The sequence below is a fragment of the Malus domestica genome, chromosome 15 (assembly GCF_042453785.1).
Source record: "Malus domestica chromosome 15, GDT2T_hap1".
NCBI classification, from domain to species: Eukaryota; Viridiplantae; Streptophyta; class Magnoliopsida; order Rosales; family Rosaceae; genus Malus; species Malus domestica.
Window position 1 is genome coordinate 20351900 of NC_091675.1, and position 131473 is coordinate 20483372.

General features: G+C 37.6%; 11 protein-coding genes and 5 long non-coding RNA genes across 17 annotated transcripts in view; 10 read left to right on the forward strand and 6 right to left on the reverse strand.

Annotated features, from left to right (window-relative positions):
• Positions 1 to 140, forward strand: part of LOC139191753 (uncharacterized) — an 868-nt gene extending 728 nt beyond the window's left edge. Inside the window, exon 3 of the mRNA XM_070812764.1 lies at positions 1 to 140. This exon is cut by the window's left edge and continues 259 nt beyond it. Within this exon, the coding sequence (XP_070668865.1) occupies positions 1 to 140 (140 nt within the window).
• Positions 141 to 1244: 1104 nt separating this feature from the next.
• Positions 1245 to 1868, reverse strand: LOC139191754 (uncharacterized). Its single transcript, XM_070812765.1, has one exon. The coding sequence runs from the start codon at positions 1866 to 1868 to the stop codon at positions 1245 to 1247; it is 624 nt and encodes a 207-aa protein (XP_070668866.1).
• A 13723-nt stretch (positions 1869 to 15591) lies between these two features.
• On the forward strand, positions 15592 to 17810 carry LOC103436127 (V-type proton ATPase 16 kDa proteolipid subunit). The gene is made up of 3 exons (XM_008374546.4): positions 15592 to 15830; positions 15931 to 16216; positions 17360 to 17810. Exons 1-3 carry the CDS (start codon positions 15749 to 15751, stop codon positions 17490 to 17492), a joined length of 501 nt encoding a protein of 166 aa, XP_008372768.1. The 5' UTR covers positions 15592 to 15748; the 3' UTR covers positions 17493 to 17810.
• A 3306-nt stretch (positions 17811 to 21116) lies between these two features.
• LOC108173421 (uncharacterized) lies at positions 21117 to 22346 on the reverse strand. Its single transcript, XR_001790054.3, has 3 exons — positions 22039 to 22346; positions 21731 to 21863; positions 21117 to 21380 (listed from the first exon to the last, which is right to left on the reverse strand). It is a non-coding gene; the product is annotated as an uncharacterized lncRNA (long non-coding RNA).
• A 7875-nt stretch (positions 22347 to 30221) lies between these two features.
• On the reverse strand, positions 30222 to 36931 carry LOC103436126 (kinesin-like protein KIN-7F). Of its 2 annotated transcripts, none has more exons than XM_008374544.4 (15): positions 36579 to 36931; positions 36393 to 36458; positions 35134 to 35572; positions 34681 to 34770; positions 34459 to 34559; positions 34240 to 34353; positions 34085 to 34166; positions 33930 to 33997; positions 33761 to 33826; positions 33539 to 33663; positions 33017 to 33353; positions 32424 to 32522; positions 31384 to 32334; positions 30978 to 31297; positions 30222 to 30855 (listed from the first exon to the last, which is right to left on the reverse strand). In XM_008374544.4, exons 3-15 carry the CDS (start codon positions 35342 to 35344, stop codon positions 30528 to 30530), a joined length of 2892 nt encoding a protein of 963 aa, XP_008372766.3. In that variant the 5' UTR covers positions 35345 to 35572; positions 36393 to 36458; positions 36579 to 36931; the 3' UTR covers positions 30222 to 30527. The 2 variants fall into 2 exon arrangements, with proteins under 2 accessions (XP_008372766.3, XP_070670237.1); XM_070814136.1 differs by having other exon boundaries at positions 36393 to 36445; positions 36579 to 36731.
• Positions 36932 to 37334: 403 nt separating this feature from the next.
• Positions 37335 to 38036, forward strand: LOC139191755 (uncharacterized). Its single transcript, XM_070812766.1, has one exon. It carries the CDS (start codon positions 37335 to 37337, stop codon positions 38034 to 38036), a length of 702 nt encoding a protein of 233 aa, XP_070668867.1.
• A 2403-nt stretch (positions 38037 to 40439) lies between these two features.
• LOC139191757 (uncharacterized mitochondrial protein AtMg00810-like) lies at positions 40440 to 41027 on the forward strand. Its single transcript, XM_070812768.1, has 2 exons — positions 40440 to 40792; positions 40898 to 41027. The coding sequence occupies exons 1-2, from the start codon at positions 40440 to 40442 to the stop codon at positions 41025 to 41027; spliced, it is 483 nt and encodes a 160-aa protein (XP_070668869.1).
• Positions 41028 to 61208: 20181 nt separating this feature from the next.
• LOC139191758 (uncharacterized mitochondrial protein AtMg00810-like) lies at positions 61209 to 61772 on the reverse strand. Its single transcript, XM_070812769.1, has one exon. It carries the CDS (start codon positions 61770 to 61772, stop codon positions 61209 to 61211), a length of 564 nt encoding a protein of 187 aa, XP_070668870.1.
• A 7562-nt stretch (positions 61773 to 69334) lies between these two features.
• On the forward strand, positions 69335 to 70950 carry LOC103436125 (glyoxylase I 4-like). The gene is made up of 3 exons (XM_008374542.4): positions 69335 to 70021; positions 70218 to 70320; positions 70405 to 70950. Exons 1-3 carry the CDS (start codon positions 69858 to 69860, stop codon positions 70690 to 70692), a joined length of 555 nt encoding a protein of 184 aa, XP_008372764.2. The 5' UTR covers positions 69335 to 69857; the 3' UTR covers positions 70693 to 70950.
• A 4106-nt stretch (positions 70951 to 75056) lies between these two features.
• Positions 75057 to 77364, forward strand: LOC139192575 (uncharacterized). The gene is made up of 5 exons (XR_011576778.1): positions 75057 to 75229; positions 75312 to 75471; positions 75577 to 75645; positions 76344 to 76402; positions 77299 to 77364. It is a non-coding gene; the product is annotated as an uncharacterized lncRNA (long non-coding RNA).
• A 4123-nt stretch (positions 77365 to 81487) lies between these two features.
• On the forward strand, positions 81488 to 84046 carry LOC139192574 (uncharacterized). The gene is made up of 5 exons (XR_011576777.1): positions 81488 to 81660; positions 81743 to 81902; positions 82008 to 82076; positions 82775 to 82833; positions 83732 to 84046. It is a non-coding gene; the product is annotated as an uncharacterized lncRNA (long non-coding RNA).
• A 3036-nt stretch (positions 84047 to 87082) lies between these two features.
• LOC114821541 (B-box zinc finger protein 19-like) lies at positions 87083 to 89345 on the forward strand. Its single transcript, XM_070814225.1, has 5 exons — positions 87083 to 87408; positions 87751 to 87847; positions 87967 to 88082; positions 88183 to 88428; positions 89040 to 89345. The coding sequence occupies exons 1-5, from the start codon at positions 87316 to 87318 to the stop codon at positions 89043 to 89045; spliced, it is 558 nt and encodes a 185-aa protein (XP_070670326.1). The 5' UTR covers positions 87083 to 87315; the 3' UTR covers positions 89046 to 89345.
• A 3054-nt stretch (positions 89346 to 92399) lies between these two features.
• LOC114821543 (uncharacterized) lies at positions 92400 to 93150 on the reverse strand. Its single transcript, XR_003768974.2, has 2 exons — positions 92979 to 93150; positions 92400 to 92746 (listed from the first exon to the last, which is right to left on the reverse strand). It is a non-coding gene; the product is annotated as an uncharacterized lncRNA (long non-coding RNA).
• A 1424-nt stretch (positions 93151 to 94574) lies between these two features.
• LOC114821539 (probable serine protease EDA2) lies at positions 94575 to 95915 on the forward strand (the record flags this gene model as incomplete). Its single annotated transcript, XM_029094087.2, has 5 exons — positions 94575 to 94958; positions 95060 to 95215; positions 95323 to 95505; positions 95593 to 95709; positions 95847 to 95915. Coding segments are annotated over exons 1-5 (909 nt in total), but the record flags the coding sequence as incomplete, so codon positions are not given.
• Positions 95916 to 95982: 67 nt separating this feature from the next.
• On the forward strand, positions 95983 to 97220 carry LOC139192577 (uncharacterized). Its single transcript, XR_011576779.1, has 2 exons — positions 95983 to 96055; positions 96495 to 97220. It is a non-coding gene; the product is annotated as an uncharacterized lncRNA (long non-coding RNA).
• A 9934-nt stretch (positions 97221 to 107154) lies between these two features.
• Positions 107155 to 108284, reverse strand: LOC139192576 (uncharacterized). Its single transcript, XM_070814819.1, has one exon. The coding sequence runs from the start codon at positions 107593 to 107595 to the stop codon at positions 107155 to 107157; it is 441 nt and encodes a 146-aa protein (XP_070670920.1). The 5' UTR covers positions 107596 to 108284.
• Positions 108285 to 131473: the final 23189 nt, after the last annotated feature.

Here is a 131473-nt window from a genome sequence, read left to right on the forward strand (position 1 = left end):
TAACTAGACATAGAGAAAGTAGTACTGAGCGTGCATTTACTAGTTTGAATATCTCACCTAAAAATGGTAAATTTGGTAATCAAAATGTCAATGCTGGTGGAACAAAATTTCAAAAGAATTTCAAGTTCAAAGGGAAGTAGTGGAATAATAAGTTCACCCCAGGTGTAAGAAATGAAACTAGCAACACTGATGGTGCTTGCAAATACTATGATAGACTCTACTATGGAAAGTGTTGGATGAAAGAGAATATCAAATGTCATAAGTGTGGCAAGCTTGGCCATATGGCCAGGGTCTGTAATCTCAATAAGAATGTTCAGCAAGGGAATTTTTGCAAACAAAGTGGAGGAACCTGGAAATCTTTTTCTTGTTAAACAAACAAGTGAAGTGAAAACTGTAAGTGACATCTGGTATATAGATAGTGGATGTAGCAATCATATAACCTCCAGAGAATATCTGTTTGTGGATATTGATAGAAGTATTAAAGCAAAAGTACAAGTTGGCACATGAGTTCTAGTTGATGTGAAAGGCAAATGAACTCTTGTTATTGACACTGAGAAGGGAAAGAGGTATATAAGAGAAGTCATGCTAGTACCTGGACTTGTAGAGAATTTACTCAGTATTGGACAGATGACTGAACATAGGTATCTTCTTGTGTTTGGTGATTACAAGGTGGATATCTTTGATGACAAAACACTGACAAACTTAGTGGTTAGTGTGAAGCAAAAGAGGAACATGTGGTTTCCATTATTGTTCAAATCCAATTAAAAACTAATATGCATCAGTGTGCTACAATGTGGCATACAAGGCCGGTCTTGAGTTTTTGGATGCCCAGTGCGAAAGCTCAAAATGTGCCCTTTTTTAATACTGAAATATATGTTTAAAAAATATTTAAAGAGAGCTGGAACCCAATCGAAGCTGGGGGGCTAGGCCCTCATGCCTAAATTATATTACTTGAGAAAATATACAACGGGGTGGACATAGTACCTAAACCCCGACAATAAAAAATACAATCATATACAACCATTCCTAGCAAAGCTCCTTGAAATTTCAACCTTTAAGAAATTGTCTTCTAGCATTTTTTGAAGCAAAATCATCAATTATATCATCATACTCCAAGTCTTCAATCTCATCATTTTCAATGCATAAGATTGCTAATCCATTTAGCCTATCTTGAGTCATAGTGGTCCGAAGGTAAGATTTTAATAATTTCAATTTTGAAAAACTTCTTTCTGCAGATGCCACAGTCACATGTATATACTTAACAGTACATGATAAGCAATCAAGACATTAGGACACATGTCAGTTTCTTTTACAAAGTTTGCTATTTCCATGGATGTCCAAGGGTTATTAGAGAGAAATTCTTGTTCAAGTAACATCATTTGCAACACCTGTAATTCAAAACATAAGTCAGCTCCATCTACATCCATGGTATTTCCATGTTTCAAATTTGCTTCAAGATTCATACAATTTTCTATTAGTTGTTGATCATCCAATGAAATTAACTTCAGTGCATCAAACAAGAAGCCAAAAATAGATTCAAAAGTCTTTAACTGTTCAAACCTGTTTTTCAGTTGAGAAAGAGGAATATACACAATAATAAGAAAATAATTTGTTCTAAATGATTCTTCAGTAGATTGTTGTTCCCTCTCATTACCATCAACTTCATCATGATGTCTTTTTCTAGGTCTATGACGTTTAGTTTGAAAAATAGGGTCAATTTCCGAATCAAGTGCAATGTCTTTAGCATCACGCATAGCAGAAGCGAAACCAGTTTCTCTATAATTTTCAAAAAAGGTAACAAGTGCTTCCAATGCCTTTATAGCAACATCAAGACGCATGTCTTCAGATTGTAATTTTGTGCTCACCATGTTAATCTTCAACAAAATGTCATACCAAATAACCAAACTTAATACAAAATCAAAACTGGAAAGTTCTCCTGATGCTAAACATCCTGCATCCCTACTCAATTGGGGATTCTCAGTAATTTCCACCAACGTAAACAATGCATTTCTAACTTGGGCTACTAGGGATTTAATTGCTTTAACAATTTCAATGTGACTTTCCCATCAAGTAGTTGACAATGATTTCAAAGTTAAACCATCAACATGTTCAAACAAAATATTCCAACGCTTTGTAGAGTTGGAAAACACCGTATATATGCATTGAAATGATCCAAAAAAAGATTTTGCTTTAAGACATGAACTTGCCATATCACAAACTATTAAATTAAGACAATGAGAACCACATGGCATGTAAAAGGCTCTGGGATTTATGTCTAGCAATCTTTTCTGGACACCTTGGTGTTTCCCTTTCATGTTAGATCCATTATCATAACCTTGTCCCCTCACATTATCAATATCAAGATCAAATATCATGTCTAGCAATCTTTTCTGGACACCTTGGCTTCTTTTATTGTTTTTAATGATTGCGGTTTTGACTTTTGAAGCTAAAGTAATTATCCACTCATTTTGGATTTTATGGCTCAAATACTGATTCTTGGATAGAAGGTTTGGACACCTAAATTATAGGAGTCTGAAGCAATTACGGGAACATGATATGGTTCTTGGATTACTTGTGATGCATGATAGTGAAGGTGTGTGTCAAGGATGAGCATTGGGAAAGAATTACATAGAGTATTTTCCAAAAGAATCAACTTGGAGAGCAAAGATGTCACTGAAACTAATACACCCAGATGTGTGTGGCCCAATGCAAACATCAACAATGAGCAGAAATAGGTACTTCATTACATGCATTGATGACTACTCAAGTATGTGATGGATCTATTTCTTGAGACACAATTCAAAAGTCTTCCATGTGTTCAAGAAGTTTAAGGCTATGGTAGAGTTTCAAAGTGGTTATTCTGTGAAGAAATTGAGAACTGATAGAGGAGGAGAATTCATTTCAAATGAGTTTGAAAAGTTTTGTGAATCTTTGGGGTTAGAGAGCAGCTCACTGTTGCATATTCTCCACAATAGAATGGAGTTGCAGAAAGGAAAAACAGAACTATAGTGGAGATGGCTAAATGCATTCTTCATGAGAAAGACCTTTCATATAATTTCTGGGGTGAAGCAATGAACACATATGTGTATTTGCTAAACAAGTGTCCCACAAAAGCATTGGAGAATATTACACCCTTTGAGAAGTTCAGTGGAAGAAAACCTAGAATTAAACACCTGAGAGTGTTTGGCTCAGTGTGTTATTTTCTCATTCCAGAAAATTTGAGGCATAAACTAGAAGAAACTAGTGTCACTGGTATCTTCATTGGATATGGTACTTGTGAGAAAGGCTATAGAGTGCTTAATCCTGAAACACATAAGGTGATACTCTTAAGGGATATGATCTTTGGTGAAAATGGCAAATGGCACTGGGAGAAACATAAAGTCAAGGAAGTGTGCATTCCATTTTCTGCAAATGAATCTCTGGAGATGAGTGAAGTTGATGAAGGTTCAGATTCCATAGAACATGTTGTATCTAAAGGTTCTCAAATCCAAATTGATGGTTCTCCAGCTATTGTCTCTGGTGAATCAATCAGTTATGTCTCTATACCTCAGTATGATGATACTTCACTAAGATATAGAAACTTAAGTGAGATTTATGGAAGATGCCATTTGTGTATCATTGAACCAGAATGCTATAATGAGGCTGCACAGGATGAAGCATGGAAGAAGGTAATTGAGGATGAAATATGTATGATTGAGAAGAATTAGACATGGGAATTGGTAAGGATACCATCTGATAAACCTGTGATTGGGGTAAAATGGGTGTATAAAACAAAGTTGAACTTAGATGGCTTAGTTCAAAAGAATAAAGCTAGGCTTGTTGCAAAAGGCTATGCACAAAAGCCTGGGATAGATTATAATGAAACCTTTGTACCTGTTGTAAGGTTAGACACAATAAAGACTTTGATTGCACGGGCTGCAAAGAACAAGTTGAAGCTATTTCAGCTGGATGTGAAATCAGCTTTCTTAAATGGTGTACTTGAAGAAGAGGTGTATGTAGATCAGCTAGATGGGTTCATTGTGCAATGAGATGAGGATAAGGTTTACAAACTGCACAAAGCTTTGTATGGTTTGAAACAGACACCTAGGGCGTGGTATGGAGAGATTAATTCATACTTTGCACAGTGTGGTTTCAAAAAGAGTACCAATGAGGCAACATTGTATACCAAGTGTAGAAAAGACTCAGAGATGATTATAGTGTCCATTTATGTTGGATATATAATCTATACTGGAAGCTGTCAAGATTTAATGGATGAATTCAAAGTTGATATGATGCATAAATATGAGATGATTGATCTGGGACTCCTACATCATTTTCTTGGTATGAGAGTAATGTAAACTGAAGAATGTATTTTCATACACCAAAGAAAGTATGATTCATCTCTGTTGAAGAAATTTGGACTCCAAGTGATAAATTGTAAACTTGTGAGCACACCACTGGTACCAAGTGATAAATTGAGAAATGAAGATGAAAGTGGAGCTGCAGATGAAGTTAAGTATAGAAAACTTGTAGGTAGTTTGTTGTATCTCATAGCAACTAGACCTGACATAATGTATGATGCATGTTTGTTAGTAAGGTTCATGCATTGTCCTACTAACAAACATTATGGGATAGCAAAGAGGGTTCTAAGATATGTTCAGAGGACTCTTGACTTTGGCTTGGAGTACAAGAAAGGAAAAATAGCAATTCTAATATGATTCTATGACAATGATTAGAGTGGTTCAAAAGAAGACATGAAAAACACATCTGGGTATGCTTTTACCTTTGGCAGTGGAGTTTTCTCTTGGGCTTCAATCAAGCAATAATGTGTTGCTTTATCCATAGCTGAAGCAAAATATATTAGTGCATCTGAGGCAACAACAAAGATTACTTGGCTAAGGTTTGTTCGGAAGACTTTGGTGAAGTGCAATATGTTGCAACACCAATGAACTGTGACAATACTTCAGCCATAGCTATCACTAAGAATCCTATTTTTCATCATAAAACCAAGCATATAAACAGAAGGTATCATTTCATAAAGGAGGCATTGTAGCAAGTAGTGATTGATTTGGTTCACTATCCTATAAAGGAGCAAGTTGCTGATATCTTTACAAAGGCATTAGCAAGAAAGCAATTCACCAATCTTAGAGAACTTCTTGGAGTGAAATCAGTTCACAATTCAAAAGGGGCTATTAGTGTGTAAATTGTGATATGATGTATCTTTCTTATTTGAGTCTCATAGGTCTTAAGTAATTCTAGCTCATATTGCTAGAATAATTAGCTAAATGCTGATTTGGTTGTATCTTTCTGATTTAAGTCTCATAGGTCTTAAGTAAGTAAGGTGCCATGTTTCTACATCTCATAGGGTGTAAAATGGAAGGCTGAGATTGCCTTGATGTATTTTGAATACTGCCAAAAGTGTATAACCGTTAGAAGTAGAGTGATTCCTTCACTCTCACTCTTTCTAGCGCATGTCATGGTGAATGTGTGAAAATCTCAGAGTCATATTCTCTATTGCTCTCTCTTTCTCTTCTCTCTATCATCATCCTTCATTTTGTATTGAGAATTCATCTAAATTCTCTGTGAATCTGTGAAGTCATAGCTCATAGTGTACCATTTTCAGCTTACTCTAATAGTAAATGCAAATAAAATAACAATAACAAAAAGAAAATTTAATTTCCTGAAATCATAGCAAAGTTTAGAGGGTTTTCAAATGCTGCAGGAAGTGGACTTGTCACTAAGGGGTATGGAACATCATATAAATGATTACACTTGACTCACTGCCTTACTGGGAAATAAATGTGATTGAGATTTCAAATACCACTTTATAAATTTTTTTCCTTTTTCCAGTGATGTTTTTATGGCCTTAATTCCTTCATCTAATCTGCAGGCCACACTGGCCCCATTAGGGTTTCTGAAATCCTAGACCTGTAAACATCTTGTCTAAGTTATAAAATGATCGATTTAATCAATTATCATAAAGAGTTCATAATGCTGTTTGGAAAAAAAAACAGATAATAGTCAGCTTTATTTCAGGGTTGGGAATGAATGTATTTTTCTACACTACAACAAATTGTTTTAGGCAAAAATATGATGAAAGAGGAAGAGCTTTTTAATGCATGTAATCACAATGCATTCAATTTTAAGCATTGCACAGTTGTTTAATCCATCAAACCAGTCATAATTATTTTACTTTAAACTGACTCTTTGAAGAAGCAAGAAGATGAAAATAAAAGGTAATGGTACTTGTGTGCATGAACATATTGGTGGTTTTACTCACTCTTTTTATAATAAACACTAGCATATGGGCACACACAAAGTGTGTGAGAAATTTTTTTAGTTTTGTTTTTGAAATAGAAGGAGAAAGGAAGAGAGTGAAAGAGAATGTAGAAGTGGGAAGTTTTTATTGTTATTATTTTTAATTAGAGATATATTAGGATTACATGTAGGTGAGGCTTTGGAAGAAAAAAAACAGCAAAATTTGGTTGTGTGAAATTATATTTCTACCCCATATTTCTTATTCATGTTATGTTTTAATTAGAGGGTTAAACTGGTAATTTCATAGGGTTTTGGTTGACAATGAGTATTTTATTAATTAGTAGAGATGAACTTAAGCAACAAACACTAAATACAATTCCCAATTTTTCTTTCAGGGAAACCACAACGGTAAAAAAATTATAATACATGTGAGTCTCATAATGAGTATCTCATTATATATTAGCAACTAAGATCTCACATATGCACAACTACCTAGCATTCTCTGAAATTTAAAAGTAATGCCACTTTTGTTGCAAAACTAACTATTGAGAGAGAGAATAGTGAATGTAGAGAAAAATAAAAGGGCTTGAGGAATCCTCATGCCTAGTGCCTTTATTTATACTAATTGTGATGAATTTTTTTGCCTACAAGTAATACAAAGCCTATTAAGATTTGATCTCCAAATCACATTGTGATTCCTACTTTAAGTTTACACAATCACGCCACTTAGTTCTACGGTCTAGTGGTATTTCTTTTTCACTTGTAAATGAGAGGTCTTAGGTTCAATTCTCGCCAAAGGTGAATTTGAATCACATCAGTACTAGCTTAAGACCTAGTAAGTGAGAGGTCTTAGGTTCAATTCCCCCAGAGTGTAGATATATCATTTGTTCGGAAAAAAAAATTGTACACAATCACATTCCAAAAGAAACACACCATCGACAATAACTTTTTTTCTTTCTTTTCTTTTTTCACTTAGTCTCTTACATGATTAAAGATAGGATTAAGTACCCAAAACTCCCAAACTTTTTAGTGTCATTCTATTGGTCTCAACTTTTTAAACAATCCAAACAAGTACCCAATTTATTGAAAAGTAAGCCCTAGTTAATTTGACAAAAATTTAATTGGAGCTTAACGGATGTGACATTTTCAATAGGTCGGGTACTTGTTTGGAATATATAAAAAGATTGAGACCAATTTAGAATGACACTAAAATGTTGGGGGTTTTAGGTACTTCATCCTTAAAGATATAATTGCATATTTTTGTCATAGAGTTAATTTCACTTTACCCTCAAGTTCGCCACTAATTGTATATTTAGGACTCATTTGGTAATATCAGCCTGAATTAGATAACTTCCTAATCTATATTTAGTAATTATAGAATGAAGAAATAGGTGTCATATTGCATATTTTGTACAAGTTGCTTACAAAACAAAAATTAGTAATAAAGAACTAATTGTTGCAGTTCTATTAGATTAGGAATGTGATTGTGTAAATCCTAGTATATCTTGGAATATCTTTTATATTCCTATTAGGAGTTGATTACCTATTAAATGTTGTAATCCTAAAGGGAAAGGTTTTTACATATCCTACTACTATAAATAAAGGCACAATGGGGTGGAATAGAATACACCCACAATTACACATCTCTCTCATTCGCTCTGCCTATTGTCGCACCCCTCTTTCTATGACCTCTATATTTGTTCAGTAAATTATGCCTACAACACGTTATCAGCATGCTCTTGACGCTACGATACCAAGAGAGTTTTATCTTCCATCAGGGGAGTATTACGTTTTAATCATTCTTTTTATGATTAGTTCTTATTTTATTGAATTGATCTACATGCTATTGATTCAATTTAATTTTTTTCTATGTTGACCGTGATACAACGCATTGGAGATGCAATTCCGGCTTTATGAAAAGGATCTTTTACAAGTTCAAAGGTTTTTGTTGTTTTTTGCCAATTAGGTACGCTTAAAATAAAGTACGATATTTGAAACGACCTTTGAAGCTTGAAAACATTCCCCATGATGCATGAACCTCCTATGTTTATATTTTCCTTCCGATATATATATATATATAGATATATATATATATATTGTATATGTTCATATATTTGTTTTTTGCATCTCACAATTAAATTGTTATGTGGAATATGTGAGTCAAAGTATCAAATTAAATTAGAAGCAAATATGGGTTTCCTAAACCCTAAGGGATTTTCGAAAAAAAAGGGAATTGGGCATGGTGCGGCACACCCATTGCACAATCACTGTGTAAACAGAAACCAAGCTTCGGCCTGAGGTCAATTTGATAGGCCTGAAGCCCTCAGCATGTTTGTACCTTGACCCATGGCCTGCTACTTTTTCTCAAACCGAACCAAGCCTTGACTTGGGTTCCAGGCAGCCCAGGCCTACAACCTTCATCCAATCCAGCCCAGTTGGCTAAGTTTTCTACCACGGCCCGTGTACTTCACACAGCCCACATGGTTAGGCTTGGTCCCTGCAGCCAACCTATGAGGCTGGGATTAACTCCTGTGTGCCCAGAACCCACAGCCAGCTTGCGCTGGACCTCACCCGTGCCCCCCTTCAGCCTAGATTTGAAACCCAGCTACTGCTGGGATTTCACAATACCCCCGTGACTTGAAGTTCACACCCGAGGCCCTTTTTGGGCCCTGCCTTTTCTACTTAAGGCACCCAACCTATGCCCCTTACTTATGACACCTAGCCCAAATTATTTTGGAGCTATACTTTCGATCCAATAATATTATTTTGCTTTTACAATCGACCTTGTATGGCCCAATTTATTGAATTAATTAAAAGTAACCTGCAGTCCATTAATCTGATAATGAATCCAAAATTATTGACCTGAAAATCATTTTTGGACATTAATGATTCAATAATTTATTTTTATACTTTGAACCGTTGACATACTTTCGTAGTTCCGAAGCACTCACACTTGATTTCTTGAAGCAACCCAAAACCACTACACTTAGTTATATATTGCATTTTATGTTCTTGCAGGAACCTCTCTTTTATGAATTAAACGTTCATAAACTAAATTGAACCTGTAGTTTCAAATTTAGTGCCTTTGAAACCCGAAGTTTTCATAAAACAATACACCCATGAAAACCCGACGTTTTTCATGAAAACCATGTCTTAGAACTCGAATGTTCTAACTTTGATGCATATGGATGATTCATTCCCATAGCACCAATCACAATCTTGTTCCCTCCAAATCCAATGGATTGTTGAATCGTCACAAGTTTGATTTTCTTGATTTGAATGTTTCTAAGATAAACCACTTTAGGTGGGGTACAACACGTGAATCTCCATTTGACTATTAAGAAGCTGAGAAACCATTGAAGCCAACAACAGCAAGGAAGAGCTGAATAAGCTTCCGCCATGATATTCATTTGAAGACTTATGCCCGAAGCATTACCAACGGAAGTACCTCTTGAACGACGATTCCATGGCTCTTTGGCTCGCTTCTATGGACTTCATGAAAGACATTGCCTGAAGCACACCATGATTACGTCCATGAATGAGTACAATTCTGAAGTTTATAAATCTAATCGAATTTTGACTGGAGAATACTTTTCTCGTCCTTCCTTGTTTCTAACTCGCCCCTGAAGCAGCAATGTAGATAGTGGAAGTTTACCAAATTCTCAGATCTGATTACTACCACAAACGTGAGAGAAAGGTATGGACCCAGTTTGGCTGGAGTCTATCAAATTGCTCAACCTAGTTCGGTCAAAACCTACCGAATGGTGATGCACTACTTCAACAAGGATACACCGAATGGCATATTCTCTCACAATCCAATTTCGAGTTTGTTTTTACAACATATGGTATAATCAGGCCTGCCAAGGTGTGGCATTATGCCCGAAACATGATCATTGGTACCTAAGACCTAAAACTTCAAGAATAAGGGAAAATATTCCCAAGCCTTAACCCTGCAGAATCTATTTCTGTCTCGATGAAATAGACCATTGGTTATGCACCTGTTCATGCCCTAACCAATGTTGTTAAGGAGTACCATTCTAGTAGTCAATACGTGAGACTAATTTTGCTCCACCAAACATCGTTGAAAGAGCAGAATTTTGACATGGATGGCCTTGTTGGCCGAATCCCCTTAAGTAAACCATTTACTTTGTGAACTTTCCATGTTCTTGGATTCACGTTTGGTGTATGTTTTACTTATATAGTCCTCGAATATAAGTTAATTGAATCATGTTTCTTAATACATGTGACCAATTCAATTAAACACGTAATTAGGTAGGAATGTGGGAAAGTTAGTTGTCTGGATGAATATGTACTACGCATACTAACTTTACACCTAAATCACATCTCTAACAACGACTTCAGGTCTATCCAACCTGATTAAGAGCATTGGCACACTCCTCGTTGTATGAATGGTACTGTATCACCATTTAAGGGACCTTTAATTATCCCTGTCGTTGAGTTTTTAAGGATATTCAAGATGACAATGATCATAAATGAAACCACTGAAGAAAATAAAGTGAAATATCCTTGAACCACCTCCAAAAATGAGCCTGAAGCTTTGATTTGGGGCTAATAAATTGTCTCCTAACTGGAAACACGTCACGTGTGGCCAGCCTGAAGCTTGGTGATTGAGCAGTTTACTTGTTTTGGTACGACCTTTTGGGACACTTAGGTCGCACAATGATGCTACGATGCATCTCTTTAACCGAAGTAAGGATCTTGTGCCTACAAGCACACTTTGCCAAAACCCACTTATTTTAGGAAATTTGATTTCTAAATCATCCCTAGCAAAGATACGAAATCACCCATTTGTTCACAGTAGATTCAAGGGAATATATGTGGACTAATCCAACCAAAATGCGGACCATATAAATACTTATGGTTTTGGTTGATGAATCAACAAACTGGTCACATGTTTGTCCACACACATAGTTGCTAAACCTCTTGGCCGATTAAAGGTTCACCACCCTACTTATCCCTTAAAGTCCGGGAGACTGGATAATGTTAGAGAGTTTACATCGACGGTTTTTGATAAAGTATTGCATGTATTTTGGGTTTATAATTCAACATCGAATTTCCATGTTCATCCCTAATAGCCTCGCCTAGTGATCATAAAGCACAATTTAAATGATCGCTCGAATTTTGGTAAACGTACCAAGTTTTTGGTTTCTGCATAGGGCTATGTAATCTTGTACGCAGCTATGTTGGTCCACATTGAGGCCTACTGCCACCCAACCTATATGATGTTATAGTTGGTTACTAGGTACGAACCTGATGATTTTCGTATTTACGCATTTGGGTGAGCATTCCATGTGCCAAGTTATGCCGCCACAACGTACCACCATGAGTCCTCAAAGAATGATGTGTATCTTTTGTCGATCATGATTCTCTTTCACACTAGCTCTCTTCAAGCCCTTGCATGCGATCTCTTTGCCGCTTATTTACGGGTTATCACTTTAATGAGACAGTCTTCTCGTCGTTAAGAGGAGATGAGAACGTCAACGTTCCTGTAGAACAACGCGAATTTACGTGGACGTTGCCCATTATGTCTCATCTCGATCCCCATACCGCACAAGTGTGATAAGCAAGTGCAAAGAATTCTAGTTTTTAGAATGTTGCTCCAAACGTATTCATCTGATCTAGCTAAAGCGACGAGATCATATACCAGCTGCAAACATGCATGCAAAGATAGACGTTCTTAATGGACGTCAAGTCAACATCCCTGGAAGGTGTGCCGCCCTTGTTGGACGGTCCGGTACACTGACAGATAGCCAATCAATCTGTCTTGGCTTGGAGCACGACAAATCATTCAGTTCGTATGATTCACTTCCCTAAAAGAAGAAGACACAACACAACAATGAATCCATACTTGATCGTTGTCTCAAATCATTTCCATCTCATGAGATTAATCCGAATTTCTCCCGAAACTTAAAGTTCTTAGTCCAGTATATTAGTTTGAATAATCTAAATGGAATTGAAATGAGATTATCATCGATGATGTTTTCACTTATATGGTAGCTATCAACATAAATGAAAAGCGACGATATCGAACCGTATTCCATTTGATTAAGTGATAATGTAGAACTGATTGGACAACTGAAAATACAATCTAGGTCAAATTCCTTACCAAAGTGTGTATTGGACCTGTTGTCCCTACACTGCCTAAGATAACCCTGTTGTGTTACAAGTGGGAAATGAAGCGTTATGAGATGAATGAAATAGTACAATATGATGCACGCTTTACGGTGCAAGGTTTCTCTCAAACGTCATGTGATTGATAGCAGTATTATGAAATGTGGTTAGTGTTTTCTCCATGGGGATATAGATACGGAGATTTACATGTAAGTTCCCAAAGAATTACATGGACTGGTTTAAATAGTTCCAAAACCACGGAACACCCTCTTAACTTGTTTGAGGCGTTCACTTACAATCTGACGGATGTGATATACCCGTCTAAGTGATTATTTGATCAGTCAGGGATGAATTATGCCCTTACATGTTAAACTATGAAGTCTTATTCCAAATTGCTAGAGTTACAGTTTAAGTCATTGACACAAATTTCACTAAGACTCCAGAAGAGCTTGAGAAAACTGATTCGCACCTGAAGATGGAATTTGAGATGAAAGATCATGGGAAAACTTGTTTATGCCTTGACCTGAAGTTGAAGCATTGTTCTGACAATATTTTGGTCTACTAGTCGAACTACACCCCGAATGTGTTACCCTTGAGTATACCTATGATCGTCCATACGTTATATGCAAATGGGACCCTTGAAGAGGTTATGGAATCCAAAATTCCATATCTAAGTTCAACTTTGCACTTCGTTGTACTTAGCTCATTGTATTTAGACAAGATATCTCCTTCACTGTTGATCTTGGTAAAGATGCAGCATCGCGCCTACACGCAACCACTGAATTGGTATTAAAGACGTACCATGAAGGTACTACGAAGGAAAATCCCAATGCATCTCGAGTGGATCCAACCCCCCTGATCCTCAGAATGATGTTTGCCTTGTTTGTTATGCTGACGCTGGTTACTTATCAAACCCGCACAAGGTAAAATCCCCAAATGGTTATATCTTTACCGTTAGGGATATCGCAATATCTTGGAGGTCCACAATATGACCTTAGTTGCGAAATCTTCGAATCATTCCAAGACTCAACTCACTTCATTACGCCACAAGTGAGACATGGTTAGGAGTTCTTGTTGAGCATATTCGAAGAACTTGTTGTGTTTTCATCCATCGTTGAGTCCTGATGATGATCCATGAAGACTATACCGCATATATCCACCCGACCAAGCCATGATATATCAACAAAGTCAACACCAAGACATATTACATCTACATCAGCAAAGCATTAGGAGATTGAAGGCATGCAAGCCGATCTCAGACAACTTTGTCAACCTCTACACGACGTCACTGCCGAAGTCAACCTTCCAGAAGCTTGTCCGAGGAACTGGTATGCCTAACTATCTTATGCAATGCTTGTAGTTCTCATTTGGAAGTTATGTCAAACTCAGGGGGAGTATCTAGAAATATACTCACTTGATCTTAAAGTACTCTTTTTCCCTACGATTAGGAGCATTTTCCCCACTGGGGTTTTGCTACCTAACTTGGTTTTAACGAAGCATCCATCCTGGACTGATCATACCCTTATGAGTTCTTCTACTTGCATCCAAAAGATGTGTAGTATTGACTTAATGCAACTTCTCACTTTTCTCCTTAGTCTTTGGGTTTTCTCCCACCTTGGGTTTTACCATAGGAAGATTTTGTGAGTTGTACCTTTTTATGCATTCTTCCGTTGATCTGAGACTCGCATTCGCTCATTGTGCCGACGACTTCATCAACTATACTTGCTTTATCACTAAAGACCTGATGCGCCATTTACTTAAGTATTTACACACTCAACGGGGGTGTTGCAGTCCTATTAGATTAGGAATGTGATTGTGTAAATCCTAGTATATCTTGGAATATCTCTTATATTCCTGTTAGGAGTTGATTACCTATTAAATGTTGTAACCTAAAGGGAAGGTTTTTACTTATCCTACTACTATAAATAAAGGCACAATGGGGTGGAATAGAATACACCCACAATTACACATCTCTCTCATTCTCTCTACCTATTGCCGCACCCCTCTCTCTACCTATTGTCGCACCTCCTTCCCCCTGAGTGTAGATATATCATTTGTTCGGAAAAAAAAAAAAAGTGTTCACAATCATATTCCAAAAGAAACACACCATCGACAATAACTTTTTTTCATTTTTCTTTTTTCACTTAGTCTCTTAAATGATTAAAGATAGGATTAAGTACCCAAAACTCCCAAAATTTTTAGTGTCATTCTAAATTGGTCTCAACTTTTTAAACAATCCAAACAAGTACCCAACTTATTGAAAAGTAAGCCCTAGTTAATTTGACAAAAATTTAATTGGATCCTAATGGATGTGACATTTTCAATAGGTTGGGTACTTGTTTGGAATATTTACAAAGATTGAGACCAATTTAGAATGACACTAAAATGTTGGGGGTTTTAGGTACTTCATCCTTAAAGATATAATTGCATATTTTTGTCATAGAGTTAATTTCACTTTACCCTCAAGTTCGCCACTAATTGTATAATTAGGACTCGTTTGGTAATATCAGCCTGAATTAGATAACTTCCTAATCTATATTTAGTAATTATAGAATGAAGAAATAGGTGTCATATTGCATATTTTGTACAAGTTGCTTACAAAACAAAAATTAGTAATAAAGAACAAATATTTCTTCTAATCCTACATTTTTTGTTGGAAATGGTAAGAATACATTTTCTTCATAACTAATCTATGTGTTACCTTTATTTGGATAAAATATACAAGTTAACATCCCTTTAATCATTCAACATCTATTAAACTTAGCAATTATTTAATTTCAACTGGCATGCCCTGGACCCGAGGTCGGTGAAAAAAAATCCGAATCCAGAACACGAGCTTAAGTAAATAAAAAGGAAAAAAAAAAAAACTGAAACAGATGAAAAATAAATTCATCTTATAAAAAGAAACTCAAGAATTCTTTACATGGCTACAAAGAAGATAAAAAATAAATAAACTTCTAACCTCACATCTAATTCAATTTCATCCTGCTTACTCTCTTGACCGTCTAGTTTAAAAACTTGCATAACAATATAGAGGTAACCTTTAACAGCCCGGTAGGGGTAACCCCAAGGAAAGTCTCGATTGGCCTGTAGTTTATGGGCTGTAAAAGTCAATATGGCTCAGTCCTCAGACGACTTAGAAATTTTACAAGAGCCCATTAAAAACCCAATGACCACGTTCTCCATTTTGTCGGGTTAACCCAACCCAAACTATAGTGGGCCCCACTGAAACTTCAGAGCAACTGGCACCACACCGTGGCAATTTACAAGCGACAAAAGTCGCGTGTGTGAATCCAAATCTCTGTGTCTCCATTCTCCGCGATCAGAATTTCCCAAATCTGAGAAACTTCACCCAATCGCTAATCAGAACACCCAAAAGATGGCGTCATCCACCTTCAGCGGCGATGAAACGGCACCGTTCTTCGGCTTTCTCGGCGCGGCGGCCGCCCTCGTCTTTTCCTGTAAGTTAAAAAATCTCCAACTTTCCCTCCAAATCTAACTCCGATATCGTTTCATTTCTGCTTAAAATTGATGATTGAGAGGAGATTGTGGCCAATTTAGGCATGGGAGCGGCGTACGGGACGGCGAAGAGCGGCGTGGGAGTGGCGTCGATGGGGGTGATGAGGCCGGAGCTGGTGATGAAGTCGATTGTTCCGGTTGTTATGGCGGGAGTGTTGGGTATCTACGGTTTGATCATTGCTGTGATTATCAGCACTGGGATTAACCCAAAGGCCAAATCTTACTACCTCTTCGATGGGTACGCCCACCTCTCCTCCGGTCTCGCTTGTGGACTTGCCGGACTTTCCGCCGGAATGGCCATCGGCATCGTCGGCGATGCCGGTGTTAGGTAAATTTGCTTCCATCTGTTTCAGCTGCTTTGTTCGAGTATGTTTTTGTGCGACCAAAGTTTTGATCGTTTGTGGATTTGGCAATAATTTTCGGTTTTGTTGTTATGCGTTTGGATTGTGAGGATTTTAAACTGCCAGAAATTCAAAATTCTAGCCAAAAAAATTCAAATTACTCTACTCTATTTACTGATAAAATTACTGGAAAATAGATGTTGGGTATGAGAGTTTTTCAATGGTTCTTATAGAAGAAAGACTACATTTTTACCTTGTTAGAGTGATCAAATCACATCCAACGTCTTTTCTGTTTCGGCTGTCATGTATGCCGTTCCACGTGTTGGTATATGGTCCGGCCCATGATCAATGTTCTAGGTTATTCTAGTAAGCAAGTGAGGTGGGTGGAGCATGCTAGACAATTCTAGCAGTTATTAAGTTGATGGAAGAAGCTAGAGAGTAGTAGCTTGCTTGGTTGCAAATGGAAAGATTAGAAGCTACAATTTTGTGGCTAGTCTAGAATTTTCTATGCTAGAGGTTTGAAGAATACACTAGAAACTAGTAGAATGTCAAACCCTTACTTATAAATATGTGTGTGATGTTGTAGTGAAGTAACCAATTAAGAACCAAGTGTGAGTAGCAAAGGATCAAGTTCAAAGCTAGAGTTCCACTCCAAGAGTGAGAGTGAGAGTGTTCCACTACACATTGTGAGTGAAGTTTAGAGTGATAGAAAGTGTGTGTCATACTTTCTTGTATCCATCAAGCCTTGTTTTTTGGCTTGGTAAGACTACTCTTGTTGTACTCATCTTTTTCATATAGTGAAGATTGATCCTTGTTTCATGGATGTAGGCATAAATTGCCGAACCACATAAATTCTTAGTGTCCATTTTCTACTTTAACTTGTGCATTCTCTATCTTGTGGTACCGACATTCCTAACACCACGAATTTTAGAATGGATGTTCCCTGAACTGTTTATTCGATTCATGCCTTCTGCTGCTATGTTTTTTGGTTTTGACTGCCTGCAAGCAGTTCATTTGGATTGCTCCTCGCTTTCTTCTTGTTTAATTGGTCTATTTTCTTTTCTTCGACAGAGGGTCGAGTTGATCTAGTTGCTTGAGAATGTTTCTAATGCAATTTGTTTGTTCTGCAGGGCAAACGCACAACAGCCCAAGCTTTTTGTTGGGATGATTCTCATTCTCATCTTTGCTGAAGCTTTGGCTTTGTACGGTCTTATTGTCGGTATCATCCTTTCATCCCGATCTGGACAGTCCAGAGCAGATTAGAGATAACATTTCTGTCGGCTCCCTATGTGAATGTTGTGGTTACTCACATGTTTGTGATGCTCATTCACAGTGTGCAGTGTCGCGTCGAGTTACTCGTCTTGCATAGGTGGGAAGAAAGATCCTTTTTCCGATTGTAGAATTCCGAGCGAATTGTCTCTGAATAAAGCTTTTAATTAGCTGCTTCTTCTTCTTCTACCTTTTTTCTTTCTTTTACATATTAGTTTGGTATCATGTAGAAATCGTCATTGTGGAATTGTCCACAGAAGGTCGTTTATGTTTCTGATCATCACATTCAATGGTATTACTATCATTTGATTATTTGTACTAGGAAATGCATAATACTTCAATAACCTTAAATGGGTTGAATTGTTGGTTGTAAGGGGGAGGGGATGGTTGAATCCGCACCGAGGTGCATAGACATGATTGCTTTCCGCCATTGCAGTCAAGCACCATCTGCTTATTTAGAAACATAATCTAACTTTTCCTATAAAGTCGTTGGTCACCTTGATTTTTTTTTCAGCGTTTCCGGCCAAATTTTCTTATTGCTCCAATTACAAAAGTTACTCTCCGCAACTTTATGTATGTAGTGCCCAAATTCCAAATTTTTGATATAATGGAAAACTTAAGAAGTGAATATGAACCCTAATCTATCAAAGTTGGAGATAAACACCATGATGTTTCCTCCCAACAAATTCTAAGATTATCTCCACACATCAGCCTCCTTGTTCTCAACTATGCCTCCTTTGCAGCATTTATCATGCTGGTCCGTTCCGTGATCAATGAACTCCTCCCCTATGAAGTCCGCCACTACATCTACAAAGCACTCAGGCGCCTCGTCGGTGCTCGCCCCACTTCCAACCTAACTCTCCTCATCCACGAGAAAACCAGCGGAACACCAAACCAAGTCCACGAAGCTGCTGAGCTCTAACTCCAAACCAAGGTCAGTCCCTCCACTAAATGCCTTGAACTCGGCAAAACACCACGGCAAAAGAAGGCCAGCCCTTCTATTGACAAAACAAGAGAATCGTAGACACCTTCGATGGCGTTAGACTAAATGGCATTTCGTCTGCACTGAACTGCAGTCCTGGGCGACCGCAACCTGTATGCTCCTTTTGTTGAAAAGCGTGACTTTGAGCTAGGATTCCACAAGAAACACGGAGAAAAAGTGGGCGACTCTTACGTACACCATCTTACCACTATAATATGAATGGAAACTGGGGAGCATCGACGAATCTTGGGCACCCGGCTACGTTTGAGACAATAGAGATGGAACCGGGGCTTATGAGAATGATTGTTGAGGAGCTGGATGGGATTGTGAGGAGGGAGTTATACAAGAAGGTGGTCAAGGCTTGGAAAAGAGGCTACTTGTTGTATGGTCCTCCCGGCACTGGAAAATCTAGCTTGATCGGGGCCACAGCGAATTATCTCAAGTTTGATGTGTATGATTTGGAGCTTTCTAGTATGCACATCGACCTTGAATTGAAGAATATCTTGTTGTCTACTAAACATTGTTCGATTTTGGTGGTTGAGGATATTGATTGCAGCATTGATATGCAAAATCAAGAATCGGAGGAACAAACTGAGGAGCCTACCACCAAGCTCACAGTTTCAGGCTTGCTCAATTTCATAGATGGTCACTATATTCGTGAGCAGCTTCAATCCAAGGTGATTCAAACGACGTAAACTTGTAGTCATGTCAGATTGCTGATATGTTCACCAAGTCCTTAGCTTCTACTCAGTTTCAGTCTCTACTTTCCAAGTTTGGATCAATCAATCCCCTTGATCCAGCTTGAGGGGGAGTATTGGAAGATTCTGTATGGTTGTAGTATGGTTGTAGCTGCCACCTTACCTAGTTGTTTTTAGGGTTACGATTACCACCTTGCCGAAAGCTTGTAATAGTTGTCTTTTTCCTTTCAATCATCTCATAGGGTTGTTAGGTATGGCCTAAAGCATGGAGAGGGTTGCGTAGTTGATTGATCAAAATTCATAATATCCTTGTTTCCTTGTAATCTTTCCTTACAACATCAACATACAACTTTTCATCAAAATTCATAATGATTCTGTGAGGAGGCGGGAGCTCAAGAGAGTGATTGTAGAGGATTTGGAGAGGTTTGTGAGGAGGCGGGAGTTTTATATGAAGGTAGGGAAGGCTTGGAAAAGAGGCTACTTACGGTCCTCCTGGGGTTAATCAAGGGCATAGAGGTCAATGGTGATGGATCCGGAGCTCAAGAGAAGGATTTTAGAGGATTTTGATAGGTTTTGTGAGGAGGAAGGAGTTATTTAAAAAGGTGGGGAAAGCTTGTAAAAGAGGGTACTTGTTGCATGGCCCTCCTGGCACTGAAAATCGAGCTAATTGTCTCAAGTTTGATGTGTCTGATTTGAAGCTCACTAGTAATAACTTGCATGAACATGACCACCATAACTTGCAAGAGTGAAGTCTGTTGTGTCATTTAATCACCATATGACCACCATATGGGAGTCGTGAATTCAATTCAACTGCTATTGATTTGGTTTGTAGTATGCTGAACATGGTTGAATTCCACGTTTACAGTTCTCATCCCTCATTCAGCAAAACTCTTCCTTTTTGGTGCTTTTAATCTCCTTATCACGTGGCTTTTTAGTGTTATTATCTTTTATTTATATTTTTCCCCCTTTGTTCTTTTTTCCCCTATTTTTCCTTGACTTACTTAAATACCCTTGGAGATGATGAATTGGTCTTTCACGTCAGTTGTTTTTATGTTGTATGGGCATTGTTATCCAATTACCTTGGTTAAGGGACACCAAAGTCCACAACATTTAGTAAAGACTAACCTCTCCGTACGCGTTCACGCGCATGCGAGAGACATTTTTCATCATGGGCGCTACGCACCCCTTAAAATGTGTTACTTTAGTTGTTTTCTTATTTGCCCATCCAAAGTTTTTTATTTTGAATGACTAACACTTATTTTCCACCAAATTTGTGAGAGGCCAACACTAATATTTCCTCCTATCTTTTCAATAGATAACTTGATCGCCCGTATTTTCTCTTTTGATTAGAAGTAGTAAGCACAACCCTAGAACCAAGGAATATGTTAGAAGTAGTAAGCGCAACCCTGGAACCAAGGAATATGTTAGCACAACCCTACAAGTTCGTACCTATATATTTTAATTTACTCATTTATTGTTAGATTCAAGGACAAAGAGCACTCTTTGGACCTTTTTTTCCTTAGAATGAAATAGCAAGAGGCATTTTTTTAATCACAAATGCTATGCACATCTCAAGATGACTTGCATTAGTTGTTAATCATTATAATTGTGAAGATATATATGAAAAAAGTGTGATACCAAGTACAGAGATAAAGGGTGAAATCTGCTAGATGGCTACACTTAACGGGAAGCATAAAGTCATAGCTATTGTTGTGGTCCTTGTGGATACTCTCTCACACATGGCAGTGTCTTTAACTATTTTCTCCACGTCACTTTCGCAAGCATGTACATATATTAACTTCTCTTTTTTCTTTGTATTTTAAAATCTAGTGACTTGGAAATTTTTTACCTGAGTGCTCGTGATGTTTTCATTAGTCATTTTATAAAAAAGGAACTTTTTATAGTACATACATGAAAACTAAAAAAATTATGAAATGATTGAAGATAAAATTATGGTCATCAACATTAAAAATTTCATATAAAAACCCATCCTAATTCAAAGATGAACAATATTACAAACTACAAACATAATGTCTTCTTGCAATATCAACGCCATGGTATCCATCTTTTCCTATGGGGTTGCAACTTCTAAATTGAAAGGTTATAACTTCCAACGTGCAAGTCTGCCAAGCAAGCAGACTCGGATGAACCCTTCTGCATATACGAAAGAACATTTCGCAGCACTCGGTTTGAATTGTTCTCCTAAAAAAAAAAACAGAACAATCTGCTGAAAACTTGCAACATTTATGCAATTAAGATAAGTAAGCACAAAAAATTATATATTCACCTAATCATATAAAACTCAATCTCAATAGTGAATACCGCCTATTAAAATTGTGATAGCAGTGCGGTAGTTTTATTGAATTGCCCCTTTACACTGCTTTAATTGGTTGAATTTGGGGCTTATTTGGATGGTGATTGATTAATTCCAGTGTGGTGATTTTATTTTTGGGGTCGAATTTGGTTTTAAGGAAATCAAATACCGAAAAAACCCATATGCCAAAACATAAACATAAAAATTGGGCAATAAGATAAAGAATGAAAACCGAAACCTTATTTGTACGGTCCTGCTGACTTACAAAGCTTGATGATGAATGAGTTCCTCACCCGTGCTTTTATGGAAGATTGAAAAATAGAGAAAAAAAAAACAACACATGAAATCTTCTCTAAGTAGTAGATTGAGCCCTGAATTGAAACAAAAAAATGAAACAAAAAAATTAGAGGAAAACAGAGAATAGAATGTATAAGACTATAAGCTAACAAATTAGCATCACAAAAAAAATTAAACACCCAACTAAGCATAAACAATGGTAGGATTAGCCAATAAAATCCCACGCAGATATAACATATATATACTTACAACTTGTTAAGCCAACCTGTTGAAGAATGACTTGCATCTGGTCACCAAAAGGCAAGAAAAAAACGAAGTTAGGGATTTAACAATTCAATGAAAAGATCTACAATCCATGAAATTTTAATTTAAAATATATTCTGCTGCTCTTTGAAGAGGTCGATGAGTTGGAGGGGTGGTTATGGACGTCATTCCTCCTGATAGCATATAGTGACTTTCAAGGGAGATAGAGCCATCTGCAAAGCAACTTTCAAAAAACCTCAATCTAGCAATGTGAAAATTTAGAACCCAAAAAGGTTTTGTAAATTTCTCTATATATTTTAGAACTACAAGGGAGGGCTCTATATAGAGACCGAAAAGGAAGGAGAGAAGACATACTCCTTTTGCACACTTACAATCGGAAATCAAGGAACAATTTACAAGAAAGATAGGGGCAAAGATACTAAGAGACATAAACCCTAGAATTAAGGGATATGGACCAAGGGTGACGGTAGTGGCAGTAGCCACTTTACCTGAAAACATGGGATAAAGTTGCAGCTATATGGACCAAGGGTGACGGTAGTGGCAGTAGCCACTTTACCTGAAAATATGGGATAAAGTTGCAGCTGCAACTTGACATCATAGAGCATGTTGTGTCTAGTTTCAATACTCCCCCTCAAGCTGGATCAAGTGGGTTAATTGATCCAAGCTTGCTCAGTAGCCTTTGAAGATGAGTAGAGTCCAAAGCCTTTGTGAACAAGTCTGCAAGCTGATCGTGACTGCGAGTGTAAATGGTGTTGATAACTTTGGATTGAACTTGAGCACGAATGTAGTGACAATCCACTTCGATATGTTTGGTGCGCTCGTGAAACACTGGGTTAGAAGCAATATGCATGGCAGCTTGGTTATCACAAAACAAGGACATAGGTTCATTGTCGATATAGCCAAAATCTGCTAGAAGACGCTTTAACCAGATTAATTCACATGTCGTGGCTGCCATGGCTCTGTACTCTGCCTCTGCACTTGATCGTGGAATCACAGTCTGCTTTTAACTCTTCCATGTCACGAGATTTCCACCAACAAACGTGCAGAACCTGGTGGTAGACTTTCGATCGAGTGCATTACCTGTCCAGTCAGCATCTGTGTATGCCATAATGTGATTTGAGCCATGGTTCTTTAAGAGCAAGCCTCTGCCAATTGACCCCTTCAAGTATCTGAGTATTCTTTTGATAATCTCCCTGTGGAGTAGAGTATGAGAGTGCATGAATTGACTGATAAGGCTTACGGAATAAGCAATGTTAGGCCGAGTAATTGTAAGGTAGATTAACTTCCCTACCATACGTTGATAGACACTAGGATTTGACAGAAGTTCACTAGAGTCATCAAGTTGGAGTTTGCTTACAATGGGAGTAAAAGTAGCTTTTCAATCCAACATGTGAGCTTCCTCCAATAAGTCAAGCACATATTTGCGTTGATTTAAAAACAAACCCTTGCCAGAGGTTGCCATCTCAATGCCAAGGAAGTACTTTAGGGTTCCGAAGTCCTTGATTGCAAACTGTTGATGAAGAGAGGATTTTAGAGTAGCAATCTCTTCTATGTTGTCCCCCGTTATAATGAGATCATCCACATATATAAGAACAATTAATTTTCCATTTAGACCACTGCGAACAAACAAGAAGGAATCGGCATGACTCCTCTTGAACCCCGCAACCTCCAGAACCGAGCTTAACTTCGAGTACCAGGCTCGGGGGGATTGTTTAAGACCTAGTTTGGGAATGAGGTGCTTAAAAAAAAAGCACTCATGAAAAAAAGCTGTAAGGGTTTTAGGTGTTTGGTAAACTGAAAAAAAAGGGCTTATTTTGGAAGCTGCTGTGAGAATAAGCTGAAATCAAAGGAAAAAGCTGAAGCTACTATTTGCAGCTTTGGAAAACTGGCTTTTTTTCAAAGCACACGGAGCTACAGTGCTCCTTTAATGAAAAGACCCACTATCAGACTGCTTTTTTTTCCAAAAGCACTTTTACAAAAAAGTTTACCAAACACTCTGCTGCTTTATTTCACAGCCGCTTATTCTCACAGCACAGCCGCTTATTCTCACAGCAGCTTTTTTTCAAAGCACAGCAATACCAAACCAGCCCTAAGTCCATATATGGCCTTGTGAAGCTTGCATATTTTGTTAACTTCACTTTCTTGTGGGTGTCCAGGGGGGAGCTTCATGTATACCTCCTCTTTAAGGTCACCATGGAGAAATGCATTCTTCACATCCATTTGGAATAGAGGCCAGTTATGATTAACTGCCACGGACAACAGGACTCGAATCGTGCTCATTTTAGCTATAGGAGCAAATGTCTCCTTGTAGTCGATACCATAAGTTTGAGTGAATCCTCGGGCAACCAGTCGGGCCTTGTGTCGTTCAATACTGCCGTTGGAATTGAAGTTGTTCTTATATATCCATCTATTCCGTACTGCTTTTTTCCTTTTTGGTAGATCAACTACACTCCATGTGTGATTGTCATTTAAGGCCTTGAGCTCTTCTTGCATGGCTACCTTCCATACTTGACTGTGAGCAGCTTCATAGAAGTTCCTTGGTTCAACATTCGAGGATATTTGATTTAGAAATGCAGCATGGGATTTTGACAGTTTGTGATATGTTAGGGCTTCTGAAATAGGATGTCTTGCATTGTAAGTAATGTATTCTTGAAACCTTGGAGGAGGATGTCTGTCCCGAGTTGGATTTCTTCGAGGAGCTACATATGGTTGTGAGGTGGGGGTTGTGCTTTGTTCACTTGTAAATGTTCCCTCACCCTCAAGTTGTTCCGACTCCGAGTGAGGTTCAAGAGAATCATTCTGAGAATGGGATTCAAGAAGATTTACTGGAGTAGGTAATGGAAAGATGTCCATAATATCCTTTCTCTGAGGCTCTTCACTGCAGTCTTTACGAAAAAAAGAAGCAAGCTCATCAAATCTTACATCTCTGGAGACTCCAACCTTACCATTCTGAGGATTAAAGTATTTGTATCCCTTTTGAGAGCTTGAGTATCCCATAAAAACACATTTGACAGCTCTAGGTTCGAGCTTATCTCGATGTGCTGCTTGAATATGAACATAGGAAATGCACCTAAAAGTTCTGAGATGTGAGATGTCAATGTTTCTTCCCTTCATTACTTCAACAAGAGACTTTGAGTTTAAAACTCGAGTAGGTAACCTATTGATGATGTACGCTGCAGTGAGAAGTGCTTGTGACCAAAACCTTTTAGGCACATTCATTTGAAACATAAGAGACCTTGTTTTCTCCAACAAATCACGGTTCTTTCTTTCCGCTATACCATTTTGTTGTGGAGTACCAACACAACTGGTTTGATGCAAAATTCCATGATCACTTAAGTAATTAGACATGTTATTGGATGTGTACTCAGTGCCATTGTCCGATTGCAATATGCTTAACTTAGATGAAAATAGATTTATGATGAGTTTATGAAAATCTTTAAAGGCATTAAAAAACTCACTTTTGGATTTCAAAAGGTAGACCCATGTAACCCGAGAGTAATCATCAATGAAGGTGACATAATATTTATACCCGTTAAAAGAGCTTACACGAGAGGGACCCCAGATATCTGAGTGAACGATTTCAAACAGTTTACAGGTTCTAGACTTAGAAGAAACAAAAGGAAGCCTAGTAGCTTTCGACATTTGACAGATTTCACAAGCATGTGTAGGTTTACAAAAATTGGGAAAAAGTTTGGTCATCACAGGTTCTGAGGGATGAACCAACCGAAGATGCCAAATGTGGTAATCTTGAGAGAGACTGAGGCTTGCAAGGGGGTGCTTAAGAGACTTGGAATTCTTTGAGAGGTAATAGAGTCCATTCAGGAGATACCCTTCACCAATCTTCTTCCGAGTGACCCGATCCTGAAATACAACACTGTGAGGAAAGAATATGGCAAGGCAATCTAGGGTGCGTGTGATTTTACTTATGGACAGGAGTTGGAAAGGGAAAGAATGTACATATAAAGCTGTTGACTCAATCTTATCACTTAACAGTTTAAGTTTCCCTTTTCCCAGAATAGGTTCTCCATTCCCATTTGCAACAGACACCCGTGTAGACTTAGGCATCTTTTGAAACTTATCCAAGCAAGAAGACTGATTTGTTATGTGGTTAGTAGCACCTGAGTCTATAATCCAACAATCATGACTAATTTCATTAAGTGCAGTTTTGAAAGTAGTGATGATACCTGAGACATTGTCATGAGTTGAGGTCTCAGCCAAAAAACCTGCAAATTTTCCGAGCATAGCAGTAGGAGTTGAAGTGGTCATTTCCTTAATTTGAGTGTTGCCTCCTCATCTTTGAAGAAAGTTTGCAAATTCATTTATCAGATCTATTGGATTCTCAGTGAAATTTGAGATTCCACCCGTCGAAGAACTGGATGAGTGGAGGGCCTTAGGGTTGATTTCTTTCCCTTCTTTGATCATTCTTCCTTCCTTATCAAATCTTGGTTTTAACTCTGAGTGCAAGATCCAGCATTTGTCCCTTAGGTGACCTTTCATGTTGAAGTGAGTGCATTTCCAGTCTGCTTTCTTACTGGCAAAAAATTTTTCACCAGTGTTTTTATGATAGCTCGAGAAAACCCTAGCCTCAGGATTTGATTTCAGCTCAATGTGCATAACTTTTCTTCAAGTTTCTTCCCTTTGAATAGCTTGACAGACACCATTAAATGGGGGCAGCTTAGGAGTCATCAACAAGTGGCTTCGAAGGTCTTCATATTCAACTCCTAGACTTGCTAGAAGTTGAAATACTTTATCCTCATCAGCTCTTTTAAAGAGCACAGCGGAATCGGTTGAGTGTGGACGATACATGTCAAGTTCATTCCACTTGGACTTGATGCTTCCTAGATGTTGGACGAAGGATTGATCACCTTGCCTTAGCCCAGCAATATCCTTTTTAGCTGAAAAATACGAGTTGCATTATTTTGACTGCCATACATTCCTTTAATGGATTCCCAGAAAGTGAAAGAGGACTCTGAGTAACTGAAGAGTTCAGATAACTTTGGTTTCATGGAGTTGAGTATCTAGGACATAACCAACTGGTCGTTTGCATGCCATGCACCATATGACGTGGATGATCTTTCAGGCGGTCCGATGCTTCCATTGATATACTCGAGCTTCGATCTTCCTCCTAAGGCAAGTGAAATGGCACGAGACCAAGGTAGATAGTTGAACTCGTTTAATAACACTGAGCATAGACGCAAATTTAGATTGATTTCACCTTGAATGATGCTGGGAGATAAGGAGTTTGAGGAGCTTGTAGCCTCACGATTTGAGGAACTTTCTTCTATCATTGTAGTGAATGAGGCACGACCGAAACAAGGTTTTTGAATGAATGAACAAACAGAGACATGACCCTATGGTTCCTGCTCTGATACCATGTGAAAATTTAGAACCCAAAAAGATTTTGTATATTTCTCTATATATTTTAGAACTACAAGAGAGGACTCTATATAGAGACCGAAAAAGAAGGAGAGAAGTCATACTCCTTTTGCACACTTACAATCGGAAATCAAGGAACAATTTACAAGAAAGATAAAGGGCAAAGATACTAAGAGACATAAACCCTAGAATTAAGGGATATGGACCAAGGGTGATGGTAGTGGCAGTAGCCACTTTACCTGAAAACATGGGATAAAGTTGCAGCTATATGGACCAAGGGTAACGGTAGTGGCAGTAACCACTTTACCTGAAAATATAGGATAAAGTTGCAGCTGCAACTTGACATCATAGAGCATGTTGTGTCTAGTTTCAATAAGCAATAATCAAATCACTGCAAGGAAAAAACAAAATAAAAAATCCAACTTTAACATTCTTTTTGCCTAAAGCAACAATCTTGCCGATAGAATGAAACGAAAGCAGAGAGAAACATGGAGAAGGAAAAATGAATTTGATAAATGGTAGACAAACATGGGGTGGAGAAAGAATATGCAGAGAAATGGAGAATTCGAGATTGAAAGTTACATGCGATAAGAATCATTTGATGTTGAGGAAGAATTTCGAACTTTTGTCACTGATTTGGTCGACCAATTCTTCTCCCGAATCTGGTATGTTGGTTGTTCTTCCTCCGGAGAAGCACCAAGTTTTCACTGAAAAGTAAATAATCAAAAACATAAAGGAAACTGAATTTGGTGAATAGTAGACAAACGCTGATGGAGAAGGAATGCAGAGAAAATGGAGAATCTGAGATTGAAAGCTACCTGCGATAAGGATCGATCGATATATAGATGAAGAATTTTGATCTCTTCACCGACTTTTGTCACTGATTTGGTTGATCTGTTCTCCAAAATCTAGTATTTGAAATGTTTTTGCTCCAGAGAACACAATCCCATACTGGGTTTTCGTTCTATCAGCATCAAAAGATAATGGGGTTTCAGTTTTGCACAAGGTCTAAAATATCGATAATATCGGAAATATCGGAAGTTCAAAAATACGAAAATTTCAATGGAAATATCGGAATATTAACGATATCGATAAACATTGAATAAAAACCACAGAAATTGTAAGAAAAACTTGGAAATTTTTATTGAAACTTTGCAGGATGTTTATTTAGTCAATTATCTATTAGTTTATCACAAAAAATTGGAAGGAAATGCATTGCATGATGGATTTAACTTATTTAAGTTGATTATATAGCGAGGTGGCAAATATTGTGCGTGTAGAAAATATTTAGAATTAATGAAAGAAGTTTAAACACACCATAATCATTTATATATAATGAATTAGTACAATATTTTACACTTTATACATTGCATGGTAAGATACATGAGTGACTTAGTACCACATAGAGTTCCTACGAGGTTCAAAATTTTCACTATCTTCATCATCTCTATGTGTAGAGTAAGTGTATTGTGAAGAGTAGTCATCAAATGATTAATCCCCAAAATAAGTTTGCATGTAATTGTTAACATGTCATCCATATGGATCCGAGATTGGTTGACGTTGTCTATAAGCAAAATCCTTTGAAGATTGAGTCTCGGATTCTTTCCATGAGTCGCTCGATTCCATCCCAACAGGAATGAGATATGAAGAGTAGGAAAATGGTTAATTATAAGTATAATCATAGTTACTACTTCCTACTCTAACAAAGTCCTTGGCCCTTATGTTTTACGTGCTTCCGGTATAAATAGTAGGAAGAAGAAGTGCCATCAAACATAAGGTGCATCATAATTATTTTTAGAAGGACAGATGTAAACCAGAGAGTGGAAATGAAAGGCAATCATGCCATAAATAAAAGTGAGCAGAATAAGCACGGTTCACTCATTGGAGTGATCTTTTTAGACTTGAGAGTATCACTCCAAAACTCTTCATCATTATCTAATAAAATATATGATAGTCCATCATCTCGTTTTACTCCTGCTCTATCTATATTATGATTGAGAAATATTAAGGAGACTTACTAAAAAATAGAATTTTTTATGAACGTTCTGCCACTTTATATTTAAGTAGGATCAATTGTTAAGAGTCTAGTTGCTAATCTCTTATGACTACTTTGGTAGGCTCAAATGCTTAGGGTACTCTCTCAAAAGTAGGACTTTCTATGAACTCTCTGTCAGCTCATGTTTTTAGTACAATGTTTTATAATGTTAGCACATGAATTAACGTTAAATTGTGATATGACAAAAAATTCATGGCGAGTTCCACTTTTAAGAAAGTTCTCTTAGCATTTCTGGTGGTTAGATTATCTAGGTTCCATTTTAGGGCGTAGGGTTAGGTTCCATGTAGCAAGAATAGGAGATGGGTTGGGTTGGCTAATCTTATGTTCTTGAAAGGTTATGTGAGCATGCAAAAGGGAGTTTAGGTAAAATCATTAGGCTAATTAAGAGCATTCCAATCGAGAGAAGCAATTGGAGATGTAAGTCGTATTTACGTTTCCGAAATTTTTCATTTTCTTTGAATAAGACTTGAGTCATACACAAGAACAGAAATACTCCGATGTGTGACGTCGCAGCGATGTAGGATGTGAGTGTTCGGTTGACCAGTTGTATCTAGTAATGGAGAAAACACTTAGATAAAAGCAGGTTCTTTCTTTTCTTTTGTTATACGAAATGAGACAGACCTAGAAAGAGAGCCGAGAAAGGTATAATTAGAAGAGGAAGAATTAGTAGTATCTGAGAATTGTAAAAACTGCAGCTTGGTGTTCATAATTCATGAAGTGTTCAACAGTTAACCAGTAAAAGAAAAAACACGTATATAACACTCTCATATGGTTACATCTCTCCACCTGGGTTATCAGTAAGGTATTTTACTTTACAATAAACTAGGGAAGCCTTTTGCACCATTTCTAGCCTGACCAAATTTACAGTCAATTACAATCAGAACTTTAACCCACAAACAAAAAAATTACAATCAGAAAGCAGATAAAAAATATACAATCAGAAGAGAGAATATCAAATGGGATTTTGTCGCGGAATCATAATCTACACGCGAATGGAATTGGACTTGATGAAACTTCTATACTGGGTGATCATCTCGCAAGCTTACACAAGAGACTTGAAACTTTCTGACCAAAAGTGAGATTTCCGCTTGGCGACAGTGTCTCGCGGTGCAAATCTGAGTCCAAACATCTCCTTGAATGCTTGCTCGGGCTCTACTGAACCTACCAACTTTGCAACAATTGTGGCACTATCCATGATGTGGTCCAGGTTTTGTGTGTTATTCCACAGGAGGTTTGCCAATTGCAACCGCCTATGCTTCGAATGTAGACTGATACCCCACTTTAGGTAGAGGTTATTTCTTTCATCCTCGGAGAGTCGCCTTCGCATTTGCTTGCTCAGCAAGTCTCTCTCACTCGTCAAAGCCTTCATGCTATTTACAGAATAACACATGTTTAAGTCAATCAATTCAGGCAATATGTAACAAAGTAAAAACATACCACCAGTATCTGCAACCTTCTATTCTAGATCAGTGATAAATGATAATGAACATACCTTGAAGCGGGTGTTAGAGTTTGGCCATCTTCCAAAGTCTGATTTCCACGCGAAAATGTGTCTTTGAGGAAGGACAATCTCCTGAGCTCAACCTCCATGTAAATAGAATCACTTGGGTCACCTTTAAATAGGAGGAAGAAGTAAGTCCTGTGAACCAATGACACGTTGCAGGCATCCCAAAGTTCAATGATCTCTCTTTGCAGCTTGTTGAATTCTGAAGGCCACCTTGAAGGGTTTTCGTCATCAATAGGCATTGGGTCCAAGCCAACATCTTTTACATCCCTTAAAGATGGTATGGGCTTTGAGTCCGTCTCCGGTACCTGCAACACGAGACAATCCATGTTAGAACCTTTATTAATCAGATTGCCTACCTTCTTTGTGAAGCAATAAAACCAAAATCACTCACCATAGAATCAGAAAATTGAGTATTGCATTGGGTATCGGTCGTTTCCTCTGTTCCTTCTACTAAAGTAGTGCTTTCAGTTATCTTGTCATCAGCTGTGGATTTTGTATCCTGTGCTTTACTGTCACCAATAGCAGCACTTCTTGCAGAAGCCTGAGAAGCATTTCGTGATAGACTTTCAGTCTCAGCACCATAGTTCAGTGAAGGAAGTTTCTTTTGGAAACCCTCGGGCCTTCCTATAAAACTTTTCTCAAACTCAGTAGCGGGTGTGCTCTCATTCTTCTCCACCAACTCAAACCACCATGGCGATGAATTAGTCATAAGCCTTGCTTTGCAACTTCGACTCCTCCTTAACATCAAAACCGAGGGGATAAACATTTCTTTCTCAGGAAGCCATTGAGGTGTCCTTTCAGAAGATGGAACTATAAAACCTTTTTGTTTAGGTAGGGGTGACTCCAATTCCTGATTTGTGCCATCTCCATTTCCGACCGTTGTCAGTCCTGAGGTAGCTGTGTTTGCTACAGGAGACGACATATTTGAGTTTTGGTATCTGCTAGCACTTGAATCTGATATATTTGACGCTGTATATCTGTTGGTGCCAGACTCTTCCATTTCAATACAACGAACTTCCTTGCAGAGATCCTCCGAATTTCCATCAGACTGTTCCTTGCTCTCCTCTTGATGCGGAATACCGAAAGAAAAATTAGGAATGCCATCTGATAACTGCCGGGGGGAATCAGTGTGCATGAAATTTTCTTCCATGTCGCGAAGTTGGAACATTGTCTCCTCTGAACTAGTCCTACTGTCTCCATCAGAATACTGAGAGGTGCCAAAAGATCTCACACTGTTGGCTTGTCTGCGAGAGACGGCCAGAACAGGCGCCCCTGCCTTTTGCATTTCAAAGTCCCATGAATTTCGCACACGTAGTTTGGGGTAATAACGTTCCAGATCCTCCTACGATTATATGAAAAGAAATTGAACTTAGCACAGACAGAGCACATTGCAGTGAAACAAAATTCTTCAGTTTATTTTAGTACACATACTTCTGATGGTTTATCATCTCCAAGCACTCGCACCAGATCCTTAACCTGAGATTGAGCAAGGTCTCGTTGCTGAGTGAGCTCCGATACGTCTTTCTTGAGCTTCATAATTGAATAAACAAAACCAAAAAAGTTAGACAAGAAGAAGGAACCTGAATCATGAATAGGGAAAAATGTACTATGCCTCTTAATATGAGAACCATGGAACAAAGGACAACCAAGTTGCTATGGTTTTTAACAAGGTGAGCGCAAGTGAAGATGTTCAGAGATTTCCACTTGAGAGGACCCGAGAATCATAATACATAATTACAACTAACTAACGTCGACAAACATGCTTGATCAAATTGTGGAAAGAACACTTAAGAAAATATTTGTAGGTAATTGCGTATTAAAGAGTCAAATTTCACCTCGGCTTTCCATAGTTGGAATTTATATTTGTAACGTCGCTTTTAAATTCTTTCATGAATCCGTGATCTTTTAAGAGGTCAGCATAGCCTTTGTTATGTGTTTCTTTGCCCGGTTTTAGATATTTTGGGGATAGGTCAGAAATGCATTTTTGAGGACCCGACAGATAATAATAGAAGCCTCTTCGTTACCTTTTCAATCTGAAGGTCCTTTTCTCTCAGTAATGTTGAAGAATCAGCTGAAACAATTCTGTGTCCTGAACCTCTCAACTCATTCTCTAGTCTAGTCAATTCTTTCTGCAAATGCTTCACCAATGCTTTATCCGACATGACCACGTTAACCTGTGCGCTTGTTGTCACTTCTTTAGCACAGCTCGCAAATAAGAGGGTATTTCTTGATTGCTCAACATGGCTATGTGCAGGACTCATGGTACAGATGATGGCAGTTCTAGCATTTCCTCCCAACGAGGACTGCAGGATGCGGGTTAGCTTTGAATCTCTGTAAGGAACATGCCCACTTCTTCCCTTGCTGCGTTAAACCACAGTATTGAACAATTTATTAAACATTCTTATTATGCTAGAACTTTATTTTACATGAACTTATACAAAGAATCAATAGAAATACTAAGACTCGACATTTCAATTGCACAAAGTAGAATAGGTTTTTGCAAAGACCATAACTGATAAAATGAAAAACAAGCTATGCAAGCTGACCTGAGCTTACGGATAACAGTGCCCAGAGTTAGTAAACTGCGATTTATGTGGCAACCCTCTTTCAACCTTGTTCCAGCTGATAACGTCTGGGATGCACGTTCACTTCCAGCAAGATCGACAAAGTTCTGTACAATAAAGAATTGTATCATTCTGTTGTTATCTTTTATTTCTTTAGTTGTGATTATTTGTTCATTTTTCCCTTTAAAAACTTATAGTACTTACCACAACAGCTGTAAGAGAGCTTGATTTGTCGTAGCCAAGAAACTCACGTGCTGAACTTTCAATTACCTGATAAAACCGCAACATATTAGACTCTTGTGATAATTTAACATAATTATTAACCAAACAAGTATTTCTTAGCCAACGAAAAAACAATGTGAATTAGTCATACCAATCTGAGAATCTGATGAGATCTGGAGCTTGCTTCATTTAGGGCTGTTTCCCCTATCTGTCTTTGAGCTGCAAAAATGTATCAAGACATTGTTTGAATTTTCGATCAGACATATGTTGGAAACTTGGAAGACATACTACTTAAGGCATCCTTACCTTCGCAGATAGATAGAAGTTCTTTGAAATGGTTCCAGTCCGTTAGAGTTTCCTCGGTGAGTTTCTCAACAATTGTACCTCTCTATTAAAAGGCTAACAATTAGTACAGAAACTTACGTGTAGGAGTTTTTAAGCACATGAAAAGCGACATTTACCTCTGGATCATCTAGAAGTCTCAGCGGAGTGGTATCTGCACTAAGGAGGTCCCTAACAGATTCGTTGTAGATCTCCATGGCAGAGAACTTCAAATTGAATTCTCTCTCCGTGTGCTACATATGATTCGGATTATTTCATCAAATATGGAAAACAAAGGACATTAATGAAATGCAGAAACAAAAGAATGAAAGATTATTAATAAGTATTCTATAAATTACCTTCTCTATGTAGTCATATATGTCGGCAACAGCGTAATCAGTAATGCCACTCATGGTATACGTCTTTCCACTGCTTGTTTGTCCATATGCAAAGATACTTGCTGAAAGGAGATTACCACAAAATAAAATGTTTAGGTATTATTCCGAATTTTCAGTCAAAAAAAGCTGTGAACTAAATAAGAATAATGACAAAGAAGGGAAAGTAAAACATCTTCGACTTACAGTTTATACCGCTGACAACTGAAATAGCAACTCTCTTGGCTCCTTCTTCGTACACCCGCCTTGTTGAGCAGTCAGTCGCAAATACTCTGTCTGGTACCATGAAAGGGAAAAAAAATACAGATTAGAAGAGTAAGAACATTTTGATCTAAATCCATGTGATGTGACACAATTGTAACAACATAGGCTCTGCAAAATGCTTTACCAACAAATTCCCGAAGGTATATAGATGAAACAGAAATCTTGACAGAGTCATTAGTATTAATATGACAAAACTTACGGAAAATGATCTCAGAATATGGGGGCGCATGAGAAAAAAAGACGATTGAAATCACAAACATTTCTGAATCTCCTACTGATGTAAACTAATTCTTCACAAACCGCTATGATGGCCAAAAATGGGAATGCATAACCAAAGAATATCTAATTTTGTAAATCTGCAATGTAAGCACTTACCAAATGAATAGGCAGTTGGGTACATGGAGCGTTCAGAAACTGAAAGATTGTTCCTGTATATGATAGTGGCGTCATTAATGCATTCCCAATCCGACACATCATTTCTAGCAGTCTCCTTCTCAACCAGAGGCCGCAGCCGGACTGAAACAAGTATTCTCTCCCCATGGCCAGCTGGCTCTTGCATTGGTTCCTCGCCACCAATGGCCACCATCTTTCACTCTTACCCTATCTTCTTCCAAAACCAACCTCCAAGAAAGATCGATAACAACACTATATGCCGAATATCCAACACATTCCTCTAAAAACTATTCAGATCCCAACAACATTCCTTTCAATTCAACAAAATGCTTTATGTTCCCAAATGCTCAATAAAGCAAATGTGCTGCTGGGCTTCCACAGAACACAATGGCCACCCGAGCTATACACGGACAATCATAATCTGCAATCAACAGATCAATCATTTGTCAGCGTCGATTCACCGGCATTTTGTTCGGCGTTTTGTGTCGACCATGATACAAAATCTCTTCAAAAAATCCAAATAATATTCAGAAATGTGAAAGACAAACACATACCCAACACACAAACAAACAGTGGCCTCTCTATTATAATGGAAAGCTTGGATTTTTTTAACACGGTAGCCGAACCCAGGCTGTCAAAAGTGCTTATTCTAATCCAAACCCGTTTCTAATTAAAAAAAGTGTTTTTCCAAGAATCAAGGAAAAAAGACCAGAGAAAGAAAAACAGAAACTTTTATTATTTATTTTTTAATCCTTGGGGAATTCAGTCTCTTTCAAGGAATGCTTGTGACCTCCAGAAGTTTAGAGAGAGAGAGAGAGAGAGAGAGAGAGAGAGAGTTAATGGTGGTGGTGTGAAGTGTGAGGTTTTTTCTGAGGAAACTCATGGTTTTTTTATGCTTCCATCTTTCTAAATTTGGCTCTGTACAGCGAATTCCAAACCCACATTTCCCAAAAATAGAACACTCGAAATTCAAAAACTCATATCCAAAAAAATCACTAATTTTCTCAGTAACTGCCACACAATGCCAACAAATTCGACCCAAAAATCAGTCAATTTCTGGATTATCCAAAAAACCCAAACTTAGAAATTGCCCAAAAAAAGGTAACTCAGAACGCTGTCACTACACATAGTCACCAGAAATCGAAAAAAAATCAATTAAATTACAGTAAAAACACACTCAGCATTACCAAACATAGAAATCGATCCGCATTCCGAAAACTTGGAAGCAAAACATGTCTTACCTTCTGCAATCTGAGACCACCATTGTTGAAAGCTTGAAGCTTCAAAGCGATCACTACACAGAGTCACTAGAAATTGAAAAAAAAAGCAATTCTTACAGTGAAAAAAAATACACTCATCATTACCAAACATAGAAATCGATCTGCATTCTGAAAACCCAGAAGCAAAACATGTTAAAATTCTCTTACCTTCTGCAATCTAAGACCGCCATTGTTGAAAGCTTGAAGCTTCAAGGAAATCATTTTTTCTGTAATTTTTTGTGAAGAAAAATGTCTGAGTGGTTATGGCGTCGACTTCTGTGATATTTGCTAGTTGCTTTCGGAGCTGCTGCGAGAAGTCATTTATGGCCTTTGAATAAAACTACCGCGCTAACGCAGAAACGAGTAGTTAGACGGGAGGGAGGAAGGTGTTGAAATGACTGATTTGCCCACAACATTGCACCTAATTTGCGTGGTAACCACCGGTAAAAGAGAATAGCATTGAATAATGGTCGTTGTAACAAGTTGCTCTCTACTGGAAAGAAGTATTGCTCTTTCATCGTAACATGGTTTTGAATTTCGTTGTGTTAAAGTTGTTAGGGTTTTTCGTTACTGCTAGGGTTCCTGGTACAGCTAGGGTTCCTAGTTTTATGGGTTGTTATTCAATAATCCCTATTCTTTAGGGATAAGTATGCTTTTTCTGTTTTGACGTAGTCTTTACCACGACTATAGGAACTATAAAATCGTGGGCAGTTGTTATTTCCTTTCAGTTCAAGTGTAAGGCTATTTAATAGCCGTGATGGTTGTTTTCACTAAATAAGAATTCTCTTTGATTTTTGAAAGCTTTCTAGTGTTGCATTGCAGAAACTCCTACGTTTTTCTTGGTTCTAACATCTAGTATCAGAGCCCCGCTACGGGGCCTGATCAAAAGTTTGCAACCTAGGTGCTAGAGTGAAGAAACAAGACATGGCGTCTGAGAACAGTTTCGTGCAACCAGCCATTCCAAGGTTCGATGGACACTACGACCATTGGAGTATGCTGATGGAAAACTTTCTTCGTTCCAAAGAGTATTGGAACTTGGTGGAATTTGGGATCACTGCTGCAGCAGGAGGATCGAAATCCAGTGAAGTACAAAAGAAGACTCTGGATGATTTGAAGCTGAAGGACTTGAACGCTAAGAACTATTTGTTCCAAGCCATAGATCGGTCAATATTGGAGACCATCCTGAAGAAGGAAACTACAAAGGATATATGGGACTCTTTGAAACAAAAGTATCAGGGAACTGCACGCGTAAAACGTGCTCAATTGCAGGCTCTTCGCAAGGAATTCAAGGTGCTGCACATGAAGAATGGAGAAACAGTAAAAGATTATTTTGGGAGAACACTTGCCATAGCAAACAGGATGAGAATTCATGGGGAGAAGATGGATGATGTGGTAATTATAGAGAAAATTTTGAGGTCCATGACCCCGAAATATGATTATGTAGTTTGCTCCATTGAAGAATCCAACGATCTGGACACCTTATCTATTTATAAGCTTCAAAGCAGTCTTTTGGTCCATGAGCAGAGGATAAGTCGACATGTGATGGATGAACAAGCTCTCCAAGTCACTCATGGAGTCCAACAAAGAGGACGAGGTCGAGGAACTTCTCGAGGAAGAGGAAGATGACGGGGTAGAGGGTTTGACAAGTTAACCCTAGAATGCTATAATTGCCATGAATTAGGGCATTTTCAGTGGGAGTGTCCTAAGAAACCTAAGGAAGAGAAAGCAAACTATGTGGAGATAAAGAAATAGATGCCACTAATGACACTGGTGGATATCAAGGAGGCAACAATAGAGCACATATGGTTTCTGGACTCTGGATGCAGCAACCATGTGTGTGGCAAGAATGACATGTTTTGTATGCTTGATAACAGCTTCAGGGAATTAGTCAGGCTGGGAAATGATTCGAGTTTAACTGTGCAAGGCAAGGGAAGTGTGCGAATGGAGGTGAACGGTATCATACATGTGATCACAGGTGTTTTCTACGTGCCTGATTTGAAAAAAAATTTGTTTAGCATCGGTCAGTTGCAAGAAAAAAGGCTTACAGTGCTAATTCAGGCTGGAAAATGCAAGATCTTTCATTTTGAGAGAGGACTAATTATGGAGACCACGATGAGTCATAATAGAATGTTTACAGTGTTGGCTCGTTGCTCTCCAAAGGAACAAAAGTGTTTTTCCTCTCTTATTACAGATCAAGCAAATCTATGGCACCATCACTTTGGACATCTCAGTTGGAATGGGCTTAAAGTATTTCAACAGAAGAAAATGGTGAAAGGATTGCCTCAATTCACAGCCTCTCAAATGGTGTGTGAAGATTGTTTGGTAGGAAGACAACATCGAGATCCATTTCCCAAAGAAAGCTTAGGGAGAGCCTCCGAGATTCTTCAGCTGGTGCATGCAGACATATGCGGACCAATTAATCCTAATTCGAACAGTAATAAGAGGTATCTAATTACTTTTATTGATGATTTCAGCATAAAAACATGGGTATATTTTTTGATAGAGAAGTCAGAAGCTGTTGCCGCATTCAAATCCTACAAGGCACAGGTTGAAAAAGAGACTGGGGTATTTATAAGAAGTCTGAGAACAGATCGAGGAGGAGAGTTCACCTCGCATGAGTTTGCAAATTTCTGCCTTGAGAATGGAATTCACAAGCAACTAACTGCAGCTTATACCCCTCTACAAAACGGGGTTGCAGAAAGAAAGAATCGTACCATCATGAACATGGTGCGAAGCATGCTGTCAGCAAAACAAATCCCTAAAACCTTCTAGCCTGAAGCAGTGAATTAGACCGTGCATGTGTTGAATCGATGTCCTACTCTTGTTGTGAAGAACAAAACACCAGATGAGGCTTAGAATGGACACAAACCATCTGTGGATCATTTCAAGATTTTTGGTTGCATTGCACATGTCCATGTACCTGACAACAAAAGGGTGAAGCTCGATGCCAAAAGTTGTAAGTGCATATTGCTTGGGGTAAGTGAAGAATCTAAAGCATATCGACTGTTTGAACCTGTTTCACAGAAAATAATTATTAGTCGAGATGTTGTGTTTGAAGAGGATCAACAGTGGAGTTGGGGAGACAGACACAAGGAAGTCATAGTAGCAGAACTCAAGTGGGACATTGATGAAGAGAATAACACATCAAGGGAGGAGATCGACCCCGAGTCTAATGAATATGAAGTCGAGGGAGAGACTGAATCCGAGTCAGACCCAAAGGACTCATTAATTGAAAGAGACATTCAGAGTGATGAGATGTCACCACACATGGGACGAACTCAGAGACTAACAGTGTGGATGAGAGATTATGAGACGGGTTAAGGCCTATCTGATGAGGAGGATGCAAGCATGGCTCACTTGGCATTGTGTATTAAACAGGATCCTACAACCTTTGAAGATGCCGTGAAGTTTGAAAAATGGAGGCGTGCTATGGATCAAGAAATACAGGCCATAGAGAAAAACAATACATGGGAATTGATGGAGCTACCACCAGGAGGGAAAACCATTGGGGTGAAGTGGGTGTTTAAGACAAAGCTGAATGAGAATGGTGAAGTGGATAAGTACAAAGCCCGTTTAGTTGCTAAAGGCTACTGTCAACAGTATGGAATCGACTATGCAGAGGTGTTTGCACCAGTTGCTCGCCTAGACACCGTTCGAATTGTCATCTCACTTGCTGCACAAAGGAATTGGGTGATCTATCAGCTTGATGTAAAATCTGCATTTCTGCATGGGGAGATTAATGAAGAGGTGTTTGTTGATCAGCCACCGGGATATGAACAGAAGGGCCAAGAGTCAAAGGTATATCGACTCAAGAAGGCTTTATATGGACTTAAACAGGTCCCTCGAGCCTGGTATAGTCGTATCGAGTCATATTTCATCAAGGAAGGATTCAACAAGTGCCTTTATGAGCATACCTTGTTCACAAAGTCAGCGGAATGAGGTAAGATCTTAATAGTATGTCTTTATGTTGATGATCTCATATTTATTGGCAATGATGATGCAATGTTTGAAAAAATTAAAGAATCGATGATGGTTGAATTCAACATGACTGATCTTGGAAAAATGAGATACTTTCTTGGTATTGAAGTGTTACAAAGTTCCGGTAGGATCTTTATCAGTCAACGAAAGTATGCTCAAGAGGTCTTAGAAAGATTCAACATGGATCAGTGTAACCCAGTGATAAATCCTATGGTTCCTGGTTTTAAACTCACGAAGGATGAAGGAGGTGTTGAAGTGGATAGCACTGCCTACAAGCAAATGGTGGGGAGCCTTATGTATCTGACAGCCACACGACCTGATCTGATGTTTACTGTTAGTTTAATAAGTCGATACATGGAGCATCCAACTGAGTCTCATTTGCAGGCAGTAAAAAGAGCTCTAAGGTATGTGAAATGAACTGTTGATTTGGGGATATTCTACAAAAATGGAGGAACTGAGGGGCTTACTAGATATACGGATAGCAATTATGCCGGTGATTAAAATGATAGAAAGAGCACCTTAGGTTATGTGTTTATAATAAGCTCAGGCGCTGTTTCTTGGTCCTCAAAGAAACAGCCGATTGTCACTTTATCCACCACTGAAGCGGAGTTCATAGTAGCAACTTCGAGTGCTTGTTAAGCCGTATGGTTAAAAAGGATTTTGAAGAGTCTCAATCAGGAGCAATATGCTCAAACCCTGGTGTATTGTGATAATGTTTCGACAATCAAACTTTCAAGGAATCCTGTGATGCATGGTCGCAGCAAGCATATTGATGTAAGGTTTCATTTTCTTCGAGACTTAGTCAAAGATGGAGTTCTGGAGCTAGGGCAGTGTTCAACTTAAGAAATTGCAGATATTTTCACAAAACCTTTGAAGGGTGATGTTTTCTTGAAGTTGTGAGGCTTACTAGGCGTATGCAAGTTTTCAGAAGTAAACTGAATGATTGAATATTCAGTTTATGGGAGGATGTTAAAGTTGTTAGGGTTTTTCGTTACTGCTAGGGTTCTTGGTACAGCTAGGGTTCCTAGTTTTAAGAGTTGTTATTCAATAATCCCTATTCTTTAGGGACAAGTATGCTTTTTCTGTTTTGACGTAGTCTTTATCACGATTATAGGAACTGTAAAATCGTGGGCAGTTGTTATTTCCTTTCAGTTCAAGTGTAAGGCTATTTAATAGTCGTAATGGTTGTTTTCACTAAATAAGAATTCTCTCTGATTTCTGAAAGCTTTCTAGTGTTGCATTGCAGAAACTTCTACGTTTTTCTTGGTTCTAACACGTTGACTCCCTAATCTAATAAATCTATCGTGAGAAGTTATGCTTCTTTTGTTCTAACTTTCGAAAGTAAACTCCCGAAAGGCTTTCCACCCCCGTGTTAGAATTCTCCTAAAATAAATAGAAAGAAATAAAATTTACAATCCCTAGCGGCTAAAAACAGAGGATCGGAATCTAAATAAGAATAACATTATATAAATGGACGACAATATTTCGTTAGTAAATGATAACCACTAACTTGAACGACACTCATGCTTAGACGATTTTTTTTGTTTTTGTTTTTTTTTTTTGTATTTTCTTATCATCATATTATGCCCACCCACATGTTCTTTCCACTATATTATTAATATTTTAAAAGATCATAATCCTTTTTTTTTTATTGAAGGAGATCATAATCCTCAAACTAATAGTATAAAGAACCTTAATCCTTAACTATAAAGTTTCTTCCACCCTAATACATCAATTAAAGTTCTTAATTAATAATAAATAAATAAAACAGGTTGAACTTAACAAAATATGACTAGTAATAGTTCATTCTTCACAAAGTACAAGTCAAGTAATGAACGTCTAGGGTTTTAATAAATTCCTTACAGTAAATTGATTTTGAATGTCTAAGGTTAATAAGTGGTGAATTGCATAACTATGTTTGGATGAGGAAAATAAATTAAAATTCGAATAAAAATCATAATTATAAACTGATATACACTAATTTCTTTGTTTAGATTCATAAACATAAAATTTAAAATTTTCGTGTGAAAAAAAAGGAGTTTGGGACACTAATTCCCAAATTTCCATTAGTGAAAATAAAAATAAAAAAGACAAAAAACTAAACCATGATTGACCACCCCCACCGCATGTCACCACCAATCACATACTATTGTAACTGTCACTGCCACCATCACCACTCACTTTCATCACCATTGTCACCACCCACCACCATCATCACCACAACCATAATAACCGCGCCGCCGCCGCCACCACCGCCACCACTACTATCATCACTACTATCACCACTACTATTTAGATATATATTAATAACTCTATACACACATTCGATTCCGTATTTTGTTTTAATTTTTTTGGGTTATTCAAGCAATAAAACTGAAGAAAAAAAATGAGAAGATAAAACTCCGTCTTTCAATGGTTGTCATTTTGAAATTTGTTAGTAAATTTAAATTTATTCATCCAAACGCGCACAGTGTTAATGAATAAAGTTGTTCTCTTCAACGCATTCCGTGTTCATACAAATTTCCATCTCTTTAATGTAGCTTAAAATTAAAATATCGCTTATAATAAAACAATAATCAAAATTATTTAAAACATTGACCCTACCATCACATGAGGAAGGTTTTGATGGAGGGCCATATACATGTCTAATATATATATATATAATAGGGTAAAGTACAAAAAACTACATTAACTATTGGTGTCACGACACTTTCATACTTCTTCTTTTAAAATTGACAATGTCATACCTCATCTTACAAATTTGTGCCAATGTCAGACCTCCGTCAGTTTTTATGTTACTTTTTCTGTTAAATGTTGACGTGGCTAGAGAGAGGACCCACTCACTAATCCAACTGGACTAAAAAATAATAAAAAATATTTTTTAATAATTAAATATTCAAAAATTAAAATAAAAATTAAAAATAAAAAAACTAAAAAAAATAAAAAATGGCCTAAGGGATCCGGCCTTCCCTTCCACCCGTAGCACCAACCATTTCCTCTACCCGCACCAACCTTCTTCTTCTTTTCAACAGCCACCAAAACCCAGAAACCTTCCTCTACCCGTCCCCCCAACCTTCCCCAATCCACCCCCATCCCCCACCTCTTCCCGTCCCTTGCGAACCCAAACCCTAAACTGGAGCAACAGGATCCAGAGCCTTCTTTCTGGCCCACAAAACTCAGGCGAAGACCGCCGACGTCGTGATGCGGTTGCGAAAGACGAGGAAAAGCGAGTACTTGACAAATGCTTTGTCGTCGCCGTACGGCACTCTCATGATCTTTTCCTACAAGATATCGAAGCAAAAGATTCAACATTTCTGCCGCGAAAACGAAGATCGATTCGAAGAATTAGAGAAATATAAGGGAATTAGGGACCTAGAGAACGTCGTAGGTGACGAGCTTGGTCATGATTCCGGCCACTGCAAAAACCCTTTTCCACAGCTTGCTTGGTTGCTGAGCTCCTGACAATGGCGTCGTTTCGGCCATAGCACGATCGCAAAGAGTGTAGCTGATAGAGCTCGCCTGGGAACTTGTGACAATACGGTGCTAAGGGTTAGGGTTAGGGTTCTGTGAAAGAATCAGAGCGATGGGGTCGAGGGCTTCTGTTTAAAAATGGGGAATTAGGGTTAGGTTTGGGTTCGAAATTGAAAGGAAGAGGTAAGGGAAGGGAAGAGGTGGGGGATGGGGGTGGGTTGGGGAAGGTTGGGGGGACGGGTAGAGGAAGGTTTCTGGGTTTTAGTGGCTGTCGAAGAGAAAAAGAAGGTTGGTACGGGTGGAGGAAAAGGTTGGTGCTACGGGTGGAAGGGAAGGCCGAATCCCTTAGGCCTTTTTTTTTTAGTTTTTTAATTTTTAATTTTTTTAAATTTTGAATATTTAATTATTAAAAATATATTTTATTATTTTTTAATCCAGTTGGATTAGTGAGTGGGTCCTCTCTCTGGCCACGTCAACATTTAACAAAAAAAGTAACAGAAAAGCTGACGGATATCTGACATTGGCACAAATTTGTAAGATGAGATATGACATTGTCAATTTTAAAAGATGACGTATGAAAGTGTCGTGACACTAATAGTTGAGGTAGTTTTTTGTAGTTTACCCTATAAAATATGTACAGAAAAGAAATAGGGCATGCAGCCATGCAGGCTTTAGTTATAAAATAAAAGGTCAGATGAGGAGTTTTTTATAATTTTCTCCCCATGGGAGAGGCAAAGAAAAAGCTGCAAAACGATGAGTATGGAGACAGCTTTCTCTTTGACCAGAAAAAGAAAAATAATGCATGGAGGGGAGGTTGAGACACACCATGTGAAATTGTGAATTGGAGAAAAAGAGAAGAAGAAGAAGAAAGGGCCGCTTAAGATTCGTCTTTGATTAGCAGGACCCCATCTCCCTCCCATGCATGTTGCCTAAAAACTCCACCGAAAATAAATTATTAATGGAATCCAAAAAATAATATCTAAACAGATATAAGAATAAGAGAGTAGTAGATATATAATGAGCCTGCAGATTCATTCGACTGAAAAATGCATTTGCATGTGCAACCACCAACCATTTTTCCATTTTTTAGCTTTATATTCATTGTTGCCGACAGTGATATTTTTTTTATGGTTATATTTCCTTTGTAATGAATTATATACCTCGAAGTAAATTGAGGTCATTGGAGTTTGCTCAGTGATGAATGGGTCATTAAGCAGCAGATAAAAGTAGATTAGGTTCAAAGTTCAAATCATTTTTATGTAACTAAAGAACAAAAGTAGTGATTTAAAGAGAGACGTTTATGCTATCAATGAGCATGTTCTTAGAGATCAATATTAAATTTTCAAACCTATGATTTGACTAGAATTATATAAATCATTACTAAGGTCTTGTTTGGCACACCGTATAAGATATTGGATAGTACTATATAATATGAAATAGGTGTTTGGTGAATTTTGTACTAAATAAGCATCAGATTATTAATCTGGCCCCACCATTTTTTATAGGGAACTTTAACGAAAAGCACCCGGTACTGTTCACTTTAACGAAAAACCACATTTTTACACTAAAAAGTCAATCCTGGTACTATTCACTTTACCCTTTATTTTGTCCTTATCATTAAAACTCAAAGTTTTCAAACCCTTTTCATTAGTTTTCCTTTTTTTATACCCTTTATGCATGTTTGCTTATCTCATCCAATTCCTTGGTATTATTTACTCGAGTTCACACTAAGAGCAACTCCACTGGGGTATTTGGCCCGATGAACAGGTGACAGAAATGAGGCAATAGCCCCAACGATCAGCTCCAGCCCATGTGGGCAATGGGGCTTGGGGGAGGCCCGGTGGACAGGCCAGGTGCGAATCCACAGCCCGAGAGCCTAAGGCCCAAGTGATGCATGGCTAACGTCAGGGTGACGTCAGCCACGATTTAAAAATATTTATGTCAGCGGCCACCACATGTCCGTAATGGACCACCCTCTCACCGTCCACCACATCGCAACTACCCGGCAGCGGAATCCACAGCTTCTGCCCGATGTTAATCAAACTGGGGTCAGATATCTTATTCACCGCCGTGATTTCCTAGTACATCACGAGCCTCGAGAATAAGACGATGGCTATGTGGTCAAGGTCGTCCCTAAACTTGACTATGTACTGAGGCCGCTTGTTGGAGACACCAGTGCCATTGCGGCAGAGGCAGGTGAAGAGGACGAGGACTTTTTGTCAGGCGGGGACAGGTAAGGTCGGGGCGGTGGCGAGGTGGTAGTTGTTGGTGCTGAGCAGGGTGCGGAAGTGGGTGAGGTTGAAGAGGGTTTTGATGGAGAATAAAATTATAAATAAAATTATTTTGTATTATTTTATAAAATAAAAAAAATACTAATATTTTATTGCCTATTGCCAAGGCTATTCAGTGTAAGGGTGGAGATGCAAAAGGTAGTTACTGTTCATTAAGGCAGTTATTGTTCATTGGAGGCTATTCAATAGTGACTTGCCCTAGGGAGCCTTTACAACGGTGGAGTTGCTCTAAAGAAACAACACGCTCTTCCAACCATTTCACCATCTGCTCCGGCACATCGGAAACTCCTTCTCAACTAAGGTATTCATTCTCTCCCACTTTCTCCATCCCCACTTCCGATTAGCATCAAACATATTTTGAATGGAAAACCAAAGGCGACAGATTGAATCCAAGTCACGCCGTTCCTATTGTGGAGAGACATTATCTGGGTTTTTGGCTTAATTGTTATTTGATTTTGATGATGTTCGGTGATTAAACTCAAAACTGGAAAAGATTCATCTGGGTTTTTGGTTTCAATGGATTAAAAACTCAAAACTGGGTTTTTTTTTAATTTCATCTGGGTTTTTGGTTGCACCAATTCCCTGTAAAGCATGGAACTTCTACATGCTAAGTGAGCAAGCACCGATCAATAATTTGGAGATTTGCTTTTGCAAATTTGATTGGTTGGTGAATGAAAGAAAAGGAAGACGATGACGGTAACGAAAGAATTGATGATTTTTTGTGTGATATTTGTTTTTTTTTTTGTTCGATTGTGAACTTTTATTTTTAAAAACACATTTGTAATTTTTTTTTTTTTTGAATTATGAATTCAAAAATACTATTAACAAACAAGTACCAAACACAATATAAATAATACGGTCATTCGTTTGACAGTCACCAAACGTCCAACTAATTTAGTTAGTACTATCTGATGACTATATATCTTATCCGACTAAAATAGTCAGTACAGTCCGAATTGCCAAACGAGTCATAAATGAACAAGCTATACATGTTGAGTAGGTGTTGAGGCCCAAAAATGTCACGCATAAATCCAACCAAGTCTCAAGGCCCAATTGTCATGCAAGCTTTCATTCAAGCTCAAACACATGCCGAGGTGTGGGATCGAGAAAGAAATATATTTACAAACATGCCACGCAACGGTAATTAAGCCAGATATTTATACAAATCACACCAAGCTTCTTCATGCTAGTCACTATTCATGCTAAGCCCAAGTTGAAATTGGCACTAGGTGGAATAACTTGCAATTTAAAATCTATATACATGCTTGTTTGACTAGTCAGCAACACTCATCAACTAAGATCAGATATGTTAATTTACTCATAGCGGAAGTAGTCAATTCAAGGCTCAGTTTACTAAAGTGTTCCTAGTTAACTAATATCCAATCCAGTGCACATTTTAACTCTGACAATCTTAGTTGCATGAACACATCTATTTGCCAATAATGATGAACATATATCACAAGCAAAGAGTAAGATAAGTAAACTTGAAAAGCGATCAATTGCACGGGATGTTTTTAGCCAGAAAAACCCACCTTTGGGTTAAAAAAATCGTGGACTCTCCACTGAGTCCAATCCACTAGTGTAAACAAGATTCATACAAAAACCACACAAGCTCAATTCCTAGATCCCTATCTACGGAGCAGCTTTACCTTTGTGCAACCTTACCTTACACGAGACAAACTCATTCGGTCTTCACGAAATAGCAGCTACTCCTGAGTTCATCATCTTGTGGCACCGAGATCAACACGATCAATGATATGACATGATTTATGATATGCACATGAAATCTATATTCAAACGACCAATCAGATTCTCTATTCAAATAGTTGAAGGAAAAATCTAACTTGAATCCAAAAGCTTGGTCTAAAAACAAATTTAAAGATTAAAACCACACCAATACATAAATGCAAAACTTAAAACAATGCAACCCTAATATGCAATGATTGGGTGTTTAATGCATGAGGAAGGTTTGGCAGCTAGGGTTTCATAAATGGAGAAGATGCAAGCTTAAAGCCTTTAAGACAACTCTCTCTAACAAATAAATTATGAACCCAAAAAAACAAACTGAAACCCTAGGGAACAAATATACCCAAGGAATTAGAATTTCCAACAGCCAACTTGTCCCAGGGATACTTGTCAGTTCCAAAAGAGATCTAGGCAAATCAATGGCCAGAAACTGACTACCATCAGAAAAGTGTCAGTCAGCCCGTGTGGGATGTCTTAATCTGTGTGCCTAGACAGCTGGAAGTCAGCGTGCAAAACTGACTAGACAATCAAACTAGGCAAAAGCAACACAAATAGAGATATGAAATGCACATGCATGAAAAAACCTTTAAGTTGAAATGTGCCACTTCTTGAACATTTACTCCAGCAGCAATAGCCCATAACCTGAGTATATTCTAAAGCTAGATTGAGCATGTGTGATTGTTCAATTACAATATTTGACAAGGAAAGCCAAACACTTAAAGCTAGACTTTACAATCTTCCCCTTTGGCTTTCCTTGACAAAATATCCTGAGCCTATAACTAATTTCACTTAAAACCCACACTCAAGAGAACATCAAACAACATAAGAAGACCAAGTAACAACTCCTGCAAAAGAACAACTCTTGACAAGAACAAGTTAAATTTATCATGGGTAAAGGCTTGCAAGATATGAAGTACATCAAAATTATTCTCCCCCATTTTGTCATGGTAAGACAAAGAAATGGTGGAAACCACACATAAGAGACAAATTTGCAGCACAAACACATGATAAGAACCATAAGAGTACATCGGATAAACAAATTGCAATAAATCATATGGATATGCCCAAGCATAGTGAAGCAACAAATAGACTAGCAACAAGTAAGCACAAACAGATACATGTGTTGTGACTGAACTCCCCCATAATGGAAACTTCCCCAGAATTGATGCACTTCATGAAAACACACTCCCCCATAAGTCTAAATTATAACTTCATTTATCTCGTGAGGGAGAGTGACTCAACAGAAATAAGAGATGACCATTGAAACATAAATTTGAGCATAGGCATAGACAAATGTACCCAAATAACCGAAGATAACTCATTATGATAGAGATCAAGATAACATTTAAATCTTTGCACCAATCAAATATAGCTAAAGCACAAGCCATGAAGGGGATAAAGTAGTTTGAATATCTATGCTTCCAAGAGATATTAATATGACAAGTGTTTGACAAAAACAATATGCAATTCTCAAGAGACAACTCTTCAAGGGCATACAAAGACAGTAATACAAAGATGAACACTTGTTCATGATGCAACTGTTATGTGTCAAGGTAAGGGGATAGGATTGGTGATAGCCATCTTGAAATCATAGAACCAAGCACATAATCTCAAAATCATTTCCAAAGTTAACCAAGCTTTTCATAAATAATTGACTTTAAGAAACAGCACTTCCTACATAATATGGACAATGGACAAGACTCGCAAAAGGCAAGGCATAAGCCTTGGAAGAAAAGCTAACTTTGGTGTGGAACTTTGAGTGAGGCACCAATTTGAGAAATGCCAAGGTCATTTGAATGAAGGTGAAATTTTGATGAATCACCATCGATATTTAAGAGAAATGTATACATGACCTATGGAGGGGGATCTTAAAGTACTACACATAACATTGCATGGAAGGCCAAATGAAGGGATTTTTTCATTTGATAATATATACTTTCTTTTGAAGATACCCCTTTCATAAAACACTCTCCCATTTGAATTTTTGTTTTGATTTTGGGGAGAGGACAAAAACAAAAATAAAAGAATTAACACATGGTCCAGATTATAAAGTAAGTAAGTTACTACCACTCAATTAGGACCAAAGCAACATTAAATTCAAAAACACCACTAGATTTGGATGATTGGAAAAATGATTTTTCAGAGGCCATCAAAGAGAGATGGGAGAACCTTTGACATCAATGAAAGATTATCCAAGGCTAATACATATATTACTAACAATGTATGACAGATAAGAGATGCATACAGAGAGCAAAATGAGGTTATATGATGAGATAACTGTTTATACAAAATATGCATAGAGACTAGACAAAAATATTCAACTCTTGGAAGCAAAGCTATACAACCTATTCAAATCATATCACAAAGACCAATAAACCGTCGAAGATCCTCGTACCTTCAATTATCTAGGAATTTAATGAATATGTCAGCTAGCTGTTTTTCAGTTAGCACAAAGGTTAAGGTAAGAATTTTACCTTCCACAAGATCTCTAATGAAACAATGCCTTATATCAATATGTTTGGTTCTTGAATGTTGGACAAAGTTCTTGGAAATATTAATAGCACTCATAGTGTCACAATAAACAAGGAAGGTGGATTGAGAGATACCATAGTCACTCAACATTTGCTTCATCCACATTAATTGAGTGCAACAACCCCTGGTAGCCATATACATTGCCTTGGCAGTAGACAAATAGACAATTTTGCTTTTTGTTGTGTCAAGCAACCAAATTGTTCCCAACAAAGAAAGCTCATCTTGAAGTACTCTTTCGATCATCAATGCATATAGCCCAATTGGCATCTTCAATATTCTTAGGCACAATATGGGAGACAAAGCAAACATTTGCGACTTCATTAGCTAGTTGTCTTTGAGTTCTAACGCTTTGGTTATTGGGACTACAATTTCCTCAACTTGATGACCCTGGGCCTACTTTGGCTTATCCCTAAACACGACACAAGAATCTTGATTTGAGCTAGATTAACTTTCTATGTCATTTTCTGACTGCTATCTTGACTGATCAGAAGCACCACATTATCGTTCAAGGGAGGAGAGAAGAAATCAACATTTTCAACATTAGGAACAGGAGGAATAACAGTCATCAATTTTAACATTTATGGATTCCATGATGGTTTTTGTTCATAGGTTGTAGACCCTATATACCCTGCTAGTGTTGGAGTACCCAAGAAGATTCTTTCATCACAATTAGTATTAAACTTTTCTAGGTGTTCTTGATCTCTCAAAATATAGCAAACACATCCAAACACTCTGAAGCACTTGAGCAATGACTTTTTACCTCTCCATAGTTCATATGGAGTCACATCAGTGTCAGGCTTGAGAAACACACCATTAGAGATGTAATATGCAGTATTCATAGCTTCAACCCCAAAATGTTTTGTCAGGTTCTTATTATTCAACATTACTCTAGTCATCTCAATCAGGACACGATTTTTCCTTTCAACCCCATTTTGTTGAAGAGTGATATGAGCAGAATATTCATGTTTGATGCCATTGGTTGAACATAATTCATCAAAAAGAGCATTCTCATATTTAGTTCCATGATCAGTTCTGATTCGAACAAGAAAGGGATGATCAGTCAAAGATTCATTTAGCATCACTTTGTACATAATGAGAAACTATTGAAACGTGTCAAATTTATCCCTCAAGAAACACACCCAAGTATATCTAGAGTGATCATCCATAATTACTAGAATATACCTTTTCCTTCCAATAGACAAGGTTTGGATTAGACCAACAAGATCCATATGCACTAATTGTAGAGGTTTGGAGGTAGCAATATCATTTAATCTATCTTGAGCCACTTTGGTCTGCTTTCCCAGTTAACAAGATCCAGAAACATAAGAGTCTTGAGACCGAGATATGGGGTAAGCCTCTAATAGCCTCACGATTTAACAATTTATGGAGATCTTTGAAGTTGACATGACTAAGTCTTTTGTGCCACAATACACTGACATTATCAATAGCATTGTTGCATTTTGAAGAATCACCAACCTTTGAGGCATCAAGAATGTAACAATTATCTCCAAATCTAGGAAAAACCAGAATATTCTTTCCATATTTGTCCATAATTCGATAGCCTTTCTTGGAGAATCAAACTTCATATGCCACTTCATCACATAACTGGCTAATGCTAATGAGACTTGACTTTAAACCTTCTACATAACTAACATTCTTGAGCTAAGGAAGACCATGAATATTAACAATACCCTTTCCAGTGATTTGGGACTTATCACCACTACCAAAGACAACCCCACCATCTTTGAAAGGTGAAAGAGATAGCAAAGCATCTTTGTCCCCAGACTATGACGAGATCACCCACTGTCAACATACCATACATTTGGTTTAGTGGCAAAGAGAGCATTGAGTACAACTAAGCATCTATTGGAGACTTTCTGAATCCATTTAAAGCGAGGCCTCCCTTTTTCCATATTGGATGACAGCACAAGTTGAACAATTTTGTTGACTTCATTGACCAGTCGATCCATCTAATTCTTCAACATGTTTTTCTTCCCAAAGTGAAGTTTCCTACACTTAGGACGAATGTGGCCCAATTTACAACAATGATGACATGTGGGAATAAATCTAGATTTGAGCTTGAATTGACTTTAGGTGCCACAGAAGGAGATTCTCTCACAAATCTTGATTTGGTACCTGTTGAGCTTAATCCATTTTCCACGTAGCCAATACCACTTTTGTCACCATGAGGTTTCCCAAGGCTTAGCATCTTGTCAATTTTTTCAGCCCCAATGGTAAGATGAATAACCTTGTCATTTGCCTCATTCAACTCAAGTAGTTGTTTACGATTAACATCATGCTACATAACCTACATAACATTATTTGCTTTCAACACATGAATTTGATTCATCAAGTTTTCTTAAGATTTAAGCAATTTTTGAACTTGAGCTTCAAGAGCAGTAATAACATCATCTCTTTCCACTTTGTCATTGCAAGGAGAATCCTTCTAATCATGTTGTTTGATATGTGCCTCAAGATAATCAATATTTTCATCCAGTTCAATTTTGACTAGACGGAAAGACTTGTTTTATTTTTGCAATTCAATAACCTTCTTGGACATGTCAATCTTTTCCACTTTTTTAGTACATGTCTTTTAAAAAAAAGCATCATACTTGATGCACAACTCATCATAAGTCATCTCTTCAGTGTCATTCAACGATAGATCATCATCATTTAAGGACACTTCCACCATCGGAGCAACTTTAGCAACATTTTTTTCTTCATTTTCTCACAACTCATCAGAATGCACATACCCTTCACTTTCACTTTCACTCTAAGTAGCAGTGATTGCTTTGTCTTTTTTTTTTTACTTAATTTGCTGTTATTTGCACACTCAGCAGCAAGATGTCCACTACCACCACAAGAAAGACAAAGACCAGATTCTGTTGAGGGAGATTTGTCCCTTCTACTTGTAAATTTTCCTTGTTTTCTACCAAAAGTGAATTTTCCATGTGATGGTGATTTGAGTTTCCAGAGGACTCCCCAATCTTTTGGAACTTTCTTCCTTTATTGTTGAGAATCCTTCTAAATTATTTGACAAGGCAAGATCATATTTTGAGATTTGTCCACACAAGTCACTTACACCATCATTGTTCACAACACTTTGAAGGGCCGCTTCTTTTCTCTTCTTAAAGTTGTTTTCATCCATTTCAAGCTCCATCTCATAGGTAATGAGTTTCCCAACCAATTTTCCAAGCTTGATCTCATTTAAATCCTGAAACTCTTGAATGGTAGCCTTCTTTGCTTGAAATCTCTTGGGTAAGGATCTCAAAATCTTTTGAAAAATGGTTGTTTCATCAATAGGTTTTCCTAACCCCAAGGCTTCATTTGTCAACATTTCAACTTTCTCATAGAAGGCAGAGAAGTTTTCAAACTCGAGCATTCTCAAATCCTAAAATTTTGAAAGAGTCATCTGGAGCTTTAGTTTTTTTCACTTGTTTATCAACCTCATGAAGAATTCGGAGTTTGTCCCAAGCTTGCTTGGCAGTTGTGCAATATCGAACATAAGCAAGCTGATTAGACAAAATGGCAGAAACAATAGCATTCTTTGCTTTCCTATTAGCCATAGCCGAAACAATTTCTCCTTAAGTCGATTCACCTTTTGGATTAATTATAGACTCTCTATTGACTAGCCTCGATGGAGCCTTCCACTCAAAGTTGAGATAATCAATAGCTATAAGATCTTGAGCTGTAAGAAAGATTTGAAACTTCTCAACGGAGCATCTTTGCCTTTATGCAACCTTACCTTACACGAGATGGACTCTTTCGGTCTTCACGAAGTGGTAGCTCCTATTGAGCTCATCACTTTGTGGCATCGAAATCAACACGATCAATGATATGATATGATTTTATGATATGCACATGCAATCTGGATTCAAATAACCAGTCAGATTCTCTAGTTAAACAATTGAAGGAATAATCTAACTTGAATCCAAAAGCTTGGTCTAAAAAAGAATTTAAAGCTTAAAACCAGACCATGACATAAATGCAAAACCTTACAACAATGCAACCCTAATATACAATGATTGGGAGTTTAATGCATAAGAAAGGTTTGGCAGCTAGGGTTTTATAAATGGAGAAGATGCAAGCTTAAAGCCTTTAAGACAACTTTCTCTCTAACAAATAAATTATGAACCCAAAAAACAAATTGAAACCCTAAAGAACAAATATACCCAAGGAATTAGAATTTCCATCAGCCAACTTGTACCAAGGACACTTGTCAACTCCAAAAGAGATCTAGGCAAATCAATGGCCAGAAACTGACTACCATTGGAAAGGTGTCAGTCAGCCCATGTGGGCTGTCTTAATCTGTATGCCTAAACAGCTGGAAGTCAGCGCGTAAAACTAACTAGACAATCAAATTAGGCAAAAGCAACATAAATAGAGATAGGAAATGCTTATGCATGAACAAACCTTTGAGTTGAAATGTGCCACTTCTTGAACATTTACTTTAGCAGCAACAACCTATAATTTGAGTATATTCTAAAGCTAGATTGAGCATGTGTGATGGTTCAATTACAATATTTGACAAGGAAAACCAAACACTTAAAGCTAAACTTTACACAAGTCACATGCTTAGGCTTGTCAAGTGAATTGTGGTGTAGATGGTTACGGAAAGTTATTGGGCCTACGCGAATCAGGGTTATGAAAGACTTTGGGCTGCTTGGTGGCCCAACGATCCAAGCCCATACCCTTTGCATTTCACGCAAGCAAGCATTGAGAAAGAACTAGCCTAGTTTACCTATTTTCCTAACAAGCCAACCCTCTTAGTTAGGACAACCAACACATGAAAGCCATAAGGCAAGCTACTTGAAATAGTGCATGTAGAAGATTGGCTTAGGAAAGTCGCGCCTCGAGAAAAAGCAGAATGCAGGTTTCAACAATACAGCTACCTTACATCAAAAGGGAAATAGTAGGAAAGCTAGGGAGAAATGAAGGGGAAGACCAAGCGACAAAAGGTGATTCCTTTGAAGCCTAGAGAATAACCCTTCATTTACAAAATGAGGGGGAGAAGCCATTAAGCAAGAGGATAGAGAGAACGTAGAGAGACTGAGGCAAGGAGCACCACCCAGAAAACATGCCTAGAAAACCCTATTAGCCTAGAAACATCCTTTAAACCTTAAGAATCATCATTCATGCTTGCTACCTGTAATTCCCACAACCTTCCATTAAAGATCACAGCCATCAGAAGCCTTGTTATCACCTTATGAAAGCCAAAATAATCTAGCGAAGAATGCCACGCAACCATGCAAACGCCTTCTCTCTCATGTTATACTAGTAATCTTCTAATTTTCATACCACGCTTAACTTGAGCAAGTCATTATCTTGATCAATCATGTTATCTTCGAGTCGTTGATATTACCGAGGTATTTCCTAAGACAAGCTAACTCTTTCGAGATATTCCGAGACTTGGTACAAATTTGAACCATGGGAGACAAGAGAACATTCTCAAAGCCCAAGTCCACTTGGACCTAAAAGTCCCCCAACAGTAGGTTATATAAAAGTTGAAACTAATGAAATTAATAAAGTATTTTCAATAGGTCTCTTTGGCCGAATATACATCCAAATATTCCCGTCCCTTTTTTGACCTCATCTTTTTAAGGAAAACTATTGAAAATGGCTTGAAAACTTTGAGTTTTAATCAAAATAACAAAAATGTGTTGTAAGTGAATAGTATAAGGAGTGACTTTTTAGAGTAAAATGTCATTTTTCGTTAAAGTGAACAGTACTGAAAGTGTTTCGCTATAACTCCCATCTTTTTAATACTTTATTTTCCTTGCTAAATTAGAAAATATTACATCAACATAGTCATGGAGGGCCAAGTGTATTTCATATTTTAAATAGTATTAAAATTTTGAGAGGCTTTGGATGCGGTTTTTAGCTATCATTATTAATTGTTTAACTGAAACATTATTTCTTTTCAGTTTTTTATCGAAGTCTCTGACATTAATGTAATAATGTATTTATATGTAGGTTATTATATTTTTTAAATTAAAATAGAATTTTTAGTTATTTATATTAATGGATTTTAAATACCCATAATTGGGGGGATTAAAAATATTAAAAGATAAACTATACTCAACCATATATATAACTCCTCCCCCTTGGTGTAGATAATATCTATTGTTAAAAAAAAAGGTACATTTAAGATATAAAAAAATGAAAAATTATATGAATGGGTACATTATTAAAGATTAAAAAATTGAATAAAAATTTATAAAAAAAATTAATGGGTACAAACTTATTCTAATTTTATTTTTTTTATTTTGGAAATGTTTCGAATTTTGAAAATTAATTTACAGTTTAATAAGGGTGTAAGTATTACTTACACCCTAAATCAATTATAAATTCTTATTTTAAAAATTATTGGATAACATTTTAATTCATTAATACATTGATATTAGGGACTTCGATCAAAATCTGAATATTAATAAGGTCTCAGTCAATGAACATTAGTAAATATGGACCAAATACTAATTTTTCCAATTTTTTTTTCATCTCTAGCTCTGTAAGGTTAAATCTTTTTATTTTAACTTGAAATACACATATTGGGGCTCGCCGAGGGGCTTAAGAGCTTGCTATATGTATTGTTCTTGGCTTAATGTAACCCTAATTATTCTTTTTGGCAAATTCATTTTCACCCTTGGTTGGAGACGAATTTAAATTTTACACAAATTAACGCCTTTTCTCCTTTCTAAATTATAAAATATAAGTATGCGTTTTGTTACTTGAACCTCGCTAGCAAGGACCTTCTAATAGGTTGGCTTTTACTTACATGGCACAACCTATACATTTGTCTTTGCGTTTGTTTGTCTTTCTTAAAGAATTTTTTTCAGTATATTCAAAACATGAATCAGTACTCTACATACCACAACACAAATAAAGAGGAAATATATTATTTTATATTCATTTACTTATATAATGACACATGATATATTCTGTTCTGCGAATAAAATAAGTTCACGTTTTTTGATGACAAAGAACGCCGATTCGTTTGTAATCAAAGTGTAATTGCAGGTTTTATGATTAAGCAATTGTCAAAAAAGTGGGCTAAAGAAAACTTTAATTATGCGATGGATTGTTGTCATATCCCAATTGTCCCACCTTAGTCTTGAATATCCTTTCTTTAGTTCTACCATGATCCATGATAGAATGCCACATATAATTTCACACACCTCGAAGTAGTGATAATTAAGCATAAGCAACAAGGACTAAGATCCATCGTACTTTTCCTTGCTTGTTCAAAACGAAAACCCAACTAATCAGATCGGACGCTGTTTCTTAATTGTTTTGGTAAGTCAAGAGCTTCACTTATATCTGGTGAAAAAAAAAAAGAGCTTCACTTATATATTATCATTTATTAATATTAATTGAGAGCAATAGTTAACAACTATAGGTATACATATATTATTGTTTCTCTATCTTCTCTTATTAATTTGTTTTTGTTCTCTAATTCCTCTTTGATTTATTCAATTTATGAGAAATTAGGTTCACATCCTTCTTTTTGCTACTCCATTGATTAAAATCCTATTCATTTTCAATTTTTGATCAAGTTCCTTAGGTATTAATAACATCATTAATTATTTGAATAATAAAATATTTTTATTTTTAAATATATTCCTTTAGGGTTTAAAATGTTAAAATTAGTATATTTATATTTATGGCTAAATTTTTCATTATATATTTTTATTTTTAGTTTGTACCTATTTTTCATTTGTACCAATTTTCTTTTCATTTTTAATTTGTACCCATATATTAGTTTCTTTTTGTGACCATATTTTTTAAAGTTTTATTTGTGTTTGCACTCATGTGTATACCGTCACATGACATTGTATATTTAATCAATGATAGAAAAATTACATATGGTATATTTATGTTTTATGCCTAAACTTTGTATCATATATTTATATTTTTAGTTTGTACCAAGGTCTAAAATATCGATGATATCGGAAATATCGTTAGTCCAAAAACACGGAAATTTCGATGGAAACATCGGGATATTATCGATATCGATAAAAATTGAATAAAAACCACGGAAATTGTAAGAAAAACTTGGAAATTTTTATTGAAACTTTGCAGGATGTTTATTTAGTCAATTATCTATTAGTTTATCACAAAAAATTGGAAGGAAATGCATTGCATGATGAATTTAACTAATTTACGTTGATTATATAGCCAGTTGGCAAATATTGTAAGTGTAGAAAATATGTAGTAATTAATGAAAGAAGTTTAAACACACCATAATCATTTATATATAATGAATTAGTACAATATTTTACACTTTATACATTGCATGGTAAGATACATGAATGACTTAGTACCACATAGAGTTCCTATCAAGGTCTAAAATATCGATGATATCGGAAATATCAGTAGTCCAAAAACACGAAAATTTCGATGAAAATATCGGGATAATATCGATATTTTAGGCCTTGGTTTGTACCCACTTTTAATTTGCTACATTTTTTTCAATTTGTAGTATTTTCTTTTTAGTTTTATTTTGCACCAATGTATTAATTTCTTTTAGCGCCTATATTTTTTAAAAATTCATTTGTACTCATAAATTTTTAATCTTTTATATGTACCCTAATTTATTTATAATGTACTCATTCTTCTTTATTAATGTACCACTTTGTTATATGTGAAATGTACCAATTTTTTTGTAAAATGTACCAATTTTTTTAACACTATGGACACATTCTTTTGCCATTTATTATTTCTTATTTTTACATAGTTTTTATCCATTTATTCAATCAAAATGTTTGAATTTTTTTATTGTAACAATTTCTAATAATATTATAATGAGGGATTTTAAATTTATAGGATTATAAATCTCAGAAAATATCAAACAATTAATGTCAAAACTATAAAAATATAAAATTAATTGTAATATAATGAGGTGTACAAAGTCAACGGACTTTGATCAAACTTTGAATACCATTAAGATTTTAGTCAAAGAATGTTAAGGATTAGGGACCGCATCCAAAGTATCCCTTCAATCTAACAGTTAGAAAGAGAAGGAAAAAAAAAAGACATAGAAAGAAAAAAAATTGCATAAATCATTTTCAATTCGACATACATATGTACGTAGCAACATCTTCCTTCATGGCGTGCATCTTATTAAAATCTTGACGTGTTAGGTGTTTTACCTTCTCATCAACTCAACGGTTTTGGTCCGTACCAGTCTAGGAGACTAGGAGTGATATCTTTAACCAAATAATTTAACCTCTGCTGGTGCAAAAGAACATGCAAATGCTGATTAAACTTAATACATTAACGTGAAGTAGGTAATGGGTTAATTAATAGGGTCATTAGTTTATGTCAAATATTAACTCACTCGCAAGCAGCCAATTTGTAGTGGAACAAGTAATAGATCATATTCAAATGTCCAAGAAAAGCACAGTGCTTAATTAAAAAAACATTTAAAAATTAAAAAATAATACTAAACTTGTAAGCAAATTTTTTTCTTTCTATACAAGTGATAGTTGAGAGCAGAAAATTGAACTTAATACCACGAGTGCAACCGGAGTTATGTTGAGTTTGGGCTCATACACGGACATGGCAGGTTAAGCAACTAGCCGACCCAAATACGAAGGATTTAAACTCATAAAAACCAAAGGCCAATACTCTCCTAATTCCATTGATCATATGAGCTTTTAACTGAATCAATCAACTGCATAAATTGAATACTTTCCCATGGTTTCTATAATTAAAGGATTTTCCTCCTTATTTTTTACCTTTGATCAAAGTAACAATTTCAATAGATAAACTTCAACAGTCCAACAACAATGTCTACAAGACAGCAAAAGCGCCAAGCTCTATAGGGCAACAAAAGTGATGGGATCGGATCACTGTCCACTTATTGTGAATTGTGAACCAAAGACCATTAAAGGTAAACGTCCTTTCAAGTTTGAAGCCTTTTGGACTAAAGAAGAAAAATGCAGAGAGATTATTAAAAAAAGCTGGGAGGAGTTTGAAGGTGACTGGTTGGTGAAATGGCAAATGAAACTGAATCTATGTTGAAGTAGGTTGAGGGAATGGAGCAAGAGAAAGTTTAGACAGAGAAGCATACAAATTGAAAAATTAACGCAGCATTTGAGTAATCTTTAGAACAAATGGAAGGAAAATGTTGATCAAATTCAATCCACTTCTATGCAGCTTGATAGTTCATGGAAGCAAGAAGAGAGTTATTGGCAGCAGCGCTCAAGAATTAAATGGTTGTATTGATTTTCAAGGATTGTATATTATTTCTTTCATGCAAACATTACAATTGTTCAGCCGAATATAAGGAGATGAACTCTCCTTGAGTTATGCCACAACCGGTGGACTCCTAAGAAAAGAGAACAAATGATTAACCACTTAGGAGACATACTTGAGTGCACTTGATTAACCACTTAGGAGACACACTTGAGTGCTCTTGAGTGGTTGCTTTAACCCTAACCCTACACACTTGATTAACCACTTAGGAGACACACTTGAGTGGTTGATTTAACCCTACTTCCAATACTCCCCCTCAAGCTGGATCCAGAAGATTTATGGATCCAAGCTTGGACAAAAGTCGTTGAAACTGGTGAGAAGCCAAGGGTTTGGTGAAAATGTCAGCCAGTTGATCACAGCTTCTGGTATAATGGGTCTGAATCACCTTCGACTAGACTTGTTCCCGAACATAATGACAGTCAACTTCAATATGTTTCGTCCTCTCGTGAAACACTGGGTTTGATGCTATATGCATTGCTGCCTGATTGTCACAAAATAAGGACATGGGGAGAGTTGTAAACACTCATAAGTCGCTCAAAAGGCCCTTTAGCCATATCAGCTCACATGCAGTGGAGGCCATTGCACGATACTCGGCTTCAGCACTTGAGCGTGTGATGACATTTTGTTTTTCGCTCTTCCATGTGACCAAATTTCCACCAACAAATGTACAGTAACCTGTTGTGGACTTATGGTCGATTGTGTTTCCCGCCCAATCAGCATCGCAATATCCCATGAGTTGTGTGTTTTCATTCTTCTTCATGATGATGCCACGACCCACAGACCCTTTTAAGTAGCGTAATATCCTCTTAACAAGGTTTAAATGCTTAATTGTGGGAGAGTGCATGAATTGGCTTACGACACTTACAGAATATGTGATGTCAGGTCTGGTGATTGTTAGGTAGATCAACTTACCAACAAGCCTCTGATAATGGCGTATATCAATGAGTGGCGTGCCCTCCAAGCTAGGTTTGAGTTTGCTATCCAGAGGAGTAATTGCAGGTTTGGCATCTCTCATGTTAACTTCCTTGAGCAAATCCAGGATATACTTTCTTTGATTTAGAAATAGTCCCTTGTGAGAAGTTGCCATTTCTATGCCAAGGAAATACTTCAATACCCCAAGGTCTTTAATTGCAAACCTTTATCTGAGTGACTGTTTGAGTTTGAAGATCTCTTCAGCACTATCTCCTGCAATTATTAAGTCATCGACATAGATCAACACAACCAATTTGCCCACAGCTCCAGTGCGAACAAATAATGAGGAATCGGCATTGCTTCTTTTGAAACCAACACTTATGAGAACTGAGCTTAGCTTGCCATACCAAGCTCGGGGGGATTGTTTCAGTCTATAAATTGATTTGTGCAATTTGCACACTAAATCATGCTCATTGCTTTAAGGGTGCCCTGGTGGCAATTTCATATAGACTTCTTCTTCGAGATCACCATGTAAGAATGCATTCTTCACGTCCATTTGGTACATGGACCATCCCTTATTGACAGCCACATACAATAGAACCCTAACTGAGTTCATTTTCGCAACAGGGGCAAACGTTTCTTTGTAATCTACATCGAAAGTTTGAGTGAATCCCCTAGCCACCAACCTTGCTTTATGCCTCTCAATTGAGCCATCTGAATTGAATTTGATCTTATAAATCCGTTTACAACCCACAACCCTTTTTCCTTTTGGAAGTGTGGTTATACTCCATGTTTTGTGTTGATCTAGAGGTTTAAGTTCTTCTTGCATTGCTTCTTTCCATACTTCTTTGTTGTTAGCCTCATGGAAATTCTGAGGCTCACTACAACTTGCAATGTTACTTAGGAATGCAACATGGGAGTGAGTCATCTTTTGATATGACACATAATTGGAGATTGGATGTTTGGGTTTGTAGGTGATAAAGTCTTGAAACCTTGGTAGAGGTTGTCTTTCACGCATTGGATTGCGTCGTGGGGCTGTTGTGTGAGTTGTCTCACACTCGTTCACATCTCGAGCCACACTGTGAGGATCATCTTGATTGTCACCATCTTCATGCGTTGTACCAGCAGAGTGAGGGCATTCATTGCCACTTTCAGTGAGTGCTGCCTCAGTGTTGACATGGCTGAGAACTCTATTTGTTGAAGCATCAAGGTCGATTCTTGGTAGAGGAAACACCTCCAACATACACTCTCCTTGACTTGTAGTTTCAAGTAACTTGTTGAAAAAAGGGTTAGTCTCATGGAATCGAACATCTTTAAACACAATCAATTTCCTTAATTGGGTATTATAACACTTATATCCCTTTTGTGTAGAAGAATACCCAAGGAAAATGCATTTAACAGCTCGAGGGTCCAATTTACCTCGATGGTGAAGTTGAATATGTACAAAGCAAATACAGCCAAAGACTATAATGTGTGAAAGATCGATTTTCCTACCTTTCATGACCTCAAGGGGTGATTTAAACTCCAAGACTCTACTAGGTAACCTATTTATGATATAGGTAGCTGCCATGACTCATTGGGACCAAAATTTCTTTGGTACATTCATTTGTAGCATTAGTGCTCTAGTGCTCTAGTTTTTTCAAGTAAGTCACGATTTTTCCTTTCGGCTATGCCATTTTGTTGAGGTGTGCCAACACAACTTGTTTGATGCATGATGCCATGAGTGCTCAAATATTGTGTCATGATATGAGATGTGTATTCGGTGCCATTGTCAGACTTTAAAGTTTGAATTTGAGAAGTGAAATGGTTTTTAACAAGATTATGAAAATCCTTAAAAACTTCCATAACTTCATTCTTAGATTTTAGAAGGTACAACCACGTGGCTCTAGAGAAATCATCAACAAAGATCACAAAATACTTATAACCATCAAAAGATTCTAAAGTTGGTCCCCATACATCCGAATGGACAAGTTCAAAACACTTACTAACCCTGGACAAGGAAGAGTTAAAAGGTAATCTAGTGGCCTTAGACAAGTGACAGGTTTCACATGGAATTACATCCTTCCCTAAGTTTGGAAATAAAGTTGACAAAATGGGTAGAGAAGGATGAGCTAAACGTCGATTCCACAATTGGTTATCTTGGATAGAGTAGGACTTGGCTTGAAACCCTCTGGGATTACTCTTCGATATGTAATAGAGACCATCTAGATAAAACCCTTCACCAATCGTCTTCTTAGTGGCACATTCCTGAAAAACAATATTGTGAGGGGAGAATATGGCTAAGCAATTTAAGGTATTTATGATTTTTCCCACAGATAGGAGTTGAAATGGAAAGGAAGGAACATATAAGGCCACCAACTCAATTTCATCAGATATTAAGTTGATTTTTCCCTTTCCTAAAACCTTTGCATTTTCACCATTTGCAATTGAAACTTGGGAAGGATTTAATAATTTTTCAAACTCATGAAACTTAGACACATGGTTGGTCATATGGTCTGTGGCACCCGAATCTACAACCCAAAAATCATGCAACATATTTATATTAAGAGCAGTTTTGAAAGCTTTCATGATACCTTGCATGTCTTCTTAAGGTATTTGTTTCGTGTCGGCCAAGAAACCAGCAAACTTGCCTAGCAAAGCTGTTGGGTTTCCGTCTTCAACGTTGTCTATTTGGTCACTTCCAGCCCCTCCTTTCTTTCTTTGAAGATACAATGCAAACTCATTCATAAGTGCAGCTGGATTAGTTGTGAAGTTCTTGACTGTGTCAGACACATTGGAAGAGGAGGCAGACGCATGATTTGCTCGATGTACAGTACGGTTCACTCTCTGTGAACCCTTGTTGTCCTTCATGAAATCAGGCTTTAATTCTAGATGTAAAATCCAACATGTCTCCTTAACATGGCCCGTATAGTTGCAGTGTTGGCACTTCAAGTTTAGATGCTTCACTTTGTACTTCTTCTCGTTGATTAGGTAGGCTCTTGCTTCAGATACATTGGCCTTTGTACCAATGTTCATGACATTCCTTCTTACTTCTTCACGTTGAATTGTTGCACAAATACTGGTGAAGGAAGGAAGTTCAGTGTTCATGAGTATGTGGCTTCGTAGGTCTTCATATTCTGAGTCAAGACTGGACAGAAGTTGAAATATCTTGTCTTCTTCTGCTCTCTTCCGTAGCAAAGCCGCATCAGTGGTATGAGGGCGATATATTTCCAACTCATTCCACATGCTTTTCATGCTACCTAGAAGTTGTACAAAGGGCTTACCTTTTTGTTGAGGTTGGAGATGTCCTTCTTTAATTGGAAAACCCGTGCAGCATTTTTCTGACTGCCATACATTTCCTTGACAGTCTCTCATAGCTGGAGTGAAGATTCAGAGTAACTGAATATTTCAGCTAGTTTACGTTCCATGGAATTCATGAGCCATGACATCACCAGCTGATCCTTGCTAAGCCAGGATTCATAAGTTGGTAAGGAAGCATCAGGAACTTCGATGCTTCCATTTATGAATCTTAACTTGGACCTTCCACCTAGGGTAATCGATACAGCCCTCGACCAAGGCAAATAATTAAACTCATTCAACAAGACTGAGCTTAATCTTTGATTTTGGATTGACATCCACCTCAGGCATATTCATGGAGGAAAGAACCAGTGACCTTTCAGCATCAGACCTAATTGGATTGTCTTCAGCCATTTTGAAGATTGAACACGTTCAGATGATAGTAAAGCAGAGGCAGGTTATTTTTCCTGCTCTGATACCATATTGATTTTCAAGGATTGTATATTATTTCTTTTATGCAAACATTACAATTGTTCAGCCGAATATAAGGAGATAAACTCTCCTTGAGTTATGCCACAACCGGTGGACTCCTAAGAAAAGAGAACAAATGATTAACCACTTAGGAGACATACTTGAGTGCACTTGATTAACCACTTAGGAGACACACTTGAGTGCTCTTGAGTGGTTGTTTTAACCCTAACCCTACACACTTGATTAACCACTTAGGAGACACACTTGAGTGCACTTGAGTGGTTGATTTAACCCTACTTCCAATAGGTTGCAAGACGGAGATGCTAATACTTCTTTTTTCCATCAGACCACGGTGCAACGGAGAAGGCAAAACAAGATTGTGAAGATTAAGGATGGTAAAGGGCAATGGGTTGAAAATCCTAAACAAATAAGAAGAGTTGTTGAGGATCAACAAGACTTTATTTGCATCTGACGGGCCAAGAGATTGGGGCACAATTTTGGAATGTATTGAGCCGAACGTAACCGCGAAGATGAACCTTACTCTCACTTGACCGTTAAGAGATGATGAGATTGAAGAAGCAGTGTTTCAAATGAGGGGCTTGAAGGCGCAAGGTCCTGATGGATTTCAAGGAATCTTCTATCAATGTTATTGGGATGTAATTTCCCATGAAATGAAAGGAATTTCCAACAATTTTATGAATGGGGAGGCTAGCCCTTAAAAATTAAACTCCACGCAGATTGTTCTAATCCCCAAAGTCTCGAATCCGGAGACTGTAGCTTAATTCAGACTCATAAGCTTATGCAATTTCTCTTATAAGGTACTTTCTAAAGTTCTTGCTAATCGTCTCAAATCCTTTTTACTAAAATTAATTTCTCCAATGCAGAATGCTTTTGTTGCTGGTCGGTAAATTCAAGATAATATCATGATAGCCCATGAGATATTTCATTTTATGAAACTAAGAAAAACGAAAAACAAGTTTGAGTTAGGAATAAAGTTGGATATGAATAAGGCTTATGATTGAGTGGATTGGGACTTCTTGAAGGAGGTCATGATCAAAATGGGATTGGATATGAGGTGGATTGATTTATTAATGGAATGAGTGGTCTCGATTGATTTTTCCATCAAAATCAATGGCCAGCCAGGCCAGAAATTTCTCCCTTCCCACAAACTTCAACAAAGGGATCCTCTCTCACCCTACCTATTTCTATTTGTAAGTGATGTTCTCTCTTTGCTCATTCAAAAAGCTATGGATTTGAATTATATTAAAGGAGTAAAAATTAGCTCAAATAGTCTGAGCATTTCACATATGTTCTTTGCAGATGATACTTTAATTTTCCTCCAGGCCACAAAATAAAATTGCAGGAATATTGTTTAGATTTTAAATGCATATTGTGCAGCATCCGGCCAGCAGGTTAGCCTCAATAAATCAAGTGTTTATTTCATCAGTAATACCCTAAAAAATTTAATGGAGGACTTGGGTGGAATTTTGGGAATGTCAGTAGTTGAGAATACTGGAACTTACCTCAGTCTCCTAACAATCTGGGGTAAATCAAAAAGGCAAGCTTTGGGATATATTAAAGAACATTTGATGAGGAAAATTCAAGGCTGGAAACAAATGCTATTGTCACAGGCGGGGAAGGAAGTGCTTATCCAAGCTGTAGCACAAGCTATACCAGTCTACCCAGTGAATATCTTTAAATTTCCTGCGACTATTTGTAAAGAATTTTATTCTCTTCTAGTAGGATTTTGGTAGGGTTAGAATAATGAAGAAAAAAAGATCCATTGGGTCAGTTGGGAAGTGTTAGGCCTGCTGAAACAAGATGAAGGATTAGTGTTCATAAATTTTCAAGAATTTAATGTTGCCATGTTGGCTAAACAATGTTGGAGAATGATGAATGAACTAGATTTGTTATGGGTCAGATTTATGAAAGCAAGATATTTCCAGAATTCCTCATTTCTAGATGCTAAAAAAAGGAAGTAGAGCTTCGTGGGCATGGGCAAGCTTACCAGAAGGGATGGAGGTTCTCTTGAAAGGTGCACAATGGCAGGTAATGAGTGGGAATAACATAATGCTTTGGGTTGACAGATGGGTTCCATCATTCCCAAATGGGCATCCTAATCCATGCGAGGCTACTATTATAAATAGGAATGGGATCTTCAGCCTATTAGTTCTATTATATCGCAAAGGGAGATCAATGAAATAAAAGAAGTACAAATAGGGGATCCTAGTTGCAATGGTAGGCTAATCTGGCCTATGAAAAAAATTAATTGTTAAATCAGGTTACCATTGGATTCATAGCAATGATCATCTTAATAGACTTCAGAGGGCTTCTCACTGCCACAAATTAGTAATCGAGTGTGGAAAAGTGTCTAGAAGTTAGAAGCCCTTCCAAAAATTCAGACTTTCATGTGGAGAGTACTTCATAGAGCTCTTGCCAAGAGGTTGGATTTATTCAAGAGACATGTTGTTGCCTCACCAATATGCCCCATTTAAAAAGAGTAGGAGGAATCTGTGGAACATTTGCTCTTGCGATGTCCGTGGGTTGAACCAGTTTGGTTTGGTGGTCAACTCTATTACAAGGTGAATAAGAATGAAATTACTACTTTTAGTAATTGGTTAAATTCTTTAATTGAAACCAATATGGGGGAGCAAGCAAGAAAAAACTGTACTGATGTCACAAGTTGCATTTACTTGTTGGAACATTTGGAAAGAAAGATGCAATGCTATTTTCAATCAAAAAATTGTGTCACCTTTGAAGGTTATTCATAAGATTAATTGCACTTACTAGAAGAAATCAAAAGGTTGCAACTCAAATGCAATCAAATTCACGCAACCGGCGAAATCTAATTGGTAATCCTCAACTTGGTACTAGGTTTCCACCTGAGATTTCTTTTTTCAAAATAAATGTGGATGCTAGTTGGAACACAACCTCTAAATCAGGAAATGTGGGAATGGTGATCAAAGATTCAAATTGCAAGTTTGTTGCAGCTAGGAAATCATGCATCAAAGCTTCAAGGATTCAAGTGGCAGAATCATGGATGGTTGTACTTTGGCTAAACAATTGGGATTAGATAAAATTATTATAGAATCAGACTCAATGGAGATCATTCTATGCTTAAAAAACTCCATATGTAATGGTAGATGGGAGGCTTTCCCAATTTTATGGAAAATTATGCAGATGAAGGATTCATTATGATCATGCCGATGGTCTTGGGTCCCTAGATCAGCAAATATGGTGGCTGATTGGACTGCATCTTTTAAGAACCCAGAGATGAGCGAAGCTATTTGGGTCAATAGACCTCCATCTTCGATTGTGCATATTTTGAACAAAGATTGACTACCTTGCCCACATCAAGTTTAGTTTTGTAGGAGTGTCTAGGGTGATGCTGTGAAGCTGTTTCAGTGTCAACTCTTTTGCTGTATCCCTCTTACACTCCTTTGTTGTATTCTTGTTAGTCCTTTGTTGGGCTTTCCTTGTACTTTGGCTTTGCCTTGGAAATAAATGTCCAGTTTACCAAAAAAATAAAAAAATAAAAAACTAGCCCAAAAGCAAAAAATTACTGAAGACATACGCCTAAACACAAGATATAGAATCACCCAAAAATATAGAAAAAGCTACAAAACATATGACGGATTAAAATGGTCATGCCAGTACTTTTTGTCACTTTCATATATTAAACAGGGCACATCATATGAACAAAACCCCAAATTCAAGCTACATGTGCTGGAAAGAATTAGAAACACATTCAAAACATTTTGATTATTACCGTCCGAAATTTACTCAAGGAGGCGTCAATCTCTTGGTGATGATATCTCGCCCTAACTTTCGATTTTGGATCTGTTGAGTTTGGAAGATCAGAGGACAAAGAATGTGATGTGGGAGAGGAAACATCAAAGAAATTTCTCAAGATTTGGCACCTTGTTGTTCCCTCTTTTCAAAAGCTTCAAAGTACTATTGAAAGGGCCTCGATTCCAATGAGGTTGAGTCAAATTCAAATCACCACAATTGTCTTGTTTTTGCTTTAGGCTAGCAAACTCTGTAAGCATTTGAACTTGTTTTGGGTTCAAGCCTCGAAAAAATAAATTGCACAGTGTCTAAAATAAGTACTTATCTTTTAATGTACCAACTAATTCTTGGTATAATATTATTTCTCTTCCCAACGATGGAAGAGATCCAAATTCGATTTTTCCTCTCCGCCCTGAGTGGAAAAAATACCCTCTACTGTGACACAGTCGATGTGGCATTCAAAGATATTACAACCCTCCCAATATATCAACGTGGACATTAGCTAAGAGGATGACTAGATTTAACTTGTCAGATATGACTTGTGAGAATCTGCTAGGAAAGTTCCTCACAAGAGTAAGGATGCTGTGCAAAATTTTGAATAGAACTTGAAAGATACTCCAAAGTGTGGCTTTATAAAAGGCACTCCCTCTAGTTTTGTGATGCAGGGCATACGAAAAATCATAGAGAGACTAAGTGCAAGTGAGAGTTATCGTAAGAGTGTGATATGGAGATTGAGGAAGCCAGCAACTGCGAGGCACTGCCTTTGCTTTCTTTAAATCATGTGTCTTTGTTGTGCAGATCAGTGTGGACTTCTATGAGGTTCTATGAAGAAGTGTTGGGCTTTGTTCTCATCAAACGCCCCTCGTCCTTCAACTTCAATGGAGCCTGGTTAGCTTTCTCTCTCTTATCATGCTTTTTAGAGTGCCAAAAATAAAATTCAATAAACATAAGGCCTAATAGTATAGACTTGTTTTTCACATGCAGCAAAGTTGAATATTACGGTTGTATCTTGTAAACAAATACATGCATATCCACGGCTTTGTGTAAAAGAAAATAACAAGTTAATCTGTCTGACCTTGCGTAGGTTGTATAACTATGGAATTGGGATACACTTGATTGAAAGTCCGGCAATGGAAGACTATGAATTGCGACCGATCAATCCCAAGGACAACCACATCTCCTTCCAAGTAAGAGCTGCACTGCTACTTATAGAACCTGTAATATTAATTATGGTCAAATATAACAGATATTTTTCGGTGATGAACATGCAGTGCACTGATGTTGGACTTGTTAAGAGGAGGCTGCAAGATATGGGGATGAGGTACGTGACAGCCGTGGTGGAGGATGATGGGGTCAAGGTCGACCAGGTGTTCTTCCATGACCCGGATGGGTATATGATCGAGCTCTGCAACTGTGAGAACATCCCCATCATTCCAATCTCTGCTTGTTACTTCAAGCCCCGAGGCAGTAGTTTCAAGAAGGCATCGACTAGTTGTGGATTCATGGAAACTGTGATGATGGAGAGCTTGAGCCTGGACATGATGAACTTCTCATTTTGAGTTTCGGAAAGAGAGAAATGGTCCACCGCTTCTTGTCTACTGGGGAAAAATGTTACAAGTGTACTGCAGGTGTCTGTATATCTATCATGTCTTGATCTGAAGACAAGTTGTATTGGTTTTCTGCTATGTAATAAAAAAAATGCGAGGAAGATTGCGTTGTACTGTGTGTGAATATACTTAAATCTCTTGAAGCCAATATGTGGCATGTGATTAAGCTCATATTAATGAAAAAAGAAGCTCCCGAATACGTTCTAGTTATTTTGGCCCCATAGAGTTGGATACATATCTTACTGAAGTTTCTCTTTCTTCACTTGTTCTAATTTGAGGTTAAATGAAGCACATAAATTGAATGCATACAGGAAGGTCGGATGGCCAGATAAAAGATAGGTTTCGAACATAATAAAACGCATAAATTTTAACTTAATTAACGATAGTTGTGGATCTGCACTAGGACGAGGGAATGTTGTTCCCCATACATTCCTACTCGCATGTTTCACCACCCTTAAATTATGTCATGGAAGCAACATGTTGGACAAATGTCTCCAAAAACAAGTCAGGCGTGGCAACTTGGCAAGGGAGCAAATTCTTAAGACACTTGTCTCCAAAATTATTAGAGGAATTCCACTGTTGGGGGAGTGCAAGTCTAAGGGCAATGGCAAGTAATTGTTACTCTAAAAAGTAATTGCCAATGCCATTGTGCAACTCCACCCGTTGCGTATTTTTTATGTATTGTGTGTTTGAGTGTGAACTTTATAATTTTGTTCTCTGAAAACAAAACTCATGTTTAACTCCAATAATTTAATTTCGAATACAAAGCAAAGCACATCATTACAACAAGGCAACAAGTGGTTGGGTATTTATGGAATATTGAGTTGTGGTGTGGAGAATGAAGAAAATGGTTGGGTATTTATAGAATAAAAAAAAGTAAACTTTTCCTTTTTTCCTCTATTTTTTCATTTTTAACGATTGGATTAATCCTGATCATTTGTTTTTTTCTTACTGTTGAATCTGATGCACCAGAATGTACCACATGGCATAACGGTAATTTTTCAATTTTTTTCCTTCGAAAATCCAACAGTCCAAGTCATCAGGCCGTTGGAAATCGAACACCTCGCATTGCGCCACGTCATAGTCGTTGTGCTCTTCTGTTGGAACTATTGCAGGAGGCCTCACTGTTGTAGGTTTTGTTAGCTAACGTTAATTAAGGTTCTAAAGGCGCTAGTCGGGCAGTGGGAAGGGAAGGGGCCTAGGCGTTTAGGTGGGTTTTTAATTTTAGTTAATTTATTATATAACATATAAATAAATGTCTACTTATACTTAAAAAATACATAATTGGTATATAAATTGCAAAATAGAATGCGATTTAAATTATAAAGTACTAAAACATATTCAAAATATTGGTAACAAGTATATAATGATTGCTCATACAAGTATCCAAAAATTTATTGAAAAATAAAATACAAAGTGGAAGTTATTTATTTTTTGTCCAAGTGAGAGTTGCAATGTAAGCACCTAGGCGGACTTCTAGGTAGGTCTAGACGCCTAATCTTATTTTTTTAAATGCCTAGTAATTAATATTGATAGTGACCAGCTGCCTGGCACCGCCTAGACACTAGGCCGGAATTCTTAGGCCATCTCCAACCGAAGGGTCCAGAGGGCCAGAGGGCCGAAAATAGCCCTAAAACCGTCTCCAACCGAGGCCTAGGCCAGAGGGCTCTGGAATCTGGGAGGGCCCCACGGGATCGGAGAGGGCTGGAGGGCTGGATGCTTTCGGCCAGCCAGCCAGCCAGCCCCGGGCTGGATATTTTTTTTTTTAATGATTTCCTATTGCTGTCGGTTATAGCCGACAGCATTAAAGATATTTTTTTTTTTTAATAGTTCTACTATTAGTGTCAGTTATAACCGACACTAATAGTTTGAAATGTTTTTTAATATAACGGCTAGTAGCCGTTGTATTATTAGGCCTCTTTTTTTTTCTTTTTTTTTTTAATGAATTTAAACTTCTTTTTTTTTTTTTTAATGAATGTAAACTTCTTTTTTTCCCCTTTTTTTTTCCTTTTCATATGAATCAAATTTTGTTTCATATTTTTTTTCCTATAACTTTTATTTCACAAAATTTGTTTCATATTTTTTTCAATTCTATTTTTTTCGTATAACTTCCTAGGCCATTTATACAATATTAAATTGTAGTTTTTAAATTGTAGGCCAACCATGCCTGCTGGCGAAAGACCGGCTTTAAATGCACAGACATTTGGATGAGCATTGCTTGACCCACAACTTTGCCTTCCATTTTTTGGCCCATTGGAGATGTTTTGGAGCAATTGCACTGCCATTGCCTTTGCTCAAAGGCAACAGGTGAAAATGCTCCTAGAATCAGCGATTCAATGTTTAAAAGCCTTTTAACTTTGTTCCCAATAGGAAAATATTCATGAGTCCACAATTAATAAGCATTACGTATTTGGTGAAGGGGTGTGATATCCACATATCATTTTTTACTTCTCTCATATTTTTTTAGATTTTGGCCGTCGGATCGGATAAATTGAAGAAGATCAACGGACATAAATTAACAAGGGGTGTGTGAGAAGTTAAAAGGGGTGTGTGGATAGCACACCCCTTTGGTGAAAACTTCTCACAAAGAGCTTTCGAGATCAAATCACTTGTATAATATTCTAACATCACAACAGTAGTATAAAGGTCGTACCCAGTGCACAAGGCTCCTGCTTTACACAGGGTCTGGGAGAGGTGAATGTCGGCTAGCCTTACCCCCATTTATGGAGAGGCTGCTCCCAAGTCTCGAACCCGAGACCTACCGCTCATGGGCGAAGGCACTTGCCATCGCACCAAGTGCGACCTCTAGAAGAGAAATTGAATATGTACCACATTATCTAGAAGAGAAATGATTTTCGCTCTCTATTATTCTGTTACACTCTCCTTCTTTACCAAATATTATAATTATCCGTGAATTAAGAAAATATGAAAAAAAACAAAAAAGTTGAAGATTGTAAAGTGTGAGAATTATTTTTCTCTTGTAAGAACAAAATTTTCTTTTGGATTTTCAGATCTTGAAGAAAATAGTAGGTTAGTGGTATTCATGGTGTCACGTCCTTCCCATCCCACTCATGTATATTTATGCACCCAAAGATGGTTTGTGGACGGCAATGCAGGATCGGAGCCATAACCAGAGTCTCCAAGGCAAAAGCCACCAAAGCAGAGTAACAACATTTACTAGAAACTCAATGGGCCCCATGTCAGATATCCAACTGGTGGCTGAGAAAGGACCAGGGTCCTCTTTGTAGGGATCTGGAAATGAATGAATCGTGTCCGTTCAGTATATATTGTGCTGTCAGTTTTCATTAAATAATATTTATATTCAATTTTAAATAAAAAATACAAAATAATTTATAATCGCACGATTTACGATGAACGGACACAATTGATTGATCATTCAAATTCCCACAAGAGAATCCGGACAGAATCCTATTCCGCTCAAAAATCTCCATCACCCTCCATCAAAACTCAGCCCCACCTCCCGTTTTCTCAAAACTTGTGGCGGAGCTGTAATCTTTCAGCTTTCTCAAGTTCCAGAGAGAGAGTTTGAGTTTGAGCTAACAAAATTGACAAGTCCCCAACGATTTCCTTTTACTGAAAATGGACTTTAAAATATTGAAACATAATTTTCTCCGCATAAATCCATATAAATTTTTTATTCGAAAAAAATTCAGTGGCTAGATTCACATAAGTTTATTAATTATATTTAACTTTATACATTATTTCTCTCCACTTATAATAAGTGAGAGGTTTTACATTTGATTCTCTCCAAAGTGAAGTTAAACCACATTATTATAGCAAACTCTTTGTAAGGCTTTGCTCACTCTTCCACCCTTTAGTGTAGAAAGTAAATACTATCGTTTGTTAAAAAAAAATAAAAACAATGACACATGCACAATAATTTACATACTGATCATAAATAAATTTATATATAGGTAAATTAATTAGTACAAAAATATGGACATGTTATTTAATTCAAAGTTAATTTATCTATAGTTTACGTAAAATATAAACGAAGTATGTGCATATCAAAAATTTACAATTATCTTAGTCACTGTTATAAAAGGCCAAATTTTTTAACACCAACAAATAGTATGTCACAGCCCGTCCAGGAATTATTAATTCCGAGGACGTGAGATGACCAATGTGACCTTAAACGGGATTAAGGTGTGTAAATGTATGACATTTGTTTTACTTTAAGATCCTAAACTAGGGTTAGATTTATATTTGTATGTGTTAATTTGTGCTTGGACTTAGGTAGGGCCTCCTACCCTGAATTCCCTCCCTAAAACCCGTAACCTTTCTTCTCTCTTCTTCTTTCATTCCAGACTCTCTCTCTCTTATTCTTTTCTGAAAACTCTCTCATTCTCTCTCTTACTCTCGAACTCACGGCAACCACCAAGAACCACCACAATCTTGTACCAACGTTCCATTTAAGACCACCATCGTGATCCTGGGGACTTCACGAGCACGGGGATACCAATTTCAGGTGAGTTTCACTTCGAAAACCCTAGTTCTAAAGTTGCCGTGAGATGACACTGTTCATGAGCTTTGAATTGGTTACGTTTTAGGCTAAAACAAGATCACAGAGAGTTTAGTAAGGTCCCAAGGAAGCTCGGAGTGCTTCGTTGGAAGTTTTTGGACGTAAGAACACGGAGATCGACAAGTTCAAAGTTTGGCCGGAGCTTTCGAGGCGTTTTCCGGCGAATCCCCGGCGAGTTAGGAGTCGAGGTAGGTATCAATCTCTTCGTCTCGTCAAGTACTACAACTTTCCTTTTTGTTTCACTCAATTTCGTTGAGTATTGAAGAAGTTATACTCATTTGAAAAATACCCAGTTTCCGGCGACCTCCGAGGCTTTCGAGGCAGTTTCCGGCCAAACCACGGCGAACTAGGTGTTTTGCAAGGTACCATTCTCTTTGTCTCTTCAAGGGCTACAACTTTCGTTTTTGAATCACTTGATTTCGTTGAGAAATGACAAAGTTATGGCAATTTGAAAAACTGCCCGGAAAACGGCCGCCGGAAAAACCAGTCCGGCGACCCAAGGAAGAAGAAGGTACTACAATAAAAATAAAAAATAAAAATAAAATTATTTTAAAAATATGTCGACGTCCGTGACGTCGAGTAGATCACTGTGGTATATTCATATACCTAAATTGAACACCGTATGAGAAAGTTATTGAGGATTGTTGGTTAGGTGTTCAAATAACGTTTTATAATTTTCACATTTAGGTGAAAATGTGAATTGACGATCCGACCGTTGGATCGTCACCAAACTTTGATACGTTGCAATACGTAATATTTGAGGATTATTGGAACTTACAGATTGGGAATCCGATTTGCGGATCTTCCGGAATTGGAATTGTAAGTCCATAATATAAAATGTTAACCGTCACTTAGTTTTGGAAATTGACGGAGATCCGACCGTTGGATGGTAATGAAATTTTAGGATGTTGTCCTAGAGGTATAATGTGGACCTCTGGAAGTTATGGATTTAAAATCTGAGGGGTGGATCTTCCGGATCAATCTACGTAGTGACGTATTTTATATAAGTTATATATTCTATCGATATGAATTCTGAGGTTGGAATTGATTATTGTTTTAGGCGCCGATCGTCATGACGCCTTGGCGTATTGTGCTAGGGAGTTGTAGGGCGAACTCCAGGTGAGTGGGCAGTTTTGTTTTCCGTATATATATATATACTTGACGTTTCCCAGAAATTGAATTGAAATGAAAATATGTTTAAAATGAAATGCATTTGAGTTATGTGGAAAAACGGGAAGTGAAATACCATGCATAGAATTGATATGAAAAGTATATAGAAATGTGAGTTGAAATGCCATGCATGAATTAATATATGATGCATATGTATGAATTGGTGCGGTGGACGCACAGGTAAGAATTGATTTATGATGCATATGTATGAAATGGTGCGGTGGACGCACAGGTGAGTATTTAATTACTGTTATGATGATGATGATATATATTGAGCTCAAATCCTGCACCATGGTTTAGTGCTTATAGTATTCACCGCATCGCACGCTCGCCTTGGATCCAAGTAGATGCTAGTCGTACAGTCCACGCGGAGTGGGTACGACAGGCCAGTCGCGAGAGTGTTAGTGAGATTCCGACTGGTGGGTGACCTTAGATTATGTGCACAGATGATTTATGAGAAGCACTAGAGCGTAACTTGTGTGCAGAAGGCCGGACAGGTCACAGAGGTGACTCCGGTAGAGTGATAGTGATAGATTTTGAGCTCTAGGTTCAACCGTACAGGGCTATTAGAGGGCATACGGTTGATTACTTTCTTGCACCTGATATGATTATGTTGATGCATTCATACCTTATTATTGTTGAGATGATGTGGCATGGCATAATTGTTATGAAAATGTTGAGTTAACGACTTGAAGTCTTGAGAATATATATGTATATTTATATTTTACATTTCTGGGAAAGTATACAGGTTTTACGGAGAGGGGTTACAACGTTTTGAGAAATGTTTGGATTTGGAAAAGAATTGTTTTACTGACCCACTCAATTTTGGTTTTGCGCCCCTCCAGGTTCAGGAATCACAAAGGTGTGGTGACTACGAGGAATACAGCGGGGTTCTGACAGATTGGACAAAATTAGGACTCATCTTCGGGTGTATCAACTTATAAATTGTATAATTAAAGCTTCCGTACTGTGCAAATGGTTACGTCACTCTCACGTGACGGCCAGCATGCCCTCCTTCGGGACGGGGTGTGTCAGTTGGTATCAGAGCATGGTTGCAATCTTGGACATTTTGAGAAGTTCTAGTGAATTCTGTCAGAACTACACCGCTTCGTAGCAAACCACGTAGTTAGAGGAACTTAGTCTCCCTAATTTAGCGGTTTTGGGGGAAACTATTACTATGGTGATTCAGTCTATTGTCTAAAGGGACATTTTAAGACGGGTTATGAGTTGAATTTGAATCACCTTATGGAATGATCAACCTGAGGGAACGAAGTGACGGATTAACCAATTGGAAAAGATGTTTCGGAATATGCAAGTTAAAGGAAATTTCCTTCTGACAGGTGGGTCGAGACGACTACCTGGTTTTGGGTATGAAATTGTATCCTGGTGGAAACAGGAATGTTAATTGTTGTCACCAGAGAAATCAGCCGATTTAAAATTTTTTAAGGAAAAGTTTATCCCTCCGGCATTTATCGATGGTAGTAAGCAAGAGTTTGCAAATGTGAATCAAGGAAGTTGACGATAAAGTTAATGATTCGTCATATCAAGGATATAGAAAGATTCAGAGCTTCGAAAGAAGTGAAGCTAGAGTTAATTCTTCCAGCTGAGGTTTTAATGTCGCTGGTCAGAGTAAAAGTGATGGATATACTGGTAATCCCAGATATTTGAGACAAGGTGTCTCGAGTAAAGGAAATGTACCTTGTGCAGCAGGTACAAAATTAACACTTTGGGAAATGTGAAATTAATGAATGTGTTTATGTGAACAGAGGGGACACAGAATTGTGAATCGTCCCTAGAATCAGTTGTACTCAATAATTTTCCATGATATCATAGTGTCGATTCAGCAGAGTTATGGACTTAGTAGTTTGGTCGGATTGACCGTGAGTACAGAGAGATTTGATGAGTTATATGTTCAGCTGTACAGACCATGAGAAGTGGATTCGATTGACACATGAGAAATTAGTGAGTTATAGGCTCGGCCGTACCGACCACGCGGAGTGGATCCGGCCGACGTATTATTGAGATGAGTTGAATCAGCCGTATTGGTCATTCTAGTTGACTTCGGCTGATATATTTTCTTATTATGTATGTTATTACCTTGAGAGTAGTAAATAAATGTAGTTGAGATGAGCGTATGTATTTTGCATTGAGTGACAAAATAGTAATGTTATATCTTTGAGAGTGGTTGCCTACTTATCGAGACAACGATGATTTATCAGTATTGCGGGCTGCAGACCGTAATATTAATAACTCATTCGTGGATTCGTTAAGCAAGCAACCCGGTAGATTATTTTATGTTAGTATTGTACTTATTTGGAATGCTTAATAATAATAGAATATATATTGTATCAGTTAATTCTGTTCCATTAGATTGGTTGGTTATAATTGTGACAAGACGAAATGTTATGGGAAACCAGTACTTTCCATCGATCTGGATTAACAGAGATTACTTTTGTAAGTATGCAAAATGGATTGAGTCAGGCTGTTATTTATGCTGTGAGAGCAAAGAGATTGTTTTCGAAAGGCTGTCAAAAATACTTAGCTCATGTGGTGCTAAATGATGTTGTTTGGAGTAGTGTGAATAATGTCGAAAGAGTTAGACTTTTCTTGATGTCTTCCTTGAAAGTATACATGGATTGCCTTCAGGCAGAGATATGAGGTTCATTATTGATTTGTTGCCAGGTATAAATTTATATTGGAGATTGGTTCAGGATGAGTTAAGGGAATTGGAAATTCAGTTGAAAGAATTGGTTGATAAAAGTTTCATTCAACCTAGTACAACACTTTTGAGGAGCCCCAGTTTGTTGGTGAGGAAGAAAATGGATCTTGAGACTGTTCATTGATTATAGACAATGGAGTCGGGTAACGATTGAGAACCGTTATCCATGGTGATGTACTGATGTTTATTTAACCAGCTCAGAAGTAATTGCGAAGATTCAAAGATTGAATTGAGGTCTGGTTATTACCAATTAAAGATTATGAGCGACGTTGTTCTTAAGATTGTTTTATGAACTATGGTGATGCTATATGGATACTCATGCTGTTTTATGAGTTATTGGATGAAGTATTCCAATAATGCCTTGATAAATAGATATCATTTTCATTGAAGATATTCTGGCATATTCTGAGCCAGAGCAGAGCATGTAAACGTATTAAGTCGGTGGAACAAAGATTGGAAGAATGTCGGTTGTATGCTAAGTAGCAAATGCTAAAGTTAGATGAATCAGGTGGCATTCTGAGATTTGTTATATATTCTTAAGGTATTCAAGTGAATCCTTAAAAGATAGCAGAAATTGAGGAATTGGAACAACCACGAACTGTAATTGAGATTCGGAATTTCTTAGCTTACCAGGCTATCTTGGATGGTTGTGAAAGATTTTTCAGTCATTGTTTTGTCATTGACGAGACTGTTGAGAAAAGAGGTTATGTATGAGTGGGAAGGAAATTGTGAGCAAAAGATTCAACAACTGAAGTATTTCCTCACTCATGCACGTATTTTGGTATTCCCAGAGAATAGTGGTAATCATAAATTTTTAGTGATGTTTCTTGAATGGTATTGGATGCATGTTGATGCAAATGTTAGGGTGATTGCATACGTTTCACGATAAATGGAATCTCATAAGATGAATTACCCTACGGGTGACTTGGAAGTCATGATTACCATTCTTGCTGTGAAGTTATGAAGGCATTATATTTGGTAAGAATGCAAGATTTTTACGAATCCAAAAAGTCTTCAATATCCATTACTTGGAAGGATTTTGATATGAGGCAGCGAAAGTGAATTGTATTGCTTAATGAACATGATTGTACGATCAGGGTGATCGTAAAGTTTGTTCTAGCTCAAGCACTTGGTGAGAAGACTACAGTAAGATTAATGTCTGGCACGTTTGCCAAGAGTATCATCTTGTGGATTGAAAACCAACGGAAGAAAAATTAAGAATGGAAGATCGAGAAGAAGTTATACTTGTTAAGTAACAAGTTAGTACATTTACTCCAGTGTTGAGTAACAACCTTTCCCAGACAGTGCAACATTACTTATTTGTTTTATGGAAAAGAGAATTGGTTTACGGAACTGCTGAGTTTCTTAAGTATGTTGGTTGTGCAGTTTCCGAAGTAACGCCATAAGGATCATGAAATGTGTCATGTGAGTCGGTTTTTGATGACTTGTGAATGGAATGTTTATGGGTAGAGAAGGATTCGATCAAGAAAGAGTTTTAGTAGACCCTGAGACTATGGATGAGTTTCCTCAAAGTATTCAGGTGATTAAGTTAACCTGAAGTAACCAGGAATGGCAAAAGAGATCAACAGATGGATATGCCACTAATCGAGTGTGTAAGGTAAATGGTTTGATATTTTTGGGAAATTCACCGCGAACAGAAATGACGAGAATTGGAAAAGAGACAAGATAAGATTTAGACACATCAGACCATTTTTTTTTTCACTAAAGGAATCAATAAAGTTGCATACAAGTTTGTGATGCCTTCAGAATTGGCTAAGGCACATAATGTATTTTGTGTTCGATGCGTTGTCACTAAGTGGCAGAGTCGTTACATGGGACTTTGGTGCAACTATTGAGAATTAAGCCGGATCTGATTGGTGAGGAACTAATGTCGACTTTGGATTGGAAAAAGAAGGTCCTAAGAATTAAGACAGAGTAAGTAGTAAAAGCTTTGTGAAGGAAATCATTCAGTAGAAAATTACATGGGAGACAGAAGAACGGATGAGAGTTATGTATCCGAGACTATTTTATGAGTTTTGATGTTCTGGTTGGTGATTGGAATTTCGGGGACGAAATTCTATAAGGAGGGGAGATTGTCACAGCCCGTCCCGGAATTATTAATTCCGAGGACGTGAGATGACCAATGTGACCTTAAACGGGATTAAGGTGTGTAAATGTATGACATTTGTTTTACTTTAAGATCCTAAACTAGGGTTAGATTTATATTTGTATGTGTTAATTTGTGCTTGGACTTAGGTAGGGCCTCCTACCCTGAATTCCCTCCCTAAAACCCGTAACCTTTCTTCTCTCTTCTTCTTTCATTCCAGACTCTCTCTCTCTTATTCTTTTCTGAAAACTCTCTCATTCTCTCTCTTACTCTCGAACTCACGGCAACCACCAAGAACCACCACAATCTTGTACCAACGTTCCATTTAAGACCACCATCGTGATCCTGGGGACTTCACGAGCACGGGGATACCAATTTCAGGTGAGTTTCACTTCGAAAACCCTAGTTCTAAAGTTGCCGTGAGATGACACTGTTCATGAGCTTTGAATTGGTTACGTTTTAGGCTAAAACAAGATCACAGCGAGTTTAGTAAGGTCCCAAGGAAGCTCGGAGTGCTTCGTTGGAAGTTTTTGGACGTAAGAACACGGAGATCGACAAGTTCAAAGTTTGGCCGGAGCTTTCGAGGCGTTTTCCGGCGAATCCCCGGCGAGTTAGGAGTCGAGGTAGGTATCAATCTCTTCGTCTCGTCAAGTACTACAACTTTCCGTTTTGTTTCACTCAATTTCGTTGAGTATTGAAGAAGTTATACTCATTTGAAAAATACCCAGTTTCCGGCGACCTCCGAGGCTTTCGAGGCAGTTTCCGGCCAAACCACGGCGAACTAGGTGTTGTGCAAGGTACCATTCTCTTTGTCTCTTCAAGGGCTACAACTTTCGTTTTTGAATCACTTGATTTCGTTGAGAAATGACAAAGTTATGGCAATTTGAAAAACTGCCCGGAAAACGGCCGCCGGAAAAACCAGTCCGGCGACCCAAGGAAGAAGAAGGTACTACAATAAAAATAAAAAATAAAAATAAAATTATTTTAAAAATATGTCGACGTCCGTGACGTCGAGTAGATCACTGTGGTATATTCATATACCTAAATTGAACACCGTATGAGAAAGTTATTGAGGATTGTTGGTTAGGTGTTCAAATAACGTTTTATAATTTTCACATTTAGGTGAAAATGTGAATTGACGATCCGACCGTTGGATCGTCACCAAACTTTGATACGTTGCAATACGTAATATTTGAGGATTATTGGAACTTACAGATTGGGAATCCGATTTGCGGATCTTCCGGAATTGGAATTGTAAGTCCATAATATAAAATGTTAACCGTCACTTAGTTTTGGAAATTGACGGAGATCCGACCGTTGGATGGTAATGAAATTTTAGGATGTTGTCCTAGAGGTATAATGTGGACCTCTGGAAGTTATGGATTTAAAATCTGAGGGGTGGATCTTCCGGATCAATCTACGTAGTGACGTATTTTATATAAGTTATATATTCTATCGATATGAATTCTGAGGTTGGAATTGATTATTGTTTTAGGCGCCGATCGTCATGACGCCTTGGCGTATTGTGCTAGGGAGTTGTAGGGCGAACTCCAGGTGAGTGGGCAGTTTTGTTTTCCGTATATATATATATATACTTGACGTTTCCCAGAAATTGAATTGAAATGAAAATATGTTTAAAATGAAATGCATTTGAGTTATGTGGAAAAACGGGAAGTGAAATACCATGCATAGAATTGATATGAAAAGTATATAGAAATGTGAGTTGAAATGCCATGCATGAATTAATATATGATGCATATGTATGAATTGGTGCGGTGGACGCACAGGTAAGAATTGATTTATGATGCATATGTATGAAATGGTGCGGTGGACGCACAGGTGAGTATTTAATTACTGTTATGATGATGATGATATATATTGAGCTCAAATCCTGCACCATGGTTTAGTGCTTATAGTATTCACCGCATCGCACGCTCGCCTTGGATCCAAGTAGATGCTAGTCGTACAGTCCACGCGGAGTGGGTACGACAGGCCAGTCGCGAGAGTGTTAGTGAGATTCCGACTGGTGGGTGACCTTAGATTATGTGCACAGATGATTTATGAGAAGCACTAGAGCGTAACTTGTGTGCAGAAGGCCGGACAGGTCACAGAGGTGACTCCGGTAGAGTGATAGTGATAGATTTTGAGCTCTAGGTTCAACCGTACAGGGCTATTAGAGGGCCTACGGTTGATTACTTTCTTGCACCTGATATGATTATGTTGATGCATTCATACCTTATTATTGTTGAGATGATGTGGCATGGCATAATTGTTATGAAAATGTTGAGTTAACGACTTGAAGTCTTGAGAATATATATGTATATTTATATTTTACATTTCTGGGAAAGTATACAGGTTTTACGGAGAGGGGTTACAACGTTTTGAGAAATGTTTGGATTTGGAAAAGAATTGTTTTACTGACCCACTCAATTTTGGTTTTGCGCCCCTCCAGGTTCAGGAATCACAAAGGTGTGGTGACTACGAGGAATACAGCGGGGTTCTGACAGATTGGACAAAATTAGGACTCACCTTCGGGTGTATCAACTTATAAATTGTATAATTAAAGCTTCCGTACTGTGCAAATGGTTACGTCACTCTCACGTGACGGCCAGCATGCCCTCCTTCGGGACGGGGTGTGTCATAGTACACCTATTATTTAAATTTTAAAAATGACATTTTGGATGCGGTCCCTAACTATCAATATTCTTTGACTGAAACATTGTTGGTTTTCAATTTTTAATCGAAGTCCCTGAAATTAATGTGATAATGTATTTCTATGTAGGTTACTATATTTTTTAAATTAAAATTTGAAATTTATAGTTGTTTGTATTAATGAGATTTTAAATAAAAAAAACCCATAATTTGTGATTAAAATTATTAAAATATACATTATACTCTCCAATATATTGTGTGTGTGTGTGTGTGTAAACATGGGTACATTCATTAAAATTAACAAAAAAATTATTGTACCAAAATATGGGTACATTCTTCAAAACGACACAAAAAACAATAGATATTAGGCTTAATAACATTAGTAAATTTCTTTGATTAAACTTGACATGGATACATTCTCAAATCAAGAAAAAGAATGTACCCATATAAGTTTAAAAATGGATTAGAAAAATATTGAATAGATTTTATATAAAAATAGGGTTCATTTTACTGGTATATTTAAGAATGGGTACATTTTAAGATTAAAAATTTGAAAAATTACATGAATGGGTAATACAAGATTAAAAAATTGGAAACCCTTTTATAAAAAATTAAGGGGTACAAACTTATTCTAATTTTTTATTTATTTTGGAAATGTTTTGAATTGAAAATTATTTAGGAGTTTAATAAAGGTGTGAGCATTAAAATCCTAAATCAATTATTAATTTTTATTTTAAAAATTATGTAACTGACATGTAAATTCATTATTGCATTAATGGTAGGGACCTTGATCAAAATCTGAAAACTAATAAAGTTTCAATCAAAGAACGTTAGTAACTAAAGACCTGATACTAATTTTTCCATTTTAAAATGTTAGACCGCTTTGAAAAAAAGGAAGATGGAAGCAAGGTTTAAGTGTTATTCTCATTCTAGTGTTTTATTTCTCCACCCATTTTTTAATGAAAAGTTTAATTATAAGTTTGCCTATTTGTAAAATGACTGATAAGAAAGATTTATAATAAAAATAGGTTGGGGATAAAAAGGTAACATAAGCCCTACTAATATTCGGTTTTGGAAGAAATGGATAATATGTAAGCCAAATTCATAAAAAAGACATTAAAGATGAGGATAGAAGAAATTCTGAAAAGAGAAAGTGTGGATGTCTTTCCCAATTAAAAGGTAATAACTAGCAACTTATGATGATTGAATATTAATGATAATTAGTTGCTTATAGATTATCGTCGGAGGAGACTTCATTGTTGGGAAAATTGTATTTTAATTTTTTAAGAATAATGGTGGGTGGGGAAAGAGCATATTAGAGGTTATTTTAGGAATAATAGTGAGTGGGGAAATAACATTTCAAATTTTTTTTTTAACTTTTGTGTGTGGATGAGATTATAATGTGAGTGAAAAAATAGGACATGTGGTGGGTCTAGCAGCTCTATAAAAAATCCTTGAAGCTATTGAGTATTACGGTTGAGTAGTATTCCTCTTTACTTGTAAGTGAAATGTCTTTGGTTCGACTCTCGTCAAAGACGAATTTGAAAGACATCATTGCTAGTAAAGAGGAAGAAGGAGAAGAAGGGGAAGGAAGAAAGAGGAAGGAAGAAGGAGAAGAAGGAGGAAGAAAAAAAAAAAGTTGTAGTCGGAGGAAGAAGAAGAAGGAGGAAGAAGAAAAAAAAAATCTTTCCCAAATTCGGAGGAGGAAGAAGAAGAAGAAGAAGAAGGAGGAAGAAGAAAAAAAAAATCTTTCCCAAATTCGGAGGAGGAAGAAGAAGAAGAAGAAGAAGAAGAAAAAAATATTTCCCAGATTTGGAGGAAGAAGAAGAAGAAGAAGAAGAAAGAGGAAGAAGAAAAAAAAAATCTTTCCCAGATTCGGAGGAAGAAGAAGAAGAAGAAGAAGAAGGAGAAGGAAGAAGGAGAAGAAGGAGGAAGAAAAAAATAAAAGTTGCAGTCGGAGGAAGAAGAAGAAGAAGAAGAAAAAGGGAAAAGAAGGAGGAAGAAGAAGAAAGAAGAAAAAAGAAGAACAAAAAAAAAAAAACCGAATCTGCAACCCAGATTCAGAGGAAGAAGAAGAAGAAGGAAGAAAGAAAATAAAAAGTTGCAGTCGGAGGAAGAAAAAGGAAGAAGAAGAAAAAAGAAAAAAGAAAAAAAAAACCGAATCTGCAACCCAGATTCGGAGGAAGAAGAAGAAGAGGAAGGAGAAGGAAGAAGGAGGAAGAAGAAAAAAAAAATCTTCCCCAAATTCGGAGGAAGAAGAAGAAGAAGAAGAAGAAGGAAGAAGAAGAAGGAAGAAGGAGAAGAAGGAGAAGGAAGAAGAAGAATGAAGAAGAAGAAGAAGAAGAAGAAGAAGGAAGAAGGAGAAGGAAGAAGGAGAAGAAGAAGAAAAAGAAGGAAGAAGGAGAAGGAAGAAGGAGAAGAAGGAAGAAGAAGAAGGAAGAAGGAGAAGAAGGAGAAGAAGGAGGAAGAAAAAAAAAAATCCGAATCTGCAACCCAGATTCGGAGGATGAAGAAGAAGAAGAAAAGGAAGGAAGAAAGAGGAAGGAGAGGGAAGAAGGAGGAACAAGGAGGAAGAAGAAAAAAAGAAAAAAGAAAAAAAAAACCTGGATGACACGTGACGCCCAGTCAATGTCCACATAAGTGCCACGTCACAGTTAACGGGAGACTTAACAGTTTGACTAATGGATGTATGAGACTGTCCCAAAATTTACACTGTAGGTATGACTCTTAGACGAAAAAAAACTTGATGTGCTACATGTTGAAAACCACGAAATATGAGGGTAGTAAACAGTTTTTTACCCTAAATTGAATTTGTGTAAGAATGATCTATAAATCGAAACTTATAAAATTGACGGCTTGGATCGTTGAAATCTAACGTGAAGTGAACCCTACAACTAGTTCTCATTTCTTTCCAAAAGTGGGGATACCCTTAGATAAAGGGGCTGTGTGTATATATATATATATATATATATTAACAAATGATATTTTCTACATTAAGGGGGTAAGAAGTAGGCTAGCAATAATGTGATTCAAATTTATCTTTGGTAAGAATCGAAACTAAGTTCGCTCACTTACAAGTGAAAAAAACATATCACTAGACTGTAGTACCAAGTGTCTTGTTTGTTTATAATTTATGATATTATTCTTTTGGCTTCTGGAATCTCCCCAACAAAAACGAAACACAACCTACTTTTATCTCTGTCTGGAATCTCCCCTTCATTATTGACTACACCAAACACATCCAAATCGATCTTGCTGAATTGGGTTCGCTTAAAGTTCCATACTTTTTATGTTTTCTGGATTGGACTGGATTGGATTGGATTGGAGCGTTTGAGCTGTGGTTGGATAGAAGAAATATGAGAGTGGTGAAAGGGACTAGTAATTATGCGAACACTTTGTGACTCCTGTGAAAGCGCTGCCGCAATCGTGTTTTGCGCTGCCGACGAGGCTGCTCTTTGCCGCGCCTGTGACGAGAAGGTATGACCTTTTTTCCCATTTTGCTGTTAATTTTTCCAAAGTTTTTTTTTACAGTGCCCAATTTGCAGTTTCATATGTTACACCCGGAAATCTAGGCAAAAAAAGAACTAATTAATGATGTGTTTTGTTTGCTGGGTGCATATTGAACCATATATTAGCTTGTTGAATTGTTAGTTGCTTCCATGTTTAACTAATGTAAGGGCAAGCAACTGTGGGTTAAGTTAGTTGGACCGCCTTTTCGCGTAGATTCAGAATAGTTTGGAATTAACATTTGTTTTCATGTTTCTATATTCTCTGTACGGCTTGTATTCGAGATGCTTTAAACTGTTGATCCGGTGGCAGGTTCATATGTGCAATAAGCTTGCTAGCCGGCATGTTCGGGTTGGTCTTGCAGCTCCCAGTGAAGTTCCCCGCTGCGACATTTGTGAAAATGCACCTGGTATGCAGACCTATTTTGCGATTCTATCGATTCCCTGCTGATATATGTCTTAATGTTGTTTGAAAGAAAGAAAAGAAAATTAACGACGCTTGTTCTATCTTCCTGGAAACTACTTGTAGCTTTCTTTTGTTGCGAGATAGATGGAAGTTCCCTGTGTTTGCAATGTGATTTGATTGTTCATGTTGGAGGCAAAAGAATGCATGGAAGATATCTTGTACTGAGACAAAGAGTTGAGGTGGGTTTGTTGATCCTACTTACTAAGAATTGGATTATTTTACTTTTACATAGGTGTTGCGGATGACTTAAATGTTTTACACTGTTTGGTTGTTTTGTAGTTTCCAGGAGATAAACCTGGTAATATTGAGGACCCAGCTTCCCAACCCACTGATCCAGGCGAGAGCAGAAGAGTACAACAACCCCATCCACCTAGAATGACAATAGGAGAGAACCTGCAAAATCATCGGGTGTCTCCTATTCGTGCTTCAGATGCCAATGCTGATGAGCATGTAAAGATGGATAATAAATTGATTGATTTGAACATGAAGCCTCATCGGATGCATGGACAAGCTTCAAACAAAGAGGTTAGAGTGCTTTCATTATTTAGTACCTAGCTCTGTTTTTGTTTTAGCATGTATCTCAACCCTGCAAATGGAACATTGTCAAATTCGTATGGAATGGATCCCATCTGCAATTCACTTGGGGGGGAACAATTTCACAAGGTCTGGGTCATAGTTGCTTATTAGGGACGTGAGCAAAGTGGTTAATAAATTGCAAAAGTTTGTAATGTATGTGCAGCTAAACTAAGAACACAAGTCGGTTTACTTCATAAGCTAAGAAATTGAAGCCAGAAAGGCAGTTAAAATAGGAACTGCTAAGTTGAGAATTGCCATCTTTGTGTCTGAGAAGAAAAGAGTTTGCATTTTCTATATATCTATTTGCATTTCACAAATGTATAATAGACACAGCTTGTACTCAAGTCCGTCTTTCGGATATCATGAGAGCAATATGTGGTCATTAGAGAAATCACACTTCTGTGTTTTTGTGTCGATTATCCGATTTTAGTTACTCACACTTCAAGTTACCATTGTTCTACAACCTTGCGCATAGCTCAACAGAACACATTCTCTCTATTGATACTTGAATCTCTTGAGCTAGATCAGTGCATAACCTGTTGGCTTTTCGTATTTTTCAGGACTAGTATCGGCGTATCTGGAAGCATCGGCTGGCGCAGATTACTTCACTAGCTAGTCGTAAAAAGGGTGCTTCCTGTATACCTTTCTTATATTGCTGCTTTATGTAAAACTGTAAAATGGGCATTTGATCATTATGTAGTTTAGTTGTGTAGAGGATATAATAGTAAAAAAGTATCCATGACTTTGCTTAACAAAAAACACATTTTTGTAATTGCTTCACTTGTATATGCAAAAACTGAGGACCTTCATGTAATCGATAGTTTTAAAAGTTCTTGTTCAATTATGAGAAAACGGTTTGAATAACATTATTCAACGTTATTTTTATTCAGAAGTAGGCTTGTTTGGTATGGTTGACCCTAGAAATTAAAAAGCCTACATTGCGCGCAAATCGAGTAATTACTGAGCTAATTACGTCCTTTTATTGATGGGGCATGCTAACTTGCGACCAAGCTCGGTTAGACGGGTATAATAGTTATGATGGTGTGGTGTTGAACCTACTGTTGACTTCTGCACTGAGTGACTACGGTGGAGGAAGGAACACTCTTAGCCTAGGGTTTTCGAACCTGAAGACAAGGTTATTCAAGGGAGATGAATGTCTTTATGGTGAATATTGTTTGGTTGTTTGAATGCCAAACTCTGAAGTGCACTTGGGAGTAACCAATCATAGAACATCTCATTTCGTTGAAAAGCTAATGAAGTGACCTCGTTCGGTGATAGAATCAAAGACTCCTTGTCGACACCAATGGAACTCAAAGCAATGTTAATCTAAACTAAAGATGCTCCTAGATCGCTTGATTCCACAATTCTAGTGATGTTAATCCAAACTGAATATGTTTTCGATTCCCAAAATAGTGCTATTAATACAAACTGAAGATGTGTTATGCGTTGACGAACGGTGAGGAATATTAGTATTTTTGTCAGAGTGCGAGAAGGTCTCACGTAGAACAAGGGTTTCTGTCTAGAGCATTGAGTTGAAAAGGCTTTCTACGTCATAGAACTACTTCCATTTATAGGGGTAGATTTTGTGATGACCAAGCTTGCTGAAGTAGAGTCCTGATAGGACTATGCCTCCTCGGTACCCACCTGGATATCCTTGACATTCTTTGTACAATCCTCTTTTGTAACCGAAATTCAATCTCTATTTGGTCTCGGCTTCTTTGACTTGAAACAGAATTCTAAACTTAATCCTTTACATAATTAATTTATTCACATCTGATCAGCCATAGGTTTTGATTTTTGAATTAATTTCAATTCAACCAAAACTTAGACAAACTTAAGATTCTTGCGGCATTGCTCAACCTCTGAGTCTGTTACATTTATGAGGAATGAACAAGTAGAAGCTGTTAATAGTGATTGGTTGGCGGCCATTTTTATGATATTATGCATAGATCCGATATATCATGGCAAATTTTTTAGAAAAAAAAATCGTGAGATTTAGGCATGCCTTCATTTCTCACATTCGAGATGATCCCACCAAAGGAGAGATTTGTTTGAATTGAAATATGCCTTCTCTCACTGAGCCATGCCTAAGTTGATCCCTTAGTAATCCCACTTCCATTAGGACTCGATCGAATCATCATTCTCTGGGCTGAGAAAGTTACATGGCTTGAAGGATCACCATTGGCCAAGATTCATGACCTTTTTGAATTATTCTTCCCGGGCCAAATTGAACATTTCAGGATCAAACAGGTATTTTTCTTGAATCAAATTTTTTGCTTTTGAAATTAATGAGTGGTTATGTGCACACCCAAATTTCATCTCTGAATACCTAATTTACTCTCACACATATCTTTGGACACCAAAATAATTTATTAAATTTTCAAGGATGCCTTTTTCTACTTTTTATGAATTTATTTTTCTCTGGACACCCATTTTCTTGCGCTCTAAATGCTTCAAAACCTTCCTCACATGAAGGAAGTATAATCTCTCTTGCAAGGGCACTGACACTTTTTTTTGTTTTTTTTGTCAAACCAAAAATTATTACATGAAATAGAAAACTCAAAGGTCGTCTAAATACAACCATAGCCCAAGAGGAAATACAATAGAAAGGTCCAAAAAGAGTAAGCCTAGAACAACAAAAACCTAGATCTGGATGAATGTTGCCTCCTCCACAATGGATGTGCCACCATTGCCGATCTGCCACCACCGGCAAGAGGAATGACCCGCGAACAAGCATGGTCATAGCAAATAGTGCTAAGAGCACTTTAACAACCACCGAACACCCGAGTAGTGACATGCGATGGGCCGAGTAACAAAGGTCAGTGGTGGAGGACTGACGACTGGAAGCAACAGAGGAGGAAAAACGTATAAAAGCCCAAATTTGAGGCAAGTTTGAGGAGATTGAGACAAGCTCATGAAAATTAAAAATTAAGGAGGTTACCGGAATTAAGGGAGAGAAACAAAACAGGGAAACTAAGAAGAGAGGAGTCTTAATAAGTGGGAGGAGGGCAAATAAGATGGGAGGGAGGGGAGTAAGTGGGAGGGGCAAGACAAGATGAGAAGGAAGGAGGAGGATCAGAGCGAGGGTTAGTAGGCTAGAGAGGAGAAGGAAAACGAAGAAGAGCAAAAGGGTTGCCAGCCGACTCCAAGAAAAGAAAGGAGTCAACAACCAAAGATAGGGGATTTTTTTGGGGTAGGGGGTGGCGGGTTGGGTTACGAGGGTTCTGTGCGAGAGAGAAAAGGGCAGGGGTAAAACCCCGTTTGAAATTTGTTCATTACATTGCAGTGCTTGCTGTAACAGCAAGGTGTATGACGTAAGTACAATGAAAAAAGAGAGTAAACCTTATGAACCTTGTCAAACCAATCCAATGACTAAACTCCAAAAATTAGGATGAAATGAATGTTTATATGAAAAGAAAAAAAATCTATGGATATTACCGTCTGGATTTGGTGTATCAGTCCAACAAGGCAACAAGGTTCTTGCAAAATATGGTTTATCAAATACCATCACAAAGAATGTTAAGAATCGAATAAAAAATGACAAAATTTACTTTGTCCTATTCAAGATATCATAGTTGTCGCTATGTTCTTCCATTCTACTATAGAGTTTCAAAGAAGCGTTATAAAGTGAAATTTAGAAAAGTATGGTAAAGTGAAATTCAAAATTCTATGGGTGTCCAAACTAAATAATTTTTTTTTCTTAAAAAAATCACTAAGTGTCCTATTTAACTGAGTAATTTGAGAGAGGTGCGGGCGGTGAAGAGAGAGAAAAATTGATGAATTCTGAGGTGTATATTATCTCACCTGATTATTTCTTATTTAGTAAAAGAGAATTTTTGTTTTTAAAGTAATATAACTGAAATAGAAAACAATTCAAAAATAAAAGGACAACAAAATTTTAGAGAAGTAAATTAACAGCCTTTTACTAAATATGCTGATATTTTCTTTCAATTTACTTCTTAGTTCTCAACAATGACTAAAATATCGATAATATCAGTGAAATATCGCCAATATTATCGTTTATCAGAGAAACCGATATTTTCCCACGTATCCTCTAATTGTCGTCAAAATATCGCAATAATTGTCGTCAAAATATCGCAATATTATCGATATTATCGATAATATCGCGATATATTCGATATTATCGAAACAATCTCGTGGCTCCGTCATCGGAAAGGCAGCCAAGGCTGCGTCGTTTGGATCGCCTCCCAGACTTGCTCTGTCGCTCATCCTCCAGATCTTTGACATCGCCGGAGCTTACCGGATTCTGCAGAGAAGATGTAGAAATTGTCCAGGGTTAGAATCAGTTCTATTCCTTCACCACACTAAATCAAAACCCTCCAGAATTGATGGAAATATTCAGAGGTTAAGAATAGAAATAGAAATAAATCTGAAACGAAAGCACCTGCATGTGTTAGATCTCGCTCTATTTCAGTCCAACACATAAATCTGAAACGAAAGAACAAAAAAAAATTAACACTCATGGAGGAGGGATTTACCTTCATGCATCTCAGTTTTCATGATTATAGAGACGCGGAGGTGTGTATGTTGTTGGGCTTCAGGTTGCAGACAATAATGAAGAGCTATGAGAGAGAGTGGAGCTGTTGTGAGAGAGAATGCTGTAAGAATGGGCGTTGGGCTTGAGGTTGGAGAAATGATAGCATCTCTCATATTCTAGAAAGAGAGTGAGAGAGTGAGAGAGTGGTTGGGAATCTGAAAAGCATCTCCTTTTTCTTTCTACACGGGTTGGTTTGAAAATGAGAGTGGCTCATGGCTCAAGGCAATTGAAAGGGGATCCAATGTTTCAACACATGCTAGAACAAAAACATTAATGTTCTTTTCTTTTGTTGAACAAAATTAAAATTTTTTTGGATTGTGTTTAGTTTGCGGATCTATTTTCTGTAAAAAAAAATGGTGATAATTAATCTCGGATCCATATGGGTGGCATGTTAACAATTACATGCAAAACTATTTTGGGGATTTATCATTTGATGACTACTCTTCACAATACACTTACTCTACATATAGAGATGATGAAGATAGTCAAAATTTTGAACCTCATAGGAACTCTATGTGGTACTAAGTCACTCATGTATCTTACCATGCAATGTATAAAGTGTAAAATATTGTACTAATTCATTATATATAAATGATTACGGTGTGTTTAAACTTCTTTCATTAATTACTACATATTTTCTACACTCATAATGTTTGCCAGCTCGCTATATAATCAACTTGATAATGTTAAATCCATTATGCAATGCATTTCCTTCCAATGTTTTGTGATAAACTAATAGATAATTGATTAAATAAACATCATGCAAAGTTTCAATAAAAATTTTCAAGTTTTTCTTACACTTTCCGTGGTTTCCATATTATTTTTATCGATATCGATAATATCCCGATATTTCCATCAATATTTCCGTGTTTTCGGACTACCGATATTTCCGATATCATCGATATTTAATACCTTCGTTCTCATCCTTCAGGCTTTCTCCTTCGCAACACCAAAATTTCAAAAATGAGTAAATTGTAGCAATAGTCCTTTAACTTTAATTAAATTGGAACAATAGTCCCTCAACTAAAAATCCATTACCATTAGTGTCTCAACTTGTCAAAATGTATAGCTATGGTCATTTTTGTCAACTTCGTCAAAATTTTGTCAAAATAAGTTATGTTGGAATGATCATTACTATAATTGGAATCCCTCAACTCATCAGAACATGTAGCTATAGTATTTTTTTTGTCAACTTCGTCATAATTTTGTCAAAATGAGTTATGTTAGAATGATCATTACTACAATTGGGTTAAAGTTGATGGACTATTGCTTTAATTGGATTAAAGTTGAGGGATCCATTTCTCAAGTTAGATTAAAGTTGAGGAACCAATAGTAATGAATTTTTAGTTGAAAGACCATAGTTGCATGTTTTGATGAGTTGAGGGTCAAAGGTAATAGATTTTTAGTTTAAGGATCATTATTTCAATTAAGTTAAAGTTCAATGATCATTGCTAAAATTTAGTCTTTCAAAAAAGACAAGTTAACTATTCACTGCTGACACGTGCCAATATTGTATGTGAACACATGCACAGCATGCATGACTGCTAGTTGCTGCAAACTTTCACAGACCAGCCACCGGTGCACCGCCGCCAATCAACCATCCCGAGTTCCAATGCCGACGTCGTCTTCGTTCTCGCTCTTTCTAACGACGATGCTCTGGACGCTCGCTTCTGCCTTTATGAATCCCCGAACTTTTCTTCAGCTGGGGAGCTCGTCCGGAGCCAGAGGCACTGGCAATTACTTGACGACGGAGGAGTTCTGGTTCGATCAGACTCTCGACCACTTCTCGCCCTACGACAGCGGCAAATTCCCGCAGCGCTACTACGAATTTCTCGACTACTTCAGAACGCCTGACGGACCCATTTTTCTCAGAATTTGCGGAGAAGCCGCGTGCAGCGGCATTGCTAACGATTACCTTAGTGTAAGTTCTAATTTTTCAAATTTTTGTGGAAAATTTGTAAATTTGTAAATGTGGAAGAAAGATTGGATTTTTGGGAATTTAATTGAAGTCCCATTGTGCAGGTGTTGGCTAAGAAGTTTGGGGCAGCTGTGGTTTCGCCTGAGCATCGATACTACGGAAAAAGCTCTCCTTTCAAATCGCATACAACGGAGAATTTGAGGTACTTGTCATCCAAGCAAGCTCTTTTCGATTTGGCGGTTTTTCGTGAGTTTTACCAGGCAAGCCCCATTTGTGAAGTTTATGAATTTGTTGTAGATATTTTACCGAATTGAGCATGTTATTTAGTGTTTTCTTTTTATATTTTACTTTGTGTGATTATTTGTAGAATTCATTAAATGTGAAGCTGAATAAGACCAAGGGTGAAAATCCATGGTTTGTGTTTGGTGTTTCGTATGCGGGAGCTCTTAGTGCGTGGTTTCGGGTTAAATTCCCGCATTTGACATGTGGAAGTGTTGCAAGTTCTGCTGTTGTTGGAGCTGTTTATAACTTCACTGAATTTGACCAGCAGGTGATCACTGTGTTAATTTGGCATTTTCTCCTTTAAGGCAAAAGAATGAGATTGTAGTCGCTTAACTACAACACTCTCCGAATGCAGGTTGGTGAGTCTGCAGGTCCACAATGTAAAGCTGCACTGCAAGAAACTAATCGTCTTGTTGAACAAAGGCTTGCTACTAACCGGAAAGCAGTAAAGGTGTCGTTTGGTGCAACGCAGGTTGGATTTTTCATCCTTTTTAGTCACCATTAGTAAATCTGAATCATGATGTACTTCGAAGCACAATCCGGATTCATGCCTGTAGGAGTTTCTTCTTCACTTCTCACCTTGCATCTTGACCTTAAGTTTGTGTGCAGCTTGATATTGATGATGATTTTATGTATTTTCTGGCCGATGCTGCTGTTACAGCGGTAAATGTTACTTCTTTCTTAGTTTTGTCACTCAGTTTGCACTCTATCGAACTGGTGGTGATTATTTGTTTAATAATTTGCAGTTTCAATCCGGAATTCCGGATAAGTTATGCTCCCCTCTTGTTCAAGCAAAGACAAATGAAGAGGATTTGGTGGTATGTTCCTCTTCTCACCTTTCCATTTGGTTCTTTAATTGAAATAATCTTGGTCCACTGTGCTCTATATGTAATCACACAGTTATGTTCTATAATGAGCCCTTGGTTACTGAGCTTGTCTTACGGGCAGCATGTTTACCTTGCATTGTCCAAATAAATAACCCCTTTATGTCAAATCTCTAACTTCAAACTTAGCAGTAGTATGAAAATTTCATGCGCATTTCCTCTGGTATTCATAGTGTACGCTGTATAATATTTTCATTTTAAACTTCAGTGAAAAGTAAGAATGATGGGGAAAAAAAAAAAAAAAAAACTATTTCGTAACTTGTAAGCCGTGCCAATAATCGTGGTTCTTGGACTTAAGCTTTATGAAGATGCCTATATCAAGCTTCTCTAGTTGTGTAATGTTGCTAATGGCAAAAACTTAATCTTCTTGCAGGAAACATATGCTAGATACGTTAAAGATCATTATCTGGGAAGTTTTGGTGTTGATGTCGAAACATATAATCAGAAGCACTTGAAGAATACTGCTATTAGTGAGGGCAGTTCTGATAGATTGTGGTGGTTCCAAGTTTGTACTGAAGTTGCATATTTTCAGGTGGCACCTGCAAATGATAGCATCCGGTCTTCAAAAATTGACACAAGGCATGTTTCTGAAAATATTTTTGATCTAAATACTATTTTTCTACTTATGCTTTTTCTACAGACCTGTAGAATGTTCAACTCGGTAGCTCCTGTATGCATCTCTGATTGATAGTTTGACATCGTTGCAGATACCATTTAGACCTTTGCAAGAGTGTTTTCGGAGAGGGCATCTATCCTGATGTTGTTGCAACAAATCTATACTATGGAGGCAAAAAAATTGCAGGTCAAGGACATTGATCTCTCTTTGCCTATCTATATGTTTTCCTAGTAATTACATATTACTATTTCAGTAGCATAAGTTCTATCTACCCTTTCATCTCGGCCCTCAACCTTATCCCTTCTCCTCCTGCCCTGCTGCCTACCAGAAAACCCCTAATAGCTGAAGGCATTTCTTGTTGGGGGCATAAAAAGACTTCACTACTTTGGAGATGTTTATCTCACAAAGAAGAATGTAATGCAGCGGAATTGATAGGCAAGAGAAAGAAAGAATACTCAAGGTATTACACAAGATTTTTATTCACTCACAAACTTATTACAAGAGGAAACACTCAAACGCTCTTAGAAGCTTTGTTGCTTCTTCTCACTTCTCACTACTTGCTCTCTTGGTTGTTTCAAATGGTGTGGATGCCTTCTCCTTTTATAGGCATGGATGGAACCTTGGAGAAGCATGGAAGCATCATGCTAGAGATATCTAGATAATTCCACTACCTTCCTAAGTTAGAATTATCTACATTAATCTTGTATGTTGGTGGAATCCTCACCATTCTTCTAGACTCTTCCACCAACTTGAATTTGGTAGAATTCTCTAGCATGTGCATGGATCTTTCTTTGTGTATGGACTGGATCAATTGTCTTGGGCCAAGACAAGATTACATTTCAACATCCCCCCTTAATCTTGTCTTGTGACGCCGATTGATTTCCTCAATCTAACAAAGTCTTTTTGTTTGAGTGGCTTGGTGAATATGTCAGCGACTTGGTCTTGAGACTTCACGTATTCCACTTGCACATCCTTTCTTGCAATACACTCTCTTATGTAATGATAGCGGGTATCTATGTGTTTGCTCCTGTCATGGAAAACTGGATTCTTTGCTAAAGCTATTGCAAACTTGTTGTCGACATAGATCTCTGTTGGCTCTTCTTGTGTAATACTTTGAGTATTCTTTCTTTCTCCTGCTTATCAATTCCGCTACGTTACATTCTTCTTGGTGAGATAAATATCTCCAAAGTAGTGAAGTCTTTTTAAGCCCCAACAACTAGAAGAATGGTGAGGATTCCACCAACATACAAGCTTAGTGTAGATAATTCTAGCATAGGAAGGTAGTGGAATTATCTAGATATATCTAGCATGATGTTTCCATGCTTCTTCAAGGTTCCATCCATGCCTATAAAAGGAGAAGGCATCCACACCATTTGTAACAACCAAGGGAGTAAGTAGTGAGAAGTGAGAATAAGCAACAAAGCTTCTAAGAGTGTTTGAGTATTTCCTCTTGTACTAAGTTTGTGAGTGAATAAAAATCTTGTGTAATACATTGAGTGTTCTTTCTTTCTCTTGCCTATCAATTCCGCTGCATTACATTCTTCTTTGTGAGATAAACGTCTCCAAAGTAGTGAAGTCTTTTTAAGCCCCAACAAAGTGGTATCACAGCTATGGCTAGCAACGTTATGGCAGCCTTCCAAGTTCCAGTGCTCGACAACAACAACTTCGATAATTGGAGTATCAAAATGAAGGCCCATTTGGGAGCACATGATGTATGGGAAGTCGTGGAGAAAGGCTACACTTAGCCAGAAGATGAAGCTACTATGTCCCAACCCCATAAGGAGAGTTTGAAATATTCAAGAAAGAGAGACAAGAAGGCTCTCTACCTAATCTACCAAGCATTAGATGACAATGACTTTGAGAAGGTCTCGAGTGCAACCTCTGCCAAGCAAGCATGGGAAAAGCTTCAAACCTCTTACAAAAGAGCCGAACAAGTGAAAAAGGTTCGTCTTCAAGTACTAAGAGGTGAGTTCGAATCTCTACAAATGAAAGGGTCTGAATCAATCTCTGATTATTTTTCAAGAGTCTTAGCGGTTTCCAATCAATTAAAAAGAAACGGAGAAAAATTAGAAGATGTTAGAATTATGGAGAAGATACTACGCTCATTGGACCCCAAGTTCGAGCACATTGTCGTGACGATTGAAGAAACTAAAAACTTGGAAGAAATTAGTATAAAGCAATTAATGGGTTCGCTACAAGCATATGAAGAGAAACATAAAAAGAGGCAAGGGAATGATAAGCAGCTCCTCAAGACGAATGTTCAGCCAAAGAAGAAAGAAGAAAGCTTCGATAATGAGAGAAGCCAGTACGAAAGAAGTGGTGGTCGAGGACGCGGACGTGGACATGGACGTGGACGTGGTTGGAACTTCAACAACCATAGCAACTACGAAAGAGGAGGAAGCTCAACAAAAGGTCGTGGAAGAGGGCGCTCAAACTTGAGGTATGAAAAATCTCAAGTTCAATGCTATAACTATCAAAAGTTTGGGCATTATGCTTAGGAATGTAGAGCTCAAAGCAACAGACTTGATGAGAAGGTCAATTATGTGAAAGAAGAGAAAGAAGATAATGGCATTGTGCTACTAACATGCAAGAATAATGATGGAGACCAAGACTATACATGGTACCTTGACACCGGCACCAGCAACCACATGTGCGGAAGAAAAAGCATGTTCGTAGAGCTCAATGAATCGGTAAGTGGCAAAAAAATTTTTGGAGACAAATCCAAAATACCCGTCAAAGAAAAAGGTAACATCCTAATTCCCCTGAAAAATGGCGGTCACCAATTAATTTCAAATGTCTACTATGTGCCCAATATGAAAAGCAACATTTTGAGCTTGGGTCAACTCTTAGAAAAAGGTTATGATATTCACATGAAAAATTATAGCCTTTTTCTTAGAGATGACAAAGGAAGATTAATTGCCAAGGTGAAAATGTCAAAGAATAGAATATTTCCTATGATTATTCAAAATGATGTTGCAAAGTGCCTCAAAACATGTTACAAAGACACATCCTGGCTTTGGCATCTTTGTTTTGGGCATCTTAACTTTGGGGGACTGGAGTTATTATCCAAGAAGGAGATGGTGAGAGGCTTACCATGCATCAGTCGCCCTGACCAAGCTTGCGAATGATGTTTACTTGGGAAACAGTTCAGGAAAAGCTTTCCAAAGGAGTCGACCACAATAACCCAGAAGCCACTCGAGCTCATTCACATTGATGTGTGCGGTCCAATAAAACCAAGCTCTTTGGGTAAAAATAATTATTTCCTTCTCTTCATTGATGATTTTTCAAGGAAAACCTGGGTATATTTCTTGAAGCAGAAATCAGAAGTCTTTGGAGCATTCAAGAAGTTCAAAGCTGCTATAGAGAAAGAAAATGGTTGCAAGATCAAAGCCATAAGATCTGATCGAGGAGGAGAATTCACTTTGAAGGAATTTCAAGAATTCTGTGAAGCCAATTGAATTCGTCGACCTTTGACAGTTCCAAGATCCCCTCAACAAAATAGTGTGGCGGAAAGAAAAAATCGAACCATCATCGACATGGCTCGAAGCATGCTCAAAAGTAAGAGATTGCCTAAAGAGTTGTGGGCAGAAGCTGTAGCATGTGTTGTCTACCTATCAAATCGGTCTCCAACAAGAAGTGTGTGGGGAAAGACTTCGCAAAAAGCATGGAGTGGAAGAAAGCCAGGTATCTCTCATCTAAGAGTTTTTGGAAGCATAGCCCATGTACATGTACCAGATGAGAGGAGGATGAAACTCAACGACAAAAGTGAGAAGTTCATCTTCATCGGTTATGACTCAAATTCAAAAGGTTATAAGCTGTATAATCCAAACAATGGGAAGACGGTGATTAGTCGAGACGTGACATTCGATGAAGAAGGACAATGAGATTTTGGCTCTCATGCAGGTGATCTTCACTTCTTTCCTCAGTTTGAAGAAGAGAATGAACAAGGGATGATGGAGCAAGCAAGAGAGGTTCAACAAGAATCCACTACTCCACCTGTTTTACCAACATCAACCAATCATGGCAATTCACCAGCATCAGCATCGTCAAGTGGGAACCTAAATGAAAGAGAAGTACCACGCACAAGAAGTCTACAAGATCTCTATGAGGTAGCTGAAAAACTTGATAATCCTACACTTTTCTATCTCTTTGCTGATTGTGAACCAGTTGACTTCCAAGAAGTAGTGCAAGATACTAAGTGGTGGAAAGCAATGAATGAAGAAATTGAAGCAATCCATAAAAACAATACATGGGAACTCGATATTCTTTCGAAATGACACAAAGCTATCGGAGTCAACTGGGTGTATAAGACAAAGAAGAATGCCAACGAAGAGGTCGAAAGATACAAGGCGAGATTAGTGGCAAAGGGCTATAGTCAAAGAGCCGGAATCGACTCTGATGAGGTATTTGCACCCATTGCTCGGTTGGAAACTATACGATTACTAATTTCTTTGGCAGCTCAAAACAAATGGAAGATTCAACAAATATATGTGAAGTTCGCTTTCCTAAATTGAGTCATTGAAGAAGAAGTCTACATTCAGCAACCATCAGGCTATGAAATCAAAAGGCATGAAGATAAAGTTCTGAAGCTGAAGAAAGCCCTCTATGGGTTAAAACAAGCGCCACGAGCATGGAATAGTCGCATTGACAAGTACTTCCAAGAAAATAACTTCACCAAGTACCCTCATGAACATGCTCTCTATGTCAAAGTCAAAGATGGAGATATTCTAATTGTGTGCTTATATGTGGATGATCTAATCTTCACCAGAAGTAATTCAAGCATGTATGAAGAGTTCAAGAGAGTGATGACCAAAGAATTCGAGATGACCCGACATCGGGTTGATGGCATACTACCTAGGCATTGAAGTCAAGCAGAACAAAGAAGGCATTTTCATCTCCTAAGAAAGCTACACAAAGGAGATACTAAAAAAGTTTAAAATGGAAGACTGCAAGCCCATAAGCACGCCAATGGAGTGCGGAGTCAAACTAACCAAGCATGACGAAGGAGAAAGTGTAGATCCAACATTTTTCAAGAGTTTAGTTAGAAGCTTGTGCTACTTGACATGCACAAGACTAGAAATTCTCTATGCCGTCGGATTAGTCAGTCGCTACATGGAGAATCCCACAACTACACACTTGAAGACCGCCAAAAGAATGCTTCGATACCTTAAGGGGGCGTTTGTTTCACCTCCTTAGAAGGGACTGGACTGGACTGGACTACAGTCCCATGTTTGATAGGTGTTGGGACTAAGTTAAGTGGGACTAAAGGGGACTCGTGTGGACTACGGGGCTCGCTAGGTAGTCTTAGCGAGACCCCCCAAATACCACCGGATTGCTAAGATCGTTGCTCTGCTCGACTCCTCAGCGCTTTGCTCGACTGCTCACCCTGCTCGACAACCTCACCGGACCATCCCAGGACAACCGCCGCGTCCTCGTAAATCGCCGCTTTCATTTCCTTCTTCCTCACTGCCTCGCACATTAAAAAATCCAAAACATCCAACCCCAGATTCGGAGTCCACAACCTTCCACAACCCACAAACAGAGACAAATTTAACAAAGAAGACAGAATCCAAACAAAAAAATAGCAGCAGAGAAGACAGAATCCAACCCCAGATTCGGAGTCCACAACCTCCGAATTCTGCAAAATGAAGAATCGAGCTTCGTTTTTCTCGTTTGTCCACCGGGTCTTCCTCTTCGATTTGTCCACCAGGTCTTCCTCTTCGATTTGTCCTCCACCGGGTCTTCCTCTTCGTTTTTCTCCTCCTCTGGTGGACAAGCCCGACGATCCCATGAACAAAAACCAGAAAAACGAAGCTCGATTCTTCATTTTGCAGAATTTTTTTGGCAATTAATCAGAAAAAAGAGGAAAGGGACGGAGAGTGTGGGACGGAGAGAACGAGGAAGAAAATGATGGAGGCTTCCAGAGAGAGGGAGAGTATTATTAGAAGAAAAAAAAGATAGAATTAATTAATATAATATTATTAGATATGAATTAAAAAATATAAAATATTGTAGTTTGTTATTATCCTTCTTTTTAGTCCGACACTGCACCAAACGCTTCATTAAATCAGTCCAGCTTAGTCTAGTCTAAGCCAGTCCAGCTTAGTCCCTGAAGCTAATCCAGTCCGAGATAGTCCGGTGCAACAAACGCACCCTAAAGGTACTGTTAACTTTGGCTTGTTCTATTCAAGTTCTAATAACTACAAACTTGTTGGATATAGCGACAGTGATTGGGAGGAGATTCCGACGATAGAAAAAACACTACTGGATTTATGTTTTTCATGGGAGACACTGCATTCACATGGATGTCGAAAAAGCAACCGATTGTGACTCTCTCTACCTGCGAAGCTGAATACGTAGCTGCTACCTCATGTGTCTGTCATGCACTCTGGCTGAGAAACTTGCTGAAAGAATTAAACATGCCACAAGAAGAGCCAACAAAGATCTATGTCGACAACAAGTCTGTAATAGCTCTAGCAAAGAATCCAATATTCCATGACAGAAGCAAACACATAGATACTCGCTATCATTACAGAATAGAGTGTATTGTAAGAAAGGATGTGCAAGTGGAATACGTGAAGTCACAAGACCAAGTCGCCGACATATTCACCAAACCACTCAAGCAAGAAGACTTTGTCAGATTAAGAAACACAATCGGCATCACAAGACAAGATTAAGGGGGGATGTTGAATTGTAATCTTGTCTTGGCCCAAAGATAATAGATCTAGCCCATGCACAAAGAAAGATCCATGCACATGCTAGAGAATTCTAGCAAAGTTCAAGTTGGTGGAAGAGTCTAGAAGAATTGTGAGGATTCCACCAACATACAAGATTAGTGTAGATAATTCTAGCATAGGAAGGTAGTGGAATTATCTAGATATATCTAGCATGATGTTTCCATGCTTCTCCAAGGTTCCATCCATGCCTGTAAAAGGATAAGGCATCCACACCATTTGTAACAACCAAGAGAGCAAGTAGTGAGAAGTGAGAAGAAGCAACAAAGCTTCTAAGAGTGTTTAAGTGTTTCCTCTTGTTGTCGACATAGATCTCTGTTGGCTCTTCTTATGGCATGCTTAATTCTTTTAGCAAGTTTCTCAGCCAGATTGCATGACAGACACATGAGGTAGCAGCTACGTATTCAGCTTCACAGGTAGAGAGAGTGACAATCGGTTGCTTCTTCGACATCCATGTGAATGTAGTGTCTCCCATGAAGAACACAAATCCAGTAGTACTTTTGTTATTGTCGGAATCTCCTGCCCAATCACTGTCGCTGTATCCAACAAGTTTGTAATTATTAGAGCTTGAATAGAACAAGCCAAAGTTAACAGTACCTTTAAGGTATCGAAGAATTCTTTTGGCGGTCTTCAAATGTGTAGTTGTGGGATTCTCCATGTAGAGACTGACTCATCCGACGGCATAGAGAATATCTAGTCTTGTGCAAGTCAAGTAGCGCAAGCTTCCAACTAAACTCTTGAAAAATGTTGGATCTACACTTTCTCCTTCGTCATGCTTAGTTAGTTTAACTCCGCACTCCACTGGTGTGCTTATGGGCTTGCAGTCATCCATTTTGAACTTTTTCAGTATCTCCTTTGTATAGCTTTCTTGGGATATGAAAATGCCTTCTTCGTTCTGCTTGACTTCAATGCCTAGGTAGTATGCCATCAGCCCGATGTCAGTCATCTCGAATTCTTTGGTCATCACTCTCTTGAACTCTTCATACATGCTTGGATTACTTCCGGTGAAGATTATATCATCCACATATAAGCACACAATCAGAATATCTTCATCCTTGACTTTGACGTAGAGAGCATGTTCATGAGGGCACTTGATGAAGTTGTTTTCTTGGAAGTACTTGTCGATACGACTTTTCCATGCTCGTGGCACTTGTTTTAACACATAGAGGGATTTCTTCACCTTCAGAACTTTGTCTTCATGCCCTTTGATTTCATAGCCTGACGGTTGCTGAATGTAGACTTCTTCTTCAAGGACTCCATTTAGGAAAGCGGACTTCACATCCATTTGTTGAATCTTCCATTTGTTTTGAGCTGCCAAAGAAATTAGTAATCGTATAGTTTCCAACAAAGCAACGGGTGCAAATACCTCATCATAGTCAATTCCGGCTCTTTGACTATAGCCCTTCGCCACTAATCTCGCCTTGTATCTTTCGACCTCTCCGTTGGCATTCTTCTTTGTCTTATACACCTACTTGACTCAGATGGCTTTGTGTCCTTTCGGAAAAATAGCGAGTTCCCATGTATCGTTCTTTTGGATTGCTTCAATTTCTTCATCCATTGCTTTCCTCCACTTAGCATCTTGCACTGCTTCTTAGAAGTCAACTGGTTCATAATCAGCAAAGAGATAGAAAAATGTAGGATTATGGAGTCTTTCAGCTACCTTATAGAGATCTCGTAGACTTCTTGTGCATGGTACTTCTCTTTCATTTAGACCCTCACTTGATAATGCTGATGCTGGTGAATTACCATGATTGGTTGATATTGGTGAAGCAGGTGGAATGGTGGACTCTTGTTGAACCTCTCTTGCTCCATCATCCCTTGTTCATTCTCTTCTTCAAACTAAGGAAAGAAGTGAAGATCACTTGCATGAGAGCTAAAATCTCATTCTTTTTCTTCATCGAATGTCACATCTCGACTAATCATCGTTTTCCCATTGTTTGGATTATACAGCTTATAGCCTTTTGAATTTGAGTCATAGCCGATGAAGATGAACTTCTCATTTTTTTCGTCGAGTTTGGTTCTCCTCTCGTCTGGTACATGTACATAGGCTATGCTTCCAAAAACTCTTAGATGAGAGATACCTGGCTTTCTTCCACTCCATGCTTCTTACGAAGTCTTTCCCCACATACTTCTTGTTGGGGACCGATTGGATAGGTAGACAGCATATGCTACAACTTTTGCCCATAACTCCTTAGGCAATCTCTTGCTTTTGAGCATGCTTCGAGCCATGTCGAGGATGGTTCGATTTTTTCTTTCCGCCACACCATTTTGTTGAGGGGATCTTGGAACTGTCAAAGGTCGACGAATTCCATTAGCTTCACAGAATTCTTGAAATTCCTTTGAAGTGAATTCTCCTCCTCGATCAGATCTCATGGCTTTGATCTTGCAACCACTCTCATTTTCTACAGCGGCTTTGAATTTCTTGAATGCTCCAAAGACTTCTGATTTTTGCTTCAAGAAATATACCCAGGTTTTTCTTGAAAAATCATTAATGAAGAAAAGGAAATAATTATTTTTACCCAAAGAGTTTGGTTTTATTGGACCGCACGCATCGGTGTGAATAAGCTCGAGTGGCTTCTGGGCTCTTGTGGTTGACTCATTTGGAAAGCTTTTCCTGAACTGTTTCCCAAGTAAACATCCTTCGCAAGCTTGATCAGGGCGATTGATGCACGGTAAGCCTCTCACCATCTCCTTCTTGGATAATAACTCCAGTCCCCCAAAGTTAAGATGCCCAAAACGAAGATGCCAAAGCCAGGATGTGTCTTTGTAACATGTTTTGAGGCACTTTGCAACATCATTTTGAATATTCATAGAAAACATCCTATTCTTTGACATTTTCACCTTGGCAATTAATCTTCCTTTGTCATCTCTAAGAAAAAGGCTATAATTTTTCATGTGAATATCATAACCTTTTTCTAAGAGTTCACCCAAGCTGAAAATGTTGCTTTTCATATTGGGCACGTAGTAGACATTTGAAATTAATTGGTGACCGCCATTTGTCAGTGGAATTAGGATGTTACCTTTTCCTTTGACGGGTATTTTGGATTTGTCTCCAAAAGAAACGTTGCCACTCACCGATTCATTGAGCTCTACGAACATGCTTCTTCTTCCGCACATGTGGTTGCTGGCGCCGGTGTCAAGGTACCATGTATAGTCTTGGTCTCCATCATTGTTCTTGCATGCTAGTAGCACAGTGCCATTAACTTCTTTCTCTTCTTTCATATAATTGACCTTCTCATCAAGCCTGTTGCTTGGAGCTCTACATTCCCAAGCATAATGCCCAAACTTTTGACAATTATAACATTGAACTTGAGATTTTTCATACCTCAAGTTTGAGCGTCCTCTTCCACGACCTTTTGTTAAGCTTTCTCCTCTTTCATAGTTGTGATGGTTGTTGAAGTTCCAACCACGTCCACGTCCGCGACCTCGACCACGACTTCTTCCGTACTGGCTTCTCTCGTTGTCCAAGCTTTCTTCTTTCTTCTTTGGCTGGACATGCGTCTTGAGGAGCTGGTCATCATTCCCTTGCCTTTTCTTATGTTTCTCTTCATATGCTTGTAGCAAACCCATTAATTGCTTTATACTAATTTCTTCCAAGTTTTTAGTTTTTTCAATCGTCACAACAATGTGCTCGAACTTGGGGTCCAACGAGCGTAGTATCTTTTCCATAATTCTAACATCTTCTAACTTTTCACTTGTTCGGCTAGGATTCTTGAGAAATAATCAGAGATTGATTCAGACCCTTTCATTTGTAGAGATTCGAACTCACCTCTTAATACTTGAAAACGAACCTTTTTCACTTGTTCGGCTCCTTTGTAAGAGGTTTGAAGCTTCTCCCATGCTTGCTTGGCAGAGGTTGCACTTGAGACCTTCTCAAAGCCATTGTCATCTAATGCTTGGTAGATGAGGTAGAGCGCCTTCTTGTCTCTCTTTCTTGAATCTTTCAAACTCTCCTTCTGGGGTTGGGACAGAGTAGCTTCATCTTCTGGCTCAGTGTAGCCTTTCTCCACAACTTCCCATGCATCGTGTGCTCCCAAAAGGGCCTTCATTTTGATACTCCAATTATCGAAGTTGTTGTTGTCGAGCACTGGAACTCGGAAGGCTGCCATAGCGTTGCTAGCCATAGCTCTGGTACCACTTTGTTGGGGCTTAAAAAGACTTCACTACTTTGGAGATGTTTATCTCACAAAGAAGAACGTAACGCAGCGGAATTGATAGGCAAGAGAAAGAAAGAATACTCAAGGTATTACACAAGATTTTTATTCACTCACAAACTTATTACAAGAGGAAACACTCAAACGCTCTTAGAAGCTTTGTTGCTTCTTCTCACTTCTCACTACTTGCTCTCTTGGTTGTTTCAAATGGTGTGGATGCCTTCTCCTTTTATAGGCATGGATGGAACCATGGAGAAGCAAGGAAGCATCATGCTAGAGATATCTAGATAATTCCACTACCTTCCTAAGCTAGAATTATCTATATTAATCTTGTATGTCGGTGGAATCCTCATCATTCTTCTAGACTCTTCCACCAACTTGAACTTTGCTAGAATTCTCTAGCATGTGCATGGTTCTTTCTTTGTGTATGGGCCGGATCAATTGTCTTGGGCCAAGACAAGATTACATTTCAACATTTCTTACTACCAGATATGGGATCATTTATTTAATTATTTTTTTGTCAAAAGCATCATTTATTCATTTCATGATTCAGCATTCATTCACATGATCTTATGAAACCAAATCTGCAGGTTCAAAAATAGTTTTTACAAATGGTTCACAGGATCCCTGGCGTCATGCATCCAAACAGACTTCATCTCCAGATAGTGAGTATTACATTTCTCACATGAGAAGTCTCACTATTGATATCCTATGCATTGATGTGAAAGTATTCCAACTATGTTGTTTGTATGCGGTTTTATATCCCACACCAAATTGTAGGTAGTCGTTTGTATTCTGTCGGTAGTTACATGTGCAGTTTAAAACTTGTGTACTATTGATATTGCATGTGTACTGTGCCCTTTAGATTTACATTGAACTATTATGCAAAGTCGCTTCATAAGGGATAAAACATACGTTCACTAGATTGCAATATTTTTAGTTATTTCTAAACGGTTGTTTAAATCTTTTTTGTTTTGAATAAAACTTTCAGTGCCTTCCTACGTCATCTCTTGCCATGATTGTGGCCATGGAACTGATTTGAGAGGATGTCCTCAGTTTCCTTTCCCCCCTAAAGGTATGTTTTGTTTGTGTGTGTGTGTTCCTTTGTCTGGAATTCTAGTTTGATTATGAAAGTATTTTTTTAGTTATTGTTTGTGAATGGCGTTAAAGCACGTCAAAGTTGGATAATTTGAACCCGAACATGATTTTCATGGATGGCTGTGCCTGATAGTTTCCAGTTGATGATGTTATATTCATTAGGGTTTATGACTTGTGTTTCAGGCAATTCCCAAAACTGCAGCAACCCTGATGCAGTCAACAAAGTAAGGCAACAAATTGTGGAACACATTGACTTGTGGCTTTCTGAATGCCAAGAAACTGGTAGGAGTTACATGTAATGCATATTTATCTGATGTTCTACAACAGCAGCAGGCACCTAGAATGACAGTCGGAGAGAACCCGCAAATCCACCAGGAGTCTCCTATTCTTTTGCCGGATGCCAATGCCGATGGACGTGTAAAAGTTGATACTAAATTGATTGCTTTGAACATGAAGCCTCATCGGATGACAAGCTTCAGACAAAGAGCTCAGAGTGTGTTTAGTACCATCTGCTTGATCCTGGGTCTGTTTTGATTATAGCATGTATCTCAACCCTGCAATGTTTGACAATTTGATCAAAACTTGATTTTTAGGTCTTCTTTTAAAGATCGGCGCATAAAAAAATAACTAAATTATATCTTTTAAGTCATCTAATGGTTATCCAATAAATAAATGAACTATGTTTTTCGATTAAACACTAAAATTATTACAACGCTAGTCGAACTGTTATTGATTTCTGATTTGGTTAATTTTGTGCAAAATTAATCTTTAAGGGTTGCTTAGAGAAAAGACGATTTTTGAGTATCAAGTAACAAGGATGGTAACATTCCCACCTAAGTATTTGGATTTTCAACGTAATATGTTCGTGACATTAATTTCGTCTTGCCTTTCGTTTTCATGGATGTGTTTTTTCGTGGGTTTAGGCTTTGTCATTCCGCTTGTATTTTTCTATTATCACATTTTAGTATTTAATAAAATTCGGAGATAGAGGACGGGAAGGGTTGATCCATCAGGAAGTTAGCTCTAAGTAATCGCTCTAAGTGGGAAGGAAGTAGCTACTTTGTAGTAGATGACTAATTCTAAGGTCTTAGTTCTTTTTTACTATAAATGGGGCTCATATTGATTAGGAGCAAGAAAAGCATGATACCAATTATGGTAAAAGAATAAGAATAATTGAACAAATGACTGATCTGTGTTTACCTTGAACTTGAGATATTCGATGAATTGACTATGGGTAAGAATTTTGTGCTATTCAAAATCAGTTGTTATGAAAATATTCATAATGAAAATAATGAATTCAAAATAATGATGCAATTATAATTTGAAAATAAGTTTTATTGCAAAACTTACATTGAGACATACAATTGATTTACTGACGATTGAGTCAGCAAATAAGAAAATGATTGATGAAAAGGATATTGGTGCACGCAAGCATCCTTGACATTTTAAAATTAAAAGTGTTTACAATTTTGATTTCTTTGGATACAATATGAACTCAAAGAAATTTTTTACTGAGAAATGTAGAAATTTAACTTGAACTTTCTTCCTCCAGAGTCCACTTCTTATAGATTTAGAAAAAGGACTTGGATGATGACTTGTTTTTACTATTGATGAATGATGACTTGCTTTCACTATTGATGAATAATGACTTGCTTTCACTATTGATGAACAATGAAATTTGTTGGAATAATTGCTACTTTCACTGTAGAACATGAATGATTGAATGAAACCATTCTTTGTCAAAATCATTGGTGCGAATATTGTCTAAACGTTTCACATGGTGTCCTGGAAGGAAGGCTGAATTTTCACATGGCAATTGACTATGTTCACATGACCTTATGCAAAAGGATCTTGCGAATCCTAGTAGTCGACCGACTTGGCTGACTGTATTTTTTGACTTATTGACTTGGTTGGTTGTTGTGAAGACGCATCTGAAGATTCGGAGTCTCAAGCTTCTTCTTCTTTAGTGTGGAGCATCATTGCTTCTACAAGTAATTTTTATGCTAAATATTTGAGCTGAGTGGCTTTATTCTTCTTTGAGCCTGACGATTTAGAAGACTTGAATGTTCCTTTGAGGGATGAAGATGGACTAATGTCCGATAATGACTGTTCCGAGATGACTGGCAATGATGGTTGTGCTGGTTGTGCCAAAATGATTGGAGGTGGAGTAATAGGAAATTCGGTGAGGACCTAATTGATGGTCTTTTGATGGTTGAATTTATCCCATCACTTGACTGATCTGATTATGTAGACTTCACTTGTTTCAACTTCATAATTCCACATCATAATCCATAGGACTTTGTACTTGGCCATGAATATTGGGAGAAATGTAATTCTATAGTTGAATCGGCTTCTGTCAAATTTCTACTGGAAATTGGCGTAGATGACCTGCATAAGTTCTTATGGTAGGAGACTGGTTGTTGGGCCATGGATTGACCACCATTTTGGGAACCATGCAGGAAAATTTAATCTGAAACTCTTGTCAAAATTAATGAACCATGAATGACTAAAATCTTTTGTTTGATGGAGAAAGATATAAGTCCATGCATCAATGTAATCAAAGTAATTGTAATGGTTATTGGGAATGTGGACATATTGGGTATGAAGAGGTTTGGTTTTGTAAAGGGGGATTCTCCAATCTGATTCGGTTAAAAACCGGCCAATGTAAAGAGAATGGCAAAGAATTTTTTTTTTCATGGGTTTTGCTGTAAAGTGATTTGATAGAGATGAATTCTGTTTCGCTAAGAATGATTTGATAATATTTCAGTGTTTTGTGTGGTGTTGTAGGGTGATAATGGAAATTAGGTGGAAAGATGGTTTTGGCTAATTTATCTGGTGCTTGTTCCTAATTGAGATTGAAAAGAATGCTAAAAAGATATTCACTGGGATTTTTCTTGACATACAGTGATGTTTTAGTATAACTGACTGGTTGGGATGAGGATGATTGGTATGTAGGGGTTGAATAAGGATCATATTGACTGACTAATGTCATTTAGTAATTAGGACATGGTGACTGGTAATTTGGCCTAAGGTTTCCTACTGTGAAACCTATGGGAGTGAAATGGTTGGTAATGGCTAAGGCCGATGAAGAATCTGGGCTTGATTCTTGTTTTACTGGTAGTGATGGTAAAGTGGCTGGAAGCCTCCTCTGATCAAGTCTTCTTGTTGTCATTATTTCCCTACATAAATTCTCTGGTTAAGAAATCAGATGTGCAATTTTGACTACCTTGGATGTATTATATTTCAAAATCAAAAATACTTAACATAGTTTGTCATCGTGCAAAAATCTATTTTGATGCAATGTTTTGAACATCTTTTTGTAAAACATGTTTTGTAGATTTGCAATCGACTCTGACTAAAAAAAAATATTTAATAAATCATCTTGAAATTTACTAATACATAATACGATAGATAATATTTCTTTCTTAATAGTACTATAATTACGTTGTGCTGAATTCCATACTCTTGTAATTGTCTTAATTTTTTGGGATCTATTTCCGTGCAAAACTCAAATGTGATTTTTTTTCCCTAACATTCTGGTGGTTATACAGTCATGGTGCACCTTAAAAGGATATAGGAGAGCTATGAAAGGGAGCCCAAGAATGACTGGGTTTGAAATTTTTTTTATTAAAACAAATCCGGTTTTAAAACAAACATTGTTTTGACAAACATGAGCTTTTGGAATTTCATATTTTAATTGCATTAGGGGACTGGTTTGCTGCACTAAGGATTTCTGTTGATTTATGAAAATACTTAGTGGGAATTAAACCTTCTTGAATACAATTTAAGTATGCACCTAAGTCAATTAAGGCAATTGTTTTTAACTAGAAGTCTTCAATTATTATTTTTATTTTAGAATACCATTTTTGGATCCTAATTTTTTGTAGTAATCCTAAAACTAGGTTTTTTGTTGGATTTTCTATGGACTTGGATTCTGATTCTTGGTCTGAGGAATAACTATTGTGTTCTTCATCATTATTGCTAAGGAGTGTGTTTGGATACTACTAAGATATGAGCGAATTTCTATGTTTTTTTATTTTAAGGACTTAATTTCTTCCTTAACTTTGTTGACTTCTCTTTGTAGGTCTTTGACCGTAATTTCTTTCTTAGCCTTATTAAACCTTTCCAGAGTTGTGCTAAGACAGATTTTTGGGGTTACTTGTGGTTGACTAGTACCGGCTTCTTCTTGGGAGACTAACTTCTTAAGTTTTTTTAAATAAAATGATTTTAACTCAAGGTCATCTACTTTACTGATTAACTCAATAAGAAGATCTTCTTGTTTTTCTTATTTATTGAGGACTGAAATCTTTTTACAATAAGCATTTGTACACCCTATCTTAATGTTAAGGGATGAAAGACTACTTGAGAAATTACTGGAAGAGGATGAATTAAAATCTAAATCATCTTCAGCTTGACTATGGTTTGTGTCTCTTAACTCTAAGACTTGAAGTAGTTGGGTTTTCTCTTCCTCGGAGATTTTCGACCAATTGATTGTTTTCTTGACTATGTATTTGTTTGCATAATGACCGAATTTGCCACACTTGTAGCAATTTCCTTTTTGTTCTTGGTTCTTGGAGTGGAATTTTCCTAAGGGTTTCCTCTTCCACTTGGTGGACTTGGGTTTCTCGTAAAATTTATTTGTTTCAAAATTCTTATTTTTGAATTTGTTATAATTGGGATGTCTTCTACTGGAGTACCTATTTAAGTACCTATTGTAGGCTTCTGATTTTTTCTTTTTGTTGGATTGAGCAATAGGAGGTAATCTGTATTGTTCACAAAATGTTCCTAATTCGTATTTGGCTATTAACTTGTTTTTGTTGACTTGTTTTGTAATTTTCATATCAATACACATTTTCAATCCTTCTTTCTAGATAATATTAATAATATTTCTATAAGTAAGAGTATGATATGGTATGATACCTTCTTCATTAACTAAAACATTTCTGATTTTATGGGCAAAAGATTTGGTAATCCATTAATGAATTTTTCTTTCCAAAATGGTTGATTACTATCTTCCCTAAGCATGACTCTAGACATGAAACCATCTTTATACCACCTAAGATCGCTTAGGGTTGGACATCTTAAGTTACTAAGTTGGTCATGAATCTGGGGGTGACATTACTAGGTGTCCCTATAAAGTGTTCTATGATTGTGAAAAGTAGGGTGTTGATTGCATCTGGGACTCCTCTTCCGATATGTTCATCGAAAATAGGTGTTCCTTCTTCATCTCTTTTGACTGCATTTTTTATTTCATTTCTGGATTGTTCGGTAAGATGTTTTTCCCACCAGGAATGGAGCATTCCTGTAAATCCAGTGACCAAAAGGTCAACAACTTGAGTTTGACTAAGGTTATGATTGGTAATATAACTATTAGCAACCATGGAGACGTGTTGTAATTTGTTTAAAAGTTCTTGTTCTGCTAATCCATATGTGTTCCATTCATAGAGATTATCAGCCGAAACTGAGAATTAGATGTTTCTTTCCTCAAATTGAATATTCTGAGGTGTTGGCCTTGGATACCAATTTTTGGTAAGAGTTGTCGGGTTGACTCTTTTGTTTGTAATTCGTTATAGTTCAAGGTTTTGAAAAGCTTCTTCTACCTTTTTTATGGAATTTGTTTCACTTTAACCTTCTGAATCCCATATTGTAGAAGTTGTTTCTGGTTGAAATTCATCTGAGTGTTGTAAAACATTGAATATTTTTTCTTGTTTTAATTCTTGTAACATTTGATCTATTTTTTACTTGTGGAAATTGTTTTCAAGGCTATTGTGCTAGATGAGGCTTCTAGGAAGTTGACTAAGGGTTTTTCCTTAATTGTTGGTTTGGAATGTGAATGTCTATCTATTTTGGTTTCTATTTTATCTAACTGTTTTCCTATGGTGTGTAGACACTGGTTTGTGAAATTGTTTTGTTCTATGATTGGCTTGACACTTGCATCTTCTTTGGGAAGTTTGAAAGAAGTGGCTGGTACCTGTGTGTTTGCAGTTGTAATTAAAATTGTTTCTTGTGGAGGGTGACTAGAAAAGACTATGTTTTGTCTTCTTTAACCCAATTTTCTTTGGTGATGACTTGTAATTTCTTTTCAGACTCGTAATATTTTTCAACGAAATCGAAGAAAAATACTTCAAATCTGTGTTTTTTCATGAAATTGGTCCATTTATTGTAAATGTCCAATTTTTGTTCTTTTGTATATTTTTCTCTAAAGATGTTTCTTCTAAGAATGTTTTCTATTGCTTCGATGTCAGCATTGAGTTTCTTCCATCGAATTTTGAATGGTTTATTTAGGAGTGGTAGTTGGTGGTGGACTTGACTTGCTTCGAAATCAGATTCTGTTGGAGAGGTTTGTTCTCCTTGATTTTGGGTGTTAGGTTGGTATCTTGGATGAGTAACCTGAGAGGTTGTTTCTATTGATTTTAACTTCATGTTGATCAAATCATTAATTAATTCTTGTTGGGTGACTACTGAGCTAGTTCTATTGATTTTAATTTCTTATTGACCAGAGAATTGATTAGATCTTGATCTCGACCCACAATTTCGGCTACTATGGATCCAGAAAAAGAGTTTATATATAGCTCTAAAGATTTGTGTGACTGGGCAAACTCGTGTAAGTGGACGCTAGATTTTCGGGCTGGAAGATTGAAGTTGATTTTAACTGTTCCGTCAAAATATTGTTCTATGTTGTCGAGGTTGACTAAGCTATTTTGTATGCTTACTGGTTTGCTTTCATTGGTTAAGTACCAATCGGAAGGTAGACTGATATTTGACCATTTGATAGTTCTGGGTATTTTGATGTTGGCATTTTGATGCGATGAAAGTTAAGCACTCAAATTAAACCCTCTTTTTGTCAAATTGTAGTATAAATGCAAGTAGGGATCGTTCTTAAACCGGGGATTAAGAGGGCTTGCTAAAACCTCTAACTTGACTCAAAAACATAAAAACAATATTAAAAACGTTTGAATAGACTCAAGGGACTCAAAACAGATTCTAAAGATTCAAAACAACTTAATAACACTCAAAACTGCCTAAAAACACAAATTGGGCAAATTTGGACTCTAAAACAACTTTGGACGAATTTAGTGTTTTGACTTGAATCAAAACACTAAAAAACACAAACAAAACAGGAATTTAACATTTTGAAACAAGAAAGTAAAATGGGGTTTTGTTTTTGTCTAATTTGAAGCAAAACAAGTAAACTAAAAACTCAAACAAAAAGTTGCATGAATTTGGTAAATTGGATGGTTGAAGGGCTAGCTAGAGAGTCCTTCTCCACACATGACACACTTGCATACAAATTGATGTTCAGTTGTTCTTTCGATAAACCATAAATCTCAATGCCCCAGATTAACCGTGAATTGCACTAATTAACCCTCAGATTTTCCTATTTTCATTAAATTGGATGATTGCATGCGACAACCCAAATTATTCCTCACAAGTTCCCTACATGAATTGCATAATAGAGATACGAGCAAAGATCATTAAGTTCTATGAAAATCATAAGTATTGACAAGGCACTTGTAACTATGAATTGCATGAAACTTATGCCAAGAATTTACTTAACGCAATTGTGACTAGCAACCTTCACTACTTGTGAATATAAGTTCATAACGATTAGGTGAAACTCCCTTATATTCTAGCATCAAATTCATGCATGCCAACTAAGTGTCGACCCTCAATTAACATACAAGAATAAGTTTTGAATCAAACAGTTAAGTGAATTGCATTCACAATTTATGAAATCACAACTGAAAGTAATCAATTCATATTGCAAATATAGTCATGGTTTTGAAATTCCCCCTAACTAAATAGGGGTTTAACCACTCATAGTTGCAACAAAATCAGAAAATAACAAAGTAGACATTAAAAGCAAGAATGAAGTACACCTAAAACGCTCCAATCTTCCAAGCTTGAAATGCCAAGGACCTTTGTTTTCACCACCTTGTTGTAGCACAAATGTCTAGGATGTGTATGGATATGTGGGAATGAATGGATGAAGATGGTATTTGTGTTTGTGAATGTAGCTCTTTTTTGATGGATCAAGATTGTCTTTAGGAAGGGGAATGGTGGATGTATTTATAGGCTAAGAAGAGGACCACTTCAATTCCTTGCATGTGTAGTTTGTATGGGTGTGTGATGTCCATGTTTCCCTTTACATTTGCACACACATGACCTCCATCATTTCAGCCACAAAACAAACACATTTTCTGCCATGTTTCTCCTTTACATTTACACACATGTTCTTCATCATTTCAGCCACAAATCAACCCATTTTCTGCCCATGTGTGTGTCTTTCCTTTGCCCATGTGTGTGTGTTTTCCCTTTGCATTTGCACACACATGTTCTTCATTATTTCAGCCAACAATCCACCCATTTTCTGCCCATGCCAAGCCCTCCATGCTGTGCAGTTTGCATGTGTGTAGCTGTCCATGTTTCTCTTTTGCATGTGCCATGCCTTCTCTTTCTAGCTGTGCATTTCCACTTACTCCAAAGCCAAATGAGTGCAATCATAACCCCATTTGTTGCTGAGTGTTGATGACAAAGCAAAACACCAAACAAATGCCTTTACTTTCTCATTTTATTAGCCAAATCTGCTTAACCCTTTTCTGAACCTTTCAGTGTTACAATGCCCATAACTTCTTCTAAAAAAATGATATTAACAATCTGTGAATTTCTCCAGAAAATAGACATCCGTAGCTTTCCAAGCATATAAGGTTCATTTTCTCATTCATTCTGAGCTGTTCGTAACATGCTTCCAAAGTCAGCTAATCTGCACAGGCAGTTTTGACAAATTTGTTACTTAATATCTCACTTGTGCTACTTTTCTTTTCTTTGCTTGATAAATCACACAAAACACAAAAACATAGTAAATAGCTCAAAAATATAAGGAACTAACTAAGAAAAGACAAGTGAATTTTATGTAAAATATATATAAATATGAGCTTATCACATTTTCTTGATTGGTTTGTATTAAGAGTGTGTGGTCTCTAGGGCTTTTGACTAAGGCTTGGAAATTTATGTTTGTTCTTGTGACTTTGTAATAGACTCTAAAGATTAAGGCTAGTGGGTAGACTTCTTCAATGACTTGGTACCCTGAAGTTTTTATGTTTAATGTGAGTGCTTTTAGCATGTGGGGATATGAAAGACTTATCGTGAAATCTGTAAAACAATCAAAATGAATTGGCCGTTGTAAATACTTGACTCAATCATCCCAAGAATACTATCACTAAAATTAGTGAATCTTTCATCTTGAAGGCATAACAAAATAAAGGTATTGAGGCATCTTCTTGTTAAGGGCTTGACTGCTATTTGGACTAGACTTATGTGAATGTAATTGTAACCATCTTTTCTATGAGTTTTGATTTATTCTGGTGTGAATAACTGACAAGTTTCATGTTCTTTGCTAAGAGCATAAGCTTTTTCAACTGTTTTAATGTGATGTTCACTTCTAAAAGAGGCTACTGACCATTTCTTTTTGTAAATGTTTTTACTAGAAACCTTGGGGATATTCCAATCTCCAAAGTCGACACTGTCAGTCTAATTTTTGTTCTTCATTTATTATGTCTGGAATTCTACTTAAACTAGATCTGGAGCTGGTGCTAGCCATTGAATTAGATCTAAATAATCTACTCATAATGCTCAAAATGTAAGTTTTCAATATATAGAAATCTTACTGGCTTTACTTTCCTCACGTATTTGCTAAACTCGTTATCCGCTCATGCGATCCACTCATGCCAATCCTATGGATTTATTGTTTGGAACACGCCTTACTGTTTGGGTTGAGAGTAAACAATCCTAGTTAGAAGGTTAACAAATAAGATAAACTGTAAATGAAAGCTGAAATATGAACATTTATTGTAAGTCACAGTGTAAGTTTTGCAATAGACCTCATTTTCAAATTATAATTGCATCATTATTTTGAATTCATTATTTTCATTATGAATATTTTCATAACTACTAATTTTGAATGGCATAAAATTCTTACTCACAGTCAATTCATTGAATATCTCAAATTCAAGGTAAACAAATATGAATCCTTCATTCGATTTTTCTTATTCATTTATAATAGTTAGTTTCATGGTTTATTCAATCATGGCTATCCACTACATCAAATATCTAGTTTATCAAATTCACATGATCTGCATCATTATTGCCTTCATCGTTACCATTAGTTACACCCCATTTGGTATCAGAGCCAAGTTGGTGGTGATTGAGTTATCATCTTTATAATCACTACATTATGTTCATCTTTCAGCTTTCATTTACATTTTATCTTATTTGTTAACCTTCTAAGTAGGATTGTTTACTCTCAACCCAAACAGTAAGGCGTATTCCAAACAAAATTCCATAGGATTGGCATGAGCGGAGAAAGAGTTTAGCAAATACGCGAGGAAGGTAAAGCCAGTAAGATTTCTGTATATTAAGAACCTTCATTTTGAGCATTATGAGTATATTGTTTACATCTAATTCAATGGTCAGCGCCAGCTCCAGATCCAGTTTAAATAGAATTCCAGACATAGTAAATGAAGAACAAAAATTAGAATTTCAAATAGATGACAGTGTCGACTTTGGAGATTGGAATATCACCAAGATTTCTAGACAAAAAGAAATGGTTAGTAGCCTCTTTTAGAAGTGTACATCACGTTAAAACATTTGAAAAAGCTTATGCTCTTAGTAAATAACATGAAACTTGTCAATTGTTCACACCAAAACAAATTAAAACTCATAGAAAAGATGGTTACAATTACATTCATATAGGTCTAGTCCAAATTGCAGTCAAGCCTTCAACAAGAACAGGCCTTAATACCTCTATTTTATTATGCCTCCGAAATGCAAGATTCACTGACTTCAGTGATAGCATTCTTGGAATGATTGAGTCAAGTCTTTACAATGGACCAATTAATTTTGATTGTTTGCTAGATCTCACGATAAGTCTTTCAGATCCCCACATGCTGAAAGCACTCACATTAAACATCAAAACTTCCAAGTACCAAGTCCTTGAAGGAGTCCAACCATTAGCCTTAATTTTTAAGGTTTACTACAAAGTCACAGGAACAAACTTGAATTTCCAAGCCTTAGTCCAAAGTCCTAGAAACCATACACTCCTGATACAAACCAATCAAGAAAATGCCAATATCAAAATACCTAGAACCATTAGGTGGTCAGATATCAGTCTAAATTCAGATTGGTGTTTGATTAATGAAAGCAAACTAGTAAGCATACAAAATAGCTTAGTCAACTTAGAAAATTAAGAGCAGTAGAAACTAGCTCAGTAGTCACCCAAGAAGAATTAGTCAGTGACCTGATTAACATAAACTAAAATCAATAGAAACAGCCTCTCAAGTGACTCACTCAAGATATCAGCCCAATGCTCAAAACCAAGGAGAACAAAACTCTCCAACATAATCTGATTTCGAAGCAAGTCAAATCAACCACCAATTACTCGTACTGAACAAACCATTCAAAATTCGATGGAAGAAACTCAATGTTGACATCGAAGCAACATAAAATATTCCCAGAACGAATATTTTTTGAAATAAATCTACAAAAGAACAAAAATTGGACATTTACAAAGGAAGATGTAAGAGTTAAGCCAGTTATAGAGCAAAACAATTTCACAAACCAAAGTCTACACACCATAGGAAAACAGTTAGACAAAATTGAAACCAAAATAGATAGACTTTATCAACCAAAACAAAAAATTAGGGAAAAACCCTGGTCAACTTCCCAGAGTCGTCCTCTAACTCAACGGCTTTAAAAACAATTTCCACAAGCCAAAAAATAGATCAAATGCTACAAGAATTGAAACAAGAAAAAATAGTCAATGTCTTGCGTCATCCAAAAGAATCTCAAGTAGAAACAACTTCTGCATTATGGGATTTAGAAAGAGAAAGTGAAAAAAGTTTAATTAAGAAAGTAGAAGAAACTTTTCAAAATCTTGAACTAAAACGAATCACAAACAAACGAGTCAATCCAACAACTCTTACCAAAAATTGATATCCATTAACCCCTCTGGATATTCAATTTGAAGAAAGAAACATCCAAAACCAATTCTCAGTCTCAACTGATAAACTCTATGAATGGAGCATAGATGGATTATCAGAACAAGAACTTTTGAACAAATCACAACACATCTCCATGGTTGCTAATAGTTATATTACCAATCATAACCTCAGTCAAACCCAAGTTGTCAACCTTTTGGTTACTGGATTTACAGGAATGCTCCATTCCTGGTGGGAAAAATATCTCACTAAACAATCAAGAAATGAAATTAAAAATCCAGTCAAAAGAGACAAAGATGGAACACCCAACTTTGATGAGCGTATAGGACAAGGAGTCCCAGATGCAATCAACACATTACTTTTCACCATTATAGAACATTTCATAGGGACACCCAGTAATGTCACCTCCAGAATTCATAACCAACTTAGTAACTTAGGATGTCCAACCCTAAGCGATTTTAGGTGGTATAAAGATGTTTTCATGTCTAGAGTCATGCTTAGAGAGGATAATAATCAACCATTTTGGAAAGAAAAATTCATTAATGGATTACCAAATCTATTTACTCATAAAATTATAAATGTTTTAGTTAATGAAGAAGGTATCATACCATATCATACCCTTACTTATGGAAATATTATTAATATTATAAAATAAAATAAAAAGGATTGAAAATGTGTATTGATATGAAACTTACAAAAGAAGTCAACAAAGACAAGTCAATAGCCAAATATGAATTAGGAACATTTATTGAACAATACGGATTACCACTTATTGCTCCATCTAACAAAAAGAAAAAATTAGAAGCCTACAATAGGTACTCCAATAGGAAACACTCCAATTATAACAAATTCCAAAATAAGAATTGTTTGTAACATACTTGACTAATCCCGAAACTACCGAGCACCGATCAACGTTATACCATCAAGGACCCAAAAGAGTTTCCCTCCAACCAGGAGGCCAATCACAACGTGACACGTGTCGACATTAGAAGCCAATCATAGCACGACACGTGTCAACATCAGAAGCCAATCACAACCCGACACGTGTCAATGTCAAAACAAAGCTAGAAACTCTCTTCTATAAAATGATATCATTCTCCCACAATATTTCCTAATATCATTTGTACTAAATCATTCACTAGTACTCACTAAAGGAGAGCTTGAACCTATGTACTTGTGTAAACCCTTCACAATTAATGAGAACTCCTCTACTCCGTGGACGTAGCCAATATGGGTGAACCACGTACATCTTGTGTTTGCTTCCCTGTCTCCATCCATTTACATACTTACCCACACTAGTGACCGGAGCAATCTAGCGAAGGTTATAAACTTGACACTTTCTGTTGTACCAAAGTCCTCACCGATTTTATGCATCAACGTTTGGCACCGTCTGTGGGAATCGCACTTATTCTTACTCTCTTTAGCTTTGTCAAGCTGGTTTCCACTATTCGTACACTCTCTTTTGACCAGGCATCCCTCTTCAACATGGGGAACGAAGGAAGCCACAACACACAGAACGACACCCCCATCGCACTTAGTGCGAAGCAACGAAAGAGGCTCGTTCTTCAAGCTAAAGTCAAGAAGCTGGAGGCTTAGAACAACAAGATAGCAATAACGAATGAGATCCTCTATGAACAATATAAGAACCTTTTCGAGACATTCCACGAAACTAGGCTTACTCAAACACGCGAGCTTGTTACCCCTGTGGACATCAACCATCATCTGGGTGCCCCCCAACATGGAGGGTCACCTTCCTTCGACATGGGTATCCCTAATGAGGAGCGAGCTAATCATCAAAACATTAATCAACATGAAACATCTCTCAACCCAGCTACTTCAACCCGAAGTAGGAGAAGTGAAGGAAGACACCTCATTGCAGAAGGGTAGGAAGGATCGAAAGCCGTTTATCGTGACTGCCGAGACTTTTTAAAGAAACGTTGAGAGAATCCCCTCCACATAAGCTCTAAGATCAATGACCCAAGGGTTTCTGAAAGACTCAATCCCCTCCCACGACCCAGGCCAGCTGCTAATCTAAGGAAGGAACGACAAGTCCCAGAGGAACATAAAGGTACATGGAACTCGGAGGTATTCCGACAGACTCGCCTTAGAAGTCAGTACGGGGAATCCAAGGAAAAACCACACGCTCTTGCTCAAACTTTCCTACTTCCAAGAGGCGATGGAGACTTACGGAAGAAAATTCCAGTGGTACATGACTCCACTCAGGACCCCCTTGTCCTACAGCTCCTTGAGGAAGTAAACAAGTTGAAGGCCGAACGTCAAGCCGAGATACCTGATTAGAACCAACCCAGGCATGGCCCTCTCACAAGGAGGATCCTTGACACCCCCATTCAAGCGAAGGCAAAGCAAAAACTTGGTTTATAACTTTATACTGGAAGGGAGGACCCGATTGAACACCTTAACCTCTTTGAGTCCACCATGGCATATCTGATGCACACCGACAAAAAGCGATGTCTTCTCTTCCCTTCCACCCTCTCTGGCGGGGCTCTAAACTGGTATTGTCGTCTTCCACCTAAGATAGTAGACTCATTTAAGGAACTGAGGAAACTATTTATCTCTCAACACATCTTCTAGACCAATCGCTTGCATTCTGCAAATGACTTGTACACTATTCGCCAGAAGCCGGACGAGTCACTACAAGAGTATACCGGTAGCTTCAGCCATGAGTATTCTCACTGCGCTGAGGCAAATGACAAGACCGCCCTCAATGCCTTCACGACAGGCCTACGTGATTGTTTCTTCAAGTACATAATCAATGCCAACACTTGGAAGACTTACTCTGAGATGATGGCACAGGCTTACAACCTCGCCTCCGCCGAGGTAAAGACATATCAAAGGAAACCCTCTATAGCTACCCCGTATCAGCAAGTAGGGAGTGGAAGCCAGATCCAACCAAATAAGAAGACTTCAACCTTCCAAACGGCAGCGGTGTCTCCCATGCTTTACTTAATACTTTGCCAAGTCAAAAGACATATCAATCTCAGGGTAAAAGGAAAGATTTATACCCTCATCAGTCTCATTTTAGTAAAAGGAGTAAGGGACACTACCACGATAACCAAGGGTATTATCACGATAATCCTTAACCCTAGGCAGTCAACACAGTGGGTCAAGCACGTGTCAGGATAAGCCCTACCCCGAGGTATAAGGCATACACACCTTTGAACGCCACATGCATGGCCATTTACCTCAGCATAGCATACCTAATACCGAAGCCAAAGCCGAGGCACCCGAATTACAAGCCCACGAAGAACACGAGCACATTTTGCTGCTACCATGAGCATAACGGCCATGACGGCGAGACGTGTATCACCCTTCGTAATCATATTGAAGCTTTGGCACGTGAAGGAAAAGTTGATCAATTCCTCATTCACCCTCCAAAAGGTAACTGTAACCAACGCCAGGTGAATGTGATATATTCCATAAGTGGCGGCACAACCATATCTAAATCTTCTAACAGGGCCATGAAAAATAGTGAACGAGCTTTAAGGCTTGTCCACCAAGTGTTTCACGTGGAAGACATCAAGGGAGGCAAGTATCAAAAGCCTAACTGTGATCCAATATGTTTCTACCCTGAGGAAGAAAGAAGTATCATTTACCCTCACAACGACCCACTGATCGTGGAAGCTCACATAGCCAACTTTCAAGTATGACGAATCCTGGTAGACACGGGGGCTTCGGTCAATATCATGTTTGTTGAAGCTTTCAAGGCACTTAATGTAGCTGAACACTTGCTCGATCACTTGGTTTCCCCTCTGATAAGCTTCTCCGGTGATATCTTCCAACCTTTATGGAGCATACATTTACCTTTCACGGTTGGTACAGGCCCTTACACAGCTACCATTACCACTAACTTCCTGATGGTTGACTGCCCAACGGCATACAATGTCATATTTGGACGCACAGGCATCAATGATCTCAAGGCCATGGTATCCACACATATGTTGTTGATGAAATTTCCAACTCCCTATGGCAATGGTTACATCAGAGGAGATCTACTTAGTGCACGGTCATGTTACAACACTTCGATCAAGCAACAGCACCTGCATGTGCCCAAAGAAACCTTTTCTATACATGACCAAGTCATAAAGACCACCCCAGATGAAGCCAACTTGGATCTTCACGGTGGTAACAGTCGACCCGACGATCCTCGAGATGACTTTCACCCAGCAAGCATAACCTGCTGAAAAGTTGGAGAAAGTCTCTATCTCAAAAGATTATCCGGATCGCATGGTGAAGATTGGCACCACCTTGTCACCACCCATTCAGTTAGCATTGATCTCTTATTTGCAACAGAACACTGAGGTCTTCACCTGGTCATACGAGGACATGTCAGGCATCCCTCTCGATATCAGCTATCATAGCTTAAGTATTGACCTCAAGACCAAGCCGGTGAGACAGAAGCGAAGATCTTATGATGTTGAACGTTACGAAGCAATGAACGCAGAAGTTGAAAAACTCAAAGGCATAGGCTTCGTCCGCGAAGTCAATTACCCAACATGGGTAGCAAATGTGGTCTTTGTTAAGAAAAATCCGACCAAAGAAAGTCTCATGCTCTAAAAGGTCTTGTGGAGAATATGTGTCGACTACACCGACCTAAGCAAGGCTAAAGTCTGTTGGCCAGAATTCGTACCCCAAGTTCTTTGGTCATACCGCACTTTATATCGAACTTCAATAGGAGAAACTTCATTCTCACTTGCCTTTGGTACAAAGGCAGTTGTCTCAGTTGAGCTTAAGCAAGCAACGTTCAGAATCCAGAACTATATGCAAAGTGAAAATGAAAACAACTCACCCTCAACTTGGATCTAGTCGAGGAACACAGAAATCAGGCTCACTTGAGGAATGTCACCTACAAGCAACTCATCTCCAACTACTATGACTCAAGGGTCAAACCTCGTTCTTTCAAAGTGGGGGATTGGGTATCTAAGAAAAGATTACTCTGCGACAGAGTCTTGAGTGAATGAACACTTAGTCCGATCTGAGATAAACCGTTTGAAGTTGTTGGCATCAGTCGCCCTGGCTCCTACAAGCTTAGAAGCTCCGATGGCAAGACCATTGGCCATCCATGGAACGCTGATCACTTGAAGTACTATTACAAGTAAACTCACATTGTACAAGTGTTAAGCTTCAGTCGTTCGACATCCTATATAACGAAGACCATTTGGAATGAATTCAATAAAAATGTGATTTAGACAACTCGGTCTTAATCCTCTTACATTCCTAGCAATGAAACACTCAGGTTCAAAGCTTCAATATGAATGCTTCCAACATGAAACAAAGTCTAAGTATATGTCAACAAGACTATACAAATAAACGAACAGCTTCAAAGTATATTTGTTCAATCATACATTCCAACACATTCATACATAAGCCAACTGTGCTTCGAAAGGGTTCAACATACTTTGTATCATTCGACACTTGCTACAATGTGCCTCGGCACCTTGCCCTTATTCTCACCAACTAGGTGATGAAGGAACTTATCTTCGTGCCACCAACCAGGTGATAAAATGTACAACCCGTACTCTAATATTATTTGGCAACTTGCCACTCTTATCACCAACCAGGTGAAGAATGAACTCACCTTTGTGCCACCAACCAGGTGAAGAAATGTACAACCCGTACTCTAATATTATTTGGCAACTTGCCACTCTTATCACCAGCTAGGTGAAGAAGAAACTCATCTTCGTGCTACCAACCAGGTGATGAAATATGATGAAGGAACTCACCTTCATACCACTAACCATGTGATGAAAGCAACTCACCATTCATTCCACCAACTAGAAAACGAGTGGTACAACTTGTACATGTGAACTTCTAGCATTCACAAATAATCAAAAACCCTCAAGCTTTACAACTCAACTAAGGGAGCACTTATACCCAACAAGAGTTATAGTCACCAACAAAGTCTTATTGCAAGCCAACAACGGCTTTAGTGCATGGTATATGAAGATTAAGCTATTTAGCCCTCTTGCATCTGCTTCAGACATTGTTCCTCTGTAACAATGCAAACACTACAACTCGTAGAAAGCTTCACACATTCTTCATCAAGACTGTTCGAAGCAAATTCAATTTATATGGTTCATCTAAACCTTCGACTATTCCAAGGTGTGGCTTGTATATGTTGTCTCTCTTACATTTTCAAATTTCCAGTTTTCCCAAAAAAAAAAAGTCAAAAAAGGGAAATTGGGAAATTGGGAAATTCAACAAAGCTTCATCAATGGAGGACAACCACAATTCTCAAAAGCTTCACACACTCTTGATCAAGATAGTGTGAAGCAAAACCAATTTATAGTGAAAATCAAAAGCTTCATCAATGGAGGACAACTACAAATTCTCAAAAGCTTCACACACTCTTGATCAAGATAGTGTGAAGCAAAACCAATTTATGATGCCAACAAAGCTTCATCAATGGAGCGTAACTACAAATCTCAAAAGTTTCACACACTCTTGATCAAGATAGTGTGAAGCAAAACCAATTTATAATGTCAACAAAGCTTCATCAATGGAGGGCAACTACAAATCTCAAAAGCTTCACACACTCTTGATCAAGATAGTGTGAAGCAAAATCAATTTATGGTGTCAAGAAAGCTTCATCAATGGAGGGCAACTACAATCCTCAAAAGCTTCACACACTCTTGATCAAGATAGTGTAAAGCAAAATCAATTTAGGGTGCCAACAAAAGCTTCACCTACAAAGTTTCAACACCAAAGCTTCACCTACAAAGCTTCAACACCAAGGTTTCACCTACACCAAAGCTTCACCTACAAAGCTTCAACACAAAAGCTTCACCTACAAAACTTCAACACCAAAGCTTCACCTACAAAGACAAAGCTTCAACACCAAAGTTTCACCTACAAAGCTTCACCTACAAAACTTCAACACCAAAACTTCACCTATAAAGCTTCAACACAAAAGCCTCACCTACAAAGCTTCAACACAAAAACTTCACCTACAAAAGCCTCACCTACAAAAACTTCAATACAAAAGCTTCACCTACAAAAGCCTCAAAGCTTCACCTACAAAGTTTCAACACAAAAGCTTCACCTACAAAGCTTCACCAACAAAAGCTTCAACAAATGGAGGGCAACTACAAATGCCAAAAGCTTCACACACTCTTGATCAAGATAGTGTAAAGCAAAATCAATTCATGGTACCCAACAATGCTTCAACCTCAAAGCTTCAACACAAAAGCTTCACCTACAAAAGTTTCACCTACAAAGCTTCAACATCAAAGCTTCACCTATTAAAAAAAAATATTTTCGAAAATTTGAAAAATCGAAAAAAAAAAATCGAAAAATCGAAAGAAAAAAAAAAGGGCCTATGCCTCCTCTTCTTTGGGCCTAACAACTTTTATACAAAATATATATGAAGAAGGAGTTTTGGGCTACCACTTAGAAAGGAAAATGGTGAAGTTTTGTTACTTTGGAAAATTGGCTACTAGCAAGACACTTCCTTCGTCAACTCCCTCGACCGGAGACTTGGGGGACTCCTACCATATGCTACTGCACCTTGATACTCGGAAGTCTCATGACCACTCAATGACTTGGATTTTTCAAGTCTCCAACCGAGAAATTTTCCTTACTTGGGAAATTAAGAGAGCACTATTTCAACCTACAGGATCTACCCACGAAGTTTCAACATGCAAACTTCAACAAAAAAAATTCAAAGAACTCAGTGAAGTATGCCTTAGTGTATTTAAAACAATACGCTAAAATGAAGCAAAGCTTATTTATTAATATCTCCGATAAGTTACAAATATGTACATATACATGAATCAAAGTAAACAAACAATAGGGAGCCTTCACAAAGGTTGCTCAGGAGAAGTCTCAACAGTCGGCAGAGCCCCAGAAAGAGGAGGCACCAGAGGGTGATCATTATGAGCCTCAGTACTGGGTAGACCTCCAGAAGGATGAGGCACTAGAGGTTGATCATTTGGAGCTTCAGTACATGGTACAGCCCCAGAAGACGAATGCAATAAATGCCTTTGGAACACCACAAACCTCTGATGATCAAGTAAAATCTGACCATCAGATTCCTGCAGCTGGTCAAGCTTCCTCTTCATGTTTGTAGCATAGGCATGTGCGAGCATGTGCAGCTGTTTATTCTCATGCTTAAGCCCTCTAATCTCCTGTTTGAGACTTATCACTTCAGCCGCCAATGATTCAACTTGGCGGGTTGGAGCAAATAGACGTTGAGCCATATTAGACACAGAACATGCACACTGAACACTGAGAGCCAAATAATCCTTAATAGCCAACTCCCGTTTGGAAAGTAGTTTGTTATCTTTGGAAGTGAGAAGGTTCATGGCCACCACCGCAACGGTCATATCATTCTTTATCACAGAGTCCTCAATGGTAAGAGGATCAATAGGGGATAAGAAGAATGTGCGTCATATGTTGTCTTCAGGAGGTATGGCTGCCTCTTCACCAAAGTTCAAGTCAAAACGACGGTCGGATGGGTCAGACATTTTTCAGAAATGATGAAGGAGAAATGAGGTCCAATAAATCGCTGAAGTACGAAAATAAGGGGAAAATTCCTACAGGCAATAACTCTCTGAACGTACTTCTTGCACACAATTGGTGCCCCTATAAAAGAAATGGCAGCAGGGCCGTTTGTTCAAAAATCAAAGAGGCACCATTCTCCGGATTTCGAGAAGCAGATTTTCCTGAGTAAAATATGTCAACAATCCCCACACACAACATCAGCTCATCGGGTACCACAGATAACTTTGCTAAAGATCTCTGACAAAGTTTAGACATATAAATTTTGAAGGTCCAGCTACCCTACCATTACCCACAAAGGTAAATGAACAACACCACTGCTTGATAACTGGAAAGTCCCTGTGTGTGTCAGCCTCTGTGCTCCGTGGCAAGGTAGACTGGCAAAAATGCCCAACCTTTACTCACATCGAGAAAACACTCCCAACAGGATTACTTGCTTAAAAATCAAAGAGGCACAACTCTCCGAATCTTGAGAGCCAGACTCCCACCATGATTGCTTTCTCAAAAATCGAAGAGGCACCGCTCTCCGAATCTCGAGAGCCAGACTCCCACCAAGATTGCTTTCTCAAAAATCGAAGAGGCGCCGCTATCCGAATCTCGAAAGCCAAACTCTCTAAATCTCGAGAACCAGATCCCCAATAGGATTGCTTGTTCAAAAATCGAAAAGGCAACGCTCTCTAAATCTCGAGAGCCAGATCTCCAATAGGATTGCTTGTTCGAAAACCGAAGAGGAGCGCTCTCCGAACTTCGAGAGACAGATTTTCTTGGATAAAATTTGTCTGCAATTTTCACACGCAACATCAACTTTCCAGATACCACAGACCACTTTTTCAAAGTGCTCTGACAAAGTGAAAACACGTGAATCTTGCAGCTCCCACTACATTGCTATGACCGAGAAGGGTAAAGGAACAGCGTTACTACTCACTAATGGGAAAATTCCTATATATATCGACATCCATCATCCACAGCCAGGTAGACCTACGAATAAAAAAAAATGCTCAACTTTTCTTCACATCCGAGAGGGCACTCTCAACAGAGTCTCTCGAAATATTCAGCTTTTTTTCCTCCCGATAATACTCTGCAAACAAGCTACGCCAGAGTAAGAGTATCTCATATCATCAGGGTTAAAAGCAAGAGTATCCCATATCATGCTTTTTCCCTGTCTTTTCCTTTGCCATTGCTCGTACCTGCAAGACAATGAGAAAGAAAGCAAGCAGTCGGAACCTGAAATCAAACTTCCGATCTGGAACTGATTGCTTGGAACCTTTGCCTGGTTACTCATCTAGCATTGCTCTTAAGTACTCATCTTCAACTGTTGTCAAGGTCGCAAATTCTTTCGGCAAATACCTCAGAACAGTTGATACAATATTGGCTCTTTACACTGAAGCTGTCAAGCATGGATGAGTCGCTGAGAAGTAGTACTCTGAATGACCATTCAAATGCAAAAGTTGCGCACCACTTCTGCGATGTAAAAGATTGAAACAGAAGGTTCAACAATGAGCTAGAACAAATCACTATAACACGACGCCCCCTACAGAACTGCATAATTCAGACGGATGAGTCTAAGTCAAATCCAAGCTCGACATCGTTGCCTTATCCAAATAGCTCGAGAAGCTTCAACAACCTTTCGCTCACACCATCACCAAAGAGCAAAGCCTCGTCATGCCACATCAAATACTTTGTCAATAGCAAAGGTATCACATATCATCAAGGTCGAACGTACTCTAGATTTGATGGACTTGTTTTGACCCTCAAATTCTTGAGTCGCCTTATACTCTAGAGGAAACCAGAAAACCCTCCAGCCTAGTTCAAGAATAAGTCTGTGGAAAGTTACTTATTCAAAAGCAAAAGTATCTCATATCATCTCTTCTCCTTTTTCTTCTCATTATCCCTTTTGCTGCCTGCAAGATAGGGAGAATAAGAACAATCAGCCGAAACTCAAAATCAAACTTCTGATCTGGACTGATTGCTTGGAACTCTGATTGCTTACCTTATCTGTCACCTCTTTTGGCAGATCTCCTAGCTCGGCGACTTGGGGGACTCCTACTACATGGTTTGTATTACGCTTGACCAAGCCTGAAACTACATGTAAGCTTCAAGTGAAATTGATACATTACCTTGTGCATCTCCACCGGTTAAAGATAACACCCCTAGATGGAGGAAAAGTACTTCCAGAGAAGATGCCACATCTACCTATGAGACAGATAAGACAAGTGAAAATGATACCACACTTTAGT

Bases quoted from the DNA above. Each gene is read 5' to 3' on its own strand.
- LOC139191757 (XM_070812768.1), top strand. From the start codon at position 40,440: ATGGTTGAATTCAACATGACTGATCTTGGAAAAATGAGATACTTTCTT. The intron at 40,793-40,897 runs GTATGTGAAATG...TTAAAATGATAG, and splicing joins GCAGTAAAAAGAGCTCTAAG to AAAGAGCACCTTAGGTTATG.
- LOC139191758 (XM_070812769.1), bottom strand. From the start codon at position 61,772: ATGGCAACTTCTCACAAGGGACTATTTCTAAATCAAAGAAAGTATATC.
- LOC139192576 (XM_070814819.1), bottom strand. From the start codon at position 107,595: ATGGCTAGCAACGCTATGGCAGCCTTCCGAGTTCCAGTGCTCGACAAC.
- LOC139191755 (XM_070812766.1), top strand. From the start codon at position 37,335: ATGGCGTCTGAGAACAGTTTCGTGCAACCAGCCATTCCAAGGTTCGAT.
- LOC103436127 (XM_008374546.4), top strand. From the start codon at position 15,749: ATGGCGTCATCCACCTTCAGCGGCGATGAAACGGCACCGTTCTTCGGC. The intron at 15,831-15,930 runs GTAAGTTAAAAA...TGGCCAATTTAG, and splicing joins GGCCGCCCTCGTCTTTTCCT to GCATGGGAGCGGCGTACGGG. The intron at 16,217-17,359 runs GTAAATTTGCTT...TTTGTTCTGCAG, and splicing joins GTCGGCGATGCCGGTGTTAG to GGCAAACGCACAACAGCCCA.
- LOC139191754 (XM_070812765.1), bottom strand. From the start codon at position 1,868: ATGGTGAGCACAAAATTACAATCTGAAGACATGCGTCTTGATGTTGCT.
- LOC114821541 (XM_070814225.1), top strand. From the start codon at position 87,316: ATGCGAACACTTTGTGACTCCTGTGAAAGCGCTGCCGCAATCGTGTTT. The intron at 87,409-87,750 runs GTATGACCTTTT...ATCCGGTGGCAG, and splicing joins GCCGCGCCTGTGACGAGAAG to GTTCATATGTGCAATAAGCT. The intron at 87,848-87,966 runs GTATGCAGACCT...AACTACTTGTAG, and splicing joins CATTTGTGAAAATGCACCTG to CTTTCTTTTGTTGCGAGATA.
- LOC103436125 (XM_008374542.4), top strand. From the start codon at position 69,858: ATGGAGATTGAGGAAGCCAGCAACTGCGAGGCACTGCCTTTGCTTTCT. The intron at 70,022-70,217 runs GTTAGCTTTCTC...GACCTTGCGTAG, and splicing joins TTCAACTTCAATGGAGCCTG to GTTGTATAACTATGGAATTG. The intron at 70,321-70,404 runs GTAAGAGCTGCA...ATGAACATGCAG, and splicing joins ACAACCACATCTCCTTCCAA to TGCACTGATGTTGGACTTGT.
- LOC103436126 (XM_008374544.4), bottom strand. From the start codon at position 35,344: ATGGTGGCCATTGGTGGCGAGGAACCAATGCAAGAGCCAGCTGGCCAT. The intron at 34,167-34,239 runs GTAAATGTCGCT...GCCTTTTAATAG, and splicing joins GACTTCTAGATGATCCAGAG to AGAGGTACAATTGTTGAGAA. The intron at 33,827-33,929 runs GTATGACTAATT...CGGTTTTATCAG, and splicing joins CTCATCAGATTCTCAGATTG to GTAATTGAAAGTTCAGCACG.